The sequence below is a fragment of the Lycorma delicatula genome, chromosome 1, assembly GCF_047948215.1.
Source record: "Lycorma delicatula isolate Av1 chromosome 1, ASM4794821v1, whole genome shotgun sequence".
Taxonomy (NCBI): Eukaryota; Metazoa; Arthropoda; class Insecta; order Hemiptera; family Fulgoridae; genus Lycorma; species Lycorma delicatula.
Genome location: NC_134455.1, coordinates 333,112,034 through 333,256,212, shown reverse-complemented (window position 1 = coordinate 333,256,212; position 144,179 = coordinate 333,112,034). Strand labels below are relative to the sequence as shown.

General features: G+C 30.9%; 2 protein-coding genes across 6 annotated transcripts in view; both read right to left on the bottom strand.

Annotated features, from left to right (window-relative positions):
• LOC142334272 (caspase-6-like) overlaps positions 1 to 52,947 on the bottom strand; it is a 62,290-nt gene extending 9,343 nt beyond the window's left edge. Inside the window, exons 1-8 of one of the 3 annotated variants that reach the window (XM_075382181.1) lie at positions 52,845 to 52,947; positions 42,916 to 43,020; positions 29,196 to 29,368; positions 25,658 to 25,794; positions 11,553 to 11,619; positions 9,014 to 9,256; positions 5,666 to 5,889; positions 1 to 40 (exon numbers count right to left, since the gene is read on the bottom strand). The exon at positions 1 to 40 is cut by the window's left edge and continues 175 nt beyond it. In XM_075382181.1, coding sequence (XP_075238296.1) covers positions 1 to 40; positions 5,666 to 5,889; positions 9,014 to 9,256; positions 11,553 to 11,619; positions 25,658 to 25,794; positions 29,196 to 29,333 — 849 coding nt within the window. In that variant the 5' untranslated portion in view covers positions 29,334 to 29,368; positions 42,916 to 43,020; positions 52,845 to 52,947. Of the gene's footprint in view, positions 41 to 5,665; positions 5,890 to 9,013; positions 9,257 to 11,552; positions 11,620 to 25,657; positions 25,795 to 29,195; positions 29,369 to 31,251; positions 31,668 to 42,915; positions 43,021 to 52,844 lie in introns of those variants that run through there. The other 2 variants (XM_075382180.1, XM_075382179.1) reach the window with 2 other exon arrangements.
• An 11,375-nt stretch (positions 52,948 to 64,322) lies between these two features.
• On the bottom strand, positions 64,323 to 133,318 carry lark (RNA-binding protein lark). Of its 3 annotated transcripts, none has more exons than XM_075382183.1 (9): positions 133,222 to 133,318; positions 120,896 to 121,051; positions 106,226 to 106,462; positions 96,633 to 96,772; positions 85,963 to 86,007; positions 82,940 to 83,057; positions 77,215 to 77,513; positions 73,681 to 73,725; positions 64,323 to 65,348 (listed from the first exon to the last, which is right to left on the bottom strand). In XM_075382183.1, exons 2-9 carry the CDS (start codon positions 121,037 to 121,039, stop codon positions 65,303 to 65,305), a joined length of 1,074 nt encoding a protein of 357 aa, XP_075238298.1. In that variant the 5' UTR covers positions 121,040 to 121,051; positions 133,222 to 133,318; the 3' UTR covers positions 64,323 to 65,302. The 3 variants fall into 3 exon arrangements, with proteins under 3 accessions (XP_075238298.1, XP_075238297.1, XP_075238299.1); XM_075382182.1 differs by having other exon boundaries at positions 133,142 to 133,280; XM_075382184.1 differs by having other exon boundaries at positions 77,221 to 77,513; positions 133,142 to 133,280.
• Between the last annotated feature and the right edge of the window lie 10,861 nt (positions 133,319 to 144,179).

The following is a 144,179-nucleotide window of genomic DNA, read 5'->3' as shown; positions in this document are numbered from 1 at the left end:
AGGAAAAACAACATCAAAACCCATATCATTTTCATCTCCTCTGAAATAAAAAGGTTCATGAAGCTTATAAAATAACCTAATAAGATAAAACAGCAGTTATTGCAAAGTGTGTTGTTTTAATGTATTACTTAGAATTCTGATTAAAAGAAAATCACATATATGTTAACAAATAGCTCATTAAAACTTTTTATCTTTAGTAGAAACAATAAAGTAAGTAGTAAGTAAATTATAAGCTATTCAGGACCAAATACCTTATTAATTCAATTGCATATGTAGATGAAAATGGATCTAATATCCTCAATGAAGTTGAATACTGTTCTTGAAGCAGATAATAATAATAATAATTGATCAACCTCTGAAGATACAAGCTTAGACTGTACTAGCACTGAAGAACACTTTGAAGGAATTTAAAATGATAATTTTCACCTAATCAAAGGTACCTGAGTTGCAATTATAAAAAAAAAGTCTGATGTGGACACCACATGTCTTCTTTGTACACCTATTAAATTATATGTACACATTTTTTGATATTAAATGAAAAGTACATAAAATTTCAACTTGATTTTAATACCTTCTGATAGTTTTCTTTATTTATTGAATTATTATTAATTGTTAAAACTTTTTTTATAACTAGAGATTAAAATTATTAATAAATCAATACATTTAAATCTAAAAAAAAAAAGGGAGATAAGTCTGATTCGAATCGATGTGCCTTCCCCTTGTAAGATCAAATACTTCATTAATTAAAATTTAATTTGGCTATAACTCTGGAACCAATGAAACTAAGTACCACTTATGATACATCGCTGAAAAGCTCTCAATGCAGGCTTATTACTGCAGTTAAGAAAAAGTATAAAAAACAAATTTATGGATTTATATACATAGTATGTACGTGTATCCCTGACGTCAGGCCAAAACTAATCAAAATGGATTTAGGGATGGTCAAAATGGATATTTCCATTGAAATCTGAAAATAGAAATTTTTCACGATCACAATACTTACTTTACTTCACACAAGGAAGTAAAAATGTAGTACAAGGGGAAGTAAAAAATATATGTATTTAAGTTAAAAATCTTAAATAGTTCGGTTAAATTATAATCTAAAAATAGAAATGCTTATCCCCTTTTACAGTTACTTGTATTAATGTCACTTATTAGCAGTTTTTTCTTTATAACATTGGTTTTCTATCCAAATGTCTAATCTGTTAATTTAATCCTTCAATTTAACATTAAGAAAGATTAAATTTAATCACTAAATAACATTAATGATGTGAGAGATTAAACCAAATCCTGTAAAATAAGGATATATACTTCTGATTGACTCAATCACACCCCCCTCTTGTTGCATCAAAAAATGATGTATTAAAATTTTGGTCTGTTAGTAGTATGGTATTGCTTTTACCAGGAAAGAATTGTTAATTGGTGAACCTAAATGTGCAATTTGGGCTGAAATTAGGGGATAAACTGTTCATTCTGTTCCTGATTCTATTATTGAACTTGAGATTTTAATCAATTTCAACCCATCGGGTTGGTCTGGTGTAAACAGCTATTGTGTAGTGTAGTCAGCTAATTTTCAAAGTCAAAGGTTCAAATCTTAGTAAAGTTATATGGATTTAAATACTAGGCAGTGGATGCCAGTGTACTTTGGTAGGAGTTTAATTGACCACAAATCTCAGGAATGGTCTGCCTGAGTCTGTTCAAAACTACACATTTACATATACTTTTCTCATTACACCTGGGGCTTATTGTTTACAAGTAGAACAGATTGGAATGTCCATATTAGAAATAGAAAATAACATCAAAGATTGATAGCTTTGATGTAAAAATCAAATAGTGAAATTTTTACAACTACCAGACCTGTTTTAGCACTAGTTTATCCACTAGACAAAACCGATAATTCATAAGGATATGAGCTGATTGATGAGGGATCCAACTAACTAAAATAAGTGACCATTCCAACACAGTAAGCAAACTGTGTAGCTAGGATGAAAGTACAATTTGTTTTGCCAGGTTCCAAGAGGTAACCCACCGGGTTGGTCTAGTGGTGAACGCGTCTTCCGAAATCAGATGATTTGGAAGCCGAGAGTTCCAGCATTCAAGTCCTAGTAAAGCCAGTTATTTTTACATGGATTTGAATACTAGATCGTGGATACCCGTGTTCTTTGGTGGTTGGGTTTCAATTAACCACACATTTCAGGATTGGTCGAACTGAGAATGTACAAGACCACACTTCATTCACACTCATACATATCATCCTCATTCATCCTCTGAAGTATTATCTAAAAACTGTAGTTACCGGAGGCTAAAAAGGAAAAAGATAAAAAGGCTAAAAACTTTTGCAAGTTGCAAAAATCTGAATAAACTTGATTAAAAATTTTTGTTCTAATTTCTAATAATATCAAGAACTATCTTAAAATGGTGGTGAATTATTTCAAGACATTTACAACTTTCATTTTTAAAAAATAAATACAGAAACAGACAGTGTTAAACCAGACATGACATTTAAACGGGATTCATTCTCTTCAAATGTAGATAAGTGTAAACAAATCAACTACTAGTCACTAATTATATAAATTATGTATATATGTAATCTTACATTAAATTTTATACAAATATAACAAACTGATTTCTACTTAAATTACTGTGAAATATATCAGTACATAACTATTTAATGATCACCAGAGATAATTTATTTTGAAATGTGGGTCGCTAAGCAATTAATGTTTAGGAACTACTGATTACAATAAAAGCAGTTTAGTATGACTTGTCAAAACGGCCTCCCATATGCCCATAATCTTTCTAAAACTGATCTAATCTTCTAGTGCAGCTATCACCTGCGTTCTACTCACCCAAAAATATTCTAGCAAGTATTTTTTATGCATGATATGTTGACTAAGAGTATTGTTAAACTCATTCTTAGCTGATCCTACTTTATTTGGTACGGTAAAGACTGCCAATCAAGAAGAAAGTAGTAGAAAATAACAATGAAAGGAATTCAGAAGGGATATTTTTCTAAGGCTAACAGGTCAGTTTAACAATCATTCTTTGTAATACTGCCCATGGCACACCTGCAACAGCTGTTTGATGAGAAAGGTTACCAAACCAGAGTAGGAATTTATGGGAAAATATAAGGGTGTGGACAATAATTCTCATGCTTCAACAGCTAAGGAATTTGGGTCTGGTTCTGCAGGTCAAGAGGGTACATGTATACATACTTCAGGACCAGCAAGTTTAGATGAATATTGAGCGAGTATAAGGGTACTGTTGCAAGTGTATGATTGTAAAATTGTAAAACAGTGTATAGTAACAACATGTAAAGTTGATGTCACAAGCATTCCAGTGTGGACAGTGGATGAATGCAGAAAGTTTGATTAAGACAGAAATAGTGAGAGATAAGTACTAAACTCTTTCATAAATTGTTAGGGAATTTTATTTGTAAACAGGAAAGGTATTTGCTGTGAATGAACTTTAAACTTGTCTTATCTGGTAGTTAATACAATAATAGTCGTCATTATAGTGGTCATTATAATGTTTTTTGTCAATTGAACTGAATTCTGGATTTTATGATTTAACTACCTGTTAAGTACATCCAGTCCTTACTTGAAATTCTATTTTGGTGTAAATTTATTGATTATCATTGTTGTTGTCATCATAACTAATAAATTGTATTACATAAACATTTGTAATTTTATATATACTGATCAAGGAGCAAACATGCGACAATTATATAAATTCTGGTGGTATTTCTATCCGAACTGCTTATTTCAATTATGTCTTTAAGACCTCTGCCAAATTCTAATCTCAAAAATAAAGATTCTTTATTTCGTTTCTATTTTCCGATTTTACAGATTCTATTTTTCCGTTTTTACAGTTGTTCTTTATATTACGGCCTCTTATTAGCACTCTCTTCTCTTGCTAATGATGGTTTTCCATCCAAACTTCTATTAGTAAACATTAAGACTATATTTCCCCAGTTTTTCTCTTATACTTCCTTATGCTACATCTACCTTTTCAAGTAGTAAGATGACAGTGTTGCTGAGGAGATAAAATATTTATTAAGATATTAAATATTTATATTTATTAAGAAACAAATCTCAATCAGGGATACAAAAGAAGTCAATTTGCAGTTGAATTTGAACATAATAAACACTATTTTAAAAGCTATTTACAATAAATCTTTTAATACAATAATAAAAGAATACTATAAAATTGGTAATTATATTTTTCAATGAGTTTATATGTTATTTAATTTTTAATAACATTAATAATATATATTAAATGTTAGAGTAATAATCTATAAAATGTTTAAAGGTTTTTAAAAACTGATACGTGTAAAAGAGATAACAGACTTGTTCTGTTATGCTACTATGATTTTAAATTAAATATGTTTCTTGTATGAAGTAAAGATATTTTGAAAAGTTAGGGGAATCAAAAAATTAACACTGTTATTGATTGTTAATTATATGTAATGAATTACTTAAATAATATTTTAATAGCACCATTGCTAAGACCAGTAGGCCAAGTAGAAATGTAATAAAAGTTTATTGACTGGAAATAAATACAATAGAATATATATAATTGAGTTTTGATAATATTAGGGTTTGTTTTATGTATAAGGTTGGAATAGATAAATGTGACCAAGTCTTTATTAGTATATACAATTACATCATGATGTAATATAAGGTTGCCATAAGCAAACAAAAATTACAACCTCCAAACCTTTTCACATTTTCACCGGTGCTTCATTTTTAAATTTCTCCCTGAACTTTCACCGAAACACAGCATGAAAGCAAGAGAGTTTGACCTAAGCAGTGGCAGCTTGTGTATAGGAACTGTGAAACTGCAGCACCCCCTATTCCACTTGAAATTATCAATAACATTTATAAAGTCCTTTCTTTTTTTAATTCTTTCTTTATACTTGTACAATATATAATCCTTAAGCTTAATGTGAGTAGCCATCCCCCAGTTTATGAAAAAGATACAAAAATCGTTGTATGGAACTGTGTGTTTCACAGTTCAAATGGCGTAATGTTTGGCTGTCGTGTGCATGCGCACATAGGAAGCTGCAAGGAAGAGAGAGCAATGTCGCTTTTACAGTGCCGGTGGAAGGTAGTTTTTTCTCTGCATATGTTATGCTTAAACACATACCATAATCCTGAATGTGATAAAGTGCAGAATTAAATTATTATCCTGATTCCAGCTATTCTATTTATACTTTTTTTTTTGGTACTTTTACAGAAAACGTTAACCATGGCCACTAATTTTAGCTACGAGCCACCACTGATCCTAAATAAGTTTCGATCACTAATACACATTCTTCAACAGTTAACTGCATTTTAACAAATAATACATGATAATGAAAACAATGGTCAACATAGAGTGGCTTCAGGAAATAAACAGTCCTCCCCACTCTAGTTATTTTACCCATCTCTTCAGTATAAACTACTGAAAGAAGGAGCCTCTTTGAAAATAATCATATATATATATAAACTGTTTTACATTAAAACTGTAGTCAAAATTTTAATTTTAATGTATTTGAAAGGTGTCACTTTTTATTAATCTTTGCATCACCAGCCCTTCATATTACTTACTGTCCTCATCCACATCTTAATACTAATCATAATATTAATAAAGCAACATATATGACTAACTTAAAAAAACTAACCTGCATATTTGAAATATAAAAATTTTTGGTTTTCCATGCAAAGCTGGACAATTTTTGCTGTTGAACTGTTGCCATATTTCACTACATTTCACCCTCTCTCCATCATATGTTACAATAGAATGCCCATTATCTGACTCACCATGTGACATAACAATGACAACACATGAATCAGCTTCATTATGTTCAGTTTTCTGACAGAAACTCTTAACTTCTTCCAAAAAAGTCTTTAAAAATATAAACAAAAATAAATTGTAACTTTTATAAATCCAAGTATAATTACAGCAATTTTTCTAAGACCTAAAGATAAAGCAACTTTTTTTATATATACACTAAACAATTAATAATACCATAACATTCTGCCATAAATTTCTTTCCTCATATCTTAAGAACACTTCATTTTGTATTAATCCAACCTATCTTTCAACCTCCTCCTGTAACATCATATATAGGTCTCTCTCTATTCCTTTCCTTTCTACTTTTCTTACTGTCTGTATTTTGCTACTATGAAGTGCTTCACTCTATATCACTTCATAATTAAGAAAATTTAATAACAATTTTTTCATTATCACTGACAGTAAACATACCTCTACACATTTGAAATTAAATAATATAGGGGAAAAGAAGAAAGAGAAACATTATTGGTCACATTACATGGCAAGAGGATTAAAAGCATTAATACTTTATATCAATTATTAACCTCTTTTGAAATTAAATAATGTAGGGAAAAAGAAGAAAGAGAAATATTATTGGCCACATTACATGGCAAGAGGAAATTATCAAAAATGAGGTTTTTGACATGTCCTCTGTTGACAGAGAGGAAGGTCCCAATATATAAGCCAAATAATGAAAAATATAAATTGTAATATTCATGAAGATATAAGAAGGATCAAAAGAGATCCATAGAGAGGAACAGCTACTAAACAATCTATGGATAGAGGGCCGAAGAGGGTAAGAGATGGAGAAAATTGATCAGACTCACTTCATGAAAAAAATAAAATATGCTGCAAAAAACCACGTAGACTAACCCATTAGGAGTATACTCAAATAATTTATAAATGAAGTTACCATTTTTGTAGATGAATGTGTGTGTGAACACTACTTGCTTCCATGACAACTTTGTATTTTATCCTCTTATTTTATCTTTACACTATGAATAAAATATGTTCAAAGTATTCATCAAATGAGCTAATATGCAAGTGTCTAATATGCAAAAAAAACCTTAACAGGATTAATACCTTAATGAATACATTATGAAAATGCTCCAAAAAAGGTTTTAAATCTAATTTCTAAAGTAAAATGGTAAATATTTTCTATAATAGTGTAAGCCACTGCTAAAATATTACAAAAATCCTATTTCTCTCAATCCCCATGAAAAAATCAATAATTTTTAATTTTATAAAAATACTAGCACCCTGTCACAGCTTCGCCTTATGGTTACTTGCGTTTTCTTTTTATTTTATTTCTTAGTCAAGCAACTGGAGGTAGGTGCAGGTAGCCACACAACAGTAATGGCGGCAGTAGCTGTGTTGGTTGAGCCACAGTGTTGTGTGTACACACCTTCGCACCCCTTAAAATAAATTGGAATTAAAAATCCCGAAAATGGTTTTATTATAGTCTTGTTTACTATAGCTGGCATTGGGAAAATTTATAATCATTCTTAAATTTTTTTACTTTTCTTCTCTTTTCAAGGTCGAATTTCAAAAATCTAGAAATTACTTTACTGACGTGACGATTACACTCACCAAAAATCAGGTTGATTTCTTCATTTGTCACGGAAATTAAAAAAATAACAGGTTACAAAAAAATTCAAAAATCTATTTTAATCCTTGAAACTCTGACTGAAACAAAAACTTTAGATACTGATTTTTAGATGCTAATAATCAACCTGTTCAAACCCCGCTCACATAGGAATTGACACTCACAGTTTATTTAAATTTGTTTTTCAACCGTCATATATCCACCACTACATTATATTTTTTAGAGATTTTTCAAGATGAAATTTATCCAAAAACCTTCTGTTATGGCAAGAAACATGAGTAAAAATGTAAAAGATTAGGTTGTTGTTGATCAAACAAAACCCTTCTCTTTATATAATAGTATAGATTTACTTAACGTAAATTTAATTCTATTATGTAAAATTATTCATTAGACTGTTTAGAATCATTCAGTTCAAACACTGTTTACAGTTCATAAATTCAATTTATTAAAATTTTTGCTTCAACCAGTAAACCTCCACTATTAAATTTTTTTTTTTTTTGAGAAGAAATATATCCAAAAAACCTTCTGAGTTGTTCCAAGAAACATCAGGTAGTTTTTTTTTTGTTTATCTTAAACAAAAATCCTCTTCCTCTTTATATAATAGTATAGATGAATATACAAGAGATAATATTCAAATTTTCACAATATTTTATATTTCCATCAGGATTATCATTGAATTGAATTTTATTTCTGCCTTTCCTAGCATTGTTACTCTTAACATTCAGAGTACCTCCATTCTCACTCTAGAGTGATAAAGTAGTTTAACATCAACTATGAATGTTAAGAGTGACAATGCTAGGAAAGGCAGAAAATAACACTCAAATCAATGATTCTACTCATTTTTCCCTATGTAGAATTACCATGTTATAGGAAGGTAGAAATTGTATCTTAAAGATACAATTTTATTTCAGGCAATGAAATTATACAAATTCAATTACAAGATAACATAACTCTGAACTTTGACAAAGAACAATATAAATTATTTCAGCACCTCAAAAAGGTGTTGAGTACACAATTTTGTCAAGATGGTTTGGTATACAATCTAGCAGCAACCACTGACATATTGGAAATGTGTTTGATAGTAATTGTTATATCTCTTTCATTAAGTTCCACAGAACTAAGTACACTCTTGGATGGAGAGCATCCATCAGCACTTCAGCTGATGGATGCTCTCCATCCAAGTCAAAAGTCCTGCACACCTTTACTGCACCAATTCATCATGTGAGCTGCTCTTTTTCAGCTACATGGTAATCTTACCTACAACTTTTAATGAACATAATCACAGTAGATATCAGAATCTGGTTCACAACTGGGCAAGGCAATATTATCATGGCTGAGAATATTCTAGCATCAGAACTAACACGATTCAGGGTTAGTTCTGCTGCTGGAATACCTGTCTTAGGGATTAGGACTATTACAATATAAAAGAATACACAAAAATAAAAATTACTATCCCTTATCCCATGACTAAAATGAAATATTTTTCTTTGGTTGTGCTAGTACTAACTACATTTGCATGCTATTATATTTTTTTGTAATAGCATGCAACTCAAAATTAATGATAATGATATTACAAAATTAATAACTCACATCTTTAGTCAAGTCGTATCTCATCACGACTTTATAACCGAGTTGAGTAAATAATGAATATAAATTAACCACATCTCTAAATGAGCCAAATCTTCTAAAAGAGTTTTCTTCATGGATTCGAGGATCAGTATCTATAGAGAATTCTTCATCATTTCTGGCATTACAAAAGTCATGTATATTTATAATTAAAACACAACCTTTTGGGTTTGAACCTAACATGTAGACTGAATTTCCATCCGATTTCTAAAAAACAAACATTAAGAAATAAAAATAAAATTGTTACACACATTAAAAAAAAGAAAAAACCAATTCTTGCTCAATATGTTATTTTTAAAATTAAAATTTTTCTTTTATTACACTATCTTGGGGGCAGACCTGATTACATATCAAGGGCTCAGAGGAAGTTATTCATCCCTATACTTCTCCCATCTTCGTACAGATGATCTTGACCAGAAAGACCAGTATTTTTTGGAAACCTCCTGCCACCATGACTGTTTGGTCTGGAGAATAATCTTCATGATATTGTCTGGGTAAATGCATTGAATTCTCTCAAGCATGTTCCCTATAGTGTAGAAAGTGACACACAAACACTATGTTCTGCGGTGTCCTCCTCCCTACAACAGTCCTTCTCTCTGCATTTCACAGAGGATCTCAAACTCATACCCCAGTTCCATGAGTTTGAGGTCCAGCCATCTCTGTAGTTCCAGCATCAAGTCTGTAGGTCCATCTGTTCGTCAACAGATTTCACTTTAAATTTGAGTTGCAGTACACAACGTGTACTTTTCTTACTTCAGTGAATGATATTTATGACAATGAAAAATATAATTATTTATTTACTGCAGTCAAATAACTAGCAGTCATAAATTTAATCCTTTCTGGTAAATAATCTAATGATTTCTGGTATCTAATTACACCAGCTGTAATCAAAATACAAACATTAAAAATCATCTTGTTCTTTGCTCAGTGTAAAGCAACTTTTTTAATAGTTTGAACAAAATTTTGATTCACCTGATTTTGTACAGTTTCATCATTCTTTATTTTATTTATTGTTCTAAAGAAACAACTGTATACAATAAATTTTGTAGTCACTTCATAACCAAAACATCTCTAAACATTTCATGGCATGAGCCAATTGATATCCCAACATCATCAGTGATCATTCATAATCATTTCTTTCACTTTTTCCCACGTTTTCATCCATTGTTGATGTGCTGGGGGTGTCTAGGGTGCTTTACTCATAGCACACTCACCAAAAGCAATATTAAAAATTTTTAAAACATTGCTACACTTTATTCCATTCTTATAGCATAATTTAATACAAATTCTCTGATCCATTATTTATATAAATAAACAATCGCCAATTGTACCAAAACACATGTTATCCTTTTGACAGCTGAACACAGCTCCAATATGGCTAAACATGTACAGATACTTTTCAGGCATGACCAATTACAACAATGAAAAATTCCCGAGAATTGGACTAATACAATCCGTGAAATTTCAAAATTCTCGTTACTTTTTGAACACACCTTGTAAATTTACATACCAAAACAATTTAAAACTTAACATTTTTACACTTTCACAATAAACTTATACATTTTATAACAATACCTGGCAAAAGTTTATTAAAAATATTTTGATAAAAGAATTATACAAGTTTAAACACACACATCGGTCTTTTACAGATTTAGTTAGATGAACTCAAAAACAAAGATGATTTTGTAAGAGTACACCAATAACAAATTTTATCAATTAAATTTTGTTTCTTGGTTTAAACAATAATATTCCTGTTAACTGACTCTATACTTTATTTAATATTAAGGAGGATAAGAATTTAATTCCTTATCATACTTACAGAATTAATATGATTTGTTCAATCGACTGCACTTCTAAAATTCTACAAGCAAATTTTTAATATTACGAAGAAATTTTTTTTAAAAGAATTTTAATTTTGATATTATTCCCTGAAAAATTAATGGTTATGAAAAAATATACTTTAGTTATTTCATACTTGCAGAATACCTTATTTGATGCCTAAAATACCCTTCTGTTGGATGAGATTGAAGCCAATACATTCATCATAGAGTTCATAAAAGCACAGTACTAAATGAATTATAAATAGTTAACAATAGCCAAATAATATCAAATGTGAAATTTTAAGGTAGAAATTCTTATGATTCAGAAAACTAAATGGCACAGGGACAATTTAGTTTAATTAAAAAATAATATTTGTTATGGTAGGGTACCAAAAGGTGTACTGTTGTGCAAACTCATTTGTCACACTAATAAATTTTTCTACGATGTGGATTCTATTAAAAACAAGGCAGTGGTTAAATTTTAATATTAATTTATAAATATTACTAAATATGTCTTCAGATTATAATAACAGTTTGTAGAAATAAAAATATTTCACAACAGTTGCTAACACAAAAAAAAATGGTATATTTACACAGGTAAATAAAATGGTAAAAAATGGCAATACACAGGTAAAAATTAAAACTTCAGAAAAAATCTATAAAAATTGTGTGAAATACATTACCTCTTTAATGTCATACCGTTTGTCACTATGTATAACATCTATTTTTAGATAATCAGTACTTTGAAATCTGGAAAAAAGGTATAAGAATTATTAAGTAAATATACTATTATTTTGACATTTAAAAATGTTTGAAATAAAAAATAATTTTCTTGGTAGCTATTGTAACAGGTGTCATAGCTATTAGGTAGTGTGCATTAGAAAAGTATTTGTTTCAGGGTAAAAGATGTGTAAATTAAAAGTGAAATTTGGACAACTGATTCAGTAAAAGCAGTCATTCTCTCATCACACACTGTAAAATAGACTCAAGCAAAGTAGAAAGTCACTGACTGAAGTTTCATAATTCCATTATGGAAGAATGCTTTTTCATACTTTTAATACTTTGTATTTATTAAATCAGAATTTCCAGTATAGACAATAGAAAATAGTCAGTTTTAAATATATCAAAAGTAAACTATTCATATAAATAAAAAAACAATCTAGGAGTACAACAACCACCGTAACAATGACTGTTACACTTAACAAAATGTGGACTTTGCCTAAGTAGAAATAAGAGATTATAGAAAAGCTGCATCCCAGCAACCATATGACAATTCTAACAATCAGGGGCACTACAAATTATTCAATAACACAATCTTTTATGAACACAAAGTTTAGTGTACTCATAAGATATTTGGAAAAGCAGTTGTTTTGTATTAACTTAAAAAAATATATATTTATGAAAAACACTGTCATTAACAATGTAGTAAAGTAGATAGATAATCTGCAATCAATAATAGATTTATGTTGTTCTTTCTTTGGTGAATGTGGTTCTCAATGTGGATACCTTTCTGTGGATGGCGGTAAGTGAGCTCTGAACAATGCTCTTTTTACACTGGTGCACATCTCAACGATGTCTAAGAAAGATTTATTATTGTTATGTAGAAATCTATTCCACAGACAAGTTTGATACACTTAACTTTGTGTACCTGTTAGGATATATATTAATGTACTTTTTATAACTAATATTGAATGATGACAATTACTTTTATTATTTCTACAAATAAGAAGAAAATTAAAAAACTTATGACATCAAAGTAACTCATATTTATTTTAATAATTACTTGCTACTAGAATCTTCCATTTCTTTAATTCCAGGAAAACTGTAGCAATTTTTCTGTATACAATGCAGTCTTCTGTAATTCGACAAAATTTCTGAATTATTGTCAACAAAGGACTCAATGACATCTTCAATCGGTTCCTAAATAATTTCATAGATTCTTCCATCATTTTGGTGTAACTATTTTCTTTGCAACACCTCTTTTCCAATAGCAAATTTTACATTTGCACAGATAAATGATATCATCAAGATTAAATATACTGCAAGATATTACCCAGTTCTGTTCAGTCCACATTAATTCAATTGTTGAATTATGTAAGCTACAGAGGAAGACAGATAATGCTACTGCCTTTCACAGCTAATATTTCATCAATGAAATAGGATAAATGGTGCAGAGAACAAACTAAACTCTTAATTAGTTCATATTGTTTAAATTTTAGCATTTCATCCCTGGAAGGAAAATTGTGGTTTCTTAACAATTTTTGATATACTTCTTTAGTAGATGAATTAGATGGTAATAAATCTATCTGAACGTCGATAGGATACGCTGTCTATCAATATGATTATCTGACAAATTCAGTTTTTCTTGCAGTCATTTTGAATAATATCTGAAATTCATTTTACTATGAAGTCAGAATTTGAGCTTGACATGGTGAAACAACCTAGACTGACAACCATTGCACCACCTACATTAAGTAAATACTTGTCCTTTTCAATCAGGGAACATTTACAAAAATTCTCACTTTATATGAACAATTTTTACTGCGAGTGGTTGTTGTGAACATAAGTTTCATTGGTGCAGACAACAGGACATCCACCCTTCTCTTCTCAGTTTCTGAATTTATCAAAGAAATTAAAATTGTTTGTACTATATAGTGTGTACTTCTACCAGAATCAACCTGTTTGTTTCCATTTTTTGGCCACTTAAATCCCACTTTCTTCCTAAAATAATTTTTTCTTTTTTAGTTTCAAAACCATTTTCTGAAGTGTAGAGATTCATACTTTAGTGATCCAGAAAGTTACAGCTATGCTTATAAAATGGCCTGCTCAAAATATCTTCATAGCTTACTTTTCTGGCATATTAAATGTTTTTATGCAAAGGAAACTAAAAAAAAGATGAACTGATGGAAAACTTTTTTCAGCCTCCTTAATCCTTTTATATGTTTTCACTAATGCTTGTTTCACTTTTGAAATTGATTCTAAGATCTTTCAGGATCAATCAGAATTATACTTTTCCACACTTTTTCAATTATAAACATATTTTTTTTATTATTTCTTTAGACTACCCACTCAGTGATTTACTTTTCCCTAGTCACCAACCTTTCAGAGAGGTTTTTATATATAGCTACACTGATTTTTATATATAGCTAGGTTTATATATATAAAACAATGCAAAACTCTGTAGATAGAATTTTACAGACATTCAATTCTCATCTTAACTTTCTTAAAATAATAACAACCTTTTTCAGGAGAAAAACAAAGTACAGCTAAGTTAATCTCATTAAATTAAAAATTAGATTGGTATTCACTAACAAAGAAATTTTTTCTATGCTTGGACTGCTGCTTTTATGAGAAGTTTGAATCGTTGAAATGTTATGGGAGGTCTTAATTTACTCTTAAAATAATAAAATATTACAATTTTCCTTAAAATAACAAGATATTACAACATATCTAGTTATAACATCTAGATATTAGTTATTATTATTAGTTATAACTAGATGTATATAACATGTGACATACCTGTAAGCTAATTTTTTTATTATTTTACTCGTTCAATTTGAACATTTTTAGACCAATAGTTTTCTAGTCATTAATCATTTAAAAGAATTACCTATCTAAATAAGAATAAAATGTTTTGAAGATGTGTAATAATATATGAAGAGTAATAAAAGGTGACAGAACAGATTTAAAATTTCCATGTCCCAAACAAAATGAACATATATTAATTGTGTTGTCTTTTCTAATTAATTAAAAGCTAGTTGGTTTTTACAAAAAACTTTCAATTTCAAGGGAGATCTTATTTTACTTCTCAATGACATTTGTAAGACCCATAAACTACTTAATTACTGAAATTAAATCTCAAAAAAACTGAAAGAAAATTTCCTTCTTCTTTAGAAAAGAAATTCTAAAAATTTACCTTTTATCTGAAATTACTCTTTTTCAATAACTAATGTCTTATTTTCTTCCCTCTTTATGAACTGCCAATCTCAGTTAAAAATTTTTAATTTATCTATGAACAGGCTTTTAATAAATCTGCATACAATTTCCTTGACATCTGTCGTGCATACATAGATTTGTTATTTGATTAGCCAAACTTTACCGTAACTTTAATCTTACTAATCAAACTTAACAGTGAACTTGACATTTGTAATAGTTTGGCTTGTTACAGCCCATTTAATAACAGCTGCACCATCAGGGTTTGTACTTTTACAAGCATCCCTCCTACAACAGTAATTTTATTTTGATGAACTGCGGTTTGAATATAAGCTTATTTATATACATATGTTTATTTTTTTAGTCAAATTATGTGTTAATAAGGATGGTGCTGCAGGCAAAGAGGTCATGGCGTCTGATTTTTTAATTAGTTTGCATAAACTATATGTAATAGTGAAAGGTAAAAGTGAAATGTAATTTGTTGTAATATTTTATTGTATTTGGTTTTTTTACCATTTCATGAAATGCTGACTATGAATGAAGCATAAGAATGCTAAATTAGATGCATTTCATTTTATTTATTTGCATCAAGCAAAATTTATATTACATATGAGACCAATATAACAATAATTTACAAATATTAAATTGTACCTACACTAAGACTAAACATAAAAATAATCACTACTATAATTAAAATCATTACTATAATAACTAATATAGCAAGTTTTATTTCATCCAGTATATATATGCTGTTTTTAAATTTATATATGAAAGTAAACATTCAATACACTATTCACAATTTATAAATGAAACTGTTAGAAAAACATATTTAACCAACAGACCTCTACAATTAGAGTACTTATGATTTTAATCAAGAATTGTATTTGAAGCAATCTTTTGCATATAATAAACAATACCTTCATTAATCATTTAAAAATAAAACACTTATAACAAATAGGATGTAACCAATATTTGCTTGTTTTATGATAAATGAAATAACAAGTTTTATGATAAATGAAACTTGTTATTAATTGGTCATAAATTTTATGACCATGAGTGAAAGAACAACTAATTAAAGAACTGAGAGTTACATAATTTCCTTGCAGATTTATAATTCAACTTTGATAAGTAACAAAGCAATTCTTCATATATGTGAGATTTATAAGAGATGACCAGTTAGTAAAAGAAATGCTTTTTACTAGAAAGTTAATCACAGTTATCACTGGCAAATTAATTTTTGAAGTGGTGCAGAAATACGTTTCTGTAAAAGGATTCCACTAAAAAATATTATATCTTGTGCTATAGAAGGGCCAGCGTCAATGACAGTAATTTACAAGGGATTCCTGGTGCATTTAAAAATTCATGAACCAAGTTTGTTTACAATACTGTGTTATTCACCAGCAGCATTTAGTGGAGTCAATTGCATGAAGCACTTAGTTATAAAGCTGTGAATTATATTAAATCAAATGTTTCACACAATCACCTGTTTTGTCAACTTTGTGAAGACAATGATGAATTCGATTCTCAGTACGCCCCATGTCAAAGGGAAACTATCTGTATAGATTTGTTGTATGTAAGGACGGCATTAAAAAATTTGTTGAAGATAGCACTAAAATATGACAGGAATATGCTTGCAGCAAAGATACTTTTTTTATCAATGCATTTGATAAATTAAATTTGCTTTAACAAGCAACAGCAACAAAAGAACTCAAATCTGATCTCAGGCACAGATTTGATTAGCTCATTCTTGAATAAACTTAACTTTTTCCAGCTATCAAGGGCAGTGGGTTAGGAGGGATGTCTTGATGAAAGGAAGAATGTTGTTTAGAAAATCCAAATTCAATTGTCATTTACTCTAATTTTTTTTCATGAGTTTCTATTTTGTTAAACATAAAACGATATGATGGCACAAGGACAGGCTTCTTTAATAAATTCTACTAGATATAAGAGATTATTTATTCCTTCGTGCATCTATAAGTAGGAAATAGATATGAATTGATTAAAAGTTTATAAAAAAACAACTTACAATATTAATAAACCTACATCATGGTTTAAGGAAAATATCTTAAATTCCATAGATAACAAAAAATATTCCATTTTCAATTGTTTGTGACTTCAGTAAGCATTCAATTTAGTTCCACCACATTTTTTAAAAAATCATACAGTATAAACAAATAGCTGGTATAACAGTTTAATAATAGTATATAGTGTAGCATGTAGTATAATAATGGTTTAATTATAGAATAGCTAGTATAACGGTTTAAGGTATAAACGAATAGCTGAAATTTCATCTTCTGATAAGAATTTACACGTAAAATTTAGGTCCTTACTTCAAGATGTAAAACACAATATTCTCTGCTAAGGGTTCTTGTTTCCTTGATTTTTTTATCATTAATTAATGATCTTTCTCAAAATCTTGAGCCATTTACTATAATGATTTTACTAGATGATACAATTATTCACAAGTGGATTGTTCACATGCTTTCTTTAAATATGAATAGTCATTGCATTGGGCTCTCAAGTGGATGTAACATTGCTGATCGTGTGGACAGAATTCCTATTAATGATAACAGAATTTCAGAATTGCCTACAAAGCAAAATTTCTGGGTGTACATTAATCATCATTTATTAGATGACAAATTCTCCTCGGATGGTATCAAATTGACTTTGGTTTGTAAAATGATCAGTCGTACTGTTTTGGTTTGAAGCCTCTTAATGAAATGCTAAGCTTGATAAATCATTATTACGTATTTATTTATGTTTTATGCAAATGGCAAGATATACTGCAGATAGGTAATGTAAATCGGACCCCTGTGTGTCTTTATGCATGTAACAACAACACATCCATTGCCAAATGGGAGTCTCAACTGTAACTGTCCAAATAACTGGTAATGAAAGTTACTAAAATGCTAGCTGTAATAGCTGATATACATATAGACATTTAAGGGTTCTTAAATTACCATAGTGAATCCTTGTTGACAGACAATCAAAGGGATGGTTAGATTCTGAACACATGATTAAGTGGGTCAAATTAGTCTAGAATAAGAGACCAGATGTGTTGTTAAACCGGCGCTTCTAGTTATGGATAGTTTCTCACCACTGATGAATTAAAATAACTTTAATGAGAAAATAACACAGAACAAATAATCATCCCTGGTGGTCTTACATCCATTCTTCGACCGTAGATGTGTATTTGAACAAGCCATTCAAAGCCAATTTATGCAGTCTTTATGTGAACTGGATTGAATGCAGAGGCCACCAATCCAAAAAAATTAATAGAATCCTTTATTGAAGTATTCACTATCTGACTAGTGAAGAGCTGGGACTCCAATGGAACGTGTACGTAACAGTTAAAAAAAAACTGGAATTTCAAATGTAAAGGATGATGCTTTATGGAGCAGTGACTTTACTTTTAATGAAGCTAAAGTAGTCTGACAACAATCTTCCGATAGTAGCAGCACAGATAAAAGAGAATGTTCCAATAGAGATAACATATGTAAGTCTGTATGTTTTTATATGTATAAATAATAACACTAATTTCAACATTTATCTTGCAACCAAAATAATAAAATGTCATATTACAGGAATCTCTTTTTTCTTTTCAGGTTAGAAAAGAAACAAAACAAAAAGTCGATCAAAAAATATGAGTACAATAATAAAATGTATTGCTTGATAATTGTCTAATGTAACTACAAATATGTGAAAAGATTATATTTTCCTATTCAAAGAAATGTTTTTTTTTCAAAAATCCTTAATTTTTATGTAGGCTATGAAAATATTTTGCATAATGGTTATGCCCTAGCTTGATGGGAAATTTTTGGGTACAAAATGAGCAACCATTATGCGGTGAAATAAGTTATCAGGTATGTGATGGTTTGTACTATCTAATCAATATTAAATATTACATAAAAATATATGTCAAAGAGCATTTCACTATGCTATTTTTATTATAACTGTATAACACCATTAATAAACATTGCAATACAATTGTAGCGGTTAATAAGAATATACTTTACAAATACAAAAATAATGAATATAAATGTGTAAAGGAAAAAGTTAAACATTAAAATTTTAAATGAAACAAGTAACAAATTTTGAAAAAAAAATAATAATGAAGATTTACTGTGAAAGATAGAAGATAAATGAATTAGTGCTTAATTATTTAACAAAATTTCAACAAAAATTAATTGTAAGGAGGACAACAAAACAAAGGAAATACAAAATTCCTTAGTAAAATTGGACATATAAAAATAAATTTAAAACAGGAACAAGTGAAGAAAAAGTGCAAAACAGTGACTGGAGAGCAAAATGCAGTAATACACTTATAAAAATTAATTGTGAAGAAGATTACATAGAAATTATGTTATGGTATTAAATATCTAAAAATTAAAAGAACATGGACAAACAATGAATGAAGAAGTACTAAATTAAATTATTAATGAAGTTATGTATATTAAAGTCATTAGTCAAGGAGTCAACTGGAAGAAATAGTACAAAATTATTTTATTGTACAAAATTGGACAAAGAAATGAATCAATAAGGTAAAATAATAAATAGTGTTAAATGATTTAGTGAAAATTAACAAATAAAAATTAATTGTAAAATATATAAGCAGAAGGTAGTATAACAAAGTAAGGTGAATTTTGAAATCTTATAAAATTATTAAGAAAAAAACCAAGAATGCCAAATTATGTTGAATTTATAAAATATGTGGTATGGTGTTCAACAAACAGTAAGAGCCAAGTAAAATGTTATTTGATGAATTTTGATATCAAAAAATTTATTCTTAATTTGAAAAGTGTTTGATGGTAGGAATGTAATTAAACTTATTTGGTGAATTTAAAGTTATTTGTAACTAGTATGCACAATGAAAGCTAGTGCACATTGAGAAAAATAAATTGAACAGAATATAAATTAATAAAATAAATTGCAAACCGTTTGACAGTAAGAATGAAACAAAACTTGACTTAGTGAATTTGGAAATAAAATATCATTCATGAACTAGCGCAAATGTTGAATATAATAATTGGAATATGAAACTGATACCATAGGAACAAATTAAAATATTTTTGATAAATTTCAAATTCTGATTTTTAACCTGGACAAATCAAAACGAACACTAAATTTTTATTAAAATACAACATTAACATTTATTCAATCAATTTGCTAATAAAAAATAATTTGTGAAATAGTGTTTATTTGATAAAATAATTTGGAAATACCAATGTTAAGAAGAAATTAGAAATATTTTTGGTGAATTTCAGACACTAAAAACAGAAGATCAATGGAATTCATTTTATTAAGAAGCTTTAACAAATAAGAATGTACTAAAAATGATTTGAATTTGGAAAAAAAAATTATGAACTAGTTTTTATATTAATTATGAACTATTTTTTATATGTAATCAAATATATTTTTGTAATTTTGTTTTATTACATAATAAAAGCTTTTAAAACTAATATTAATATTAACATTAATAGAAAAAAGGAAACAAATTAGAAAATATCAAATATATTTTTGTAATTTTTTATTTTATTTTTTACTTTTAGTTTTAATGAACAATAAACTTTTTACATCCAAAAAAATATTCTTAATATTTATTTATATCTGGATATTATTGTTTGTTTATTAAGACTAAAAAGTAAAAATATTTATTTTTACACATCAACATTACATACGTGTATAAAATTTCATTGATTTTCATACAATAGTTGATGGAGAAATAAAAATTTTCAGCAACATGCATGAATTTAGCATAGGGGTAGCGTGTGGGTGGGTGGGGGTGGGTCACATCAAAATACCACACTGTAGCATTGTATTGTCATCGAAGTTACATACGTGAATCAAATTTCATTGATTTTTTATACGATAGATCAAAAGATTATAGCAGTTGCAAGATTTAATTATAACTAAAGCAAGTTAAATAAAAGCTTATAATAATCAGAAATCAGCTAGCATATAAAAAGAATTAAAGTATTATTTTGAACAGAATATGACTTTTTTTCTGGTAACATATAAAAATTAATTATAAGCATCTTACCACCAAAATGAAGTAAGACATGTTTGGTTTTAAACAGCAACCAAGACTAATCTTTAGTGTAAAAATTATTTTTGTAACATTTTGTTAAGGAGTAAACATTTTTTTATTTGGATCTGCAGATTTAATTTATTATTATGTAATCAGCTTTGGAAAATTGTTTCTATCATATTTTTTAATTCTTTTTTCATAATATTAGATTTGATAAGTAAATTTAATTATTCAGTACTTCATAATTCTGTAAATAAATTTTTATTAAATATCTGGGTTAAAAAAAATAATAGTTATTTTTCTCAATAATTAAATTTTAGCTCATCAATTTTCCAACTCTTTGATATTTTCATCAACATCCTTTGATATTTTACTTTAAGAACATTCTTTGCGCATTTAAATATAGCCAAATTCATAGAAAAGAGGTATTTTTCTATGATTTATGAATTCTGAAACCTGAAAATGATTTTCTTTCTTGCAATTTTGTAAGAAAAATTAGTTAACTGAATCAATAATTTAATAAATCTTGTTTTTGAAAGAAAATAATTTGTCTTTTTTTCTGGAAACATTACTCCATTCAAACCCTAGTACACTTTTAGTTAAATTTCATTATGAATTAGCAGTTAGTTATTATCTCAAATGTCTTGCAGTTGCATCCTTGATCTGTTACTTCTCTATATACCAGACTAAAATATCCCAGAAACAATAACTGTTAGAACATTTGAAAATGAAATAGTAATAATATTACTAAATGATGGCTAAGTTGATGGTTCTTAAAAAATGGAAATATCTTTGTATATTTTACAATAGGCACCACACCTGGAACATAGTGCTATAATTAAAGAATATTTGCCGCATATGGCACATAGTAATACTTAAGGTGATACAACCAGGTCCTCCCCTTGACTCCATCATCAGCATCTACCATCACAACCAGATCATTAGTTAAAACATTTTTGATATGGATAAATGTATTATATTATCATGCACTATTCCTTATAAATGATCTCTTTTTTAAATTTTACTGTATTTGTTAAAACCTTAGCCAATCGATATCTAAAAAATTATTATATGTAAAAAATTTTAATATGAATTTAGGTAAACAATGTTGAAATAAACAAGGATTAAAATAATTTTTAAAAGATCTTTTAAAAATTAAAAAAAATTTTTTTTGTTACTACAGGCCATTGGAGCGACATACTTAAATTCTATAGTGGTTTGAAACTTTTTGATGTTGAAAATGCAGATGCAAACAACTCCCATTAACTTTTTTCTTAAAGTAAGATATAGCTAAAAAATAAAAATACAAAGTCATTTTCTGGACGAAGTGTATAAAATATTAAATAAACATTTTTGATCAATTTTAAGTAACTTTTTTTACCCGAGTGTTCCAGTAAGATTTGAAATTTTATTTCAGCCAAAATACCTCTACCTATTTTTTTCCAATTTTGCAAAATTTTAATATATTCTTTCTCCCCAAAGGTAGCAACTGTCTACCACATTAGATGAAAGTCAGTCAATGGGGTCCAGAAGTATAGGATCAATAACAGGCCAACATGCATACATACCATAAGTACAAATATCTGCTGACAAAAACAGATTTTTTGGACTTTTGAAGCATTGGAATAATTCTTTTTTTCAGATTATTTACAATTTATTTAAATCTTAAGAGGGTTATTTTTTTTTCAAGGTCCGATCGGTAACGAAATTAAAACCACAGTGAAAATAAAGAATTTTTTATTTGAAGTACTTACATAGTTATGCTATTTCTCTACACAGTCGCCACTCTGATTTAGACATTTGTTGTAGCGAGGGTTCCAATACCCTCATCATAGAATGGAGCTGCCTGTGTTTTCAGCCATGTTTCTACGCACACAGTTTGCGGTACCTAAAGTCTCTCACTCACAATGGTGTAGAGAGCTGACCTTGAAATTTCAGGAAACAAATCACACAATACAGAAATTTTGAACAGACGATTTTCTCAAATTGCCTCATCCACTCGCTCATCGGTTGACACTCTCTTCCTTCCCTGACTGCCTGCATCATGAACATTTGTACGTCCTGCTTTTACATTTGAATGTCGTGGTTTAAATGTCCTGTGACATTTGAACCACTGTTGCACTTTGCGCTGTCACTCATTGAAGTTTCACCGTACACATTACTTATTCGTCAAATTTCAGCTGCATTATACCCCTCAGCCTGAAGAAATTGAATTACCCCACGCACTTCACACTTGGTGGGAGATGCTATTGTTGTAGACATGTTTACGTGCAAGCTGAGTGTTCAGAACTAAACGAAGTGACACTGCGTGATTTAAGGCCTTACTAGAGACGCTGCGCAACATATGGACAAAGGTTCATCTGATTTTTGTGTGGGTTTTTATTTCGCGACCGATTGGACCTTGAAAAAAAATAACACTCTTATTTTTAAATTTAAAAACAAATTTAATTTATCTTTCATAAGAGTCCACTGGGCTGGTGTATGGATCTATTATACTTTCATTGTTGGGGTTCAATTAACCACACATCTCAAAAGTGGTTGGTCTAAATCTGTAAAAGACTACATCTTATTTACATGTCATACATATCATCCTCATCTCATTAGCCTATGGTGGTGGGGGGGGGGGGGGGTTTGCTTACTGTTCGCTAGTTGAACAGAATGCAACATACAAATTAGGAAAATAAATTTAAAAATGTCTCCTTTAAGGCACAAAACAAGACCCAATTTTTTTTCTCATTTTTTGTTTACATTCATTTCTCATTTTTTATAGCAGTTACTGCTGCTATAAAGCAGCAAATATTGCTATAATCAGGAAACTATTAGTGTATTATTGCAACTTAAAATTTAGTGATTCGTATCACCTACATTTATTTTTTTTATCCACCAGGACCACCATTAGGTATTGCTTAGAGGATGAGATGTAATGTATAGAAAATGGGAATGTATGATATTCATTCTGTAATTCAACCTTTGTTTTTTATCGTTCATAATCTCATCACCATTAGATGATAACACTAAGCATTGAAATGAAACATGAATTATTTTAATCTTATCCAAAATTGCAATAGATCAAACAAAATAATTGTTTTCTAGTTGGAGTAAAAATAGTGTATTTCTTCAATTTTTATAAAACTTTGTCCCTCTATGAAAAATAAAAGTATTATTAAATTAATGTGCTAATTGAAGTACTTATTAATTTGATGGTTTTAATGAAGCAGGAATACAGTGTGTTTCGCTGTCTGACTCCTGAAAGGTAACATGAGCATCGGTACAATATTTGTGCAACACAATTATTGGTTTGGATTATAAAATCTGAAAGATAGTTCCAGTAACCTACTGTAGTTATAAAGTATGAAGTAACAAATGTCTCAGATCTGCAGTGGAAGCTGCTATCATTTAGCATAAACATGCTACCCCAACATTTAAATTTTATTTTAAGAAAGAATGAAAAAAAAGGTTCTAAAAATAAAATTAAGATTACTACGATAGAACTAATCTACCTGTACAATAAAACTAATAAAAAATTTCACAAGTATATTCAGAAAGTGACAGATTCTGATACATGTCCACTTTGCTTCTTTACTGTGCAACCAATCTGCAGACTATTCTAATTTTTCATTACCAGCTGACATCACTATGTTTCTTAGTACCTTCTTTTTCAGAATCTAGTATATCGCTAAAAGTTAAGTGTAAGTTCACTTTTTTGCCTGTAATTACTGATTTACTAACATTAAATATAAAGCAGCATTCAACACCCTCAAAACACAACAATGAACAAAACAACCTAACTCTAAGAAATTAAGGGTAATTTGTACAGTATATGAAAATAGGTAACTCACAGGTTTCTGTAGATACAGATTAACATTTATTCATAGAAAACTAAGCCATTTCCTGTTCATAAAAAATCATACACTCAGTAATATTTTATGCCTAAAATCAAGAGTACTGTAATTTATTTCAATTAAGATATTATATTAATGTAATAATATTGTATTAATTTTGGTAGAAAAGTTAATTTGGTTAGCAGATTGTTTAATTAATGGATATATAGATAATCAATCACTGCTCTACTGTGTATACATTTTTTCACAAATCAGTAAGTGTACAAGTTATAAAACAGCACATAATTTCATATGCCACTAAGTTATAAGTTTGAAATGTTACAATAGTAAACAGTCATTTCATTGTGCTGATAAATAAATAGAGGTCCTTAAAGAAGCAGTAATTAACCTGTAGCACTGGAAGTGTGGCCAGTATGACACCGCAAATAGAGTCACGGCAGTGGAGTAGGGGTGAAGGAAAATGAATGAATACACTGATCAATCTATAAAAATGTTACCTACATTTGGGTTAGTTAATTACCTTGCTCTGAACAAATTTCCTAGTAAATTGACCAACCGATTCCAAAGTCTTCCATGAAATAACTAACCTTATATTGGTTCATTTTAAATTTTCAAAATTTTATTTTTAAAAAAGAGATTTTCATAGAGCTCAAGAATGATGTAATAATTAATTTTAAGCTGTCTTGAATGAGTATAAGAATTTGAAACTTACACAGCACAGCATAGCACAAGTAAAGAAAGAGCATTTTTATGATTACAATTAGAGAATATTTTTCAACTCGTTTGTAGCAAAAATTCAAATGTAACCCAATCTCACAAATGAGTTGGCAACATCACAGAAAATAGTATTTGTAACCAAACATCCATCAATCACATTTGTTGGTAGTTGATTTTAAAGAGGCTAAAAGAAGAATAAAATAATAGTGAAAACCACATCACTATTTAAAACACATTAAACTTATGAAATTACAAATAGTTTTCATACCTGAATTTGAAAAGATCAGTAGCTGCAGTTTCATTGTCCGTTTCGAATAACGCACTAATTAAATGTTCAAATGCAGCAGGACCTCTAGTAGGAATAATTTCATACATGAAACGTTTCTGGTCTTCTATATCCGTAATCTACAAAGAAATTAAATAAAATAACAGGGGAAAGAAATGCTAGAAATCATAAATTGAAAAACAAAAAATAATATAAAATCTTAAGAATTATTTTTCATTATTAACTATAATACAGACTCTTTCATGGTAACTGAAATCACTTTCGATAAATATACAGTTTTTTTTTATGGAATGAAAAGCATTATCCCCATGACAAAAAGCATAAGCACATGTATAAAATAAACAACAAATAAATAACTAAAACATTATACAACACCAACATACCACTATAAATATTGTGTGTAATAACTATACGATATTGTATACTAATAATTCTAAGGACCTTGTTAATGGCTACAGCTCAGTCAAAATAAAAACTACTAGTTATATGTGGCATTCCAGACATAAAATATATACATCCTACTCCTGCCAATGAAAGCCACAACCTACAAAATTATCATGTTTAGAATCGTCAGTGTGTATAACTGCACACACTGGGTTTTAATCCATAACAAACAGTTGACAAATTTCCCGAGATAGTGACAAACATTGAATGTTTAAATTTAATTAGCCAAATTGAGACTATACATTGAGAATGCACTTCCTAACACTGAAAATACGCATTTGAGAACGCAATGCTAATTTGTATGTTCTAGTTGAACTTTGATTCAGGCTACATACAATGACAATAACTTGACATAGAATTTGAATGAAAAGTACCTGTAGCAAGGTGAAAGAATATATACCATAAAGATGTTTTATGGTATATATAACTTTTTAACGGTTACACTGCAGAACTGTAATGATTAATGGACAAAAGTTTTAGCATATCATTGACTTATTTTCATAGATTAAATTTTCACTCCTTTAAGTGTTTAATCCATGTAATCATATTTGTCAAACATCAATTCTAAGATCTTTTGGTAGAGTAAACTTCAATCGACTCCATACATAGTCGAATTGAAAATTGTTCTCCAAGTCAAAAAAAGGATACTCACTTTGTTTTTTCAGGTGAAAAGTTAAAACCAGAAAACACTGATTGATCAGAGATATTGTATTTTGTATTAATCTCTCAACTGTGGTCAGGGAAATAGATGCAAAATAGATTGAAAAATCTTCAAACATAAAATGGACATAAAACAGGTTTCTAAACAAATTTCACTATCATTCAATGCCAATGCAAATAAGGTAACAGTTAGTACATTTCCTTGCAGAACCCTATTTCTAACATAAATTAAAAGTGTCGTTCCTATGCAAACAAGAAAAGTTTAACTGCTCAAAAACCCTTCAACAAAGACCAGCTGTTTCTGTCTATACCTACTCATTTTAGGCATTACTCATGTACCTTCTTCAGGACAAAGAAAACAGTGAAAAAAAATTGACACGGATACTGTGAACATTCTGTTCTACAATTAGCATAATTCTTATGCTTGTTTAAGAGAATAAGTTACTGAAAACATAATCTATCACCTCTCTAATATGACAAGCCCTCCAGAAGAAACTGTCAATGACAATGACCTCCAATATCCCCATCACAATGTCCTCGAGACCCAGATGGAGATTGTGATGACTGAGAATTCAATCTAGAATTTTCCTTTCTAGAAGGTCCCTTAACTGAAAAGCTTATTCACTGGGTAGTTTACTGGCACAGCAGCAGAGCTTACTGTGGTTTAGGGGGTGATAACACCATTTATATTCTGTAAATCAGAGGCAACGACTAAAGACCTTTTTCTTACCATCAAGCTAAATACAATTGTGGTGATTATACATGTTCTTATACTCTCTATGTAGACAGAAGTGGTAGTAAGTATTGCCTTCTCTTTAAAAACAATGTCGTGAACAAGATGAATGATTTCCATTGCAGTTTGCACACTTTTCCTCAATTTGATTTGTCAGTATCATCCCATTGAGTACCACATTGTGCACAAACTGCTGGTTTCTGACAGGCTGTCATAATATGCCCACAACCTAAAACTTCTGAGAATGAAATGAAGCATAACCTGAACAAAGAGATAGCTCACTTTTATTTACCCAGGCTGAACAGGGTGTGTGGATCTAAGGACAGGGCAATGATTAGGTTTCTCCACTCCAGTTCCATGCCTCATCAGTCTCATATTGTCTAACCCTTGTAGACCAAGCTTATAAGATATCTCCTTTGTATCAACCTCCAATACGTCAAGGTTAGATAATACACTTGCAGGTATTTAGTCTCATTTGTGGTTATACTGACAAAGAGTGGTCAGGTATAACCCGACCAGTTAAAAAAGCCCTTACTTTTTTAACTGCTTTAGTGGTTCTTTTGAAAGTCTTTTTAGTGGCTTTTTCAATTTGACCACAAATCACCATAGTGTTTTCAGAAACAATCAACATACAGTCTCCAAAATTAGGGTGATACAAAAGACCATTCCAACAGACAAGCAAACTGGAGCTAGGGCTAAATATAACTGAGTTGACCCTGGTACAAAGGATAACACTGCAACTAACAAGGTATGTACATGCACCCATTCACCACTCATATACCCAGCAGTTGTCTATAAAAAGCTAAAAAATTCTAGCTTTTACTTACATTAAAAAAAAATTGCAAGGAGGTATGAGAAAAGTGAAAAAAAATATGTAGGAATACATCATATCTTTACCCATTGGGTTGGTCTAGTGGTTAACGTTTCTTCCCAAATCAGCTGATTTGGAAAGTCGAGAGTTATAGCATTCAAGTCCTAGTAAAGCCAGTTATTTTTACATACTAGATTTGAATACTAGATCATGGATACTGGTGTTCTTTGGTGGTTGGGTTTCAATTAACCACACATCTCAGGTATGGTCAAACTGAGAATGTACAAGACTACACTTCATTTAAACTCATACATATCATCCTCATTCATCCTCTGAAGAATTATCTAAACGTAGTTACGGAGGCTACCGGAGACAGGAAAAAAGAGAGGAATACATCTTTGGATATGGTTGCACTTTGAAAGCATTACAACTGTCACAGATCATAGAATGATGGTGTGAGAAATGACAGTGTAGTGTTGTTGCACTGTATCAGTGGTTATGTTGTTGGTGTACTGTGTTTGTAGTGTAGTGTTGTGAGGTGAGGATCTCTGTCATTAGTAGGAAGCAAGAATGTCCCAATTTATTTTTCTCCTATTACATACTAATAAACATAAGAAAATAGCTTTAAAATTATATTAACAGAAAAAAATTCCTAACAGGAGCAACCCACTTACACATATTACCTTGCGACACAAATGTGCAAGAATTGATCAAGACTGCCTAAAAAAAATTATTTCTTCACCTAAAGGGTTAGTTTTATTCATGAATTGAGAAGTATAATAATAATAATCTCTTAATATATTTTTACTAAAATGATTAATAGATAATAACTTAAGTAAATGGATGATATTCTTTTGTATAGTAAAACTTACTTCTTCAATTTCCTCTTTTAGATATGAGTTAATGATTTCTCTTTTTTCAAGACTATTTAATAGTTCATTAAATTTTCCAGTATTCTTGCATAATGATTCAATGTTATTAATTATTATCTCTCTTTCGATACGAATCATTTTTTAATACTGTTGTTAAAATTCAGCACTACTACCTAAAAAAACAAATGGTATACATTCAGAAAATCTTATTTCTTATTAAAATATAATTAAGTAGTACCTGGATTATGTCTAATAAATTTATGAAAAGCTTTTACTGAACAAAAAGATGCAGATGATCTGTTTATTACAAAAATCTTGCTATGTTTATTAAAATGGTAATACAAGCTGTTTTTCTCTCAATTCAGTTAGGCACAATCTTGCCTTAAGCGTAAATTCTAAATGCTGTTTGTCAGTTTTGTGTAAGTAACTTGCCTTAATTGGTTTTACTATTTTCTATGAAGAAATCCCATATCTTTATTACATCCAAATTTTGTTCATGTTTTTACTTCTTTGTATGAAGTAAAAATTTCGGTTTAGTCAGAATGGATATTTCTGTTCAAATCTGACTAGTTTCAGCATGATGTCTGTCTGTATGTACGTACATATGTATCTCTCATAGCTCAAAAACGATTAACTTTAGGATGTTCAAATTTTGGATTTAGGTCTGTTGTAACATCTAGTTGTGCACCTCCCCTTTTGAATCAACTGAACAAAATTGTCCAAAAAAGCCTATGTTCCAAATACATTCGGATTTTGGACTTTTTCTTAACTGCAGTAATAAAACCTCATCAAGAGCTTTTCAACAACATATCATAAATGGTACTTATTTTCATTGGTTCCAGAGTTATAACCAAATAAGATTTTAATTATTAAAATATTTGGATCTTAGAAGGCACATCAGTTCATATGAAAAAATATTAGAAGTTAATAAAATAAAATTTTATGTATTTTTCATTTTAATTCAAAAATTTTTACAGAGGTAAAAAAAAGAAGTATATATGTATATGAAGTTGGATTTGAACCAATGTGTCCATGGTTATAGGTTGACACATTTTCACCTGGACCACATGAAACAAAAAAAAAAAGACTGATGCAATGTGGTGTCCACCACAATGTAATTTTGTAACTTTTCACTTTATATAAAGAATTGGAAGATCATCTATTTTCAAATGAAATAAAGTTTAAATGGCAGCAAAAAATGTGTATATGTAACTTAACAGGTGTACAAGGAAGTCATGTAGTGTCTACATCAAGATTTTTTTTTAGTTTCTATTGGCATCTCAGTCTATTGGAAACAAGAGTTTCAGTTTCCTTACTTGAATGAATGTTGTTCGGAGTAGCATTATTAACTGACCATTTTCTCTCAGTCTACAAATTTCCTTATTTATTTTGTAGTATAATTTCATTCAGTACGTAATTCATAAAAAAAAGTTATTTATAGAAATTGAAGAATATAGTTTGAAGCGTACTATGTTTCCTGCTGTTGTTGCATTTAAAAATTTGCTTTTTATAAAAAAAAAAAATATAAACATTACAACTGGAATCATCTTTCAGAAAAGGTTTTAGTGATGATTAAACTACTAAAAATCAGTTCCCTATATCTTCAGCTGTAGTATAAGTAGGCTCAATAGTATAAATAGAATCATCTTCTAAACTTCTCTGTAATCATTATAGTCAGTTCAATAAAAATTTCTACTGAGAATGAGGCTAGACTTTCTTTAGCCATGAAAAAGTAATGTAGAGTTAATCAGCATTTCTGAGAATCATCTAATATTAAAACTCCTACAGTTACAGAAGTATGAAACTTATTCTAACATTATGCAGATACTGCTGTTAATAAAAAAATATATATTTCTATATTTTGAGTTTGGCAAGAACTTCGGTGATATGACAAAGTGTAAAATGCAAATTTATTTTCCTATTTTCATCATTAAAACTTACCAAAATGATTATCATTACCATTAAAACTGCAATTTTTTTTTCATTTCATACGAAAATTTATTATCTTGTAAATTTTAGTATCTTATTATTTTGTGGGAGAACTCAATTAACTTACCTTATTATTTACACAATTATAAATTATATTATCACAGTATTATTTTCATTCCTGGTTAGAGAATACTAAGGAAGTATAAAACGGAACTACTGAAATGTTAAAAACTATGTTCCTCACAATAATTTCCTAACTTGCAAAGTTCGTAAGTGTTTTTTATTCGGTACACTTGTTAGTAGTTATTTTATTTACGAGTAAGGTTAACTAATAAAAAATGCACCACATCACTTTCATAACAAAATAATTTTTTTTAAATCTAAAAATAAAATTCAAAATTGATTAAAAACCTTTTAGAAACGTAAATTCATAGTTTTTTCACAAGGAAAAATGCAGACCTACTACGCAACGTAAACACAACTGCACCCAAGTTGATTACAAGTAATCAACTCCAAGTTAAATCATTTTTTTGGAACCGGTTCTTGAAGACAGGTTGAGTAAATTCTCAGTGGCTCCAATCAACAAAAATTTATTTCAAGTTTTACTTTTTTACTTGGTCATATCAAACATTATATTCTAAAATAATTTCAAAATAATTATACTTTCTCCACCCTTTAGCAGCCTTATACATACATTGTATTACAGCCGGCAAGGAAGCCTGATACTCTTTTTAATGTTTTTATTAATGTAAAATAATTATATTACACGAATACAAATTCAGTCGAGAAGAAAAAGGAATGAACCATACACTTGCGTTCACTGGAACTGTTATGAGGTGTAAGAATACTATTTACTAACTAAATGTCAAATTGACGAAACTTCGGGCGAAATTATCCTTCATATTTTGTATTACTCGACATTATTATTATTATTATTCTGTATTATAGGCCTATAATAGTCTTAGTTTATTTTTGTAACGTGTACGTTGATTATTATTGTATAGTGTATGTTTATTATGAAATAAAATTAAAAATACCAATCTGTAAAAAAAATAATTGAAAAAATGAATGACTACATAATCAAATACTGAATCGTTATTGGTTTTGGCAACAATCTGGCGCCGCCGAGTCAGTCACTGTAATATTACCGGCAGTATGCAACAATGATGCCATTCCAGCTAATACCGAGGCAGGTTTACATTATTCTTACAGAAACGCAAATGCTACCACTTAACCAAAAGTGGGAGCAGAAAAAAGATATTGACACAGAATTTTCTTGAATGAATTGAAGAAATTTGTTAAATCTTGATCAGGCCAGCATCACAAAAAGCATGTTTATTTAAAAATTAGAAATTGAAATGGTTCACAGGTCCATAATAATTTTAAATACAAATCCAAGAAACCTGTTTATGAATGCTTTTAAACAAGCTCTAAAAGTGCAGTCTTTGCAATATAATACACTGGAGAATTCTCTTACAGAGAAAGGTGAATGAATTCCTTCAAGGTAATGTAGCAAAGTATTAGGTATAATTACCAAATCAGGTAATGCTTGGAAAAATAAATGTACTTTTCTTAATAGAAAAAGAAATTAATTTTTCCAAGATTAGTCCTTTTGTGATACTACGAAAGTAGTAGGAGGACCTGTTAACGAAACAAGGAAGACTGCGATGGGACTCTGTGTTTTGAGACCGTCAACGATATTCAGTCATCACGGTTATTCAAAGCAAAGAAGATAGGACTCATTGAGTTGTACCAAAGAGCACACTAAATACCTCCAAGGTAGTAGTCGCGTGCAGGGATTAGCTGAACTCCACACGAAATTGTAGAAGAAGTCTATGGACAAAGCGTTATTATTACATGTCGACGACTAAAACTTAGAAGTCACACCCTCCGCGTTGTATGTCTTGACGTTTAACAAACCTACGTGTCCCCACATAAAATAAAGGCTGGATTTCATAGGCTAGATATTCGTTCTTTCATCCCGACACCATTGCGGTGTTTTGGATGTTAGAAATACGTCATACGGAAGCGCGATGAACGAGAAAACAAATCTGTGCTTGCGGTGACCCATTGCACCCGAATGATCTATACAGGGATTCGCCGATTTGTGTTTAATGGACATAACAGTAGATCATGAAACTGTCCGAAATACATGTAAGAAGTGGTGATACAACAGGTAAAAAAACCATTCAAAACGTCAGCTACATCGAAGCTAGAAAAATCGTGCTAAACAGACTGCCAAGGTCATGTCTTTTGCACAGGTTGCTGTCGCTCCTGCAACCTCCTTTAAACCCAAGGAATGATATCTGAACTGGCGCCAGCCTTTGCATTTTAGTCTGTACAGATCATTAATCAGAAGCTGAAGGGTAGAATTGATAGGGATAGCAGTCTAAAGCCGTCTAATATAAAAATGGGCACGGTTAACAAGAATTTTTCTGCGCCGAGGAATGAGCCTTCACCTTCAATCAGTTCCAACGCCATGACAGGTAAAAATAGAATGCCGAAGAAGCCTGAAGCCAAAGTCGAAAAACCCCCATTCAGAAATCTGAGAAAAAAATTAATATATTAGAAAATGAAGACAAAGGACGACCAACAATGGAGCTCCAAAAGCTCGAAGGCTTTTATATGAGGGCGAGCATTACAGCCGCCCCACATACCATAGCGTTTAGAGATAAGAAAAGAAGAATTGAACTAAGTTTCGACCTAAGAGCTGCGAACAAATTCAAATATATCTGACGAAGAAGAAAGAAGGGTAATCAAAATATCATCCACTTCGTACGACCCGGTCTGTTGTGTTAACTTGATCGACTTCCTTTTAAGTTGTGATACGGTAGATGTGTTTTTGTTAGTGTGTCCTCGTTCTTTTTAATTTTTGATACCGTAAGCGAATTGTTGATCCCCTCTTCGACATTTGGATCGGGTTGTATGTAATGAGATTCATCTACGCTAATTCCCATTAAACAATGGACACATTTGAAGCTGGAAAAACTGTAGTATGTAGACTATATCCATGAGGTTACATTTAAGACGTAGGCTTGGAAGATTGAGTTAAAGATTTTGTTTCTATTTACCACTGCATTTGCTGATGAGATTCGCCTAAGACTAAGCACATCATGTTGATAGGCCGTTGGTTACTGCTTTTCGTACCTGGCAGATCCATGCGTATCCGACTCTACCGCAAACAAATACATTCGTGGACGGTAAAAACGTAAAAGCAGAGATACGTCATATTCGGATTACAAATCGATAGAAAAGACGAAGTCACATTATCTATGACTCTCGTCATATCTGTCTCGTGCGATTTGAACACGAAATATTCACCAACTTCCGCTCATGTTATTATAACATGCATGGCGGAAGATGAGTATCCAGTTTACAGTTTGAAGGAATTCGAAACGAATGCACCCCGTTGATTGTAATCGATTGTTTCAAGCAGAACGAGACGCTTCAAACGGGAACCGCAGACGTACGTATCGATTTTTAAATCAATATGCTAGCCAATAAGAGCGCGTACTGTCTCATTTTTCACGTACTATCGTCCCACGTACACCCGCTTACGGAAATAGTGGAAAAGGTTATGTAGTATGGGAAATGTTTATATCACAAGGACCATTTAAATGGTCATCATGGTGGTCGTTTAAGGGACGGTAGGTAATCGTGAGCGTATTTAAAACGGGTTTTGTGATATAATAACACTATTATTGGGTGGATTTTCACAACCACCACATACATGTCCACTGATGAAACCGATAAGGTATTCAGTTGCTTTTTCACCCGTTAACATGGTGCAATTCTACGTCGGATGAAGCAATTTTTACAAATCAACCCTGATGCTGCACAAAAAACCCATGTGAAAACATTACTGTTACCAAACACTACTTCTACAAACAGCATACCAGAACGTATCAATACCACCACAAGGATGACCAAAATGCCAGCGTAGCTGTTACCAATAATAATATATCTAGTAACTATACGACCATCAGCACCACAAGGGTGACCGCCATGCCAACATTACTGTTACCAATAAGTAACACTGCATCTAGTAATTACCATACGACCATGACCACCACCACTACTGTAAGCAAGACATCACGTCTTTAGAAAAAAAACGATGATGGTTAACTCTTTTAAAAAAAGTGGTAGGGAATGGGATACTCCCTACTACTTTTTTAAATTATATGGTTGTGGGGATCACCATCACTGTGATATAAATGTTGCATCACATCCCATTCGGGATTTAGCATTCGTTATGGAAGGAGCTATTGAGTATCATAGCTTCCTCGGTGTGTTCATCGTTAAAGAATTGTCTGTGGTCGGTGAAACCAGGTATGCGATTCTTCAATACAAACAGATGGTCGCATGGTTAGAGAAAAACTTTCACAATATCCACTGGGATTATGGAAAGGCCATGTTCAGTGAAGAAACCATGAAAATATTGTGTTCACATTTCACTACAATCTACACCAAAGGGTTGGAGAGAGCCGAATTCCTGTAACAATTTAAATACTACGTTCGGATGATACCGGACGATGCGCCAAAACCCAATTACATCATCCGTACCAGTCACCTAGTGAGGGAAAACGTGTTACAAAATGTAACTTACACTTACCATAACGAAAAGCACCTGTGGCAAGACGGTTGAATGGATGATTGGACGAAATCTAACATTTTAATAAGAGAGGTGAATCAAGCGGACAAATAAGAGACATAGCCGTATTCCAAGCGGAAAATTATATTGCTGTAAAAAATGCTGTTCCTCTGCAGGTTTCACGAATTGTCTTATTTACATTTTCATAGAACATTGTACTCAACGTCGTGTTCCCGTGAAAGAACGTTAATGAACTATTAAGACCTAAATACCATGCTTGATATCAACTCATTCAATGCAAGGAAACGATGGTTTGAAAATGTTAAAAACCGTTTCAAACCTGCATAACATTTTGATTCTATCTGAATCAGCCATTGCAACTCAAAAAATATCTATAAAGAAGGATGATACACGTTACAGTAAGTATTTAATGTTGACGAAACAGGGATTTTTTGAAGAAAAAAAATGCTTAAACGTACTTTTATCATAAAAAAAGAAAGTCATATGCCCGGAAGAGGTACTGTACATTATATCTTTGCATATATATCACTCAAAAAATCCCCATGCTTTTAGAGGAATTAACAATTCTCTTCCGTGTATTGGACATCCAACTGAAAAGCTTGGGTAACGAGGTGCATTTTTTCCACCGATTTAATAATTTGCAAGAGTTTTTTCAAGTGGTTTATGCGACTAACAGTTCAAGTTATGAGATCTATGATTTGCGAATATTGTGGAAAACTCTAACATCCTTCATGCTGTAGGCAATATTGGCAAAGCTTGGAAAGAAATCAAAGATTACACTTTGTGCTGCATCAAGATCAAACTGCATTTGATAATGGACAAGGAATTACAGGTACTATTAAAAATGAAGTTTTGCAACTTGTAGGGCTTAAAGTAGATGCTGAAGATATAAATGAACTTGTGGAAGGCAATAAGCAATTTTTAGAAAGTGAAGATGAGCAGCTAGACAATTCGAGTAGGAGTGATACATTTAAAAATCAGGGTCATCAAAAATTGACAGTGGTGAACCTTCAACCTCATCCTCCATTTCTCAGCCAAAATTAACAGTAAAAGGATTACAGGAGGCATTAGGATACTCAAAAAATTTTGTGATTATGTAACTGAAAATGATCCTGATCAAGAGCATGGTAGAAAAAAGTTGTAAATGGATTGTTAGATGATATGAAATGCTATATAAGATGGTGTTAGATCAGTTGCAACTATCCATAAAGTAGAGTAAACTAGACTATATTTTTTTTAATATTCCTTATTGTATTTAGGCCTACATAAATTCATTAAGCTATTTTTTTTTTTTTTTGCTTTGTTTTTACAATACTGTACTCTACGAAATCATATTTATATTCTGTTATTGTAAACATGTTTAGCTAAATTGTCTAAAAACTTTGTTTTTTCTACCTGCAAAAAGGATTACAAATTTAGTCTACTAAATAAGTACACATACAGATATTACACTGTACAGTATACTTTTTTGTGAAAACAGTTTTGACTTGCGCAACAATTTTCTACAATAGTAAAAATGTTATTTCTTTTAAAGCAAGATACTCAATTCAATTTTATTTCCTCTTTTTAAATATATAGAAAACATATAATATTAGAATACAGGAAATAATACCTACAAAGTAAAAACTGAGTGCAGGTATGAGTTACAAAAATTTACATTAAGAATAAAAATTAAAGTTAAAAATAAAATATAAAAGATGTACTCAAAAATACAATAGCATAATAAACAAATTAGTGAATACATCAGAAAGTCAATACAGTATACTAGTAATAAGTGACAGTTAACAAAAACTAATGAAAAAAAAAATTGTACTTTAAGCCTCTCTTATTTGATACAATTCATTTAATTATATCATTAATGATGTTTATATTAAGACTAGCATATGTGAAATGAGGGATGAAATTTATTAACTCATTAGAAATATAGGTGAATTGACTTCTACAAACATTTAAATTATTACAACATACTTCAAGTAATTCTTGAAGGTCGTAGATCATATAATGTTTCACAAATGGTAAAAAACATTTTGTATTTATTTATGAATAATATACAGCTTTTTAACTGTTACGACCTTGAATTCGTTAAATAAATCCCTGCTATGTAAAAGCCTAGGTCTACTCAAAAGCATCCTTAGTAAATATTTTTGGATTGCAAAAATTTTATTCAGATGTATATTTATTTGCTGCTCCACCCCATGCATTTATTCCATATTAAAGCGTGAATTGTTCACATGCAAAATAAACAATTTTATTAATTAATATTTGAGCTTGTGATGTGTGCAATTGATATGAGCATCCTAGCAAAGATGAGAAAATAAAATGCTTAAATACTTAACTGTAGTTTCTCTTTTTAATTTTGGACATTGACAAATTATATTAGAAGATTTATCACAATTAGATAGATGAAAAGCACCTTAGAAAAGTTATTTAGTGGACTAATATGCCAGTAATTTGTTAGGTTTTCAGGATCTCCAGATTTAAACAAAGGCACAATGTTAGTAATCTTAAACAATTCAGGAAAGTGTCTTTCAGCAAACAGTTATTATTATTTTAAATGGTTTTATTATGTATTAACTGTATGTAGTATGGGTTTTTAACTGAAAATTATCTATTCCACTGTTTGAGATAATTGGAATAATCAATTCCAATATTTTTATCTGTTAAACAAAAAAAAAATGGAATTTTGTGAGTTACTGTTTCAGGGTATTTGATTTATTGTTGTATGTACAGGAAATGCTATCATTTGCCAACTTTTCAGCATAAATTTTACACATTTGTGCAAAATGCTCATTTAATATGTCAGAATCTGTAGTCAGTTTAGAAATTTTTGTTTAAAATCCAGTAAGTCATTTATATATTCCCAAATTTTCACCCTTAGACTTCAACTGTGTTACCCAGGTTAGTTGTTTGTCCAACCTAGAAATCTAACCCGTGTGTATGCTTCAACTGGTTCACCATGATTAAACACTTGAGGATCAATATCTTCCTCCAAGCGTAAAAAGCTGATTCATTTAGTTTTCTCCGGTGAAAATGTGAATCCAGTCGTTTTACACAGAGATTCCAAACAGGTTATTGTATTTTGGAGCAGCCTCCGTTTTCTAGTGTGAACCTTTCCGATACAGTCGTTCCAAGTCGAATTCGGAAGTAGAAACCACTGAGGAAACTCACTCATGGAGTGTATTTAGGATTATTCTCCTCCATGCCGTCATACGACTTTTGCAAATCAAAAAATACAGCAACCAGGCGTTGGTGAAATAAAAATTCATTTTGTGTGACAGCTTCCAGGGCAACTACGTAATCAATAGATCTATCCTGGCAGAATCAGGGCGTTTCTCGTAAGGTACCACACCAGACGATGGTTTACCATTTGTTCCATTACCTTGCACAGGGTACTGATCCAGAAGATAGGTCGATAAATTGTCTGGCATTATTTATCTTTACCAGATTTCAGTACGGGGATTACCAGTGCCTCTGACCAAGAATAAGGAAATACCAGGTAAGAGAATATATTATTCTAGATACAATAGAGAAGTCTTAGTGCACTACCTGCAAGGTGTGATGAATATACTGACCCTGATATCATTCCTGGGGGAAATATCATAAGAATTATTCAAAGCATATTTTAGCTCACTGTAAGAAAATGGAATGTTTAATTCATTTTGCGAGTCTCCAATCACTAATGGAATATTTTCTACCTGCATCTTTTATCTCAAACTCAGAGCAGTACGATGGACAAACTTCCCATAACGACCTTCCAAATGCGGTCACTACATCAACTGTCGCAGTAATAAGGTCTCCACCGCTTTGCAGTCCAATTGGCTGTGGTGAATACACAGATTCATATATGGTTCAAACCTTTCTCCATACAATAGATGATGGTGTACGAGAAATGGATTCGACATTAATCAAGATTTTCGTTTAGCACATGGTGATCCCGCCATGTGACGATTCCAGTCATCACGCCACCCCCTCCGTACCTAGCCATGATGAGATTTACCGGAGGTCATTATAGACCCCCAACACCAAACAAAACTATAAAAATATCTATCATGACAACTAAAACCCCCCCAGCGACCTTAGCCACCCATGTTACACGAACATTCGTTCCTGTACGACCTCCTCAACTTGCTTAATAGCCATTATTTCATAAAACTCTCTACAATCCACTTGGCCCGGCTATTCCAATTGACACTAACTCTTAATCATCTGTTCTCGTAACGAAGGCAGACATACAAAACGTGAAAGGCATTGACCATTATACCACCACTCGGAAACACATCCGAATCAGCCAGGCCGAAAGAGCCAACCTATTCCTAAAAGCAACATGGCCTGAAAGAAAGTAAGTTACTAGGAGACACTCCACAGACTCCTTAGATTAGGGGAAAGAACATATGTGTAGCCATCTCATTAGGCAATTCAACCAGACTTTTTTTGTAAAATAACGTTAAACCACAAGAATATCAATGGGCTTCACTTCAGCAAACAGCCTTACGAGAGAATGCGATAAACCCCTATTACTGTTAACAGCAAGAGTCCGTCAGTAAAATATCCCTATAAGTTTTCAGCCTATCTGCCTATACAGGTGTGTCATACAACAATTTCCTCAGACAAACCTTTATAAAGGATACACACAGTCTTAAAATTTAGACCCAAATCTGGATTTACCACATGTTGAATACCAAAAAACGTATTGTATTCGTTGAATAACAAAGAACGTATCGTATACGTCGAATACCACGTGACGATATTGTAAACGCGACTAGAGTCTAAAACTTTCGTCAAAGAGCACTCCGAGGTACTTCTGAATCTGAACATAACAGATTTGGTGATGTGATAGATATACGCACGTCACGTCAGCCAAACAACCTTTCAGCAACATCATTGTGGTTTCATCCAGGCTGAATGCCATCTTATGCTGATGGCCCCACAGCTCTAGTATCCCACACGCCTGTGACTGTTTAATCTTGTTCCGTGTTAATCCTGTAACTAATACAAAGCGGAGGGCCACCACAGATTGTTGAATGCACCAGATATGTCCAGGAAAATCCCCTAGACATACCCAGCATGGCTATTCCTCACAATACTTATGACTTTAGGATAGCGTCCTCACAGAAAAACTAGACGGCATACAACCCTCAACCGACAACATTGGTTGCAGTCTCTTTCAGCTTCCATGTTTATTTGTTTTTCAAGTGGACCAACAACCATCGAAGAAATTAATGTGATAAAGACATACGGTTCCCACAAGGAACAGACGACCGAAACAATAATGTACTTTAAACACTATATTATTAAAAGACAGACCAAAGAGAGTAGCACTCATTTAGTGCTAGTCGTTTCATTTCGGTATACACCCTACATCCCTAACAATTTGTTTTACATATTCCAAATGTTGCTGCCTGCTTGCACAATTTTTTCCTTCTACCTGACCCTCTAATACTAAAGCAACTATTCCAGGATGCCTTAATATGTGGCCTATATATCTGTATTAACTATATTTTTCCAAATGCTTCTTTCTTTATCGATCTGCCGCAATACCTATTTATCCACCCATCAGATTTTTAACATTCTCCTATACCACCACATTTCAAAAATCTTTTCTTCTCAGGTACTCCTATCTATTCGGCATTTTTATATCACTCCTGCTTCGTCCATCTTTAGTAATTCTACTTCCCAAATAACAAAATTCTTCTACCGCCATAATTTCTACTACATTTCATTACTGAAGGCGTAGAACTTCATCCATGCCGTTCATTGTTCCTTCTAAATCCTTTTTACTCTCAGGTAGAATTACTATATCATCAGCAAATCATAGCATCTTTATTTTTTCACCTTGTACTGTTACTTCGGATATAAATTGTTCTTTATCATCATTAACTGCTAGTTCTATGTAAAGATTAAAAAGTAACTGGGATAGGAAACGTTTGACTTCCTTCCTTATATTCTTCAACTATTACTGTTTCTGTTTGGTTCCTGTAAATGTTAGCAATCGTTCTTCTATCTCTGTATTTGAACCCTCATTTTTTTAAAATGAGGGTTCAAATGCCTTTTCTACGTCTATAAATGCCAAGTATGTTGGTTTGTTTTTCTTTAATCTTCCTTCTACTATTAATCTGAGGCCTAAAATTGCTTCCCTTGTCCTTGTTTTTCTGAAAGCAAATTGGTCTTCTCTTAACACTTCTTCCACTCTCCTCTCAATTCTTCTGCACAGAATTCTAGTTAAAGATTTTTTATGCATGGCTAGTTAAGCTAATTGTTTTGTATTCTTCACATTTATCTGCTCCTGCTTTCTTTGGTATCATGACTAACACTCTTTTTGAATCTATTAGATTTTAATTTATGTACCCCAAAATTTTCCTTAACTCTTCTTTCACTAGTTCGCACTTCCTGTTTATAGTATTTCTTAATTGTCGATAGTTCCTTTTACTTTCTTCATCACTAGCATTCTTATATTTTCTACGTTCAACAATCAGCTGCAATATATCGTCTGAAATCCAAGGTTTTCTACCAGTTCTTTGTTCTGCCTAAGTTCACTTATGCTGATTTAAGAAATTCCTTTCTCCCATTCTTCTTCAACATTTTTTACTCAGACCTCTTGCGATGTCCTCCTCAAAAATCTTCACTTCCTCTTCATCAAGTTTGTCTAAATTCCACTGATTTATCTGACACCTTTTCTTCAGGTTTTTAAACCCCCAATCTACATTTCATTATCAGTAAATTATGGTCACTATCAATATCTGCTCCGGAGTAAGTTTTGCAGTTGAGTTGATACCTTGCAGTATCGCCTGGCTTTTCCATATTGTCAAATTCTTGTGAATCCAAAGCGCGTGTATTTTTGCACTATTACTAATAAACCTTGGTGGAGGAAAACTTGTCAATGTAATGGCTCAAAATAGTCAAGGCTTTTATACTTTAAGGCAAAGTTGAGAGTTCACAGGATTAATGATGCAAAAATCAAATAAAAAATATTATTTTAGACTAAAGATACATTAGCTACATAAGTTAATGAAGGATTCAATCTTGGAATGAATTTGAGAAAGCAGAATGGGTATAATTTCCAGATATTGTTAAAATCATTCTTGGTAAAAGCCTGAGAACTACATAGAATTGATAAGTAAACTTAAAAAAACTGTAATACAGTATGTCTAAAATTTACATTTGTACTATTTTTCACCTCACCTTGGTGTTAAGTGATGAACACTGAATGCTTTCATCAGGATGTATCAATGATGGAAACACTACCAGGAAAAGAACTTGAGTGTGCTTCACGATTACTTCTGAAGACTGAAAAAAGATATTCCAGAGGCTGAATACATGAGAACTAAAGAATAGCAGATATTAAGGTATGTTATACTATAGGCTGCAGTACAATATATCTTATCTAAGACCATCGGAAAGCAAAGAAATTACATGTGCCAATATGTAAAGTAGAATTAAGAAATATGGATTTTATTTGGATGGTTTAAATAACTGGGAAAGAAACATTTCTTTCCCAGTAATCTAATATTAATATTAGATTACACTTTTTAAGATTGCACATGCAATTCTAATCTTTTGATTCTAAATTTGTTCAAACCAAATTACACAAATCTTATGCAGTATTTTTCATCTCAATGTTTGGATGAATATATAGACAATTTTATAATCTATTTACAAGACAACTGCATTACCTTAAGCACAACTTAAGTAGTAGGTATGCTAAAACAAATATCACAGTTTGTTTGATGTATGGTGAGGTATATTGTGTTCCACTCTTTGTCAGCGACGTATTATTACCAGAGTGAGTGAATATTGCATAGTCTTACATAAGAACCGGTTCTTTGAAACGCAGCAGTTAATTACGTAAAGGGTTTCCTATTCGTCGCAGCTTTCAGCAAATGAAGAAATTGTGAGTTGATGCCTGATCTTTCATTAAAACAAACAAAAGTACTCGCATTTCTAGTCAGAAAACTATTGTAACAAGTCGGACTGTAGAACAACTTGTAGAAAAGTCCTAAAGAATTTGAAGTTGGAATGTGAATCCTAAAGAATGTGGTTTTGAAAGAACTGGACAACAGAAAAAATAGGACTGATACTGGTTGTTGAATATGATCGACTATACCTGTTTGTTTAACATCAGATTAGGCATAGTTTCATTTATCAGGATAATTAAATACCCAGAACAGCAGTTATTTGGAGTCTGAAAATCTATACCTAATACACGAGGTACCATTACATGACCAGAGATATGTATGGTGTGTGCTGTGCTTGCCGAGTGTTATTGGTCCAATGTTTTTCGACAACAGATATCTCTACCTGACAATTTTGAATGATGTTCAAAAGCTGACAAAAGAAAAGTCCTGCTTTTTCCACAGCATATAGCATATGGTGACTTGTCACACATCAGAGAGGTCACTTGCTTTTTTTTTTAATAACCGTTTACTGTAAGCGAACAGTAAGTAGAGGATTATGGCTACCCTAGTCACCAAACTTGTAACTTTTATTTATGGGGAATGTTGACAGGACAAGTTTAACAAACAATCCACACACAATCTATGAACTGGAGAATAACAGGATGTGCAGTGTGTTATAGTTACCACAATGGGAACTGAAGAGGTATACTTGCATTTGTCAAACTGTGGACACAAGTGTTTAGCTGCTGGGTGAATTTTACTCTGAAGATTATTAAGCTACTTTTTCATGGCTTGCCAAATACTAGTGGTACTAACACTAATAACTATACTACACCTAGATGTTTGATCACAACATAGTTTTAGTTGATATTACAATAATTATATTTACATGAAAGATAAAAATAACTCTTGATAGAACAAAATTCATAATGTTGCCCCATCATAGTTATTTTTATAACAAATTATTTGATAACAGACTTTTTTGAATAGATTGTCTGAATGCTGTACCAGAAGTATGTTTTGAGGATTTATTCATTCACGTTTTGTAAGCTCAAACTTTCTATTAATAGTAATGTTAATGCAATAATGTAGGAGATTTTAGTGTTTTTGAAATTACTTTGAATGATTGTCTATAGCCAGCAGGAAAAAGCACAAATTCAAAAAGTTTACACTATAAACAACTCATTTACGGTGAACTAAAAACCATCTTTTTTTAAAGAGAAAAAAAATTTAAGGTAGTTATTTATTAAAAGTAAGTATACTACTTACAGCAGCGGTTCAAGCCCACATTGACCGGTCTTCCAAACTATCTGTTGTGTAAAAAAATTACACTAACCACTTTTGATATAAGTAGTTGCAAATGATTATATTGTATCTAAAAACAAAAAATAGTCAGTTGCCAAAGTGTGATATTTATAAAATGAAAATGCAACTTCCAAAAGATAAAGTTTCTCAGAACATTGAGAATAAACTTGTTTCAAAAGAGAATGGTAAACACCCCACTTTCAATTGGCAAGTGTACCTGTACCTTTTGCATGTTCTACAATCACAGTATAACCAAATAGCTTCATACTTAAGCATATTATGATTTTACCTGTCTGTAAAACATGTATTTCTGCATTATAACAACAGAGTAGAAATTCATGGTGGCTCCTGACCACTGCCAGGCTGCTGTAAAGAAGAAATACTGGAGTAAACTTCAAGTAGCTCAGATACCAGCTATTTTTGAATGTAGTTCTCGTGTGATTTTTGACAATCACGAGAACTACATTCTAAAAGTTTACATTTAAAACTATGAGCGAATAATCAATTTCTGTTACAGACAAGCCCTTAGGCTATCTCAGCTGAAATGAAGGATCTCATACCTTTGTAGTCATAAGTTCGATCCTTTTCCTATAATTTTTATCAGATAGGTAAAAGTTTCTAATCTCGTCCTATAAGGTTTACAAATCATGTCATGTTGACAACAAATTATTTTTTTATGTATTAGATATACATTATTTTTTTATGTATTAGATATACATTATTTATTTAATTATATTTATTTGTTTGTCAATTCAATACGATAAAATAATACTTGAGTGTAATAAATAAATGTGATTCATTTGTGCAATTGTGTTTATTTTTTGTAAATTGATAATAGTCTTCTTAGTATTTTTGGTTCCATTCACAAAAAAATATTAATTTACTGTTTATATGTTAATATATTTTTGACACTCACAATTTTATTTTTTCATGTAATTTTTGTTTTTTAATTTGTTTCATTGACAAATATTTAGAACTTTTCATTAAATAAGTTGACAGTGTCGTTCCAGAATATTACACTGAATATTGGTTTTTTAGCAATATTTTTTTTTTTTTTTAGTTAATATCTTTAATTTGTATTTATATTTTTTTCTTTCTTCAATTAAATTTTGATTGAAAACCACATTTATTCTTTTTCTCTCTTTTACTTGTCAATAGTAATTTTGTCTTTAATAAAATAACAGAATTATGTAGATTTAAGATTGGAAAATAACTTTTAGTAAGATTAAGAGAATATGTATGTTTTTTCAGAAATTAATAGTATACTGTTCATAAGCTAATGCTTAAAATTAAAAAAATATTTAATAAATAACCCGCTTGCCATTCTTATTTCACACCAAATTCTCTTAAGCATATGTCAATTATATCACATCATACAAGTAAAATTAATACTTGCATAAAAAATGGGAGACTAAAAGAACACTGCTCTTGAATAATTGTACACTTTTCCAGCAGAAAATAGATATTAGAGTATCATCAAAACCTACCTCACTACAGAGTTTTTATTTACAAACTTTATGATCTAGTCACATAATTCAATACTAATCATACATGCTGAAGAAATTAGTGAGGTATCCCCTTTGGTCGATGATATCTTTAGCCCTTCTCTTGATTTCTTTTCCCTTCTTTTTATTTCCAGATTACCTCTGGAACATTTCAACCCATGGAGATACAGATGTTGAACCAATTTATTTGTTATGAATCAGTGTTTATCAGCCGTAAAAATTAGTTAACATTAGTTGTAACTAAGAGTACTTTCCGTGTATTAAGAGTGAGAAGTTTAAATGATAAAATTCTAAATGCTTACTTCAGATATACGAGACAAAGAATTTCTAGTTTATTTTTCCAGTCCATCCAATACTCTATTGGACTTAATTTATGTGGATTAAACACACACACACATTAAGAAATGCAGTAAATATAACATACTGCTCTGCTGGTACTGTAAATTCTCTGTCAACTGTTTTGATAAATTATGAACATAGTCCTATTATGTAAGTAGTCCAATTTCTGTTTATTGAGATATTTAAGCCCAGATAGCTTTTTCTCTTACTTGACTAAATGCTGCCTACTGCTTCACATTTGGCCATTACCTTTTGTTTTCCTAAAGAAGGAAAATTTCAGTCTGTTTTCAAACTGGGTAACAGGTAAAAAAACTACCAGGCAAAACAATTCAATGTGTTTGCTAAAGTTCTTGAGTGCATTTTTTACAATACATAAAACTTACTGAAACAATTGTGGGTATTAGAAAAGTTTCAAAAGTTTTTGATATTCTACACTAAAGATTGTACATGTAATGTGTGATTCCAACTGTAAATTTTTTTAGCAGTTACTTTCCCACAGGATGTAATTTTTCTCAAATTTTGGATCACTTTTGTTTCTCCTCTTCCCTAGATACTTTTTTGAAGAAGTCTGCAGTATTAATTTTTGTAGATAGAGATTTTTGTAGATAGATCAGAGATTAAATCTTACTTAAGTCAGAGAAATACAACTGAAGGGTATATCCTTCATTTTTGGGTAGAATTCAATGTTAATTTCACTAAGTTTGCAAAATTTCACTTTTGTTTCACAATTGGGAGGCTGTGCTTTACTTTATATAGATCTTTTGTCTAAATTTAAAGAGTACTGTGTCTGTGGAAATATTTCAGTATTTCAGTCTTGAACCCACGTTGATTTAATATCAATCTATTTTCAAAACACAATCACAGGCTAGTTCAATCATTTAACAGGATGGGAAAGTGTGAAAAAACAACCTCATTAAAAAGCACCAGATGTAGGACCTCTGTCTAGGTTTATATTTGACAACTGGACAACAGACACTAAAATGAAGAGGAATGAATTCTTCAACCCCACCAATACTTTAATCTACAAAGCATTGGTGGTCATGTTTTGGGGAATTTTTTTGACGAGGTTGAAGAAACAAGTTATTTCATATTTTCTATGCTTATGTTCTTGAGAGACTAAAAGAAAGACCAGTTGGACGTGAAAAGATGGACAACTGATAATTTAATTACGGCTGGATATTTTAACGCAAAATTTGGGAGCATACCTAAAAAAATAATATTTGTACTTTTGGCTGTCATTATCAACAAAAATGATGTTCAATGACAGTCAGGAATACTCAAGGTTAAACAGGCCCTGAAAAATCTATTTGGAACATTATTTCCTAGTGTCTAAAATAACATTACTAGCACAGTGTAGAAAGATTAAAAGAAACAAAGTATTATTAATCTGTTAAAAAGCATTTGCTGGGAGGAAGATATTTTAAAAGATTTTTATCGAAGAGATATTTGCAAACCCTCTCACCTTAGAAGAATGAAGGAAGCTTTGAAGAAAAACTATAAAGCCGCAGGACCTGATGCACTAAATTAAGTAACTGTTCCAGTACGAAGGAATTTCTGGTCATTTTTTATTTTCTGTTACACATAAAATTTACAGCAGATTGTATGCAACAGGTACAAAAGATTGTAGAGGCAATTCCAGGTAATAAGCTGAATAAATTATACTCTTGCAATGATAACATATTAAAAAAATCAATATGAAAGCACATTACATTTTTGAATTCTCAAAAAACCTTTGGCAGTTAATAAGCCTGGGAATGCCCTTGCTTGATCATTGCCCATATGCGAGTCATATTAATCACTACTGTTTTACTGTACAGTATTGTTGGTTGTAGTGAGATTTTTCTGTTAAGAAAGTAGTGAAGAATCTGCCTAAAAGCAATGTGCTGAGAAAACCTCTGCAACTGAAAATGAGATAGCATAAACTAACAAATCTCTTTATGTTAACTTGTTCATCAAGGAATCGATATGTATATAGCAGAGTCTGACCATGGAATAACCTAATGCAAAGGAAATTGGCGATGTATTGCTACATTTTTTCAATCAAGGTGATATGTAAAAGTACAATACTGAAAAATCAAAATGTACAATTCCTTGTTAAGATCACCTTTGGGTTTGTAGTTTAAAATGGGAAACAGCAACCCACTTCAGACAAATTTCTTTGATTCAGTTCCACACAATCCTAATTGAAAAACTTGCCTGTTGCCTGGTACAGTAACATTTAATAGGAGACAGTTGTAGAACATAATGAATGAAATTGTGAAATCTCTCAGTAATACTTAGCTGCACTATTAAATCTCTTACTATTAAATCCAGTATTTATACTTGACGTATGATATAAACAATTTTCAAGAGAATAACATTTGTGAGTAGGGGTATTATAAACATAAAAATATTCATATCAATAATAATAACTGAATCGCTTGTATCTGTATTATTCATGTTTACTAGTCTGGATTTTTTTTCAATGGTGGAGTCTGGAGCATTTACAAGATTAGTGTTTTCAGGTCTTAAAATATTTATTACAAGTTCAACCAGTACTGCATGAAAGGTTCTGTAGTGCTGATTACCTTATTAAACCAGTAATAACATACAACTACGTAAAAACATAACCTAAAAAACTACTAGAAAATGAGGGAATAAATAACATGCCACAGCCTTTTATAAAGTGTAATAAGAAAATGAAAAGTGTCTAAAAATTTCAAAAATTACAAACCTATTTTAAAATATTTCTAAAGGTCACACACAAATTATACACCACCATATTTTAAATATTTATCATAAATTGAAGTTAATTTTTCCTGCACTTTTCAATTTCAGATTTCACTACATTCTTTGAGAAGGATGATTTGGGGAGACAAGGATTAGATTAAATCATATCAAAAAAATAAAAAGATTCTTTACATTTACTAGTCTATATACTGTGTGGTTTATTATTAACATTATTTTATTATGTTATAGTTTAAGTATTATCTTTTATTTATGTTGACCTGAGTTTTTTGTTTATAAAAAAAAATTTAGCATTAAGAGTATGATTCAAATCAAACTTTAAAATAATTTTTTATATCATAAAACTCTCATCTGATTGTGGTTCACATCAAGAAACGTTTCTGCATAATGCAGAAAGTGATCACCACATTCAAGGTAAATTTCTGTTAACATTTAACTGGTAAAAAATTAAATTTAAATATCTTGGAAAATCCCAACAATCGGCAAAATTAAAAAAAAACCACAGTAGCATTGTGCAAACAGAAATTACAGCACACTAAATAACTTGAAAAATATTTTAAAATATGATTTACACTCTTAAAGGAGGGAAATCTGACAAAGATGCTTTGTTAGAGCAAGCCAATGGGAAACTGAATTATACAAACCATTGCAGACGAAAAGAGATAACTTTCGTTATCTCTGAAGAAACTGAAGCAACATTTTTGTTTAAACCTCTCCAAAAATCTTTTTCAGTTGAGGTGAGTAATAATGTAATCCAAAAGGTGGAAAATTATTGCTATTCAGAAAACAACAATGATCTTTGATTTTCGTAATTGAAAACATAAATTTTAGCATGAAAGGATTGTTTATGTAAATGAATTTTTATTTGTTTATTTTGTTTATGTAATTTTATTTTTCTGATTTTTTCAGATTTTAGGAAACTCAAAAACTTTAAAATGAAATCATTACCTGTCTCAGCAACACATCACAATCAATCATTGTTGCAAATGCAATATTCTAAACCAATACAGTTGTTTAGATAGATGGGAGCTATTGTCTGATCGGAGGCATATAGGGAGGGAGACCAGGAACAAATAAACCTTTGAAAAACATCATATATGACTACGTGCAAGAAGTGTAAAAATATCTACACATAGGACTGGAAGTGATTTACATTTATTCCCTTCCCTTACACGATACAGTAGGTTGACAAATCAAATTCAGCTATATTCAAATATACCTTATCTGTAAAGCACTATAAAATCTTATACAGAAATCATATATTTTGGGTCAAAATAATTGATGTCATTTTGTGTCAGAATATTGATACAGGACAATTCAGAATCTAAAGTGAATAGGCTAGACTTATAAAACACTTGGTTCCATGACCCACTACACTGAATGAATTGAGGTAAACTTTACCAAACAAACCACAAACTTGTAGATTTAAATCGCCCAACACATTCATTAAATTTGATGACATGCTACCTTTTGTTTTTTAGGACTAATCAAGCCCAAGAGTTAATCGACGAGCCAGCAATCCTGGAAGACCTTAACAAACATTCTATCCTACCACATTATAATATGGTAGGACAGGTATGCAGAAATTTATCATAGAGTCACAGAAAATGCCATAGAAATACTGATGGAATAAATTATTCATTATTTAGTTTGCTTTTATTCTCAAACTTCAAAAGTTAGAGTAAATTAATGGTTTAGGATACACTTTAATTAAATAAATGTAATAAATACCCTTTAATAATTAATATAATGTAAGAATGAATTTAATACAAAGGCGCTTTTGAAAGCTTCTGTCAAATTTCAATATCTTTGTTTACAACAGAAAGGCTACCTGTAACCAAGGTTTCCTTTTTTACCAGTTTCACTGGTTATCCAACAATCCTTACGCCCTTCAGCACCTTCTTGCCAACATTTCTGCATTTAGCCAGCATCAAGACCTACAACCTTAAATGTAAGACAATGACCACAGTCTGATTATAACATCAAAAGTGTCAGCTAGCAAAAGATTTTTCCAGATTGCAATTCTTGGGACCCGAAAGGGATAGATTGTATTTTTATATGAAATCTAACAAGAAAAATTTACACTATTTATGTTTGGCATAGAATAATTGTTAAATGGTAATAAACACATAAAAAATTAAAACAAAAATAAGACAATTTGATTCTGAGTAAAATGATGAATTGAGTACACAGAAACTAATACAAAAATCATAATTTTTTTAGAAAATTTCGTTTTTTAATAGCTAGTTAAAATCTGCTACATTTTGATATATTTTCTTTATAATAAACTTCAAAATTCTTGCATCGTGTTTAGTTTCTGTGATTATTCATACTATTTTATTATTTTGTTAAAATATTTATGTTCATTACTCACTTAACAGAGTTATTTTACATCAAATATAAAATTGTGTTTTTCAACTCCATTCTTTGGTCTTTTACCTTGGATTTCTTGAAAACTAAAAGTGATTTTTTTGGTTTTTTCTTCAATTTTTTAGGTCAGGATTTCATATAAAACTACTAAATTAGTCCCTTAATTTCAATCCCATGAATTGCAGTCTGGTTTAATTTTACTGAAGGCAGAAATCAAGCAAAATGTTTTGCTAGTGACACTTTCTAACGAAGCGTTTCGGAACCTATGTTTGTATGAACTTTCTTTTTTTTCACCAGTAGAACAAATCTGAAAAATCTGTTACATTCTTTATGAATCATTCTACATATACGCTATAAAATCATTGGATTTTATAAGATAGTAATTTTTTCAAAATATATGTTATTTACTGTCCTTAGTCATAACAACTGATACCTGAAGTAGCAGAAAATGTGTACCATTTGAGTAGGTGGAGAGTTACAGTTATTAAAGGTGCACTGAAGATAAGCACCATCTTAAGGAAAACCAAACTTAAATCTTTGCTTCTTTTATCTGGAGCAAAGTAATGGCTCCACATAAGAGAACATAATTAACTATGATTTTGGCTGCTGAAAAAATTGCATTTGCCATTTTTGAAAGAGATTGCTGTTACAAGTACAACTGCTCTCTTTGACTCAGGGGGAGGGGAAATAGTGAATTTGCTAATTTACAAGATTAAGTAATTAAAAAAATTACGAAGGTCTTTTTAATTGATATTTCCTCTTCACTCAACCTTTTCCTAATCTGACCAGTTTAGAAATGGTTATTAGAAAATTAGCCTAAAGAATTTAGTCAATTTACAATTCATTGTCAGAGATGACAAAAAAAAGTCTCATGTTGAATGAGACTTTAAGAGTCTGTCACTAGAGTATGTCAATGAGATTTTTTTTAACACATTCTCTTTTATGATTTTGCCGAATTGTACATTCTTACCTGTAGTATAAATTTTTCTTTAACTGTGTTTAGAGGTAAGTAAAAATTTCAGAAGACTTCAACCCTTCATCCAAGAGAAATTGTGATTCACTGCACAGCACCAATTGCTCAGACACTGTAACAGAGATGAATCGGGGGAAAATCATGGTCCAATATAATTTGTAGGTTTGAAAATGTCTGATGAATGTCACAACACAACAAACACAGCATCAAAAAATGTAAGGGAGGGAACAACATCATTTATATTTAACTATTGCCAAGTAATGTAATATTATAAAAAATATTACATATCACACTCATTACAAGTAAATGAACACTTAGAAGTAGTAACACATCATTATAATTGTTTCTAATCAATTATTTTCTATTTTCTATTGTAATTATGTCTAAAAATTTTTTAATTATTTTGTGACATATCTAGTCATGTTTCTTGATTGTGTGGAATAGCTTCTGAAACCGGCACAATGTTTTTGTTTTTTTTTTTGGGGCGAAAAATGCTTGTGCGTTATCAGCGCCTGGAGAAAAAAAAAGGGAATAAAGCAATATTGTAATGTGACAGCTGAGGTATGGGTTTGCTAGTTTTTTCTGTTATATACTGGGTGATTTCAATAGATAATTTCAAATCAAATTTTGAAAAAATGCTTTGAGTGTAGAACAACTTGTGTGATGAAGTTGAGTTAAGTTAAAAGTATGGGGGCTCTTCTTTCTAAATTTCATGGATCATTAAGATATGATAAACTCTTTTTACAACATATTCAAGATCCTGATAAAAATTCATTCACAGTAAAACTGCTAGTTTCTATGTTTGTTTCTAGACTGTGTGGAGAATCACTAATTTCAGAACATAAATAACTGTAGTCATGCCCTTGTCTTTTAGGCAAGGCTGTTTTGCAAATGATACAGTATTTAGAAATACATCCAGGAATAACTATTCTGGATGTTATAATTATGTTCGAAAGATCATGCATGGATGACGTTATGTCGATTGTAAAAAAATTGCTTTTGACATGCAGATTTTACATGTGAAGAATATTGTTAATTCTTTTCTTATAAAACTTACTGTCATTTAAAAAATGATTGAGAATTACACAGACATGAGCAGTTATAAATTGTTCACTCAAGCTGTTAACGTAGTTTAATGACCCAGTTCTGTAACATCAAGTTTATTCTTCAGCATGTGCTTTCCAGTGCTATTGTTGAAAGTGGATCTAATAATAAAGATCATAATGAAACCAAAACTTAATCATAGCAACTATTTTTTCTTTGAAGAAACTGCTAACATAACTATTGACATAAATCTTATGTTTTTAAAAATAACTAATTTTTATCAAGAAGAGATGGTAGGAACAAATGCTATAGAAATTAAAGCAGAGTTTGATTTGTAATAACTGATTTTTTTGTGAAAATCATTACACACTAACTTAATTTCAACTTTGGACAATAGATTGAACTAGTCTAGAATTTTTCCATCGCATGCAAGTCTAACAATTCTATTTTCTAAACTGGCACTAATTAGAGAAATCATGGTTAGGCAGAATATGATATGCTATATGTATATTCCAAATGAGACTGATAATACTTTATTAGAACAGAAAATATAAATAAAAAAATTTTGTTTGTAGATACTGAAACATTCATGATATACCTATAAGCAACAATTCATATAGTGAGAAAAGCTATCATGATCAATAACAGGATCCTATCAGTTTCATTGATAAAAATTTATTTTCAATTAAGGAACCAATAACAAAATTTACAGTAGCATAATAAAATGATTTTATTATTTAGCATATTTGCATTTATATCTTTCCTTTAACCAAGCAAACTATAGTAAGTATAGTTTATAGACATTGGATACAATGACATCAGGCATGGTGATCAAAAACCTGTCTTGGTTGGTTTGGTATACTGTTAATGCATAAATACAGTATGTACATTATTTATAATAACATTGGTTGTGACATACTGGTTATTATGACTTATCTCCTACCCCAAAGCAATATTTCATCACATATTGACGGACAGAAGTGACTCATCGGTAACATAGTATATCTACATTGTAGCTACAGAAATATTCTGATGGTTAAAATGAGTCACAATTTCCTTTTTTCTTATATGGTTAGACTCCTTAGGGGAAGACAACCTCGATGTGACAGTTTCAGTCACCACGCCAGCCCCTAAATACCTAGCCCTTATGGGCAACCAGAGGTGATCAAAACTTCAGCAAAAGGCATCTCTCAGCCTTGTTCTTGCCTCAGCAAATGTCACGTGTGTCATTCTCATTGGTGTAATACTATCATTAATAAGTCTCAAACAAGACTGAATAACAAACTGAAATCCACTAGTTATTCGAAAGATAAAGAGTTGAGTTCAATATGCAATAACAAAGAATATGAGAACAAACATTAAACCATAAATACAAAACAAAAATGTTCCCTAGATTCCCCTCAGCAATCCTTTCTTTTGCCAAGTAATTTGTTTTTCTTTTCTTTTGCTGTGAGCAAAATAATGCGGGTACAGTATTTTATATTATGTATCCTGTGTAATTCATTCAATAGTGATTTAATTTTGACTTCATGAAAAACTATCATGATTGAAGAAAAGAAGCAATATTATCTGGTGGTTAGAGAATGGCAAAACTAATAAGGACATTGCCCAAGAATTAGGCGTAGGTCATTTGACAGTATCTGTGATATGAAAGAACCATGAAAAAATTGAAGAAAAATTTTGAAACAAATTCTATAAAATCAAAAAACTACTACCTAGTCAATGGTTTAAATACTGTAGGGCTAGTAGCCCTGTTAGCAGCCCTATATTGCAAGATAAAAACGACATCATCAACCTGCCAAATCTTCCAAAAGTTTTAATGGCAATGAAAAGTTTTGATTTAGACAAGAATCTTCAAAAACTTAAGCAAAATAGCAAACTTTTTGCAGAAAAAGTAATTTTTAGAATTTTTCTCTATCTTCTTTTACTCTACCATATTTGTATTTATTATTGTATTTTTGTTTAGTGACAATACACTAATACACTGTACTAGCTAATACACTACATACTGTAATACGCTAATACAATGTATTAGCAAATGATTTAACATATCTCACCTTTCAAAAAACCCCTTGAGTACCTCTGTAGCTCTGATCCATTGTAAACCTTCAATTCTTTGCTGAAGATCAACACATTGATGTACTGTAAACCATGCTTTTAGGTCTTCCCAAAGGTACAAATGCGTGAAAAAAAGGTGATCTTGCAGGCTTACACATGACAAATTCACCTCCAGTAAATTTCTAAATACTGGCAGTATTTAGAAATTCTGGCACCACTATGACAATTTTAATAAATTAATTACATTCCTAATATATAGAAACAGCTGTTAAATTTCAAGAATTACCCAAACAGTCAATTAAACTATTTGTTCATGTAACAAAAAATTATTCAATTCTGGATAACCCTTACTGTTCTTTCAACACTAGTGTTCTTGTGCTTCATGGTTGTTCTTGATCACAAGCTCCAAGGATAAATGTTTCTGGTCTTTCTTAACATTTCGTGCAGTATTACATCAAACTCTTGTTTTTCACTATGTTCTGCATACAGATGCACTTTGATTGCAGTCTACTAGTCCACACATAAGATGCGGTTGTCATTTCTATGTGAGAACAGACTTCATTTTCAAGAAAACACAATTAAGGAAAATAATAGTCTTTTTCTAAAATAAAGTACGATAAAAATGAATATAAATATAAAAAGGGTGGAGGCATTCAACAGTTTTGAGTTGGCAATGCTTCTTGTGTGGGTTGTAGGAAGAGTTGCTGAAAGTAATGGTCGGGTTACAAGTGATTTTGGATTCAATGAACAATAAAATGTTGGTCTGTGCAGCAGCAGCACACATTGGCATGATTTGAATTTTCAACTGTATGAATTGCAAAAGGTTGTGCATAAGGATTAACAATTGCTTTATAAGCTACATTAATACACATTTTGGACACAACAAGCATTGCATGTCCCTTGTTGCCAATAGGTGATACACAATGAACAATAGCCTCAAGAGAAGTCATCATAAAACAATATTACTAGTTTGTTTGTAAATATTGTTTGTAACTAGTATATTGTTTGTAAAACTGCCGATATTAGGAGCCTACAAACCCATGCAAAATATATGAATGGCTACTACAAAATCCTAAGGACACTGTGTGCTGTGCCATTTAAGCTCAGGTAATTATTAGGCCCTATTTCTTTCAAGATGTGATAACTATGTCTGTGAATGCCAAACATAACATGTTGAAACCATCTTCTGAAGAATGGTGAGAACATGATTTCATCAGGACACTGCCACACAGCACAACTCTCAATGAGCAAGCTTTCTGCTGCATTCCCTGGGCAACTTTTCTCTTGGTTTGGTGGCATTCAGTGATTCTCATATTCAGTAGGCCTTACTGTAGAAGACTTTTTATGGTGACAATGACAGACTGAAAAATGCATTTTGTCAGGAAAATGTACCAGAGAGATGGCAGTAATGCCCTGACTGACCATGAAGGACATCTCAAAAGATGTTATATTTAATATGAGACCCCTATTACATTTATTGCAGCATGCAATAAGTTTTCTTGCTTTCAAAATGAGTTAACGTTAAATGCTGCACCCTATAAAGCACATTAGTAGAATAAAAATAATTTATTAGGTATTCAATATAGCAACTTTTAATCTATGCTACTAGTAAATTTCTATGGCTAAATTTAATAATTTAAATTATTTCAGTTTAGTTAACTTTTTTTATTAATGGTGATAAATATTAACTAAAAATTATATCAATATTCTGCAATAACTGTTTTAATTAACAGATTAGTGAAATCTGTTAAATCCTGGTTCTTAAGGATTAATGAGTTGTAAAAGATAAAGAAACTGAAATGGCCATAATTTTGAAATTTGTGAACATATTTAGACATGTTTATTGGAAAACATATATACCAACTGTTATGATTTTGCTCAATTATATTTTAATATAATTTTCCTTTAAAAAATACAGAGAAATCACCATCTTTTCATACAATTTTTTCATTTTGATTTGCAGATTCTACTAACAATTAGCCAGATAGAATTATGATGCACCAAACTGTACATAATGTATATGTACACAATTTTTATGAAAAATTATATAAGCTATTTCAAAATATGTTTTACATGAAAATAAAGAAAAGTTATAGTTAAAAACTATAGCTTTTTAGCTAGCTAAAACTTTACCCTGATTTCTGCTCTTAAGACAATGAGGCTTGAATAAATGTTAAGTAGTTCTGTTCAGTAGTCCTTCCATTGCTTGAATTTTGATTGTAATTGTCACTTGCACAAACTGTTTTGACAATATGGACTTCTGGGAATATTCGTGATGCACAAGTCTGTAGTAGTTAAATAGAAAATACTAGTCAGAATTACTTTCACTTTACTCTTCACTTGTCTCAGTATCTTGGAAGTAATGCGACTTCCGCTGTGTGATGACAACTTTGGTTTGTGGGTCATACACACTTACCAATAATTCATCACCATTTGTGGGATCTTAAGATGTTAATACGGTGGTGCACACATTTTTCAGCATGTTATGTCCAACATCAAAATGAGCTTTTCTGTTCAAAAGAAAACAACTTTGGTACAAATGCTTGTGGCTGCTCTGTGACTGCACAAATCACTGCCAATCTCAATTTCCTGGATGATCAGCCAAGATTTTCTGTTATCAAACTGTGCATTTTTAATGGTATTTGGATTTTAGCTTTGCCAAACAAAATGCACTAGTCATAGTAAAATGAACTCGTACAGCTTACTTCCTGAAAAACTGTTTAATCTTAAGAATTTTCACTTAGTGTACACTTGCACACTTAGTAATGTCATTATTCACAAAGTTTTACAGCTCAGATTCAAATAAACTTAAAAAGAAAGAGAAAAGAACTGAATCACAGATTTCTGAGCTGCACCCAGAAAATTGGTTTTTTGGATTTCTGGATAGTTTTTTTCTTGTGGATCAGGGATTTAAAAAGTTTCCTTTGATAACTACCATGAAATACATAAAACTTCAGAATGTAATTCTCAGGAAATTGCTATTACGTAAAGTCAATGAAAAAGAAATGCACTAAGAAATCTGACTTATCTATAACAAAAAGCTAAAAATAGTTGGATTGGGCAAAATTGATCAATAAACTAGTGCCTAAAATCCCCTCAAAAACTTGAGGTGAATTTACAATGTTGATGAAATTATACAAAATAAACTTGATACAATTCGGAGCTTATGATGCAATACAGAGAGCACTATGAACAATAATGCTATGTTTTGGTTTGTATTTTATTATCCTTAAACTTATTTTTTATTAGAGATTTTTTTCTTCTAATGTATATGTTGCAATCTTTTCAACTAATGAATAATAAGCAATCCCCCAAGGCCCAATGAGGTAAGGATGACTATGACACAATGAAGTTAGTCTTGTACAGACTCAGCCCGAACATTCCTGAGATGAGTGGTTAATTGAAAATCACCAAAGTACAATAGTATCCACTCATAGACTAGCAATCTAATCTGTACAAAAGCAACTAACTTTTACTATCGAACCTCAGAATTTTCAACAAGGAATTTAATCTTTCATAAGCAATTTTAAGTAAATTTGTGCCAAACCCTCCAAACAATAGTTTTTTAACTCTTAAGTTTTTTGACTTTATAAAATTTTCTTGGAACTAAAGTATAGTTAGAACTCTGGTTTTTTTTTGTCCTAAGAATCTTAGTATACAGAAATCAGGGCAAAATGTTTTGCCAGCCATTTTTAGAAAACAATTTTGGGTCTATGTTTACATGTGAATTACTTCTGTTTCTTCTTGAGACACCCATCTTCATTCACTTCATACATGACCTATTACTTTGAAATTACTACTAAAATTTTAAAAAAACATCTTCACCAACCTTTTTTTTACAAGAAAATAGTTGTAAAATTTAATAAAAAAATAAAATAGTTCTTAAAATTTCAAAGCCTACATAACTTTTAGTCCAGATGGATATTTTATTACATAAAATCTGGAGAACATTTTTTGTTTTAATAAACTGACCTCACTTAATTAAAGTATGACATACAAAGTTACACCAGAAATTATTTTAGCTGTCAAATATTTTAAATTGGAACTATATGAAGATCTGTGTTTTAATGTATGTTCTCTCTGCATTCTCTTATGAACAAATCACAAAAAGTTAATATAAAATATCTCTATCGCTGTTAGAAGTGTATTTTAATACTTAGATTTATATTGAAAAAGTATTATTTTATTAGTAAATTGTGTTCAGTATGACTTTTTAATAGTCAGATTAGCAAAAAGATAGTGATGTAAAATAAACTAATCAGGGGCACAAATTATGGGAAAATATTTGTTTTGGCATCTAAATTTAACAAATAGAAGAATCCAAAGTGCAAGTAGGAGTAGTTTTATTTTTAAAGGTTGGAGGACCAAAAAATGGGGTTTTCATGATTAATTCAACTCTAACTCAATCCAAGGGTAAGCCACATATTTTTTTTTTAAATTAAACAATTCTTTATTATTCCCTTTCAAATAACTTATTAACAAATGAATAAGCGAGATGTAAACCTATTCAAAATGAAATGCTTTGAATGTAATTTTCTATATAATAAGAAGTGATATAATAAGAAGAATATGTTATTTAATGAAACTAATGAGAATGAATAATAACTACAGATATTAATGATTAAAAAATTTAAATACTATCATTCTGGAAGTGCCTGTTCATATGGAAAACGAAATAATATGTAAGTATATTATTATATAAATATATTTTTTTAATATAATTTTAAGACATCTTAGAATTCTAAGATGTTAAAAGTATCTTACCATTACATATTTGCATTATAAAAATTTTCTTCCAGCGACAGAATTCTGATGGGTAAATCATAATATAATATTGAATAGTTTTTTTGAAATATCTATTCGTACCACTAGGTAATGCGCTTAAAATAGTTATTTGTAAACATTTCATTTTCTTTGTTTACATCAAGATTTTTTTCACATGCAAGATTGTAACAATTAATAAAGATAGAATAGAACTAAGTAATAGATAACAATAGAGCTAAGTAATTTGTTAGAAAATTACTTGTCCAAATGAAATATTTGGACAATATTTCATTTGTTCATCACTTGAATGAACAAATGAAATATTACAATATGTTATTCTAACATTAAAGTGTCATGAATACTGAATATATTACCTACTTCAGCAGTGAAGTGCTTGGAAGAACATGAATTCAAATCTTAAGTCTGACTGTATACTCCAAACTGTGAGTGACACTTTTTATTTGCCAAAGCAAATGGCATCTCCAAGGAGACAGCTCTCAAGTAGCTGGGCTCAGTTCTGCCTGTTGAATTATAATGCCTCAAAAAATAGCTTCTTTTTATCTGTTAAGTATTCATTATGGCAAAAATAAAAAAAATATGGTTACATGAAAGTATTATGTAACATTAGAAGTCAAAAGTAAGCAAATTTTTAATTGACTAATGCTTAAACAATTAACTCATCCTAAATGTTACTGTAAATCAGTATAAATGTTAATATAAATTATCAGAAATGAAAGATTTTCCCTTGATAGCAAGGGGAATATATGCAGTAATGATCAGAGACTGTTAAAATAAAATAGCAAGTTTAAAATTTGTTCTAGAGATCAAAATCTTATAACAGATTTGGATTGCAAAGAGAAATTGTATTTCTATTGAAAATGAATTGTTCAAAAACTTATTGTAACAGATGATTCAATAAAAAATATGTTAAACAATAGAAATACATTTCTTTCTATTACAACGGCATGAAAAATTTAAATATCAATGCATGATCATCAGTTTTCAGGGAAAGAAATTTACAATCCTAGCACAATTTGTAAGTACATTAAATTTTTATCACACTAAATATAAAAGTACTCTTTCACTTTTGACAAATTTTCTTTTTCATCTTATGAATGTATTATAGGCCATCACCCAATCATTTTGTTCATCTCTTAACATATTTTACATTCTCTGAAGTAAAGTATAGTAATAAATAAAATTTATTTCATCTTGTCAAAACAAAATATTACCAAATCAAAAATTATTTACAATCAATTACGTTGTAGGCAGCCATAATTACTACTGAAAAACCACTGCATGAAAAGGTTTTACACCCACTCTAAGATATTTTCACCAATTTAATAGAAATAAAATGTTAGGAAACCAGATAAGAAAAACAATGTCAAAAAAAAAGTGTATGTACACTACTTTAAATTCAAGAAGCACAGTTTCCAAAAATTGATAAAAGTGTTAAAACTGATAAAATTGATAAAACTGCTACTAATCACAATCCTCAAAAAAATAAAAAATAAAAATAAATGTAATAACATCTAATGAATTTATAAGTAAATCAATGCAGACAAAACTTTTGAAACTTTACACATGCAGATTACAAGCAATCTTAATACACCTAATGTAATATTGAAAAAAGAACATTAAATTATTATCTTGCATGTAAACAATACATTTCTATATAAAAAATAAAAATAAAAAAATGCATTTAATTTACTAACAAATAATTTTGAAATATGCTGACTAATCAGGCTGTTCAAAACAACAGTCACTATTACCCTTTCTAAGTACAATGGAATTTAATTTATTAATTTCTTTCACGAATTACAGGCTTAAGGACCAATTATTACAGCCACTTCCTTCTACTTTTTTTTAATAACAGATGAACACCATCTGAATCCAGAACCTTTTGAATGAAAGCAAACACTATCTCATAAGAATTACATAAGATGAAAAATCTTTTTTACTGAGAGTTTAATTAAATAATTTCAAGATTATGGCAGCTAAGTTTCCATCCCCATTTAATTAAAAGCACACAATTTACTAACTCTACTTCACCTGTATCAACATTCACTCACAATTGTCTATCCCCTCTACCAATATCACTCTACATTGTAATTTAATCATCTGACTGCTATCACAACTTCTGCACGAAACATACTTGATTGTTGAAAATAAATTTCACTTTTGTTTAAATAGGAAGAAAGTAAAATCACTGGTCACGCTGATGAAAATGAAATCACTAAATGGGAACTATCACATACAGTTGACATTGAGAATGTATAACATATTTAAAGGAAAACTTTATCAAATATTCTGCAAAAGAAATCCACATTGAATACATCTAAGTGGGCGGATCATTACACAGTTACTGTGTAAAAATATAGTGAATGTCAAGGATCATGTATGTTGAAAAACAAAACTTAATGACTCAGTTTTCATAAATATTCATAAAACCTTACTTGATGTATACAAGTCTCATAAAAGGCCAAAAAATAAACATCTATTCATTCACTTTCATGAACATGCAAGGTAGAAGTCTACTAGAAAACAATACCAACAAAGAAAGTATTCAATCCAAAGTATTACTGTCTTTTTTATTAAAAAAAGGAAGATTTAATTTTTTACTCATAATAATTCATACACTGTATACTGATGTGCAAAAAATACTTTTTATATAAGCTGTAACTTATAGTGTCATTCGTTTGCTGTCCAACATGACTATTATATTCTTTTTTAAATCTTTTCTCCCTACCATAATTTTAAACATAACATATAATATACAAAACACTACTATTACATTCTAGATGCAGTGACTTTATGTCTGTACGCCTTAAGTTGAGTGTCTCAAATGTGTAAAGCTTATAAACACTAAATGAAGAAGGTTAGTGGAAAAAACAGATACTAATTATTTAACCTTAAAATTTCCATTCAGCAAATGAAACTATGCACAAAGTTTTTTTTGGCTATATACAAATATTATTTAATAGTCACTTATTATTTTCAAAAAGTAAATATATATAAGCTGAGGGTACAAAAAAAAAATTTAATGAGCATTTTTCTATTGCTGATTTGGAATGGTGCTAATAATTACAGATTATGTTGCAAATTAATGGATTAAGCAATTTACTTTTACAGTGATGAGAAATGTTATAAAATGTAACTTTTTTTTAACGTGCAATTAAAGTTAAAATTATTAAAGAAAGCAGCGAGTGTAACATGTGATTATTATTTTACCACTGAAGAATGCACAAATTCTCTACTTGCCTCAATGTATACAGTAACATATTAAAATATTAAATGGTCCACAAATCCATCATTCTTCATGTGAATGCGCAGATATCATGTATCAAACTATTACAGTTAAGAAACCATATTCTCTTAAAAATCAGTAAATATGAAGATCAGAATTTCATAGATAGATTACTTTATTTTTGTTCATACTACTTCTACCCAAAAGTAAACATATTCTTTTACAAGTTACTAATTTCACATATTACTAATTTTTGTAAGATTAAAAACTTTTTTCAGGATAAGACATTCAAAAAGGAACATAGGAAGTGATATTCCAATGGCAGAGGAAAATATTAACAGCAGCAATAATTACAAATGAGGTATGTTTCATAACTATTTATATGCAATTAACAGCCAGATTAACTACACTAATTATAAAAAAAGCCTTTTATTAAAGTAACCAATAATACTCACCATGTAATAACAGAACTTGCTATAAGATATAACAAAAATACGTTTTCTAAAATGATACATCCAGTGATCGATACTGGCATTTCATTATATACTTCCACGGTTTATAGATATTACGATCAAATTATATACCAAAATAAGTTTGAATATTTTCTAAGTTAAGTGATTATTGAACAACGAATTTAACAGGACGAAAAACATGTACCCATTTCATCTTCCAAAATATATCTCGACAAGAATTAACGCAGTTTTCAAACCGGCAATTAAGTAAACCAATGCAGATAACATCGCAACTACTAATAGGAACCGAGATAATAAAAATGAGGTCGAAATATAAATAAGCATTACTTTACCAGGTACGGTATTACAAGTTATTTTTTAAAATTACTGAAATTTCTGTATAAAAATACTACTACTAATACACCAAAAGACAAAATAAACGTAAAAGAAACGCAATTTTCTTTTTAAATGTATTATTATTCTTACAATAAATTCACATACACAAATTAATCGATTGACGAACAAACAGCTCATTAGTCCAAAATATAATATCGCCATAATAGAAGTTTCATAGTGTGATATGGGAGAAATCAAGAGATTTCATTATAATACTAACAAAACTCTCTTAAGGGAAACTAAGTAAATGGATTTTTCATTTAACATAAAATAACAAAAAATCTTTGTTAATTAATTTATAAAGAGAACTAAAACTACTTATATAAATGTAACCATTGATTAATAAAGACATTTTACAAAAAAATAATTATGTCTACGTATTGTGGAATAGCACGATCCTCCTCGGTCGGTTTCTGTCGCACGAGTTCCCGTTCAATTCAGCAAATGCAAACCGCAAACGCAACCGCAACCATCCGTTCGCCCGAACTAACGGGTTAATACGGCGCGTATCGGCGCGGGGATCCACCACGGAGACTCATTCTGGCAAAAAAAGCCACAACGTTAGAATACGTCAGATATTTTAAAAAGATATTTGGTTATAATTATAACAAACATGCAAAAGGCTTATACATAAATTATTATGATACATGTAATATAACTATTTTCAAGCAACTGTACCTGAGAACAATATGAATTTCTATGTGTCCTAAAATAAAATTATTATTACAGATTCATAAATATAAAGATGAAGAAAAATATGAATATAGATTTATTTCATGGCATCAACACTGGGATCTGCAAAGTGGAATTTTTTGTCATATTTAAAAGGTATTTATCAACCAGAAGGTACTTCTAAATAAGTAATACTCAAGAGTATCCAACACTTTAAATAAATTTTTCAAATCCCAATATACTAAGTTTTTAGATAAAAACCACAATATTTTTATAGTAATTTGTATAACATTAGATTTATGACAAAGACAACTTTAAAGGACTACATCCTACATCATAGTTAGTTTTCGCCTCTTTGATTATATTTTTATTTTGTGTGATTATACACACTTTTTTATGGAACAGCAATAAATATTTTTCTTTTGTTCAAGAGTGTAATCACACTGAAATTTTTACCATAGATCATTAATATTGGTTCAACAATATTCTGGGCTAAACACCACACGCAGCGTTAAAAGATTCCAGTCTAATGTGCAAAATTTAAGTTGCCCTGGTGCATAATTTAAATTGCATGAGAATTAAATCCCTATGACTGTGAGAATCATTTCTGCTTTGTCAGATGTTTGTCCTATTTAGTTTATTAATCATTAATGAATGTCTGATAAGCCACGTATAAACATAGCAAGACTCCTACACCACTGCATGAAAATTCCTTCAAAAAATGAGTAATTATTAAAAAAATTCCAATTATAAATTTCTTCTATCAGCAAGACCTTACATAACTGGAAAGAGTTGTTAACAACTACTTCACTGAAGAATGCAAATATGATTCAAACATTCTTTCCTGCTCAAGTAGCACATTTTCTTAATGTAAACTGGCTTTCAACTAGAAGTACCATGCATACACCTAAAATATGGAACCACTTACACTTCTTTCTCCGGACTAATAACAGAGTTGCTGTTCTTTAGCTGGGAAAAAGACTGACTGTTAAGTTGATTTTTAATTGGGGTGCTTTAAGGATTAAGTTTATTCAAGTACCCGACCTTACTGATGTTCATTAGTATGCTGGCCAGAATAATTTTTAAAATTATTACTTTGTAGATTACTTTAAATTACTACTATAAATTAACTATTTAAATTATTACTTTATATTGCTATTATATGGTAGTACAATTATATTCAAATCTTTACTTCAAGTAACCCAAAAGATAAATTATTTTTTATGACAAGGTAAGTCGATGCTGCTGCTCATTGCTATATAAGAATACTATCATTGTTTCCTACAGAAATAAACAAACTAAAGAGGATAAAGTGAAGATTAAATGCCAACAACCTAAACCATATTCAATAAACAGTTACTATAAAAAAACTTGCATCAACTGGTGCCTGCTGTTCATGTTGTAGTCTGTAGCTTTTAGAAATCAATAGAGCAAATCAGAATAAAAAAATAGTAACAAGGTTTGTTTCTTGAGAAGGGACCCTCTTGGACCAACTTTACACAGGTGAATTTATAATTGTCAATGGAATTTTTTCAACATTATTATTATCATTAACAATGTTTTTGTAACAATAAAACTCACAGATTTACTGTCATTGAAATATATTCTTATGATTTTTCAGAATACAGATTTTCATATACTCTTCCTAAATCCAGAGCCCAGAGAAAAATCCAACTTTTACTTAGTAAAACAGACAGAAAAGTATGTTTTTGGAGTGTACGCAAGAGTAATTTCCTCTACTCAGTTACATAATACTACAAAAATTATCAAGGTTATCAATTCTGGTAAGGACAAACTGATAAATCAAAACTGTATTTCTAGAGGGTATTTGAACATTAACTTTTTGACAATTACCTCATGAAAAATAAGCACAAGCACTTAAAAAGGAAAAAGAATAATTTCTTCTCGCTGCACTCCAAATAAAGCTTTCATAATTTGTTGAGAAAGTAATGAAAATAATAATTTCTATTGTTTGCTTTCACTTATTTTTTTTTGTTCTGGTATTGTTTCATGGATGGAAAAATTTCTTTAACTTCTTTATACTAGGTGAAAAGTAATATACTTTCTTTGTAATAAAAATACCATCTAAAACCTTTTTTTGTCATTGGGGAGAAAATGACAGTAATAAAGTAAATGACAGTAAATGACAGTATATATATATATATATATATATATATATATTATTGATATTAGTACTAATGAAATGAATATCATAAGTTTATAGGATTATTGTCATAGCTGTAATATTTATTAAATTAGAAATTCTAATAACTCTATGCATTTGGAAATGTGCTGCCTTTGCTATACAAATTTTTTTTATATTACCCTATCCACTTCTACCTTGAGTCATAATACCTCATCTGGAAGCAATTAAATTCATTTTTGTCACCATGCTTATCTATTAGACATAAACCTGAAGCAAGTTACTAAACTATTTCTGGCAAATGTTCAATATGAAGGCAGCCAATTCTGCACTGTGATTGCAGAATAAATTTAAAGACTACAGAAAAAACTTATTTAAACTTCCATTATTATTTGTTCAAAAAGACAGGCCATAACATGCTTTAGAAAATTAGCTGTAATTCTTATAAGACTATTTTTTTTTAAAATTAAGTCACCATACTAACATGAATCATTATCAGGGTTCAAAGAACCAAAATTTCAGTACACTGTGGATTCAAAAACTGTGCAAATAAAAATGTTGAAATCTTATTTATTAAATGACTTTTAAAGAAATTTTCCATTTTCAAAATATTTTTAACTGCAAAATTCAGCACTATGTATGCAAAGTAATGATTTTTATTAAAAATATTTAAATTTCACAAACTATTTTCTCTAAAACATCTATAGCAGTCAAAATCCAAGAATTAAAAAAGTGAAAAAATATAATCAAAAATAGATATTAAAAAAAGCTAATGTGTATAAAACATACTGTGTAATACTGCTTACATACTAATAATACAATACTATTTATAATTATCAATTTACCTCTGCAAGTAATGCAACTGTTTTTTCTAATTTTTTTTTAATAACAAAGCAACTATAAAGTCTAATCAATTATGCTGCCTTTCAGAAAGGGGTTACAGAGAAACTGAACGTCCTAAACAATCAATCAGGAAAAATACTTTAACTATAATTAAAAAACATCAATCACTAATACAAAACAGGTATCAGTTTTGTTTTCCTGTTATGGTTCTTCATTTGTTACGTGTAAAACTATACTGTAAGAAAAGCGTTATTAGTTCGTTAAGTGTTTCCCTATATTCTTGATTTATTTATTTTGCAAATAAAATGTACATGAACCCAAAGGTGGGATCAGATTTGAAAGTATAGTCAGTAATTTTTAGGAATCTTAAAATTTTTAGGAATTGTTTATTTTCAAGTTCGACAAGATTGTCAGTAATTTATATAAATCTTAAAACTGCTTTATTTTTAAGTTGGATATCATACGAAGGATAGTCTACAACTCATTTGCTACAGCATCCAAAGAACACAATGGCCTACAGAAATGGCATTTTGTGCAAATGATGCAAATATAATGCTTCTTGCACACTAGAGGTGTGCAAATTATTAGACTCAAGTATATGCTGCCATAAACTAGGTCTGTAAAACTATTTTGCAAAGAAATTATGTTTCTTAATATTATTTATTGTTAAAAATTGTTTCATTTAAATAATTTAGCAGGGAAATTTTGTTTTAAAAAAATTTCCTTAATGAAATAAGGGGACTTGTTCCCATCAAATGTTTTTCAGTCTATTATACACATTATTGGTATTTCACTGTAGCTTCTTTATTGTGATATCAATGATATGATTTCAAAATAAGAGGTTATAGGAAAGATAGCACACTTATCACCTAGGAAATAGGTTATAAGTTGGTTGACATTTTACAAAAAATCAGTCACTGACATTAATATTTTACTCAGATATGGCAAAGGCTTTGTTTCAAAACGCAAAGGTAGTTGAAGATACACTTGGAAATGACTAGAGCAAGGTAAACTTAGATAACCATTTTCTTCACACATTTCCTAACTAAGTGAGGCTATCAGGTACAGCAGTAGTAAGAATAGTAACAGTAATAGTAAGGGTAATCCTGTTTTAGACATGTCTAAAAGGAGAATACTACATACTTTCTTCCTCCTTTACTTTCAGGTAGTCTTTTCTAATGAATCCACATTTTCAATAGGCAAAGAGTCTACAGTACATACACCAAATAAAAGATGAAGAGTTTAAATCACAATGTATTGGCCAAACAGTGAAACACCAAACATCTGTAATGGTGTGTAGCTCCATGTCACGAAAGGAACTGGAAGACTGGACTGCTGTACATTGTAGAAGGGAACATGAGACAGGACCAATACAGAAAAGTTATAGAAACCAGACTCCTTCCACAGTAGAAAGACTGGTTCTCTGATGGAGACTGTTTCCATGCAGAACAAGCACCCTGCCACAAAGCAACATTGGTTATGAATTTTCTTAGAGAAAATAATGTGAAACTTCTTTCTGATCAGATAATAGCCCAGAAAAAAATCACACAGAATCTTTGGGAAGTTGTCATTACACTGCTTAAAAAGAAGAAAGACCTAAACGATTGCTACAGCAAAACAATACCGATAGTCGTTTCACATGAAATCCTAATAAATTCATACATTGTAAATTTTAAGTAAAATTAAAAAAATAATTTAGTTTACATAAAAGGATTCAGGGTAAGCTTAGTTAAAATTCAGATACAGAGAAGGCTAGAAGCTAGATAGATAGCTTCTAGCTTCTTTGTGCTAGATTTAAACTAGATTTAAACACTATATCTAGCTAAAAGCTAGATGCTAAATGTTTCCATTTTGCTTCATTAGATAGTTCTGGCTATTCAAAACAATACATCAATCCTGGATTATGTCCTTTATTAATAGAAAAAAAAAAACAAGCACATCATAAGCAGTTGCTTTCACGAGTTAAGATGCCAGGGCATAATCTCAATCTGTAAATATCAAGATATGGGCTATTATATTTGTTTTTATAATGACATAACATGCACATTTGGAATTTCTTAACTGATCAAGAGATAGATATCTGTATCAGAACACAGAGAATCTGTGACATAGACCTCTGAATAATTCAGATAATCTATCTATAGCACTGAAGCAAAGAGCCAGGCAAGATGTTTGAATGGAACTTGTGCTTCAATAGGGGATGAATCAGTAAAGGGCAAAAAGAGATTACGGGCAGCCTAAATGATTACAACTCCCAAAAATGTAAACAAAACCAGTGTATGATTTTTGGGTCCACAAAATGGGAATTTATGAAATCATCAATGTCATTTTAGAACAGTGCAGACATTATACATATCTGAAACAAACATCGCTGCCAAGTTTGATCCAGACTTGTGACCCACGAATAGGCTAAGCAGTAATCTTTATAATGGAAGATCCAATACCTCCATGACTAAAGAAGGTGAAAAAAAATATAAATCAGATGCGAGTTACTGGATGCATATCATTTTCTTTGATATTCACAGTTATTTTACAATGATTACGTCCCCAAGGACGTCTTGCTCAATCTCCAAATCATGCTCCATGATTTGGGTCTCTGCAATGTCTTCTTCTTCTGCTAGGTGAAGCTCAGATGTAAGGTCACCATTTTGACATCATATAGGAGACCCAGATCGAGTTGCAGATTGTACTTGAAATGCTTGAAGAACAAGACTTCTCAGGACAATCCAATAAAGTGAGGGGAGTACACTGCTGAATAAGGTCTGCTACTTCAAAAAAGGCAGTAAAAAAGTTTTATAAATTATATATTTTTCAGGACTGGTCTTGGAACTTTTTGCTTGCCTCTTAACACTGTTTACATGCTTCTTTGTTAAAACCCAGTTCTTTTCTTGCAATACTCATAATAAAAGTTATCTGAATACAGATATTAGTAAAGAAAAAGATTTCACGTATTTTTCTATACTATTTGTCTTTGGGACAATTATGAGGATCATTGAATAATTAAACATTTTTAGTGAAGGAAAAGCTTAATAAAGTTTCAATTCCATGCATTAAGTGTTAGTTGGGAACCTTGTGAAGAGTGTTAATTAGCTGTTCAATTAATATTTACGTAAACATAACCTCTTGTCTTGGTTACAATGGTGTGTCTGCTTGAAGAAAATACTTTTGAAGAACAGCGTTCTGGGATCCGATTTTAACTTTCAGAAAGTGTACAACCTTCAGAAATATTTTCTTGGATGAACAAAAAGTATAGCAGTAGTTGCATGAACTGTGCAAGTTTTTACATGTGGGTGGATAAGTTTAAAGTGGCCATAAAAATGTGATGGATGAGCATTGCCCCAGGCATCTGATAACAGTGTTGACCTCAGCATTAGATTATCGCACTGATTCACTTGTCTAAGAAGACATACAACTTACAGTTAAACAAATTGCCGAAAAATGTTGAGTAAGTGTTAACACCCTCTGCCACCCATCTGTTCACAGCCCTATGGGCTAAACTGGAGGTCATCTTCAAAACTTCTGCTTTTGAAATATTTCAGTCTATCTTGACCAGGATGCCACTGAAGCGAATATCACAAGTGACATTCCTATCAGTGGTTTACTATTTAATGAACTCAAAACAAAACACATCTTACAGAGTCTTAAGTAATACTGCAAGGACCTAACTACAAAAGAACTGAACTTCTTACCAGTACAAGGTAAAAGTGAGTTCAACACAACACAAAACATAAAAATATTAACATTGAACAATAGTAATACAGTAGTAACATTGAAAACTGAACTACTGTATGGACTTGTGTAAGATGGGTTCTCAGAGAGCTTACTGTTCATCACAGGGTGGAAGAAGAACTGGATGAGAGTTTTATTACTCCAGTCTTACTTTACTCCCTTAACAATACATAAAATTAATACATAAAACTCTCATTAAGTGTAATGAGAGTTCTTAAAAAATTGCATTATAAGATGGCTGACAAGATTAAATACCTCCTCTGAAAGGAAATTTTTATATTACAAAATGCATGTGCTAAATGATCTCAAGGATGCTCTATGAAAAGTTTGCAAGAACCTTTTAGGCAGTCAAAAATATTAAGAATACTGTAGAATTAGTCTCCATCCATCAGCCCCACATAATTCTTAGAAGGCAGATTTTCTAAAGGCAGGAGCTAGATTTTCTAGGAACCATTATCTCAAATCTATGAAGTTCAAAGATGAGCTTCCATCACTAGAATTTGTTACTTAATGTAAACTCTATGTATATATAAAATATTTCACTCCCCCAGCAGTTATAAGAGATTATTCCTTGCAACTGCCAAGTACTTGTAGGTCAAATGATACATGTTTATATAAATGCCTAAACATGTGATCTGAGACTGCTAATGCCTGAATTCTTTTTACTAAAAAATACATATTATCTAAACAACCCACATTGTTTTTAATTTAAATAATCATTTTTAACTTTACTGGAATAGTCACCTTTTCATTAAAAAATGGGGTTCAATTTAACTTTTGAAATACGTGTATTTATTTTTACAACAGAAATTGTTAAAACAATTGCAAAAAACCAGATCTCATTTCTGCAATTGATAATGTAGAGAACTGAATTCAGAAAATTACTTTTCTGAACAAGGTATACTTTCTTTATTGCTTTGTAAAACTATTAGGATTTCTTTCAGTCAAATGAATTTTTCACAATAGTGCTTGAAAAAAAAAATAAATCTCATATTTCTGTTTTAACTTCAAAGCTTGAAAACATTTAAAAATGTCAATATTTGTTCTTCCGAAGAATAAGAAAATGAGTGTTTATAAGAAAATTTTCTCCAGGTCATTCTAATACTTCTTGCCTTCTTCTAGCTTTTAATAAATATTTGGATACTTAACATTTAATATCAATATTAAGTATATTTTAGATGAATTCAATTTTTCATTTGTCAATGATGCAAAATAATCTTATTGTGATTTACATCTAATCTTTCATTATGTATATAATTACCCTAAATATAAACAAACAGGCAGATTTAACTATAATTGTATCTCTTGATTAGAAAAACCTCCTAAATTTTGCTTATGCAAAACTATATAAAATACCCACTCATTAAAAGAAACATATAAAAACGTTAAAATATAGAAATTCTTAAATTATCACAGTTAATGTAGCATGCGATTTCATTTTTAAAAACCATGCATTACAAAAATTAACGTAGATAATTGTATTACCTTCGATCATCATAATCCCGTGTGTAATCATCATACATGCTGCGGCTGAAACAAAATATATATTTCAAAATATAAATGGATTAACACAGTAAATTAAATATAGTTTGTTACAGTACACTTCAACTATAATAATACTAGTGGAATGCCAAACTAATAAAAATTAATAATGATTGTTTAAAATATAATTTATTTATTTTAATTATTATCTTTTATATTATAATTATATAAATGTCAGGACCAAACAGGTTTTTATAACACTCACATTTTTCTTATAAAAGAGAAAATGATTGAGACAACTTTACTAACTTATTATAATCGATAATCACATATTAGTTTATTTAATAATTTTATTAATTAGATTTGTCTGAAGTTGTGGGTGAAAATACAATCTAAACTAAGATTTAAGAATAAATATAAACTTACAAATGATTTCTCCATGATAGAATAACCATAGTCTTATATATAACGATATAAGCAAATAAACTAACAGCAAATTTAAAATTAAATTAGAGGAAACAACACTATTCCGCTAAGATTAGTCAGTTGTTTTCCTTCTCAAATACTTTTTAAATAGATTACAAAAGCGAACAGAAAGCTTTTTTATTTTCTATGTAAGAGAGTCATCCAAAAAGTTAACAGTTTTTGCTTTTAGAAGGATTTTTTAATTTATTTTAATATATGTATCATAATTTTAATTCTTTGAGCTATTTTTCCACATAATCATATCCTAAGTTCAAGTATTCGTCAAATCGTGGCACTAGTTTTGTATATTATCAAGGAAATCTGTTGCCAGTCCAGTCACTCACCAACAGCTGCTTTGACATCACTTTCATAGTGGTTCCCACCAAAACCTACAAAGTATTCGTTTAATTTTTTTTGGTTTCGAAGGAGATCAAGAATGATACCCCACTGAAGAGATTGATTTACTCTGGTGTGTAGTACAAAACCCATATTTCATCACAATCTCTATGGTACCACTCCTACAATGACAGAGCAGCAGACAAGCATTTTTATTTGTGATTGTCAACATTCTTTGGAACCATTGGACACAAACTTTATGTTAATTTAAGTAAACACTCACAATTTCACGTTAAAGACTGTGACCATACAGGAAATTTATTACTAACTTCATCTAACCTCTTCAACATATCTGTCAATCTGATAGTTTAGCTGTTCAGTACAGTAATGAGAGTAGGGGGTTGTCCTGAGCATTACTCATCATGAACAAATGTTCTCCCTGCTGTAAATAAGCAACACAGTTTCTTTATACATGCATTCATTATACTGTCTATGTAGGGGCAGTAATATGACAATGAATTTCCACAGAATAAACATCTTGCGCATTCAAAAAACATATGACTGATTTGTAACTCACAGTCTGAGGGATTTTCAATTTATTTATTTACTACACATACATATAAAATCACTCACAGTAAGCTATAAAATTTTGTACAACACTAGCAGAAAAACAAACCCATTGTGAGCAAAGCTCCACACGAATGCACAGCAAATTCTTACTTTTTGGGTAGCCTATGTGTAACATAATGTGCAGTCTCCTTAAACCTCCCTACAGCATGCTCTTGAACATGTTTCTATAACCAATATTTAAGTTTTCTTTAACTGTACCATGAAGTTAGCAAGAAATGAAAAGTTAGCACATCTCAAAAAAAAAAGCCATCATATCATTAATCACAAAGTCCTCCATTAAAACTTCAGAAACATAACAAAGTAGCTCCAAAGGTACATAACTCTGATTTTATTGTTTTATGGTTGCATAATGTTGTCCATTGAATTTTCTAAGAAATTTTCATTAATCTTTGGAATAAAGGAGCAAAGCTATAAGGAATAATAAAAGAAATGATATAAAATTTAATCTAAATTTTAGATCTTAGAACATTTTGTGATTAATTTTTGCTTTTTAAAACCTTGATGTTTAAACATATTATTAAAACCTTAATGTGTTCCTTTTTTTCTTCCTTATTCCTATTTTTTTTCCAGTGCCTAACAGTTATAGTTATAAAAAAAATAGTTTGCCAAGTATATGGCATACTTCGGAAGCATTGTTTGGGTTTCAGGAAAACGTGAAATTCTGAAAAATGGACTGACAGCTAAATTACAAAATAATAAAAGCAGCAACTAATGTTATGTTATTTACATGTAGTCAAATAATAAAGATATTGTAATTCTGGATTACAGTGAAACAAAACTGAAGAACTGAGAAGAGATCCTTAGAAAAGGATTAATGTTGCACTGAGTGGAGGAATTCCAGCTAGAAAAGGTGCAGGAATTATTAACATAAAAGGGTGTGCACAAACTATTGGCTGAAAAGGATGTAATGCAATAAATGAGAGAATTATAAAAATCAACTACATATGTGAGGATTGATAGACCTGATCCAAGTGTATGCACCCCAAAAGAACAGAGGCGAATTATTTTTGAAAGTACATACATAAAAAGGGTAAAGAAATGAGAAAACAGGCTTTAATACAAAGCTGGAAGAAAAAATGGCATTGAGTAAATACTGAGGAACCACATGGATACAGGACAGGTAATTTGTGTTAATGGAATTTGATGAAAGAAATTAACCTATAGTTATATGCTTGATTTTGTGAAAAAGAATAATACGAAAATAACATGGTATACTGAGGAGGTAGAAAAGTGGTGGGTATAAACTTACTGAGAAATAAATTAATATAAATGGATAAGAAAATGGTAGCAGGAGGTGACCACATCCCCTTTAAAAAAGATATAAGTTTACACATTGGAAATTCACGCTTACCAGGAAGAAGTTTCCTGAAATTTAATATATATAAATAGAAAGTACGATAAAAAAAAGTATAAATAAAAAGTAAGGGTCTTTACTTCATTTTAATTCCAAGACCAATGGAAAAAAATACAATATCAAAGTGGCCACTATACAAACAAAAAAAATTTCCTGGTTTAACTTGAACATTACCAAAAAGCAACCATTATAGAAGCTATCACTGAGAAAAACAAAATAGCATTTTTTCTGAACTTATGACGTGGCTATTTTATATATAAAATAGCAGCATTATATATTACGCAGTATTTTTTTATAAACAATCTTTGAAATCAATTTTTTTTATAATTTTTAATAAATTCAGTTTTTTCTTAAATCAATATCAGCTTTATTCATTCTCTGTAACAAGATAAAAAAGATATAATAATTGCAGTTATATCAAGTGTCTCTCTCAAGAGGACAGAGTTAAGATTAAAGTCATCCAAACAAAATCAAAGTTAAAAAAGGAGACAATTAATAGAAATAATAAAGTAATCAAAGCATATGAAAAACTCTAAACTGATGGAACATTAAATAATTGAAAAATTCTGTAAATGGAAAACTTGTTTCAAGAAACAAACATAACTTAAGCCTAGGGGAAAAATGCATCCATGTAAATTTAACCATTTCTGTTTGATACTTATAGTATCAAAGAAAATGGTCAAAAGGTACCAGTCATAATTTCCAGTTTTTACTATAATATTACTGTAAAAAAAAGTATTTCTATAACTTACACTAACCTAAATCTGGAAGCACCTGATGGTGGAGGTGACCTTCGACTAAACATGCTATAATCTCCTGAACGCTCAAATGAATCACGCAATGATGAAGGAGGTCCACGAAGGCTAAGTGGAGGAATTTCTCGACGAGTCCCAAGAGAAGGTGGAGGCAAAAAGTCTCTTGATCTAAGGGATGGTGGTGCTGGTGGACCAAGGTCACGCGGTGGGATGGGAGGAAAACGACGATCAAATGAATCATGTGAATCATCAAATCTTGAACTTGGCCTGTCATAATAACGATCATAATAACTATCCTGTAACAAAGATTTTTTACAAATTTCAGTTGGAACTGGTTCAACTTAAGTTTCTAGGTTTAAGAGAAAAATTTACATTTAACAGTTTACCCAACTGGCATTAAAAAGAATATACATTAAAATGAACAAATTTTGGAATTGTGTAATACTACTTATAGATCTGTAAATGTGCAATTCAATTTTTAGTTTGAAATACTATAAAATGTGATGACACACATTAACCGAGGGTGTATATAATGATAAAATTAAAATAAACTAACAAAACAAAATGTACCAATGTAAATGCAATGGAAATCACATTAAGTTAATCTGATAACCAAAATCAAAATCTTGGTTTGAAACAAACACCAAATTAATCAGATCAAATTAATAATAGCAATTATGGGCAACTGAACATAACTTTTACAAAACTCTGTACACATCTTAATTCGCTGTAATAAAAATACCTACACAAGTTAAAATATGCCAACTGCACAGCGCAACACAAGAACAATTTGCAGCTGCTGAATGCTACAGGTCCCTGAACAGAAATCAGCCAAAAGTACAATGCTAATAACTCTCGTGGGCTGCATTATCTCTAACAGCAAAGCAGTCATATATTTAAATACAACCTACGGACAAATTGTAAATTTTGGATTAGTAGGTAAAATACTCTTTTGTGGAGACTTCAATTCCAGCAGCTATTTACCCTTTTGATAACCCAACACATGGTGAACGACAACTTAAACATAAAATAACCTTTTTTTTTTCCTGTTTATCCTCCGGTAACTATCATTCAGATAATACTTCAGAGGATGAATGAGGATGATATAAATGAAGTGTAGTCTTGTACATTCTCAAGTTGTACATTCTTGACCATTCCTGCGATGTGTGGTTAATTGAAACCCAAACACCAAAGAACACCGGTATCCACTATCTAGTACTCAAATCCATTTAAAATCAACTTTTTACTAGAACTTGAATGAATCCTGGAATTCTCTACTTCCAATCAGCTGATTGGGAAGACGCGTTCACCACTAGACCAACCTGGTGGGTAAACATAACATAACCTGGTTTTACTCCTTATTTTTCTCATTAAGATCCCTTAATAAAAAACTGTAATAACTCTAAATCTAATAACATCAGTACCCCAACGGCAATTATCACCCGATTGTTATTCTTTAACAAAATTTACCTGTCCCTTTATTTTTTATATTTCTTGTTGTTTCATGATCTTCCCTAGAGTCCAAAAAACCCACAACATAGAAAGGTGATTTTTGGCATGATTAATGTACTTTTCTCTTGTTACAGTGAATACTAACTAACAGAATAGTAATATCTATAAACATAGGTTCTTCATTTTCCTATTTAATCTCCAGGAATTACCATTCAGGTAATACTTCAAAAGATGAATGAGGATGATATGTGTAAGAGTGTAAATGAAGTGTAGTCTTGTAGTCTCAGTTCAACTATTCCCAAGATATGTGGTTAATTGAAACCCAACCACCAAAGAACACAAGTATCCACGATCTAGTATTCAAATCTGTATAAAAGGAATTGCCTTTACAAGGACTTGAACACTGGAACTCTTGACTTCCAAATCAGTGATTTGGGAAGATGCGTTTACCACTAGACCAACCTGGTGGGATTATAAGCATAGGTTAAGGATACATATCTTTTTTTTTTCCAAAATTCAATATATATATTCTTCGTCCAGTTTTGTATGTAATAATCATGAATTAAAAAATGTATATAAAGTAAATTCAATAAATTAAAAAGTTTGTTTTTCCTGAAACTTACTGTATTTTTTGGTGTATAAGACATGCCCAAGAAATTTAATACAATTTTTTTGGAAAAAACCTAAAATTTAAAGTATAGTTAAAAAAAAAAATTGGTAATTTAAATATAAAACTGACTTTATAGAAACTTGCAAAACCCATGTCACTGTCATCTGAATATTCTCTCTCATCACTGTTTGCATCCTCTTGTTCTTCATTATCATCGTCATACAAAAAATGGATCTTCACTTCCATCAAGGGTGTTGCTAATTCTGCATTTCAAGAAAAATTTAACAATAGTTTATTCATTCACTTTTGACAAAGACCACTCACACACCTGAGATTGATGGCACTTTCAGAACAACTTTTGATGTTAACTGATGTACACCAGCATTCATCATCCACTTGTTCCACTCTGCTCTCAAAGACTTTAAAGGGCTTATTAATAATACACCAAGTGGCTGTAGTTGTGATGCAAGTCCTCCTGGTAGGACAACCAGTTCAGTATTGCACTCTTGGAATTTTTGTTTGTTTCCTTCAGATGAGCCTGAAACTGATCAAATACAAGAAGAGCTTTCTTCTTTAGCAGTGCACCATTCCTTCTTTTCCATACTTTGTCTATCCACACTTTCATCCATCTAACCTTTCTCATGAACATGTACAATCACTCCTGTTATTTTTTCTTTAGGCAGTGTCTTCTGCTTAAAAATTCAGCTTCGTACCATCAGCACAACATGCAGGAACTACAGTGTAGTGTGTTTTCTCATGTCCACTGGTTCTGATTGTAATGCTTTTCTCATCTTTCTCAGTTAAGTTCTATTTGAGGGCACATCAAAATTTAGGGATGTTTCTTTCAAAATTGTGATTTTTTCATTGTTGAATCACATATTTATGAAAGGAAATAATTTTTCTTCATATTTATTTGGCATTTTTTGACAGATTTGTTTTTGAACGCATACAAAGTTAACTATGTTTCATGAAACAGCAACACCATGATGCACCACCTTTAAAACCTTCTGGGTTACAATTACAGGCTACTATTTTGATTCTTTTATATAAATAACTTTTGTTGAAATGGCAATGCCATTTTGCTGATTTTCTTGCACTCATTTCAAAACTTTGGTCTCAAGTTTACTACGTTCCATGCGCTTCTCTTTATGCAATTTGAACATCTCCTTCTGACCATGACACATTTTTTTCTGTAGGCAGAGGTCCAAAATGTCTTGTCAGCTTCCCTGTTTCAGTGATCTGCATACTTTACAACTTGCAATTTGTTAACTTGAAGTGTATAAGAATGTTACCTACTTTTCCATTACTAAAAACAATCAAACTCACAAAAGTTATCACAACATGTGAACTCAATACCGATAAATGTCTGTAACTGAGTACTCAGATAGAGATTACGCAACTTAAATTGGGACTCCCCGTTCTGAGCCAATCACGTGCTAGAAGTCACGTAAAGGACATGCATCAACTTGGTTGCAACATTCACCTGCAATAAAAACCTTGGAACATAAAATGGAATGCATATAACTTTGAAAAGATGAAAAAAATCTATTTTTAATATGAATTTTTGAGGTACAAAAGTGCATCATACACCGAAAAATACAGTAAACAGCTTATGTAGTTTTACTTGCAACAAAACTCTCAGATCACAATTTATAAATTATAATATATTAAAAAATACCATAAATAAATATTTCAAATACAGATGTGTAGACTGTCTGCATCAGTAACGCATTACTGGAAGGATCATAACACGAGATAGGGAAACTGGGGGATGGTCTTCACATGAAATGGGCAGATTATGTTTAACTATAAAATCTGGAAATTCCTTGTCACTATAATTAGTCAATGCCACAAAATTATTGGTTCTGTAGCAACCCACCCACACCTAAAATTTTCTTTTTTTTCTGTTTAGCCTCCGGTAATTACCTTTCAGATAATACTTCAGAGGATGAATGAGGATGATATGTATGACTGTAAATGAAGTGTAGTCTTGAGATGTGTGGTTAATTGAAACCCAACCACCAAAGAACACTGGGCATCCACGACCTTATATTCAAATCCGTGTAAAAATAACTGAATGTCAGTTATTTTAAAGCCAAATTCCTAGTAATGTACTAAGGAATTGAACGCTGGAACTCTTGACTTCCAAATCAGCTGATCTGGGAAGACACGTTTACCACTAGACCAAATCAGTGGGTTTCACAGAGCTGATCTAGTCATCCCATTTCAAACGGTCCAACTGATGATATAATTGACCATTAAAAATTTTTTTCTTAATTCCTTTTTAATTTTGTACATTATCTGATGTTTTCGTAATTAAGGAAAAGTTATTTCAAATACTTTAATCAAATTTTTAGATAAATGTCAATTTTATAAGACATCACTTGATTTTTTTTATAACTAAGTTTTTATATGTAGGTTTCTGTTAAGAAATAAATACAGCCTTAATTTAGCTAATAATTGAAAAAATAATAAAGATATTATACTGCCAAAATACTAAAAAAGTAATTTAAAAAAAAACAAAAAACACTGATTATAAAAGAATGAACATCCAAATAAAGCATTTTCCTAACTACATATATATATATATATATATATATATATATATATATAATATATATCTAAGTAGATCCCCATAAAGGAGCTTTCTAAACATGTAAACGATATGTATACATACCAGAAAAAATGAATTTCATAAAGATGAGAGAAAATAGTATATGTAAATATGATGATTTAAATATCAAAAATGAAGTACTTTTATGTACAAAATATCAAAGTTTGTACTTTTATTGAGAAAAAAGTAATCTACAACTTCTAAAATTAATGATGATGATGACTGAAGCTTAAATGTGATAATAACTAAGGATATTATAGAATTCAGTTCATTTTTACTTCCTTGTATGAAGTAAAGTATTGTGATCGCAAAAATTTCAGTTTTCAGATTTCAATGGAAATATACATTCTGACCATCCCTGAATCCATTTTGACTAGTTTTGGCAAACTCGAAAACAATTAGCCATACGATGTTGGAATTCTGGGTTTAGGATTGTTTTAACCAGTTTGTGCACCTCACCTCCCTTTTTGACTGAAATTGACAATCAGAAGTATCCATAAAAGCCAAAAATCTTAACTTTTCTGACTGCAGTAATAAGTCCTCATTGAGAGCTTTTCAGTGATATATCATAAATGGTACTTAATTTCATTGTTTCCAGAGTTATAGGCAAATGAAATTTTAATTAATGAAATATTTCAATTTTACAAGAGGAAGGCACATCGATTCAAATCGAACTACAACTTTTTTTTTTCAATTATATATATTGATTTATTAACCTCTGAATGTAAAAAACATTTTACGATAAATAATTCAATAAAAAAAAATATCAAAAAAACATCCGAAGTTATTAATGAAATAAAATTTTGTGTACTTTTCATTAAAAAAAAAATATATGTATATGTAATTCAATAGGTGTACAAAGAAGTCAATAGAGGTACAAGAATGTTCTTATTCCACATTAAAATTCAATTTTCTTTCAGTTCCTAATGCTACAAAAATAACTGCAGTTGATTAATATTCTACAAACATTATTCAACTTACAGAAAAATCAACATATATAAAATTAATAGTAATTTAATAACATTGTTATAACATGTTATTTATACCTTCATGCCAAGTCTACCACCAAGAATTGAGTCCCTTAAAAATGGTGGTGGTGGTGGTGGAGGGTATGGCTCACGTCCAAACATGCGATCTCTGAAACCTCTATCTGGACCTCCCATTCTGAAACAACACGTAACAAAGAAAAGTAATTATTGTTGTATTATTTGTTATTTTCCTTAAGATATTATGTAGATGACATAAGTTTCTACACTGGTATGCAGAATAAAAATAACAAATGAAGAATTCAAATATACAAGCAATGATGAAAAATAAAACAACTAGCGACAAAACAGCAAAGTGATTTTATACAGGATCCCAAGAGGAAACTGAAACACTTTGAGAATACATTCTGAAGGTCAAAAATAAAGTCAAAATTTCATATAACCTATTATCTCAAGATCTTTGTTTTCTGCTATGGCTATTGCCACAGCATTTCTATCAATATTCCATTTCATGTTCTAATCAATATTGCATTTCTGCAACAGAAAATTATGTGGTTTTAAATGTAATTTGACTTAAGAATGTGTCAAGTTTGTAACAAACTTGACACAAGTTTGTGTCCCAAAAGTGTATTTACATTATTTGAAAACGCACTCACTCAATAAAATGTCAAAGTTATTTGATTTGGAGAAAAACTTTGCATTAACAAAAAATCTGTTGAGATTTAAATTTTTATCTAATTTGTTGTTCCAAAAAAATTATATAATTAAAAGGAGTAAGAAAATGTTAGTCAAAAAAAGTGAAGGAACTTAAAAATGTACATTGTACCCTTTTTTAAAAAATATCAAAAAATAATACGAATAATATATAGTATTAAATTAATTTTCTGTCTGTGGAAAGAGAAATGAACATTGGTAAAATAGGCTCAGCATACAGGATAGTTAAGGAAAATTATGGGGAACATAAATTAAAATCTAATAACATGTTAAACAAAGATGGTACAATATATAATGCGAAAGGTAAAGTTGATAAGATGGGTGGAATATATTGAAGAGTTATACGGAGGAAAATGAATTAGAAAATGGTGTTATAGAGGAAGAAGAGGAAGTTGAGGAAGATGAAATGGGAGAAACAATACTGAGATCTGAATTTAAGAGAGAATTAAAAGATTTAAATGGCAGAAAGGCTCCTGGAATAGACGGAATACCTGTAGAATTACTGCGCAGTGCAGGTGAGGAAGCGATTGATTGATTATACAAGCTGGTGTGCAATATTTATGAAAAAGGGGAAGTTCTGTCAAACTTCAAAAAAAGTGTTATAGTCATGATACCAAGGAAAGCAGGGGCAGATAAATGTGAAGAATACAGAACAATTACTAACTAGTCATGCATCAAAAATCTTAACTAGAATTCTATACAAAAGAATTGAGAGGAGAGTGGAAGAAGTGTTAGGAGAAGACCAATTTGGTTTCATGAAAAGTATAGGGACAAGGGAAGCAATTTTAGGCCTCAAGATTAATAGTAGAAGGAAGATTAAAGAAAAACAAATCAACATACTTGGCGTTTATAGACCTAGAAAGGCATTCGATAACGTTGATTGGAATAAAATACAGAGATAGAAGATCAATTGGTAACATGTACAGGAACCAAACAGGAACAGTAATAATCGAAGAACATAAGAAAGAAGCCGTAATAAGAAAGGGAGTCCGACAAGGATGTTCCCTATCCCCGTTTTTAATCTTTACATGGAACTAGCAGTTAATGATGTTAAAGAACAATTTAGATTCGGAGTAACAGTACAAGGTGAAAAGATAAAGATGCTACGATTTGCTGATGATATAGTAATTCTAGCCGAGAGTAAAAGAAACAATGAATGGCATATAGATGAAGTCCTGCGCAAGAACTATTGCATGAAAATAAACAAGAACACAATGAAAGTAATGAAATGTAGTAGAAATAAAAAAAGATGGACCAATGAATGTGAAAATAGGAGGAGAAAAGATTATGGAGGTAGAAGAATTTTGTTATTTGGGAAGTAGAATTACTAAAGCAGGAGCGATATAAAATGCCGAATAACACAAGCGAAACGAGCCTTCAGTCAGAAATATAATTTGTTTACATCAAAAATTAATTTAAATGTCAGGAAAAAATTTTTGAAAGAATATGTTTGGAGTGTCGCTTTAAATAGAAGTTAAGCTTGGACAATCGGAGTATCTGAGAAGAAAAGATTAGAAGCTTTTGAAATGTGGTGCTATAGGAGAATGTTAAAAATCAGATGGGTGGATAAAGTGACAAATGAAGAGGTATTACAGCAAATAGATGAAGAAAGAAGCATTTGGAAAAATATAGTTGAAGAGACAGACTTATAGGCCACATACTAAGGCATCCTGGAATAGTCGCTTTAATATTGGAAGGACAGGTAGAAGGAAAAAATTGTGTAGGCAGGTCACGTTTGGAATATGTAAAACAAATTGTTAGGGATCTAGGCTGTAGGGGGTATACTGAAATGAAACGACTAGCACTAGATAGGGAATCTTTGAGAGCTGCATCAAACCAGTCAAATGATTGAAGACAAAAAAAAATTCTAATAATTTAATTTCCTATAATTTACAGTAATCTATAGTTGGTAATATTTACAGTATTTAAATATGATTTCGATCAAATAATAGTCAATTACTATCATTCATAACACAATTTTTGGATACAATTTTAACTTTCAAATGTAGAGTATACATACAGTATTTTCATTTGTAGTTTTTTGAAATAGAGATTCACAAGCTGCAAGATAGAAATCGTTTTGTTGTCCACAGTTTCAATTCAAAAATATGAGATTAATAATCAATAATACTTAAATAATAATCCAGTAATAAATAATTTTGCAATAAAAAAAGATAAAATAATAAATCACCAAGTAGACAGGACTTACAATTCTGAAACTCTTCATTCAAAGGCCAAATGGAAGTAGCTCAATCTTTTGGAGGAGTACTTTCTTTTCAGATAAGAATTTAAACTAAGTCTTTTTACAATGAGTTCATTTATCTATACCAGAATAAATAAAGTAATAAAAGTTAACAGAATAAACGTACCCAGTCTTTGGACATTCTCTAGACCAGTGGCCTCCTCTTCCACATCTACAAGGTAAAAAAGAAAAAAACTATTACACAAAAAATATATAATGTAAATGTAATAATGACAAAAACAGCCATTACAAATCAAAAACAAGAGCATTAGCAACATTATTTTCAATAGATAAGACATGAATACAAGCAGCTATTGTTATCACTGACAAATCTGTAAATCTATTTTATAGAAAAATGCATGTTTATAATATTTCTCATTTTTCATTATCAACAACTGTAAGCCGTATTCAGCCTCATTCATCTATTAACAAACAAAAGAAATGTATAGATGAAAACAGTTAGCTACCCTTTTTAAAATGATTTTTTTCTGCCAATACTGAATACCTATAAAATCCATAAAATAAATACTTTTAGCCTATCCATTCCAACACTTAATTTGCAAGACCTTCTTCTTCTATTCTTACTTTAGTCCATAACCTGATGGTCACAGTACCAGGATGTTTCAGGTAGCAATCTGCTATCAAAAATGTGTGATGAGAAAATGAGAAGCAAAAGATAAAGAAAACAAGATCAAAATGGAAAGTCAAAATATGAGTTTTATGAATTGGAACATGGAATATTAAGGTTTTGACGAGAGAACAAATCGCCTACAGAGTTAGAAAAACTGTAAATGTTTGGAAAGAATTAAGTGATCAAGGCAGAGTGGGTTGTGGGCGTAATGAAATAAAACCTCAATGCCAACACTTAAGAGAAGGATAAGTGGACAAATTAAGAGATGTGCCGTCTGGGGTATAATTAATTTTATAACTGTACTACATTTCCCAAAATATTGCTATCAAAACTGTTGAAAACTCACAAGTTACTTTTTCTATGTGTGAAATAAAGAATAAAGTTAATGAATAAAAATAATAAGAAAATGAAACTTTGGTTCTTGTTCAGTGGAGGCAGTGGTGTAAGGTAGCCATTATTCACTGTTTCATTAACTCAACGTCCTTACTACTATTTGCAAAAACGGCAGTTTTATAAAATCTTGTTAATTTAATAACAGTGCTATTCTTTTAAGTTCCCATAGGTTTTACCAGCTATGTTACTTTTTGAGCACAAGTTTTTACTAATTTTCTCAGGGGTGTACCCAGATGTACATGGTTTAACATTCTTGATTACCGTAACTTATAGGAAAAAGACCGCTTCCACAGAATCTCTGCAGCAACAGTCTCCAAACTTGGGGATGACCCATCATAATTTTGGCTACGTTCAAGCTGGTGCCCCTTATAGAAGAAAAACTCAGGCCTGTTTTCTCCTCTGATTTTTAGTTACGGCACAACTTGACAATAGTTATAGTTATCACTAATAGAAACATTTTATTGGGATGATTTACGCACGTTTCACAATTTTTAATTTAGCTTTATGTATATTCCACAGCCTATTTAGCTTTATTTTTCTCAGAATTATAAGTATTCTTTTCTTTTTTTTTGGTAGACTGTTTATAATGAAAGAGCAATTGTATACTACTACCCTAACACCTACTGATATGATTAGACAAAAAACTAAATCTGTAAATAAGCTACAACGAATATTTAGTTAGTAATTGTGGTTGGCAGTTACATCTGAAAACACATGAAGACCAAAAAAAGAAAACATCTCTACCAAACATAACCTAACTTGACTACTTTCTTTTTCCGTTTAGCCTCTGGAACCACCATAAGGTATTACTTCAGAGGATGAATTGAGGTTAATATGTATGAATGTAAATGATATGAAGTCCTGTACAGTCTCAGGTTGACCATTCTGAGATGTGTGTATAATTGAAACCCAACCACCAAAGAACACTCACTGGTATCAATCATCTTTGAACCTTATAATTCTCGACTTTGAAATCAGGTGATTTGTGATGAGTTCACCACTAGACTAACCCCATGGAGTGGGTTAACCTAATTTACTAACTTACTACAATGATTGCACTAATAATTGACCACGAATTAGAAAAGACCTCGAATTACAGAATACTTTTAAAGTAATTAATGAAACCAGAACACACTATTAACATTCACAATAAAAATAGAAATTTCATCATTTTATATGGCATCTAAGTCTATTATTTTGTTTTGTATTCACAAAGGAATCTGTTTTATTACACAATTTGAACACATTTATACGATGTAAAATGTTTTATTTAGACTAGAAAGAATATGACCCAATTTTTTCTCAGAAAGTGCTCGTGTATGGGTGTGTGTATTATAATTGCTATGAGAATTACGGATTTATTTATTATTTACAAAAATAGCTTATTATATTAGCAACATATTGATATATTGAAACACATAATAAATTATGTTATACAGCACACCCAAAAAAAAAGAAATTTGTGGTCATAAATATGTCACTTTTACTTAGGTCGAAAATATCTACTAACATATGTTACTTTATTGTACGAGGACGAGTGTACGCAGCTATTACATGCGTACAGATGCATGCGATTTTTTTTTCACATATTGGGTGTTTTTTTAATTTGTGATTTTTTTTTATATAGACAATGAATGAAACAGATTAGGTTTACTCTTGACGAAGGACTTTCAGATTATGACGAAAATGACAGTGACGACCTTGAGGGCTTGGACGACATCAAAAATACTGAAATTAGGGGTATTGATTTTTCAGAACTGCATCTCCAGAATTTTAGTAGCAACAATGATGATCCAGGTCATTCGAGTAATGATACTGACACGAAGCAGGAAATAAATGTAGCTGGTTCAGTTCTACATCCACCTGCTGAAGGAAACTATAATTTATTTCATGAAATCCATTATCGTTCTCCAGTGCAGTTGGATGTTGAAATGCAACCAGCTGTTGAGTTTCCTCTCCAAGATAAGGAACTTGACACGGCAGAGTAACAAGAAAATCCAACTGACCGGGCCCAAAATAACAAAACAGTTACAGATGACGAAGGTTACAAGTTAGAAGTTGTCTGCCAGTTCTTGGAAATCCCTGGTTAGTTTGTACTGATAGGCGTAAATATGACACTAAACAGTTTGCCTTTTACAGGTCCGGAACCAGGTGCATTTGTAAAGAATCCCGACCTTTTGGCTAAATCCGCTCCGCTCCTCATAAGAGAGGTCGGCCTAAGAAGCGCCGTAGGAATTTACAGAATGTGCCTGAATACATTCCTGTTCCCTGTATTCATGGGCAGACACCGTTTGCCATATTTATGTTGTTTTTTGGGGCTATCCTCAAAAAAGTAACATTACAATTTGTATATTCAAAGCTGTAGACCTGATGGACCATTACCTAAGGACAGAATTCAAGGTGACAGTCTTGATCAGATGAAATGTTTCTTTGCAATCATCCTGGAAATGGGTCATATACTTTAAGACACACTTTACAGAATACTGGTCAACTGACGAGGTTTCCCGTTATCGCATGGTTTGGGAATACATTACAGAGAACTGTGTTTCTTCATATTTTGAAGTATTTACACTTCACTAACCAGGATCCACAAATAGAATCAGAAATGCAAACTATGACCATCTCTGGAGAGTACGCGAAATATTTGAAATTGCACGTCAGAAATCTCGTGAACTCTGTAATCCACGACAACAAATTGTAGTTGATGAGGTTTTATGTACCTACAAGGGTAGAGTCTTGTTTTGGCAGTATATACCTAGTAAACAAAAGCGCTTTGGGATAAAGGTTTACAGACTTTGCGATAATTCTGGGTACACATTCGATATGAGTGTATCTCAGGAGACAACAAGAGGAACTAAATGTAAATGAAACTATTACTGAACGTACAGTTATCAATCTAATTGCAGGTTATGAAAATTGTGGATATCATTTGTATATGGACTATTTTCTCTCATCCCTGCAATTATATCGACAACTGAAAGATGTGGGAATTCTAGCTTGTGGAACAGCTTGATCCAATCGTGCTGGAATGCCAGCTGAATTCACACAAAACAGACGTAAACAATTAGGTTTGACCAGACACTGGTTAGCCTGTTGTATGACATCTTTTATTCTATTCAATGACAAGCGAATGGTAACACTTCTGTCTTCTATTCATGGGCCTGCTGAAGAGGGTAAATACAGCATAACAATTCGCGGTACAGAAAATGTTGTGAAACCTGTAATGATTGTAGAATACAATAATTACATGGGGGCTGTTGATTTATCTGATAATCTGTCTTCAAGCTATTGCTTACATAGGCGCATGACAAAATGGACGAAAAAACTTTTTTTCCACATTTTTGATATGCTCCTTGTCAATGCTTATACGGCTTACAAGTCAGTCAATAAGATGGAAAAGAACCAATCCTTCATATGGTTTCGAAATGAGGTTTTGAAAGGGCTTGTTTCATCATCTACGGGATTTTCTCCACAAGGATCTTGTATAAGAAATTGTGAATTGTTACGTTTTGAAAATAGTGAAGCAAGACATTTTCCTAAACATGAGGAAACAAACAGTTTTAGACAATGCGTTGTGTGCTCGGCAATAGCATTCGCGCAAGATCAGTCTGGAGGTGTGTGGCTTCTGAGGTACCACTCTGCATAGACTGATGTTTTCTCGTGTATCACACACGCCAAAATATCACCAACTAGGAGTAAGTGCTTTTTATTTATAAATTTATTACTTCATTTTATTTGTTTAGGTTATTTATTATTTGTCATCTATTTCATTCTTATATATATACAATACGATTTTATATACATAGTAACATAAAAAATACCTTTAGTAAAGGGGGGTAATAAAGTTCATGAAATGAACTTTATTACCCCCCCGCCACGGCGTGTAATAGCACAATACTGTTTAAAAAAACTTTTTTCCACGTAAAACGTCTTAGGAAGTCCTTTGTATATTATATGTAAAGCTAAGAAAAAATAAATAACTATAAAAATTTCTCAAAATTGATATGCTTAATTATTTATGACTGGTTTTTCATCATATTTTGCCCAACTTTCAACCGATTTGCTTTAAAGTATTATTTTTAAAATCAGCAAACTATGTTTTGTAAACACAAATAAAATAAAAAATTCGCTAATAAATGCGGTAGAAATGCGCAAAAAAAATTCTGCAATTAAATTATCGTAATTTTTGAACAGTTTCAATTTTTTTTTGTTACAGGCATAAAAAATATCCAATCTTAACTTTTTTTTGTCAGAATCTGTTAAATCTCGTTAATATACCGTAATTTTTTGAAATTTTTTCACAAGAGTGTAGCTAAGACTATAAAGGGAGGCAATCAGATACAGACATATTTTCGCGGAGCGCTAAGAAGCGCAGATCATTGTGATGGGAGAAGGTTAAAAAGTTTTTGGGGCCATAATTTTGAAATCAATTGAGAGATCAGGTTCATTATTTTTAAACATCAATTGAGAGATCAGGTTCATTATTTTTAAACATCAATTGAGAGATCAGGTTCATTATTTTTAAACATCCATTTCTAAGTGGTTGTAAAATTTAATTTACAGTTAGGTTTTTTCATTTGAAGCTTTTTTTTTCATTACAAATTACATTTTGGACAACTTCTAGGTACTCTAGCACAGTTTATGAAATTTCAGTTTAATACAATTAACCAGTCCTGGGACAAATTTATATGTTAAAAATACAAAATGGCAGATAGGTAATAATCTAAATGTTTCCAGATATAACTTATTTAGTTTTTTCTTTATTTTGATGTGGGATATCATCCCCTGAATCTCTGAAGGTTTTTTCTTATAAACCAAAAATCCAATATATATATATATATATATATATATATATATATATATAAACAAAGTTATTTTATTCCAACCCAAAAATGCCTATTTTCTGACAAAACTGTTTTATGTTTAATCTAAGCGGGACAGAGGTATGGGACCACTTTATTCAATTTCTTAGATAAAAAATTTAAGAAAGCACCAAAATTATCCCTAGATTTGTATTGTAAGAATTTTAGTATAATGGTTTAATTTCACAGAGCGAACAAAAAACAGAGCTTCATTAGAGTGGGTTTTGGCTTGCAAAACAGTTAACAGTTTTTTAGCCTACGTTTATATGAACTTTTTTCATATTTTTGGCTATAGAATAATCTCCTAAGAGACTGATGTGCAATTTGGAATCACTCTGTATATCAAATTTTTTTAAATAAATGACTAATAATTAGCATTAAACAGGAAATGAAACTATTTATGTATGTTTTGCCTTGAAAAATAAAAGTGAAGTAAACCAACTTATTTGTACAGATGTTTTGTTCAGATAATAAAACAATAGAAAATAAAATTCTATACATTGAATGAAAAATAATTACTCAACTTTCAATATCATGTAACACTGTTTTCAGTACAATTGCAAAAGTTAAAAAAAGGTCAATCTTTTGATTAACAAATTCAAACAGAATAAATAAAAATGAATCCTTATAATATAAGATAAATAAAACAAAATATAATACTACCTCAATTTACAAAATATTGATTTTTTGAACTACCGACTAAATTTATAACTAACAACTCTGTAAAAACCTTAAAATTTGGCCTACCTTCAAAATTTAAAGCATACATCTTTTAATCATGTTAACCTAAAAAAAAAATTTGCTGTAGGCTGCGCTGTGAGGAAAAGTATTGTGACTCATCCCAATTGTTAGCTGAGATTTTAAGCCTTCTCTTTCACGAACAGATGCTAATCACTAGATATCAAATTTGGACAAAGGAAAACACATCTCAACCCAACTGGTTGTACCACCAAAGCCAAAGTATGATTAGTGGTAAACAGAAGGTCATTGTCAAACAAAAAATCATACCACAGAACAATTTTTATTTTGAATGGTTCTTCATAACATCTTTAAATGTTTTATAATAGAATACAAAGTTTGATTATCCATGCCACATTCCATGAAATCAACAGATTAGATTCTTCCTCTGATCAAAAATAATTATCAGAATTTTCTGGGCAAAAAACAATTTGTAGACACTTTCAAGGTTTTCTCTATGATTAAAGTACAGCCTTGACTCCAGACAGATTTTTAACCTTTTATTTATATATGAAACCCATGTCTCAACTGCCCATATTAATTTCACCTTGATTTCAATCCTGTAATTCTGGATTGAACATTTTCACTGGCTTGTGAAAATTTCAAAACCCAGTAGGCACAAAACTTATACCCTAACCATTACTAAGATTTCTTGAAGTGCATGACCAACAAAAAAATATCGAAGCCCTCAAAAAATGGTGATTATTTGTTAGTATATATCATCAATCTTCTTAGCTAATTCATTACTCTCTAGACAGCCAGCTACTTCAGTCTTTATCATAACTTTTTCCAAACATGCTGTACATTTGTACCATTATACCCCAACTCTTCATAAACTTATGTGACAAATGGATTTCTAGCACTTAATTCCTAGCTAATTGAAATCTTACTGAAGAATACACTTCACAAATGGCTTTCAACTGCAGCTAACTTTACACATTTGTTATTAAATAATAACATAGACCTCCTTTTCACCACTGTTACATGTGGTGCTGTACAATAGTAGACTGCTGTACTAAAAAGGCAGTCCTCCTTTAAAGTCATTACTGGCAAAGGAATGGTGGGGGGGGGGGTTGTAGCGACCTGACACGCTACGAGGTGGGATCTTCTCCCCTCAGGGGGGAATTCAGATGTACTAAAAAGGCAGCAACACTAAATTTGCTCCTCATTTGCTATGTGATTTCCTAGATAACTGTCAAGTAAATTAAAGGCTTTTTATTGTTTTTATGTATTAAACTGATAATGCATATTACACTACTTTTTTCTGTTTTCTTATGAGGTAAACTACAGATATGTCATGCTTGTTGTTTTCCAGCTAAATTTAATTTTAAATTATTTAATCCAAACTCCTTTTTAAAAGGTAAATTGCTTTAAAAATAAATGATTTTTTCTTAGTTAAATCAACAAATGAGACATTTCTGAGGAGGGAAAGTGCAACGATAAACTCAACTTCCACTCAATAGGAGCAGTAAGAGTATTAGTAATGGTGAAAAACAAGCTTGCCTCTATGCAAGGGATGAATAAAAATAAACTTAAGAAAATTATTAGAATAAAAAAATAAGTCAAAATATAATTCTAATAAATTTAACAAAAGTCAAAACACAAGATAAAAGGAGGAAAAAAATTTGTAAAACTAAAGGCATACATAACAGAGGTGGAATTAATGAACATTAAAGAAACTTTTCAATGAATTGAGGATTTAATAAAACAAATGAATTAAATGAATTCTACAAAATGACAATACTTTCCAGAATAATATTTTTTATTATTAAAAAAAAAAAGAAAAGTTAATGTTAAGAGAATATAATGATCACAGTCAATTATAATATAAAGATGTTCTCCACTTAAGAATTGCTTTAGAAATTTCAAATTTCAGGATTGGATATAGTAAGAGGAAACATTACCCTGCCAGATTGTACCACCATTAATTGAAAAGCTTGAAGTGGAAGAAGTGATTAGTAGATAGAAAGATGAAGATGAATTCTAGCAGAGGTTTGGAAGAATGAACACAGTGATTAAACATAAGTTCTATATTAGAGTTTGGTTTGTTAAGAGAAAATAAGTAAAACTGGCCAGATAAAATGAATGTAAACATGTCAACAGCATTTTTATTTAAAGCATTTATTTTCTATTTTTTTCAGTCTTAAAAAATATATTTATAACAAAAAATTTCTTATTGCTAAAAATATTCTTAATAAAATTAAACTTAAAATTTATTAGATGCTAATTTTATGACCTAATATATGGGAAAAATAGTCTGCAATTATATTTTTTAAAACTGATACAATGAATTGTATAGCTACTCAAGTTACTCACTCTTTCTACCTCAAAACAAGTTGTATTTCTTCAATATTCTTTTACCCAAAATTAATATTTTGGGTACACTAGGTGTTAAATATTCACTAAAATTGAATTAATTACTGTAACTTGTCAGAACTTTCTAAATGTTTTTTTCTTATCACAGAAAATAAATAAAAAAATAACTTTTGTAGTTTAACCTAGTCAACTTTTGATTAAATCTACAAAAAAAAATTGGGCATTTTGCAACCCACTCAGATTAATTTTTGAGCCATTACATCTTATTTCTTTATAAACATCCATTTTCAACATGTATTTACAATAAATAATTTTTGAAGTATGTGCCAGCCAACATAAGTTAAATAGAAAAATAATCTGTATAATACAAATCCTACTTCAACAACTTTATATATGCCTTAGGCGAACTCGGATGAGATATGATTGTGAATCTCTCTCTCTCATATGCTCTTGAGATCCCATTTTACAAGTAGGAATCCTGTTTAGCCATCAAGCAGTCAGTTGAGGTACTAACTTATGTTTATGTTTAATTTGCATTGGCTGGCACAGATTCAAAAAATTTTTTTGTTAAGTACTTTGAATAAAGTATAACTATTTGTAATTTTTTAGTATTATTATTAGTTGAAGTCTGTTTTCATTTTTGTTTTTTATATATTATTATATTTGACAGCCAGTTAGTTACTGTACTTTCTATGTACAATATAAATTTTGTAATTGTGAAAAATACTGAGCTTGACTAGGATTCAAATCCTTCTGAATGAAAGCCAGACATTCTGCAACTACACAATTGGCTATTTCAATGATATTTTCATCATTTTGCCATTTATCCAGGATTATTTCTCTTCAAAATTTAATCTTCCTTGATCAATTTCATTAGCTATGTACTCTACTGCAGGGTGAGTACAATAGGCAACTCTTCCTTTCCTATACGGTTATTCCTCATCAATCATATTAAATGTGAGACTCATTTTTATTGCTGGTTACAGTAGAAGTTAATAATATTGAATCTAGTTAATATACTGCAATCTATTAGATTTTAAACAATTGAAACGATAAACCAAGAGAACATATGTGCAGCTAAAAAAATTCATAAAATAATTTTAAAATTACATTGCTTGACAATGAACATGAGCAGAAGGGAAATCAGATCAGTAAAATCTGAGTGCTAAAGGGTTAACAGCTTGCAAGAGATTCTGTCTGTTACTATATAAACTTTTAATATTGATTAACAATTAAACATGTCTAATTCAGAAACTTGTTTTATCATGGTTGTATGAATCAATACGGCCAAAAGAAGTAGCAAACTATTTAGTTTTATATTATATTCTATGTAATTTAATTTTTGGTATTTCATTGTCATATTTCATGTTATTACAGTTATAAATTATTTAATAAGTTTTATAAATCACAAATAGATTGTAATGAACATTTTATTTAACTAGTTATACTTTATTATTTATTTGTCAACAAAAAATTACAGTTATAGTTACTGCACTAAGTTTAATAGCAGAAGTAAAATTTGCAATGAAAGATTTATAGTGTTTGGTTTAATAAAATAAAGTTAAGCTAGTAAAAAATTACATATAGTTTCACGTGGTAAAAACTGGATTTAAAGTTTGGTATCGTCTTGGCTAATTCTCAAATAAATATTAAACTAAGAATTTACCTTTTACAATAAAGATTAAAGTAAATATTTTTTTGGAACCATTTATGTCTTAAAAACAATTTTAGATTACAGAGAGGTTTGACTATCAGAAATGGGATTAGGGGACTGAATTTCAAAACCCAATCTAATATTTTACTGTAATATTTTTACCAAACTAATATTTTATTGTAATAATGAACATAAAACTATACCTGTAGCACTGTTCAGGATCACCCATACCAGGTCGCTGACGCACTCTGCTGGTTGATACTTGTACTTTTATGGGTTCACCATCAACAACAAACCCATTTAATTCTTTAATGCAGTTGTTAACATCATTTGTGTCAATATGCTAGAAAGAAATGCAAATTAAAAACTAGAATAACAACCATATAACCAACATACAACTCAACAATGCAATTAACAAAATGTTTTTGCAAATTTCAAAAGTTAACAGTGAAATACACCATGAATAAAACATACATCATTGAGAAAGAAAATGTTGCTGAATTTAGCATATATAATTTAACAAATTTCAGAACTGAATGATAAATAAAATATTCATTTAATTTTACTTTCATTCAATAGTAACCGACGTTTATATACTGGGCAATTCAAAAAGGACTTCACAATTTTAAAAGCATATATCGATTTATTTAGATAATACAGATTTGGTTGAGGTCTCATTTCATAACAAAAAACGTCAAGTTTTGACTCGCATAGTTCATTAGTACTGAATTTGGCCATCAGATAGTCTGAAGAAATCACCTTGATGTGTCTGTTGAGACTGGCATTCCACAAACAACTGTTTGGTGCACAAACAATTACACTTGAAGCTATACAAACTAACCATGATTAAACAGATTACAGATGACGACAAAGTTGCTCTACTGCAGTTTTGTGTGGAAATGATGGATAAAGTTGCAGAAGTCAACATTTTGGGCCAAGTGAAACATCATAACTGCCGAATATAGGGTAGCGAAAAATCTCATGAAACTTTTGTAGCACATTCATGATAGCCCTAAAGTCAATGTTTTGTGCACTAAGCAAACAAAAGACTGTACAGCCTGTTCTTCCAGGAGGCAATCATAAATGGTATTGTTTACCTGGTTATGTTTCAAAATTTTCTAATTCCTCAGATGAAGATGACCAAGATGGGCACTATTACTATCAGCAAAATGAGGCACCAGCTTGCTACAGTCCAGAAGCCCAAGATTTTCTTTATACTCAATTTCCAGGGCAGTGGAAGGTCCAATCGCATGGCCACCTCTCTTCCTAGGTTTGAACCTGCTCGACTTTTTCTTGTGGAAAGACTGGGTTTATGTCCCACCTTGCCAGCTCTTGTTGAGCTAAGACTTTGAATTAACACCGTAGCTATAGAGGTAACACGCTCGATGTGCTGGCTACAGTCTAGAATGAAATCGATCTCGTATGGGATGTATGTTGCATTACAAAGTATAAGCCACATTAAATCAAAATGAATGTTGGGTGACAAACTTAATTTTGTCTCCTTTTTTAATTACCCGGTACATATATTACATATATTGACATTAATATAAAATATAGGATGTTTATAAAAACTGTTTTAATAATTCAGGGTTGGTACCCCCAACATTGAAATAAAGATAAAACTTACCGGCTATCCACAATTTTGTATTTTTAACACAAAAATTTATTTCTCAGGAATGGTTAATTGTATAGAGCTAAACTATTGTACACTACAAGGGGTAGGGGAGATTTACTTGAAAATAATTAACCTAACTCTCAATCCATTTCAAGATTGTGGTAATGTAATTTTTTAAACGTTAATATCTTTGCAACTGCTGGTTCATCTAATGTTATTACAAAAAACATGTTAAGCGTTTTATGAGAAAGAAAATGATAGCTTATTAATTCAAATTCATAAATAACAAAGTTATGGAAAACATTTACTCTAAACAATTACTCTAAATTAAAAAACCAATATAATTTCCTTCCAAATAAAATTTCATGTAATAAATTCTATTATTATCTAATAATATAGAAAATATTACAATAAAATCTTATTGAAATTATAAAAATATTATAATAAATAATATAATACTGAAAAATAATTTACATTAAAACAGATTTTGTAATTAACAAGTTGTTGTAAATGTTAATAAAAACTAATACCCAGTTTACCTTTTGCTATTGACCAAGTGAATACACAATCTTTATTGTAAGAGTTAATTATTTTCCTTACAGTTTTATCTTATTCATCATGGAAGGTAATGTGCATCATTTTTACACTAACTTAGAAATAGCTGATGTGATACTGCAATACTCCTGAGACGAGATGCTGTATGAGGAACACTTTCTTAATCAAATGTTACCTTCTCACACTGTTTTCATCCATTAATAGACGGCTCAGAGGCAGAGGAAGCTTAAAATCTGAAAATAGGCCTTGGAGTTCAATTTTAGTAATGCAGAAGTTTGGAAGGTTTTACATGAGCATCAACTCAATGTCTATTACTACCAGCGAGCACAAATTGTTTTACCTTGACGTTATATTTAATATTATAGCTTTGTTCAGCCTATGACAATGACTATCAGAAAATTTATTAATCTAAACTTTTTTATTTATACTTTCTTTACTGATGAAGCCAATTTGCAAGATTGGCCATTCTTAACACCCACACTACACACATGTATGGTCAGTTGAAAACCCTCCAGCCATTTCAGAGAATTGTCACCAATCTGTTTTCTGTTAACATATGGGCAAGTATCCTAGGCGACCATTTTGTCTGTTTTTTACTTGACTTGAAACAGTCTGTGAAAGATTTTACATTTCTTGATGGCTGAGCTTTCACTTTTACTTGAAGATTTGCCACTAAAAACACATGCAACAAAATGGTGTTATAGAAAAACTCATTACAAGTTCAAGATCATTTAAATGAAGCAAATCCAAACAAATGAATAGGTCAAGGAGGTTTTCTGACCTGGGAAGACTATTGATCACTACACACAATTGATATGAAAGGTTCCTCGACTAAATTTCTGTAATTGATAAAAGTATTTCCATCTCTCTGACAACAAAGAACTAAGTAGTACGATGTGTGTACAAAATTTCATTACGTTTTGTCACTGCAGTCTCGAGTTATAATAGACTGCATACATGGTGTTCACATGATCTTGTGCGAGCTTGCGACATGGAACAGAGAAACGCAATAAAATTTTGTGTTCGAATTCAAAATCTTTTGTTGAAACTATTTCTATGACACAGCAAGCATTCAGTGATGAAGCCGCAGCTCTTACAACAAAGTACATGAGGTGGAAGCAGTTTAAAAGATGGCAGAGAGTCGTTGGATGACCAACAAAGTGGGAGGCTGTCAACAGCTGATAAAAACATTGCAAGTGCACATGCTCCTGTTCAAACAATTCATCTTGCCCTTCAGGCCACAGCATAAAAACTAAACAACACATGGTACATGAATCTCCAAAAGGTGTGCTCTCATTTCGTTCTAAACTTCTTGACTGAAGAACAAAAACAGGTACGCCTTTCTTGCACTCAAGACTTCGTTGAAACTGTAATTAGACATCTGAATTTTTTGTAAACAATTGTAACTCGGAATGAAAGCTGGTGCTTCGTGATCCGCAAACAAAGCATCAATCTGCTGCTTGGTTGAGTCCTGGAGCACAAAGACCAGCGAAAATCCAGAGTGAAAACTATGTTGATTGCATTCTTTGACTCGAAGTCTCCAGTGATTACTATTTGCTCACTGGTAAGGCAGCAAGTGTTTCTCCAGGTTAGGGGCGGCTGTGAAAGGCATCTGTTCCCCATGTTAGGTGCGGCCTATTAATATGGTTGGGCAACCATACACATAGGTGGAAATTACAGGAAACTACCACCTTATACTATTCCCCAGAAACACAAATGATGGTCCTCAATGTTAAAGAATCTGGAGTTAAAGCTTCCCTCAATCGGTTCTCCATGAGAGGGAAACAGTGAGGTCACGTGCAAATAAAATTAGAATTGGAAAGTGGAATGTTTTGATTACTTAAAACAGGAAGCTAGAGAATGCAAAAAGAGAAATGGAAAAGAACAGGGTGGATGTGCTGGGTTTGAGCAAGGTGAGGTGGGAAGGAAGGGGATTACTTAAAACAGGAAGCTAGAGAATGCAAAAAGAGAAATGGAAAAGAATAGGGTGGATGTGCTGGGTTTGAGCAAGGTGAGGTGGGAAGGAAGGGGAGGTTATAGAGTAGAGGGTACAAAAATCTTTTATTCAGATTGAGAAAGGACTGATGAATATGGAGTGGGAATTTTGCTGAGCCCACAATGAGAGACAGTGTAGAAAGATTAAGATATGTAGATGAAAATATTGATGTTAAGATTAAAGGGCAATGGAAAAGATCTAGTGATAATACAAGTCTATATGTCAACAAGCCAACATCAAGATGAGGAGATTGAAGAATGCTATAATAAGATTCAGGAACTGATAAGATGAGGTAAGGAAAGGAGCTGGCATTACACTGATGGGAGATTGGAATACGATGATACAGTAAAGATCAGAGGGAAATGTTGTGAGAGACTTTGGGTTAGGTATAAGAAATGCAAGAGGGACAAGATTGGTGGATTTCTGTAAGGAGATTCCTTTAGCAATTGGTAATATGCTATTCCAAGTCTACAAGAGATGCCGATACACATGGACATCAGTAAGTGGAGAGAGGTACCAGATAAGATACTTTATGATTGAAAACAGGTGTAGGAATTGTTTAAAAATTTCAAAAACATATCCAGGTGCAGATAGATTCAGACCATAATCTTGTGGTGGGAGAGTTACAGATGAGGATGAAGATAGTGAACAAAGGAAAAAGAATAGAGAGGTTAAATAGGGAGGTACTGAAAGATGGTGACAAGAAGGAAAGGCTAAAGGAGAATTATTTGGTAAATAGAGAAAGAAGGAAAGAGGACACAGATCCAAACACAAGATGGATATATATAAAGGAGGATCTAACAAATGCCACCAAAGATGCTGGAGGTAAAAAAACAGAATGAAAAAGAGGATAAAGAAAGAATGGGTTACCGAGGTGATGTTGGATAAAATTATAAGAGAAGAAAGTGGAAGAATGTCAGAACAGAAGGGAGTAAGATGCACAGGGAATTAATGTATTAAGAAGAGATATGCAAAGGGGGCGACACAAAAACATCATGGTTGATGGAAATGTGTAAAGATATTGAGAAATTGGAGAAGGTAGGGAAGTTTGAAGAGATGTATAGAATAGTTATGGAAATGGTATTTTAAAAAGGTAAAAGTAAAATAGAATGGAAATTGGAAACTAGAATGGAAACTAAATGGTTGATGGGAAGAATGAGATTCTAGGTAGATGGAAAAAATATGTGGAAGAATTTTACAAAGTAGATAAAAGACCAGAAATCCTAGAAATTGAAGATTAATCAGAAGTGTGTGAGGAGGAGGAAGGTTATTATGGAAGGAGAGGTAGAAAAAGCCTTAAAGGAAATTAAGAACAGGAAAGCATGTGGAGTTAAATGAAATACCAGCTGAGCTATGGAAAGGTTTAGGTGAAAGGGGAATTAAGAGACATCAAAAGCCTGTGTAATTTGATATACGAGAGTGGTCATTGGCTAGAAGATTTCATGTTAATTATTATGGTCCTAATTGAAAAGAATAATTTGAAATGAGTAATATAGGAGCCTTATATCGCATACAGCTAAGATACTGCTAAGTGTTGAATGAGAGACTTTCTGGAAGACTAGAGAGATCAATTAAGGAAGAGCAGTTTAGGTTTAGAAGAAGAAAGGGAACAAGGGAAGCAATAGGATTAATAAGAGTGATCGGAGAAAGATATACTGAAAAGCAAAGAGATTTATATGTGGTCTTCATAGATCAGGAGAAGGCATTTGACAGGGATAAATTGCTGAGAATCTTAAAGGAAAAACAGTCACTTGGAAGGAAAGGAGAAATCTGTACTTGTCACAGAAGGAAAAAATAAAAATTGGGAGAGAGTTATCAGAGGAAAGCAAACTTGGGAGAGGGGTGCGGCAGGAATGTTGTTGTCACAAGACTCTGTTCAACTGTTACCTGGAAGTGATAATTGAAAACAGTCAAAGTGGTAATAAGGATGTAAATACTGGAGGAAGGTGGATAGAGTGCGCATTAGGTTCACTGATAACATGGCGGTGCTGGCAGAGAGTGAGTACATGATGAATGAGATTGAGAAAACCTTTATATACCCTAGCATACACAAAATTTCAGTTCTATATAATTAACCATTCTTGAGAAATAAACTTTTATGTTGAAAATACAAAGTGGTGGGTAGTAACCAGCAAAAGATTTCCCAGAAATAAGTTGAAAAATTGTTTTCTTTATTTCAATTTCAATGTGGGCAGACCAACCCCTGAATTCTTGAATGTTATTATTGCACATGCAGAGGGAGTCTGATTTAAAAAACATTTTTCTACATCACTTCCTTCTAAATGCACTAGGTCCAGCGATTCAAAAGTCTGCGTATTTCTTCTAAGAATATTGATTGTTTACAAAGCCACTTTTGCAATGTTTTTCTGCACTTAAAGGTGCAGGAAAAACAACCTCACAAAGCAACCCCTTGAGCACCCCAAATAGATGAGCATCTGAGATAGCAAAATCTGGATAGCAAGGGCATTTCAAAATATCAAAATTAAACTTGTTACCCATTGGCACACAGAACCTCATGACTGATGTTCAAAAAAAAAGGCTACCTCACTTTCACTTATTCATGATCACTTTACAGGTTGCTGAATCTTTACTGTGGTAGAGGTTGACTGGCATCCTGCACCCTCTTCGTGCATCACTCTTGTCCAGCCATTTTTTAAATTCTCAATCCACAAAACACACTTGTGATAAAGCACTGTCCCCAAAGTGTGAAAAATATTTACAATGAATTTCAGCCCCCTTCACACCCTCTGATTAGAGAAATCTCATCACTGCTCATAGTTCCTCCTTCATGCAAACTGCTAGTGAAGCAGACACGCTTACACTGTAATAGTCATAAGGCAAATGACATAATCTGGATCAAATTTTACACTTGTAACCAGAGTTTTACCAACTTTAAACACACATATGTGAAGGCAATAGGCAGTATAACAACCTTGAAGGTGTGTTATGGCAAAAGTGTACTAATTTTTTAATTACCCTCATATTAATGTATGTAAATAAAAAGTCCAATTTAACCTTTAACACAGAAAGTAGATTCATAATCAAAATACAACATTAAAGAAAATTTTTCAAATTAAAATGTAAGTAGTTTAAATAACAAAAAATTTAAAAACCCATAAATGACTGATTGCCATGAAAAACTAATTCTAAACGAACAATTTTAGATATTTACATAAGTGTAAACAATTTCAGATATTTACATAACTAATTGAAAACATTCCTTAGAGAATAGCAACAAGCAACAACTTGAAGTCTATTGGATAATTTAAGCTACAAATCAACAGAGAACACAGTTTCTGGTAAAAACACATTCACTCTGGCAATGGGAAAAAAAAAGAAAGATTAATTAATGTAATTAATAACGATTAAAGTAATTAAAGATTAGAGTAATTAATGACTTAGAATATATCTAAACAGATAATATAAGCTAAAATAAATGCTAAATCTATATTTAATGAATTTTTTGTAAAATAGTTTTACAAGCTAATGCAAGACAAACTGCACTAATAGGAAAACAGATGAAAAAGGTTTTTTTCTTGGTTGGCTCCTACATTTTTTCTTCAATTAAATTTAAGCTCACAAAAAGGCACAAAAAAGCAACAACAATTAACCTTTTTCTTTTGGTTTTAAGGTTTTTCTTTTTAAAATTCTTTTTATAATATCTTGTTCTTTAATGCCACAATTTGTATGTCTGTTTTAAGACAAAGCAAACAGATGTAGAACAAAAAAAATTTTTTAAAGAAAAAACCCATACAGTGCCGCAAAGATTTGCACAAAAACAAGTAGGTACCTCCCCAATTTATTTCTGGAGTTATATTCTGAACTTTACCCACTTGCATTTTAAAGTAAACTGACTAACAAGCAAAAGTGTGAGGTTGGGGATACAAGTTAATAATCCTGTATTAAGTTTCATATCATAGTACATAGGTTGGAAAAGACAGTAATTTGCTTTCTTTTCCAACCCAGTTGTTCCACTGTCAATGTTTCTTTGCTGTAAAACTCATTGCATAGAAATATTATTAAAAATATTTTTCTAATTATTAATGTCTTTTATGCCAACATTGCTGCTGCTTCCACTTTCTTAATGTTAAATGATCACTGTTGTTCTGTAAATTCTAGTAGGTACAGAGCTTTTAAAACTGTATTACAATGTTGAATGAAAAAAAAAAGTTTTCACATTTCAGCATTGTTCTAATAGGCTTTTGACAGGATAGGCAAAAAAGCTGTTGTAAATAGGAAATTATTACAATAAACTTGCTAAAAAGCGGGTAATATTGGTTAGCACAAGAACAACACTGACATGAAAAGTGATTAAAATAGCACCTTTCACTATGTTACCATAAAAAAAAAAATCCATCTGCTATCACAGGTTAATAGTTTGAAACAACTTTTCTTAACTGTTTTTTTTTCTTTTATTAATATACAAGGCATGCTTTTTTAAGCAAGGTACTCTACCTTTTGAATTGCCATTAGGCAACAAAGCAGGATTGCACATGACTTAAACGTGGTATAATACTCAGCTGTCAAGACAATTAAGACAGCATCAGCTATGTGATTGTTGCAGTGTGTAAGCTATTTACAAGTGCTACAACATGTAATATCAATAACTGTGGGGTTCAATTGATGAAACTTTTTTGTAGGAAAAAATAGTGCTGCTGAAATTCACAGGTGACTGAGGTTTATGGGTCAAAATTATGAGTAATAGTAAATTTAGGCAATAGTGTCTTATTTACGGAAAGACAAATAAATGTTCATGATGAACATTGCTCAAAAATAATAAGAAATGGAGTAGTGTAAAATGGATTATTGGCAACTAACACACATCAGAATTATTTACAAAACCATAACAGAGAAACTTGGTTGCAAAAAAAAAAATGTGTGAGAAGGGTGTTGAAAATGTAATGGATACATGCAAGTAGAAATCACAAGTATCAGCCAGCACAAAACTATTTGTAGTAGTTTGAGAAAGAAGAGGATGAGCTAATATATAAGTAGAGATAAAACTTGTATTTCTTAAACAAATGTTGAATCATAACAGTCAATGCAATGACAACACTTCAAACACAAGCAAATACTTCATCATCATCATCATCATCATGGCCAATGTTTTCTAGATCAAGAAAGGCATCTTCTTGGCCATTTTCTGAAATCTGGAAGGACTATTAATGCAGAAGCATACCGTGAAAACATCCTTAAACTTAAAAATGCTACTTAAAACAAAGAATATTTTGACCCGTGGGTAACCCCCAAAATATCTCCCTTAGAAGCAATTGCATGATTACTAATGTGCTTTTTTTACAGAAAGAAAAACCTGGATAGATATAGTATGGTGCTTTATTTGTGTAATGAATAGTAAATGGACTGTTCTACTGCAATGAAATGAAATACTGATTTGCTGTCGCCTAGGTTTAGTATGACAGTCTGCAATCAAGGCCTCAGAAAAACTGGGAATACTTGACATAAGAGATGCAGCCACATTCCTGTGGTTGATGCAGTAGGATATCACCCAAGGAAATGTACATACAGAATGAGATTTATAGTGGTGCAGGAAGTCCACTAGGCAGGAGTCAAAGCTCAGGAAATATACTTCATAAGCTCAAAATTAAAAAAAAATGTATATATTTACTTACCACAAAACCATAGTTGCGCACTATATCACATTCAACCACAGTGCCATATTTAGAAAACAGTGCTCTCACTTGTGGTGCTTTAATATTATCAGATAAATTACCGACGAACAATTTAGTAGTAGCAGTCTGAGGTCCCTTACGACTAGTAGCAGCTTCAACCTTCATAGCAGTTCCATTTACTAAGTAACCATTTAAGTTTTGAATGGCATCACGACCAGATTCCTCATTTTCCATATGCTGTAACACAAAGTATAACATAAAAGTCACAGGAAATGTTTACTCATATCAAACTACAAGGCTTATTTACAATAAATACTTTCTAATCATATATGAACTGAGCAGCTTAAAAAATAAATTATTTATAATAAAGAAGGTATAATTTTAGTTTGTCTTTGGCCCAGAGAGCTGATCTAGTGGTAAACTCGTCACAAATCACTTCTACAGGTGATTTTTTTAATCAAAGGTTCAGAGGTTCTAGTAAAAGATAGTTACTTTTATATGGATTTGAATACTAGACAGTGGATACTGATGTACTTTGGTGGTTGAGTTTCAATTAACCACACATCTCAGGAATGATTGGCTTACGAGTATGTACAAGACTACCTCATTTACACATCATCCTCATCTCAATGGGTCACAGGGAGGGGGGTTACTTATTGTTCACTAGTCGGAATAATATGTTTATCTTGCAGTAACCATGCATATACTCTTTCACTGCAGAGAATATTTTTCTTTATAAATATGTACAATAATACAAACATATACATATGAAAAACTGTACCAATAAACCAATATTTTTTCATCAAACTTAAAGAAATTAATTGTAATTTTCTAAATTGAATTTTTCATATACAAAAATTAATTTTTCAATTTAATTTTTATATTTGAAAAAAATAAAAATGAAAATTGCTATGTAATTATAATAAGTATATGGATTAATTTAGTTAATTTTTGTTGCTTCCCAAATTATGTTTTATTTAGTAGAGTACTACTATTAATACATAGTTGTTATATATACTTTTTACTTTCCCTTCTAGTGCTGTAGCAGAGTTATAATTAAAAGAGAAAGTATTGAATTTGGTCCAATTTGGGCATATGCAGCTTGCACTGAATCTTGTCATTTTGACACCTAAGGAACCCAAAAACCCTGATTGAAATCACCTTATATCTCCAGAACTACAGGTCCGATTTTGACCAAACTTGAGTCAGATTACTTCTATGCATGGGGCAACTTAAAAGATCACAAAGATTGAGGCTGTAGAGCAACGTCACCCTCAGTATATTGAGTTTAGTTAGTGCTGACCATTGCTGTTTGTACCACAACACCCGCACAAATTAAATACAATATGAATGCGCACTTTTAGTTAAAATCACTGAATAAAATAAAATAAATATTTTAACTCAGAAACAACTGAGTTGTCAGCTTTTTAGAGTTTACTTATTTTCAGGGAGGGGGAGAAGATAATCATTGGTGAATGGTGTGTAACTGCAAATTTTAAATATTTGTTTAAATATTGGTTTTGGTTTAAATTTTTTGAGTGTGTTAAAGTGGTTATCTTAAAATCTGTCATTTTTATCAGATGATTTAAGCATGCTTTTCTTTTTATTAATAAAAAACACATTTGTAATCCATTTCAAATTAGAATTTGAAATGGATTACAAAATTTACATTAAACTGCTTTGCTAGAGAAAAGGAATAATCTTATCCGTTGTAGTTTGCATTGTTTTCTTTTTTTTTAAATTTATTATTATAATTATTTCTTTATTATATTATTATTATTGAATATTTAGAATTATTATTAGTTTATTTTTATTAATAGTGAATGAAACAATTATTTTTATTTCAATTGTGATTAAAATTAAAAAAAATTATTGAGGAAAATAGATAAAATACAGTTACTGAAATAAAATAATGTATAGATTGTATAGATATAAGTACTCCCTCTATGAATCATGTGACCCTGCCGATGATGAGGGGGGTTTGAGTAGTCAGCGATACAGAGTAGCTGGACCGAAGGTGCAACCATATTGAAGAGGTATCTGTTGAGAGCCAGACTAAGGAATGATTCCTAAAGAGGGCAGCAGCTGTTTCACTAGTAGTTGTTAAGGGTGTGGGTCAGAACGACAAACATCCATATCAACATCACTCAATCTTTTGAATAATGCGCAGCTGAACACAATGGAAAACTACAGCTGCTTTCTTTTTCAAAAAAATGTAGCTCTGCATTTTCATTTAACAAAGATGGAGGCGTCTTCCTTGGTAAAAGTCTTCCTATTCAGATCTCCGGGTGGGGACTACTAGGGAAGGGATCACCAGAAAATTAAAAAATTTCATTCTATGAGTCAAGAGCGTGGAAAGTCAAGAAAAGGTTGGTAGGTTAGAAAATTTAAAGAGGGAAATATATAGAATATAAATGTAGATACGAATTAGCGAGGTTCGGTGGGAAGAGGAAAACTACTTTTGGTCAGGTGATTTTAGAATAATTATCTCAGCTTGGGCGGGCAGGCAGGCAGGCAGGCAGGCAGTGAACAAGAAGATAAGGAAGAGAGTAGGGCATGCATAGTGATAGAATCATTGTAATAAAAATAAAATAAAAAACCAAACCAACATTGATTGTTAATGTCTATATGCCTATAAGCACCCATGATGATGAGGTAGAGTGTGTAGACAACGAAATTGATGAAGCAATTAAACATATAAAAGGGGATGAAAATTTAATAACAGTTGGAGATTGGAATGAAAGTATTGGAAAAGGCAAGGAACGAAATATAGTGGGTGAATACGGGCTGGGCAAAAGGAATGAAAGAGGGGGACCTCTTTGCTAACATTTACAGGAACCAAACAGCAACAGTAATAATTGAAGAACATAAAAAAGAAACCATAATAAAAAAAAAGTGTGTCAAGGATGTTCCCTATCCCAGTTACTTTTTATCTTTATATAGAACTAGTAGTTACTATGTTAAAGAACAATTTAGATACAGAGTAACAGTACAAAGATAAAGATGCTATGATTTGCTGATATAGTAATTCTAGCTGAGAGTAAAAAAGATTTAGAAGAACAATTGAACGGCATGGAAGAAGTCCTATGCAAGAACAACTGCATGAATACTAACAACAAAACGAAGTAATGAAATATAGTAGAAATAACGAAGATGGACCACTCAATGTAAAAATATGAAGAGAAAAGATTATGGAGGTAAAAGAATTTTGTTATTTGGGAAGTAGAAGATGGATGAAGCAGGAGCAATAATATAAAATGCTGAATAGCACAGGCAAAACAAGCCTTCAGTCAAACAATTAATTTTTGATGTAAACAAATGATGTTTATAACTTATAGGCCACATATTAAGACATCCTGGAATAGTTCCTTTAATATTGGAGGGACTGGTAGAAGGAAAAAGTATGCAGGCAGGCACTGTTAGGGATGCATGATGTAGGGGGTATACCAAAATGAAACGACTAGCACTAGATAGGGAATCTTGGAGAGCTGCATCAAACCAGTAAAAGGACTGAAGAAATAAAAGATAGAAGTTAAACCTGTTGAAGTAAAATTTATTTGAATCACATCAGAAAAAAGAATGTTATTTTATGAATATCTGAAGAATCTGAAGGGTACTGGGAGAAAGAAAAACAAGCATGTGATATGCTTTGGGAAAACATATGGGCATTTGGACTTTCATGTTGATGTTAAGAGACAAGACTTTGTGAAGAAGTGGCTCTGTAAAATGTTACAGGTTATAACTGTCTATTCTTGTGGAATTAGCTAGTTTTCATATGAAACTCATAATATTGCAGAATACACAGCCTTGAAGGAAACTGTGTATTTAAATCATGAGGCTTATGAAAAAGGTGGTTGCAATTAGAAAAAAAATTACAACCATAACTTTTCCTCTTGTTCAAGAGTTTCTTTTTATACAGTTTCATTTATCATAAATCTTTATTCTGTACCTAATTAGGCTCCGGATTCACACATCCACAAATGGTTGATAGTCGTTTGAGCATAGAAATTGGGTAGAAGAAAGATGTCTGAAGAAGCCTAAGGTAATGTGAAAACTGAAAATAAACCACTGATAAAAATGTCAACTGAGGTAGGTTTTACATCAGTAGCATCCTGAAAGAGGTCTAGCTGATGAATCCAATATGTAATCAGTCTTGACTTGTTTTACTGATCCTCAGTCAATAAGTTGTACTGAACTATGGTGTACTGTCAGGCTGGCTCATTACGATTAGGAACAGAGATGGTGATGTAGAAATCAGAATCACAACAATGTGGGGGGATATCTTCTCCGTAAGGGGTCAGGTGGTGTTTGAAGATAATAAATAATCACAATTCACTATTAATCCAAACATATATTACAACAAACCACTGGTTTTTTTAACATCTAACCAAAATATATTAATGTTTATATTGCTATTATTTAATGGCAGTGTATCTAATAATTAGATACTGTCAAGTTATTGATTAATGCTTTGATAGAATATTAATAATTTTTTTCTTTTAAAACAGGCACATCATTAATAAGAATTTTATTTTAAATGTACCACTCCTTCATAATAAAAATAACATATTTGGGTATGAAAGCAAGATTTTTATAAATACATGAACTATAAACAAATCAAAATGATATAAAATCTTGAAACTGAGACTGTTGAAAGCAACACGATTGGTGAAAGGAGGCAGGGAACAAACCTACTTTGCGGCACTATCAGTGCAATTGCCTAAAATCACTATATGGCTGGAGATCCTGCAAAAGCTCACTGCTGTATTACGGTGATTGATTTGCAAAATGACAATGAATCTTGCAGACAACAGGCTGTAACATCAGCATTCATGCTATTTATAATATTAATTTTGTAAGATACCAAGATTTGTGTTTTTATTATACTGACAAAGATCAAAGCAGTAATTAACGAGGGAAGGCAGTCAAGGGAGTTAACATGAAGTAACAGTTAAAGAATGGAGGTAATTATATATTTAAAGCTGAAAAAAAATAGCTAAGTTCTGAAGCCTAGTGGAGCAGTAGATCTCTGCTCTTCCTGGTATCGATTAACATGCTGGTTGGAGAATACCTCATCAAATGCAGCTGATGCATCATTGTTTTGTGTATAGATATTCTAATGGTTCATTTGGTTTAAATGGTCAAGCTCAAAAAGTGGTAAGAAAGTCAAAGATGAGACAAGCCTGGATGTACAATTACTATTTGTAAAAATGTCATTGCCAAGTATGAGGAGAGATTTAAGGAAAAAAATTAGGAACTAAGAATGATAGCAGCTGATGCTGATGTCAAGAGAGAAATAACTTAACAAGAATACTTCCCAGTTGTGCCATATTTCTTGTCAGAGACCAGACATGACTGTACACAATTACCAAAAACATCCTTCATACTGATAATAAAATAAAACTAATAATAATAAAACTAATTGTTTCAAGCAGAGCATGAAATTTGTGTTATCACTATGATCCTACAAATAAATATAAGTGTTACAACAATACAAGTTACCAACAGCAAGAAAATTTTTCTTTCTTTGAAGAAAAAAGCCAATTCTTATGTCTTTCTACAACAGCAAATGGATCTGTTCCCAAATTTGTGATATAAAAGTCATTAAAAGTACTCAAACACTTATGAGGGATTCACCATGCCCTAAATATGAGGGACGTTCAATAATTAACAAGACAAATTGATGTAGAGAAAAAACAGTTCATTCAATGACAATTTTTGAGGGTATAAGTTGGCAACCTTGGGAACACATTAAATCAGCTGTTCGTTCATAATCTAAACATAACCTCTTTTGTTGATTTCAGAATGTCAGCTCTGCTTGAAACGTGTACAACAGATCAACATTCAGTGATAAGATTTTTGCTGTCAGGTGTGAAACCAGCAGAAATTCACTCAAGAATGTTGAAACAGTACAGTGAAATGTGTTTAAACCACAGTAACATGTATAAGTGTGTAGAACAGTTTAATTTAGGCAGAACAAGTGTGACTGATCGCTCTGAAGTCCAGTTGAAGTTTTGACTATCACACTGGAAATCTCATAAATGATCTTATTCATGAAGACAGGCGAGTCAAAATTTCTGAAATTGATAGTTCACGTAATATTAGATTTTGGAACCATGCTTTCAATCATTCATAACGGGCTGAATTATTGAAAAACATGTTCGATATGGGTTCCAAGACAATTGACTCTGCCCATAAAGACACCCAGATTCGCATTTGTTCTGAGCTAAAAGAACAGTTTGATGGAAGGTTCAATTTACTTTCTAGATCATATGAGTATAACCTGTGAGGAAACATGGTACACACCATTTCGAGCCCAAATCCAAATGGCAAAGTCTTGAGTAAAAACATCCAGATTCACCCATTAAAAAAATTCAAAACTTATGTGTCAGCCAGTAAAGTGATGTTGACGGTCTTCTGGTACTCGCAAGGCCCAATTTTGTGTGACTATTTAGAACAACAGACCGTGAACAGTAAGTACTATTCTAACATGCTCCAACAGAAAGTGAGATCCACAATAAGGCAAAACAGGATGCATCTCAAAAAGTGTGATTCTCTCACATGATAACACACAACCCCACACTGCTCACAGAACAGGAGAAATATTCAAGAGATTGATTTGGGAGATGTTGCCACATCCTCCTTATGCCCAGACTTAGCCCTATCCAATTTTCATTTGTTCAGCTAGCTCAAAGACTTTTTATACAGCAAGAAGTTCAACAACAACAAAGCAGTCAAAAAAGCAGTACACAAATGGTTCAAAGAGCAAGGTGAAGACTTCTACGCTGCAGAAACCAGAAAGCTCACAGAATGGTGGGGAGCAAGGGTCTAAATGTTGCTGGTGATTATGTTAAAAAGTAGTTTACGTTTCATTGTCATTGAATAAATAGTTTTTTTCGATAAAGAAAAAACTATTTATTCAATGACAATGAACATCCCTTGTATTTTCCACCAACCAGGCAGATTATTCCTTCATAACAATGCACTTAGAGCAAACTGGATGTAGTTGTTCAGGGTATTTGCATCAATAAAACAGTTAAGTGTGCATTGCATTCGTGTACATACACGATTCTCTTCCTCCTCTAAATTATTACTCAATGTCTGATCACCCAGTGATTGAAAGTGTCAATCATCCAGTGACCATCACAAATGATCATCCATCATCCAGTGTACTTCCACCGGACAGGAGTCTGCCAGGGAGATGTTGCCTCCCCACTCCTCTTTAATGTCGTAGTTGACTCCATAATGCGATGAGTTTTAACTGACTATGGCATGTTCACAGTCGATGCTGAGGCCACTGATATTCTTTATGATCTCCCACATAGCCCAATCTTTTGGCCTGAAAATGAATGTGGATAAGACATGTACTAACAGAAAGCTCATGCACCCTTGTCCAACTGGATGGTGTGCAAATTGAACAAGTGCAAGAATTCAAATATTAGGGGGCTCACTGGTCCAGAAGAAAAGTAGCTACAGTGAAAATAATCCACCGTCAAATTGGTCAAGCAAATGCTGCATTTGCTTCCCTGAAGTGGTGTTTGTGAAAACAAAGCAACATCTCGCTGATGACCCAAGTGTGTCTTTTCCAAACCCTGATCCTGCCAATTTTATTGTATGGAGCAGAAATGTGGACACTATTTAAGAAACACCTAAGCAAACTTGAATTGTTCCAAATGCGATGCCTACACCAGATCATGTCTTGCTTCACAATCGCATTAAAAATGAGGATATCCACCTTTGCTGTGAACAGCAGCCAACAATCAAGTAACAGATTCAAAAATGAAGACTGCAGGAAGAGTGGAAACCAACTACCGTACAAACTGCTCTGGCATAAACGACCCACACCCATTGAAGAGTCCAATGAATGGCTCCAAAGAAAACTGGATCAAGCACATCAATGATGATAAAAAATAGTAGGCTAAACCTTAATGAGGCCAGGACAACAACAGCTATGGACCACCATGAATGGAAGTGTTTTATTAATGAAATCAGACAAACACTGGCATCCACAACAGCATACAGGCTGAGTTAATCCAATCCAAACACCAGCTAGGGATAAAAAACCCAGTAATTATTTTCTGTGACCAAAATTCAAGTTACCATTGAAAGGTTTTTTTTTGTTGATATTATACCCATCCAGTAAAATAAGGCATACGAGTTACACAGCCACATGAGAACAAGACTTTTAATAGTGTAAATCTCCAGAAAACATGACATGCGAGTACATGGTCATATCAAAAAAAGATTTGCAGAGGGTTAATCAAATATAAACAATACTTTTGCCTCATTTTTTTAATTTTATTTGAAGAATGCATCTATCTTTAAATGCACAAAATGTTATTTCTCTATGTAATTTCCATTAACTTAAATACTTCTGCCACTGTAAAAATCAGTGGGACACCTTTCATTACCTTTAAACTACTGACCTCTCAATAGTCAGCAGTGGTTCAAGCCAACTACCAGTCACAGTCTGGGCTGTACTGACAGGCATGTCTTGACTACAATTTTTTGTTTGATTGCTGCAGCGGTGTGTGATTTAGAATTGCTGTATAACAGGGACATGTTATAAATTGAGATTTCACACATTTTTTAACACAGCAAGCTACCTTGATCTCAGTTAAAATTTCACTACAGCATGCAACATTTATCTCAAACATCATAAATAGAATCATCGTACATAAACAATTTAGATATAAAATAGAAGCTAAATAGATAATTGATAAGTTAGAAAAATAGTTAAAAGTGATAAGAAATAAAAATCCAAAATACAATAGCAAGGACAGCTTAACCAACATCTTGTCTCCTGATATGCCTACTTGATATTGTAATATAAAGAATAGTACAGGCAATTTGTCATCAAAATAGGCTGTATTTGAAAATCCTTACGTACAGATTGATCTTTTGTCCATGCGTTAGGGGTGATGAGGGAAGCTTAACTCCAGATTTTTAGCATCCCCCTCCCATAGATTTTTGAAAACTCGAAAACTCAACGTTTTTGAATGAATTTTTCTCTGAATCTATGCATTTTAGAGAAAAGTTTTTCAAACAAAAAATGTAGAAGACATTCTCCTCTAAAATTAATTTCTGTGAAGTAATGTCGTATAATTTGAAATTGAAATACTAGGTGGTGCTGAAGTTGTAAATGAATAGACCGGTTTCGAATACGTGCCCAATTCACAACATTTTCACACTTTCACAAGCTACAGCTCCAAAATGGTTAGTCTTACAAGAACATTTTTTAAAAAGTTTTAAAACTTTTCCAAATGCAATACAGACGAAAAACAATTTTTTCCAGTGAAAAAACCAAAAATAAAATAAGTTTTTTACAACTGCAGCGCCACCTAGTATTTCAGTTTCAAATTATACGGCACAACTTCAAAGACATTAATTGTAGAGGAGAATGTCCTAAATTTTTTGTTTGAAAAACTCTTCTCTAAAAATGCATAATTCAGAGAAAAACTCATCTCAAAAACTTTTTTGAGTTTTTCAAAAACCTACGGGAGGGGGAGATGTTAAAAATCTGGAGTTAAGCTTCCGTCATCACCCCTAACATATGGAAAAAACATGGATCTGTAGGTAAGGATTTTCAAATAAAAATACAAATTGACTACTAGAATAAGAATAAACCTATTAAAAAACATGCCATGGCTGGTCAAATAAAATAAAAATATCTAAATTAACCAATTTCTTTAACAGAAAATATGAAAATGCCTTAAAAAATCAACAGCTCCACTTAGTCGATACAAAAAAAACATACAAAAAAATTGTTAAATGTCAAATCACAATAATCAAAAGTAAGTTACACAACTTTAGTACCAGTATATAAAACAAACATACTACTTAAAAGATTGCCAGATTAAACTATTTTTTATTATTGGTGGAGGTAGATGCAAACTTTGCTTTTTTTTAAATTTCTACATCAAACTACTCATTAAAACATCAGTGTTGTGTAGATTTTTACAATTAAAATCTTCTGTGGTTGTATGATTTACTATAGCTCTGAACTGGGTTCTTATCTTATTGACCTTGTAAAGAACTCTCATTTCAAAAGCTTCTAATCTTTTCTTCTCAGATACTCAGATTGTCCAAGTTTCACTTCCATATAAAGCGACACTCCAAACATACACTTTCAAAAATCTTTTCCCGACATTTAAATTAATTTTTGATGTAAACAAATTATATTTCTTACTGAAGGCTCGTTTAGCTTGTGCTATTCGGCATTTTATATCGCTCCTGCTTCGTCCATCTTTAGTAATTCTACTTCCCAAATAACAAAATTCTTCTACCTCCATAATCTTTTCTCCTATTTTCACATTCAGTGGTCCATCTTTGATATTTCTACTACATTTCATTACTTCGTTTTTTAATAAAAAAAAATAGTCTGGAAAACAAAGCTTCTGCTATTAACAAATATTGGATCACTTAAGCACGTAATAAAATTTTGTTATTTACAGGAAATTTTGTAACATATAATCACAAACTTTAAAAATATTTTACTTCTGACTGTCTATACTGTTCCTGATGTTACAGATTCACCTAACTTATTATACTTTTGATTTTGTTTTACCAAAAGAATCTATTACAGTATGGATGCTGCTGATAAAATAAACAGCTTATGGAACTTACTGGAAATAATTAAATTTAATAAATAAATACGTGGTACTTATTGAAGAAATGCATTTGGTATACCAAACAAACAGATATGAGGAAAAAATTACAAAAACCTACTCATCTCTGAAAATAAAAACATACTCTCATCTTTTCTTTTCTTTTACTGTTTATCCTCTGGAATCCAATTTACATATGAATTGTAAATGAAGTATAACCTTGTATAGTTTCACGTCAACCATTCCCGAGATGTGTGGTTAATTGAAACCCAACCACCTAGGAACACTGGCATCCACGATCTAGTAATCAAGTCCTTAGAACTCTTGACTTCAAAATTAGCTGATTTGCAATGGCTAGTTCACCACTAGACCAACCCGGCAGGTTTTAATCTTTCACCCTGGAATATACTAAAAGTATTTGAAATTTTTAATATTTCACCAAATGGCTTCGATGGCATGTGACACCTTAGAATCTTATGGTAGTTCTGATAAGGGCTGTTTGGAATTTTGTAATGATGGGGCTCTAAAGGGCCATTTGTGTGTTCTGTGTGGCAAGTTAGTCCTAGAGAAGGGTTGTGGGTGCAGGAGCTGGTTTCCAGCAAAGCCAGCTCATTCATTGGAATCAGACCGAGCTTCTCCTCAGTGGTAGTTGGCAATCATTATGTTGAGTAGAATCACCATTTAAAGCACTAATAGACAATGAACCGACAACCTGCTTGTTCTTCATACTGTAATTTCTTACAACAAACAAATATAATATGGCATCAACTTTGTTACTATCATCCATATGCCAACAATGGAGCACTTTTAATTAGATTAAGAATAAGATATTTTGGGTAGAAGGGTGATTTTTTTCATACTTTTTTTTCACTCTAAGGAAACATCTAATAAATGAATGAATCCATATCATCATAAGTCTTTGTATCATTATCTTCCTTTAAATACTAAAATTGATTTGCTTTTTTCTATATATAAATACTGTCTACGTTTTCAACAAACTACCTACTTAATATTTCTCTTTTTCCAACAAGGGAAACCAAAAAATCAAAAACTGTACAAAACATAAGACCTACCTACTCTAGATTCAACAATAAAAAGTAATTCTTAAATAAAAGATTTGAATACACAACCACATTCAAATGAATGAAACTGCAAAATTAACTCTCTACTTATTATTTTTTACCAAACTATTCAAACAGACTGGTACTCCTTGAAAAGACTAGGGAAAAGATTGTATAATGCACCATCAACAGTATAATCAATTTTTTTTACATACATTAGACATAATATTTTACTCTACTGATGAACACAATTTCATCAGTAGAGTATTAGTTTATTGCTGTTAGAGATTAAGCACCTAAACTTTAATTTTTTTTAACACAAAAGAATTTGCATTTACAAAGTTAAAATTATGAAACCACTAATTTTTAAAAATTGCAAGAACACACTTCCTAGTTGGAAAACTGTGTTTTACAAAGTTTATGTTAAATCAGTGCAATAAGAAATTCTTCTGGTACAGATGCCCAGGTTACATTCAATGTGTTGAATAAGATTTCTTCTTCACGAACAGAATGTTGTTCTTGCTGTGCAGCAGTATATGAAATATCAAGGCTGTGATCAAGTGATATATAAGCACCAAAACATTCAAGCAAAATTTCTGTGGCTTGAAATCCTACCAATCAGAAATCTTTGATGATATTCTCTCTGTGCAACTCATGTATTACCACTGCAAAACCCAGAAATAAAAGTCTGTGTATTTGTTCAGTTTTTGGTTTGAAAATCAAGGCCTAATTAATTCTTTGTTTTTAGAGACTGGGATTGACGTTTTGTTTTAGAAAAATGTAATAACTGAAATGGAACTTATTTTTTGTATTGGCATGGTTACATGGATTATTTTTCAAAGAACATGTTTTTACCTTCCAGTTGTGGCACTTACATTGTTTATTGCAAATAGTTCTCAGCTATAATGATGTTAAATTGTTTATAGTGTTCTCAATCTTTTTTATATTTTTTTTTTTGTGGACCATCTCTTTTTCATTGACTGGTAAAGAGCTTTTTTAATATTATTTTTAACAATTAAACTGCATTTACATGAATCTAACTTTGATTGTAATTTTGAATTGTTTATTAATATTGTTTGTTTGAATGTAAAACTGTGGTGTTAAACACATACAACTTTGGATTGCCAGTTGAATGATGTGTTATTTTTCCCTTTGTAATTGCTACCCAATCACAGACCCTCAGATCTTCTTAAAACAGTATTATTCAATGGAAAACTTATAAGGCATTGTTAAATAATGAAAACATGCAATATTCCAGTCACTTACTTAAATATTTATTGGTATTCAAATGTAAGAGGGCTAATGTTGAAGTAACGTCCATTTCTTAACACAAACAAAACTTGTCTAAGATATTGTCAATATTTTTTTTTTTATTTCATCCTTTACACTTCTCTACATAGTTACCTTGAACATAACTAAATTGTTTATGCCCACGTCACAAATCAGCCGCCTGAAGACAATTGGTCTGCTGTTCTCACTTCTTCATTGGTGCCAAACCGCTGACCGCCAAGAAACTTCTTCAGGTAGCAGAACAGGTGGAAATTAGTCAACGAAAGGTCCAAGCTGTAAGGTGCATGGTCCATTTATCCCATCCAACACATCCGATTAAGAATTGAGCAGCAGAATGAGAACGTGGATTGTAATGCAACAATAAAACTCCAGATGACAGTAGGCTACATCACTTATTCTGTATAGCACGCTAAAGTTTTGTCAAGGTCTTGCAGTACACAACTGAGTTTATTGTTGTCCCTTTGGGCATAAAATTGATTAACAAGACACCATGTCTATCCCAAAACTCAGCTGCATAATCTTGCGTGTTGATATTGTCTGTTTGGCTTTCACTCTGACTGTAGATGTTGTGTGTTGCCATAACATTAACTGCCACTTTGATGCTGCGTTGATGCAAGAGACCCACATCTCATCTCCCATGACAATGTGGTCCCAACAAGTTCATCTTCCTTCATTATATAAGGTCAAGAAGCACTAGAGCCATTCTACTTTTTTGGTATTCTTCACAAAGCAGTCTGGAAATCCATAGTGAGCAGTTTTTAACTGCAAGGTTTCAGAGATTTTGTACAGCACTGACCTTGAAATTTGTGACAAAATAGAAATCGTGAATTTTGCGTCTGATTACAGGTCGGCCCGATCATAGTTCATCATGGACACTGTCCAACCCGTCCAACAGTCTTACCCATTTACACACTTGGCAGTCACTCATTGAATCAGGTCCATAAACCTCAAATATCTGGCAATGAATGTCAGCTGTTGACCCATTCCTTGCAGTCAAAAATCAAATTACATACCATATTTCACAATTGGCAGGCCACTCAATTATTTTAAACATTCCAACTTCATAATATAAACTGTACACATAGAGCCACACAAAATTTACATAGCTAACGCTAATAAAATTAGAATTTTGTTTCATTAAAAATAGTTAAAATATGTGCCACATTTTGATAAGTTTTGTTTTTAGTAACTTCAAAATTCTTGTTTGTATTCAGTTTCTGTAAAGTTTATTCATACTACTTTGCTCAGAATCTCCAAGTTAATTTATGCCAAACATAAAAGTGTTTTTTGAACAACCCCCCAATCTTTTGTCTTTAGCCAGGTCTCAAAAATTACTAAAAAATAATTCTGGGACCTATTTTTTTTCAATCTTTCTGGTCAGATTTCATGTAGTTTACTCCATTTGGACCAAGAATTACATTCTGCCAGTTAGCCAGGGGCTTTTCATGAAAAATCATTGCATTCTGTTTAGTCTGTTTTCCCCAGAAACAGATAGGGATTTAGGGATTTCAAAATAGGTCATACACAATTTCACAAATGTTTTTTCCTTGCAACGAATGAATAAACTAGCTTTAATACATTACATATTATTCATATATTTAATACATATAGATTCACTATTCAAGGATGATAATCACCATAGTATGAAGTTAGGCAATGATCGTTTCAAGTGTTAAATTATTACTTTATCTGAGGGCATAATGTCAACTTACCACAAATCCATAATTCTTGACAACATCACACTCTACAACTTTCCCATACTTTTCAAAAAGTGGTCTTATATCAGCTGAAGTTGTTTTGTCGACTAAATTCCCAACAAATATTTTGAAAGTACCAACACTGCTAAAACCTGGCATCTTGCCACTTGCCTAGAACAAATTAAAAGAGAAAATGAAGTTCTTGACTTAACTGCAAAGTAAAATTGATTTCAGAATAACAATAATAATCAAAGAAACTTACCCCTAAAATCCTGATACAGTTTAGTTAGAATTTCACAGTTAAACTTATTTTTAGAAAAAAATTCAATAAGCAAGATAGTTTGTTTATGTGCAGACATACGATGCTATCTGCGTAAGTATGGGCTACATATGAACAAAATATACTAGGTAAATTCAGGTAGTGTTAAAAACTGTATAGTAATGAGAAAAGTTATACTTTAAAAAGATAATGGAAATGTAAGTGGCTAAATTGGAAAAAACCAGAAGCAATTATGAAATTGTAAATGGGTCAATCCATTTGAAGTGAACCAAGAGCGACTGCTTGACCACTTGTTTATTACCTGTCTCAGGACCTTAATTTTTATTTAAGTAGTTTACCTGCGATTGCCATTTTTGCTACGGTGCATACATGTACTTTTGTGATTGTAAGGGTTTATGGAAAAAATCATAATTAAAAATTATTGGTCCTGGAAGGATGAAAAAAAAAAAATTTTCGCTTTATTCTAATGGGGCTGGTGATAAAAATCACAACTTACAGAGTTTTTGTAGATGTTCATGGTAAATAAAAAAGTTTCTTGTATACTGTACTAATAAAAAAGTTATAACTTCTCAAAAATCTTGAAAACCCTGTTAAAAGCAATACCATTTTGACTCATTAAATAAGTGCTCCAAGGGGGTTTTCTTGTCTTCTTGGCATTTTAATATTTTTATACTTATTACTACAGTTGAACCATTCAACTGTAGTGTTCATGTTACAACAGGCTATGGAAGAAGAATGTTCCATAGGAATTTATGTGAGCGAGTCATAAAACAGTGTATGGTACAGTGCCAAAACAACTCATTAAAATTTGTGAATTTAGTGATGAAAACAAACTTATTTTTTTACATGTTAATTCAGATTCACTAATCTGTGTAAATATCATGAAAAAATATTTTTGTCAAAATTCAGTAACCTGTATGGACAGTTCTGTGTGACTCTTAAAACTTAAGACAAATAACATTATAGCAAGCTCTTAAAGAACATATTTTTCCAAATTTAAATTTAGTTCCTGGAAAATCTCTGGGTATTAACTGTTTCAAAAGTATTTTTTCTCAGCAGAGCAAAGAACTATATGAATGCGAAGACCAAGAGCATTTACATTGCCCCACATTACAATATTGAACAATTGAATGCTGCTTCTAGCATTTTGGGTGTACCAGCTCTATCAAAATTGAAAAAATTAAGCATGGATCTAAGGCCCACCAGCATTAAGTATCTGAAAAATAAAAAATAATCTTGAATTGTGTTTTGACTCAGAAGTTTCTGAAAATGAAAATACAACTCAATCTGCTTCACATGAATATGATGATTTTATTTTAAAACTAAAGGAAAAATGTGTTCTTGCTTCTACAGAGAATAAAGTTAAAATTATCAGTTTACTTCCCCAATCTTGGACCAGATCTAAAATAATATCAGATCATGAGTCTGGTTAGACTTCTAGAGAATTTAGTTAATGAGCAAGATATTCTACCAGAGTTATGTAAATAAAAGACATAAAACAGGAATTAGTAATGACAATTAATAAAGTTGTGTAATTTTATGAAAATGACAATAATAGCAGGCTGTGTCCTGGTAAAAAGGACTGTGTTACCATGCATGTTGATTGTGGCAAAGTGCCTAAACAAAAGCACCTTGTTCTAAAATAAACTTAGAAGGATTGTATATCTCTTTTTTTCTCCTGAGGAAAAAATTGAAGATTAAAGTTCTGCAAACTCTATCCAAAATGGTGTATCTTGGCTGGTGCATCTGGGATTCATACAGTTTGTATCTGCCTCCACCACCAGAACATCAAACTCATATATGATGGTCCCAAACTTAATGTTGATTATAAGTACTTAGTAGAAAGCTTTGTTTGTGACAAGGATAACTACAGCTGTATGATGAATGTGTGTAACAAATGTCCAGGTAAGCAGGCCGTGTTTGACATTCTGAACTTCTCATATCTGGCTACACCATATATGGTGTTATAATACACCATATCTGGTGTTATAGGTTATAAAGTTTTTATTTGTACAATACACAAGAAACTTTTTTATTTGCTATTTATATATACAAAAATACTGCTAGTTGTACTAATTTGAGAAAATAAAATTAATGGTCTCAAGAATGGTCCATCTGGGACCAAAATAGTTTTAAGGTCCTGAAACATGTAAGAAACAAGTGGGCAAATTTCAATTTTTTTGGAATTTGTCAAGCAACCAGATTTTTTTTGGAGCACTTCAAATAGATTGATCCAAATGTCAATTTGCATGCACTTCACACTTGCTTAGCATAAAGACTGAAATTGTCTACATGCACAGTTTCATTCAGGTGATCATGTACTACCAAGACACTCATAGAAGATAAGTACTGTTCCTAGAAAAAATTCCAAATAATTACACATACACTGAACATAATGGCATACTTCAATCCTGTTTAATGAACAACTTCACATATCAATTTTATTAAATCTAATACTACAGCTGTTAGAGATGAATAAAAATCAAACAGGTTTTTTTAATCAGTATGATATAAAAATACTTTATTAGTATAGTACGCAGAGTGATTTTCCAGAGGGATTGCTGTGCAAATCTCTCGGGAGATGATTCTATAGGCAAAATCAGAAAATTCATAGAAAATATGTCAGAAAATGGTTAGTTTGTGATTTTTGGCTCACGTAACATTTAGCCCTGCTTCTGCTCCCTCTGTAAAATTAAACTGTACTAAAATTCCTGGGATACAAATTCAAGGTAAATTTGGTGCTTTCTAATGGTTTTTGATCTAAACTATCAAATAAATGTGGTTTTAGATATCTTCTCACTTCGGTTTCACGAAGAACAGAGTAAATAACACTTTTTTTAGGTTTGGAATAAAATGACTTAATTTCTAATGTTAAAAATTTTTAGTTAATTTTGTAGAGAATTTAATTCTGAATAAAGTGATGTAAATGTCCATTTTAAACAAAAATTAGAGTTTAATTAGAAGCAAAACACACAAACTGGATTGGAAAAGTATTTTAAACAGAAATACTTAACATATTAGAGCTAAAAATTATATTTAACAATATGCTAAAAATATATTTAAATGACATCCTACTGAAACATATTAAAAAATGTTTTTTCATAGGTTGGAAAAAACAGTTGATGAAAAATTAAGTTGTCTTGATTTTAAATATTCATTTGAGCTCTGTTTGAGCTGATATTGTTCGGTCAGTCATTCACAATGGGTGATGCTACAAATTCGTTTTCATTTGGAGAAATGCCTCCTCTATGAATCATGAGACCTTACCGTTGGTGAGGGGGCTTGAGTACTCAGTGATACAAGAGTAGCTGGACCAAAGGTGCAACCATATCGGAGAGATATCTGTTAAGAGCCAGACTAAGGAATGATTCCTGAAAGAGGGCAGCAGCTCTTTCAGTAGTTGTTAGGGGCATGAGTCAGGACGACTTAAACGGCCATATCAACATCACTCAGTCCTCTGAGTACTGTGCAGCTGAAAGCAATGGAAAACTACAGCTGCTTTTTTTTCAAGAAAATGTGGCTCTCTGCATTTTCACATAGCAATGATGGAGGCGCCTTCCTTGGTAAAATATTCCGGAGGTAAACTAGTCCCCCGTTCGGATCTCCGGGTGGGGACTACTAAGGAGGGGGTCACCAGAAAATTAAAAAATAACATTCTATGAGTCGGAGCGTAGAATGTTAGAAGTTAAAAAAGGTTGGTAGGCTGGAAAATTTAAAAAGAGAAATGGATAGGATAAATGTGGACGTAGTAGGAATTAGTGAGGTTCGGTGGGAAGAGGAAGGCGACTTTTGGTCAGGTGATTTTAGAATAATAAACTCAGGTTCAAATAACGGGGAGGCAGGAGTAGGTATCACAATGAACAAGAAGATAGGGAAGAGAGTAGAATATTTCAAAATGCATAGCAATAGAATCATTGTAATAAGGATAAAATCAAAACCTAAACCAACAATGATTGTTAACATCTATTTGCCTACAAACGCCCATGATGATGACGAGGTAGAGTGTGTATACGAAGAGATTGATGAAGCAATTAAACACGTAAAAGGAGATGAAAATTTAATAATAGTTGGAGATTGGAATGCAAGCATTGGAAAGGGCAAGGAAGGAAATATAGTAGGTGAATACGGGCTGGGCAAAAGGAATGAAAGAGGGGACAGACTTATAGAGTTTTGCACAAAGTATAATTTAGTAATTGCAAACACCAAATTTAAAAATTATAATAGAAGAATATACACTTGGAAAAAGCCAGGCGATACTGCAAGGTATCAGATAGATTATATCATGGTTAAGCAAAGATTCAGGAATCAACTCGTTGACTGCAAAACTTACCCTGGAGCAGACATTGATAGCGACCATAATTTGGTGATAATGAAAAGTAAATTGGGATTTAAAAACCTGAAGAAAAGATGTCAGTTGAATCTGTGGAATTTAGAGAAGCTTGAGGAAGAGGAGGTAAAGATTTTTGAGGAGGACATCGCAAGAGGTCTGAGTAAAAAAGATATGGTAGAAAATGTAGAAGAAGAATGGGAGAATGTTAAAAAGGAAATTATTAAATCAGCAGAAGCAAACTTAGGCGGAACAAAGAGAACTGATAGAAAACCTTGGGTTTCAGACGATATGTTGCAGCTGATGGATGAACGTAGAAAATATAAGAATGCTAGTGATGAAGAAACTAAAAGGAACTACCGACAATTAAGAAATGCTATAAACAGGAAGTGCAAACTAGCAAAAGAAGAGTGGATTAAAGAAAAGTGTTCAGAAATGGAAAGAGAAATGAACATTGGTAAAATAGACGGAGCATACAGGAAAGTTAAGGAAAATTTTGGGGCACATAAATTAAAATCTAATAATGTGTTAAACAAAGATGGTACACCAATATGTAATACAAAAGGTAAAGTCGATAGATGGGTGGAATATATTGAAGAGTTATACTGAGGAAATGAATTAGAAAATTATTGAGGAAGAAGAGGAAGTTGAAGAGGATGAAATGGGAGAAACAATACTGAGATCTGAATTTAAGAGAACATTAAAAGATTTAAATGGCAGAAAGGCTCCTGCAATAGACGGAATACCTGTAGAATTACTGCGCAGTGCAGGTGAGGAAGCGATTGATAGATTATACAAGCTGGTGTGTAATATTTATGAAAAAGGGGAAGTTCCGTCAGACTTCAAAAAAAGTGTTATAGTCATGATACCAAAGAAAGCAGGGGCAGATAAATTTGAAGAATACAGAACAATTAGTTTAACTAGTCATGCATCAAAAATCTTAACTAGAATTCTATACAGAAGAATTGAGAGAAGAGTGGAAGAAGTGTTAGGAGAAGACCAATTTGGTTTCAGGAAAAGTATAGGGACAAGGGAGGCAATTTTAGGCCTCAGATTAATAGTAGAAGAAAGATTAAAGAAAAACAAACCAACATACTTGGCGTTTATAGACCTAGAAAAGGCATTCGATAACGTAGACTGGAATAAAATGTTCAGCATTTTAAAAAAATTAGGGTTCAAATACAGAGATAGAAGAAATATTGCTAACATGTACAGGAACCAAACAGCAACAGTAATAATCTAAGAACATAAGAAAGAAGCCGTAATAAGAAAGGGAGTCTGACAAGGGTGTTCCCTATCCCCGTTACTTTTCAATCTTTACATGGAACTAGCAGTTAATGATGTTAATGAACAATTTAGATTCGGAGTAACAGTACAAGGTGAAAAGAAATAGATGCTACGATTTGCTGATGATATAGTAATTCTAGCAGAGAGTAAAAAGGATTTAGAAGAAACAATGAATGGCATAGATGAAGTCCTACGCAAGAACTATCGCATGAAAATAAACAAGAACAAAACGAAAGTAATGAAATGTATTAGAAATAACAAAGATGGACCAATGAATGTGAAAATAGGAGGAGAAAAGATTAGGGTGGTAGAAGAATTTTGTTATTTGAGAAGTAGAATTACTAAAGATGGGCGAAGCAGGAGCGATATAAAACACACAAGCAAAACGAGCCTTCAGTCAGAAATATAATTTGTTAACATAAAAAATTAATTTAAATGTCAGGAAAAAATTTTTGGAAGTATATGTTTGGAGTGTCGCTTTATATGGAAGTGAAGCTTGGACAATCGAGTATCTGAGAAGAAACGCTGATGCTATAGGAGAATGTTAAAAATCAGATGGGTGGATAAAGTGACAAATGAAGAGGTATTGCGGCAAATAGATGAAGAAAGAAGCATTTGGAAAAATATAGTTAAAAGAAGAGAGACTTATAGGCTACATACTAAGGCATCCTGGAATAGTCGCTTTAATATTGGTAGGACAGGTAGAAGGAAAAAATTGTGTCGGCAGGCCACGTTTGGAATATGTAAAACAAATTGTTAGGGATGTAGGATGTAGGGGGTATACTGAAATGAAACGACTAGCACTAGATAGGGAATCTTGGAGAGCTGCATCAAACCAGTCAAATGACTGAAGACAAAAAAAAATTATAGAAATGATGGGCATGTAGTTCTAATTTTAGTAAACTTAGTAAACTTTAGTAAATTTAAGTAAACAAATATGGATTAGCAACAATGTGTGAATACTGAAAAAATTATACAGATTGAAGAATACCAGATCACCAAATATTTGAGGCTTTGGAGAAGCAAATTTGAGAAACAGGTGTCTAACTGATCCCAGATCTCTATGAGACAAGAGACCTGGGGATTTTACTAAATTTCTTAATCAAAAATCATAAGGAAGCACCAAAGTTACCCCTCGATTTCAACCCCAAGAATTTTAGTACGATTCAATTCACAGAGGGAGCAGAAAGCAGGGATAAATATTTTGTGAGCTGAAACTTGCTAATGAACAGTTTTCTGACCTAAATTTGTTTATATGATCCTTTTTTCTTATTTTTGCCTAAAGAATCATCTCCCAAGGAATTGCCATGCAATTTGGAATCATCCAGTATATTATATGTAAACAAAAAACATTTTTATATATTTACAAATATATATATTTCAAAATTAATTTTTGCTTACATCAATTATACATAATTAATTTTCATATTATACATGTTTCATATTCATACTGTCGTAATTGTAAAAATCAGATTTTCATAATCAAAGAGCACTTTGGGGAGGGGGCAAGGAAGTAGAGTCATGACCAAAATAATTTTTCAATTTAAAAATAGAGGCAAACTCCCAAAAAAAAGGACTATAAAAATCAAGATATTTTTGGTTCTTTTCAGTTATCTACCCTCCACGTATTTTTTCCGTTCCAACAAGTGTTAAGTTAGGAAGTGGATTATAGTAGTAGACTAGCAGGCAGTTTGATTAAAACATTGATTTAAACAATGATTGAACGTGGCAGGCAGATAACTGTATTTTTTATTTTAACAATTTGTTGGGGAATTAATTTCAAATTTAATAAAATTAATGCTTGATTAACACAAGAATCATGATCTCTTTAACATAGGTGTTACGAAGAATATAAGTTGAACATATGGTTAAGGGCTTAATGAACTTCATATGATTGGTATAGATGAACATCTTTCAAAAAGATAATGTTTATTCAAATTCTTTAATCAAAATGTATTATTTGGATTAAGGGATCATAAAAATGCATGCTTCCATATTTATTATAGCTTTTCAAACTAGTACCTTATTCTTACAAATATGTTTAATTTAAATTATGTCAAGGAAAAGCTGGTTATATAGTAATACTAAACTGGGAAGAAATTGACCACAGAATAATTATTTCATCAAGAGTTGAATGACAGCAACACAAAGTACAACCACCACTCAATGATGTTCCAGCTATCCCTTAAAAAAAAAATTCCATACGGAGGTCAAAAAGTGCTTTTTGGAAAGATTAGAGATGGAACTTCATCATGTTAGTGTATTCAAAATTAATTTTGTTACATAACAAAAGTTAGTTTTTTTTTTCAAATTTTGGGCCCAAAATAAAGAAGGGCTTAGGATAAGAGGTCTGTTTATTGCCTTTTAACTCTTATGTACTAGTACTACTAATAAACAAGAAAAATTGGAGTGTCCATTAAAAAAAATGGCTGCCAAATCGTAAGATTTTGAAAATGTCTCGTATTTGCGGCCCAAAAACCACATGTGAGACAGGTGACAAAAATCTGAAATGTTTAAAGCAGTAAGTACTTTTTATGTACTTTAAAATCATATAAAATTTATGTTGTTACTAAAAGGGGGGTAGACGAGTAATGAAGCCATCAAAACCGCTAAAAGCACAGTTCCTTTGTATCATCAACACTTATCTAAAAAATTCACAGCATGTATTTTTTCTGATAATGTAGACCTACTATACAAAATTTTTTTTTGTCTATAATGAGATAGCTTATACGATAGAAGTTTGTTACTTACAAAATGACACACACACACACACACACTCATGTTTAAACATGAAAGTGAATAGACATGCATGGACATGAATGTTTATGTAATCCTGAATGTAAACATTGTTGAAGGCTCAGTTACTGTTTTGATTTCAATGTGATATGTTGTATTGCTGCAAGTGTAAATACTGTAAAGTTAATTTATACTTTTTTAAAAAGTAATTTTATTATTAGCAGTGAACTTCTGTGTGTGCGTGTGTCACCCACCAAAATGTAAAACTCATTTATCTGCTCTAAAAATGAAATTTGATTATAAAATCCTCCTTTCAACCATGATGTGATATAGAAAATGAAGTGTGCATGCTGTCAGTGTGAAAAATGTCCTAATGAAGTGCTCAGATTACTACAAGGGAGCTGGGATGATTTTGATTCTGGAATTATCTTCAACCAGTGGGTTTCTGTTGACCGTTGTGAACTAACCACTCAAATTTAAATAATCTTGTTAAAAATAATTTTGTAGCAAAGAAACAAGCTAATTTCCTAAACACTAAAAAGGAAAATTTGTTGGAGGGTGAATGTATTGTAATGAGAGACCTCTCAAAATTTTTCTTTTTGTGATACAGGATAAAGTCCAGTCATATCACTGGTCAAAAACTAATGCCACAGTACATCCATTTCTCATATATTTAAAAAAAAAGAAGGAAAATTACAAAGCCAAAGCTATTGTATGATTAGTGAGTACTTGTAGTGTATATATAGTGTAGCACAGTACTACAGTTCTGCTTCCAAAAGCAAGTTATAAATAAAATAAAAACACTTATCACAAATTAAATTTTTTTTATTTTTCTGATGGCTTCTCAACCCAGTATAAAAACAAAAAAATTTCATAAATTTGTGCAATTTCATAAAAAAAAAAAAAATGGCAAGAGCACTAAGTTATGTTAGTGAAGTCTGTTCTCAAAAAGTGCAAGATTTATTCACAACTTCCATTAGCAGGAGTAAAATAAGGTAAAAGTGAATTGAACAACTTGTTAATATAATTGAATAGTTTTATCATTTTGTAATAATTACTTTTCATTCTGTAATTGACTATTTATTAATTATCAATTTATTCCTTCTAATTTTTATAATCTGAAAAAAAAATGTACTTTTGAATACGTTGATTATGGTTAGAAGGAATGGTGTTTTTGGCAGTTTTGTTGGCTTCATTACTTGTCAACCCCCTTTGAGGTACAAAATTTTATAACGTTTAAAGTACATACTTACTGCTGTAAACACTTAAGATGTTTGCCACCTGGCCCACATGTGGTTTCTGGACCCCAAAAATGAGACTTTCAAAATGTTACGATTTGGTGGCCATTTCTTTAAGAATTTTTTTTTTCAATTTTATTTTAAAAGCAGGCTTGTTATCCTAAGTCCTGCATTTTATTTTGTGCCCAAAATTTGAAAAAAAAAAATACATTTACAATTTGTAAATGTAGCTTCAGTAAACATTACAAGATTTGGTTATGTAAAAAAAATGAATTTTGAGTACACCAAGATGAAGTTCCATCTTTCCACCAAAAAGCCCTTTGACCCTTGTACGATGTAAGATACGAATACTACAGCTCATAGAAAAAGTAACAAATACGGCTGTTTTTATCTGGTGGCGAGTTAAAAGATAATACTCAGAAAAGTTTTTTAAAAATATAAAAAAATATTTTTTGGCCACTACAAGGTTGGTTAATAATTAACATATACCAAATATCAAAAATAGTGATACACTGATCATTTGTTGAATTAAAATGGAATACACCAGCAATATATATTATTTACACAGTAAGTAACTTGGCTTAAGTGAAATTCAACTGAGTTTAGTCAGGTTTAGGTCAAGGTTAAGTTGGTAACATTAAATTTGTATAAAATACATTATTTTCGATTAAATAATTGTGTTATATAATTATGAACTCAGCGTAATAATTGGTCAATTTAATATTTAAGGTTAATTAGATGAAGTTGATGAGCAAAGCAAGCATTAGGGTTATGTTGATATTGTACAAAGTTCAGTACACAGAATATCATTAGTTACCTAACCTATCAATTGAATTTCACTTTAGTTATTTACTTTGTAAAACAATGTATTTTACAATTATGCATTGTTAAATTACAAAATATTTGGAGGGTACTGTGTAATTTAGAGGGGTGTAACTTGTGAGAAAGGAGTTGCTGATGAAAAATCTCAATTGTAACGAATAACTTAGATTTTAAATAATGTATATTCCAAATTTCATCAAAAATGGAGGTGAAACCCTAATTCTACATTATTATTGATAAAGCATATTTCACAATTGTTTATTTGCATACATTTTTTAACTTTAGTTTCTAACATATTTTATAATAGTTTCAAGGAAATCTTGAGCTACAGCCAACTGATCGGGTTTTCAGTATTTATGAGCAAATACTGTATCATTTTTTTTACTTATATATATTTCTTTCAGTTCAACCATGTATCCTTTACTGAATTTACAGCACCATATAAATCCCACTCTTGATTAAATTTATTTTATCTTTGGCATTTCTAATGACAGAAACAAATTTCCTACATCTAGCCAAAGTATATTGGCTAGAAAGTTACAATCATGATAATACAAAATAATATCCCATCCTTCACATTTTTATGATCTACTCAAGTGGTATGCATTAGATAATGGCAGGCAATCTGAGTTGCAAGTTTCAGTGGTTTAATGGTTTTAAGCTAAGTTTACAATTTAAGCTATTAAGCTTTTGTAATTTAAGCTATTAAGCTTTTGTAATTTAAGCTATTATATTAACTAAAGACTTCTGAAACAGTTTTGTTTTAAATTCTATGAAATATTTTTAATCCTTTTTGAAATTAAAATGATAATTTCAATTCATTAACTGTTTACCATCCAGCTCTTTGCTTGTAATATGTGTAATGCTCCAATTTGACATGATATTAAGTGACTTAACAATTTGTTAAAAAATGATTCTCGATGCAGAGTGGAAACAATATGTTAAATGTATTATGTTAGTTGTACTGCTTTCATTAAGTTAAGATATGTTTCGTGAATTAATCTCAACACTTGGGTTTTGCTAACATTTCACTTGAATGATTAGCTGAACCAGCTTTATAAAACACATTATCCCCCACAAAGTTTAAAATGAAACAAAACCATTGTAAATTAATCGAATAAGCACAATAATAAAAATAATCTTCCTACAACACATAATACATTAATATTAACCACTGAAAAAACCATAGTTGGGTTAGATTTACAAAAGTATTTCTAAAAGTAAAATTATTTTCCTCAGCCTACTTTTTATTTTTTTAACAGTACGATGATTTGAAAAATCATCTTTGGTCAATAGTTCTGAACTCACTTGAAAATTTTATGACCGGCAGTATTTTACAAAATGTTTTAGGGTGAAAGATTAAAATAATCAAAGTCTAAAGAAACAAAACATCATAAAAACTAAAGTGAATTTCAAGGTACTACTATTTCAAATACGAAAAATGAAGGCAATTCTAGAATTAACTATTAATAAAGGGGCAGGGAGGTACACCTATATCACGACATTGCGATCACGAGTTACACACAAGAAAATAATAATCTTACACAAAAACAAACATTAAGTAAACTTACAGGCAACTATAATGCAGAAAAAGAAAAAAATTTTCGCTTGAAATAAAAAAATAAATATTATGCAATAAAATGCTCCTCACCGGCTAAAGTCACAACAGATAGCGGCAACGCACGGGAAGAAGCGTCCAACTTCAGTCAATAATGGATAACAATGCAAAATGTTTAATATGAAATGTTTCATAACAAAATGGTATAAATCTCAGAAATATGTTTTCTTAATATTCAAAAAAATATTTAAAATGTCAAACGTTCAAAGAAAAAAATACATTTTTCAGGAATTAACTAGGAAATACTGGTTGAGGTCATATTAATATATAGACTTGCTATCCTAAAATAAATATAACTTTAATAAGAACTAATCTGAAATTACATATCTCAATTTCACTTTAAAATTGTCTTCATGATAGTGTTACAACTTTGTCATGTTGGTAATGAAAATAAATAAATATCAGCTGATGAGCAATGTACTTAGTGCTCCTTAGGACTTTAAGCCACTAGTTTTTTCGTTCTAGAATAGTAAAATTCGGAAAAATTTTGGCATTATATTATTAATCGTGAAGTCATTATTACTTTCTTTTTTTTTTAATTATGATGAAACGAAAAATTTGATTGATTTTATTTTTAACATCGTTTAATTCAACGTTTCATTTCATTAGAAAATATGTTTCTTTTTAATTACTGAAAAGTGTTACGTTCTCGCTTCTACTTTTAGAACCACATAGAATTCAATGCCAAATTATTCATATAATTTCAATAGTGTTGAGAATTTGGTCACTAAATCTGTTATAATTTTCTTCATTTATAACGATTTAGTTTCGCCCTACACATAATAAGCCATTGGTGTTAGGTCAGGTGACCTAGGAGGCCAATTAAATGGTGTGCCTTGCCATATCCAGTGGTTTGTAAATTCCATATTCAAATAATTCCTGACTAATCTATGTTTATATGAACATGGGGTAATCATTTATTTTCATATGTAGAATATGCCCTGGTATTCTTTATTTTTCTTAATGATATGTATATATATATTTATGAAAATGTATCTATCTATTAATAAAAAAAACCCAATCATCCCAGAAAGCTCAGAAATAAAAGGTTGACTTAGATGTACTCTTACTTTTACTCCCTACTCAGGCTAGTCACTCTTATTAGTGTTAAATAAGATAAAATCCCAATGAAGTGAGATAACAAAAATTTAACTACATTAAACATATTAATTATGTTAAAATTTAAACAAGAAAAGTGTTTATTGTTCTTTCTAAATTAATGTTTTTCTGAATATATTTAAAATTCCTGAGGTATTTAGTAATAGGCCAATGCTGTTATTAATCAATGGCTTTTATATCGCTGTTCCTAATAAAGTAAGTTTCCTGATTGAGTCTATTCTTCAATGACATTTAACTAAAGTTTGTATCTGCCAAATTCCCCTTAATTCTATCTTCTTTCTTTCTTTTACACAGTTCTTGTATCCTAAATTTTAATCTTCGTCTTCATAAATTAATGTTTAAGTGTCTGCTGTTTTGAAAGATTTATTTTTATCCTTACTGCTGTTGAGGAAAGAGGCCAATTTTCTAGACATAGTTACTGTAACACTAGATATATTTATGTTAAAAACATAATTGTAAAAAGATTATGTAAAATTTCCAGGATTTTATATTTATGAATATATCTTTGCTTAAAAAATATAGTAATTTATTTCGAAAAAAAAAATGTATTAATTTCTCCACAAAACCAGGCTATGAACTATTTTAATGTTTTAGTTTGACCAAAAAGGAAGGTTTTTTTTATAATTATCTTGTCTTTGGTAATAGTAATATTAATTCATTTGTTAACTATTTACTGTTAAAATAGAACTTGGTCATAAATACTTTTTAACAGTGGTTGTTACCAAGTATAAAAATTCCTTTTAACAGTATCTTTAAATTGTATTTTAAAATAAAAAAATATGTATATAAAATTTAAAAAAACCATATAACAGTTATAAAGCAAGCGTTATAAATAAAAAAATCTATCAGTTTAGGAACAGATTAATAATTTAAAATAAATTTCTTTATAACCAGTTGCAAAATTTTCTTTTGAAACTTTTCTAAGACACTATCCTTGTAGGCAAAGGCTGCGTAAATTAATTATATATTTATCTGCTTTAGTTTAACTGTTTTTTTAGTTTTTTTATTTAGCTAGAACCAGATCAAGAAACTGACATCCTGAGAATGTAATTATTAAAGTTAGACTTGGACTGCAGCTGTATAAAAAATATACAAAGCAATAGTAGCCATAATCTGTAATTTAACAAATAATGGCCTACAACATTTATTATAAAGTTTGTTCTATATCATTAATTTTTTGCGGTGGTGACTGGCCCCAAAACTTAAGTGTGAACTCTTTAATTTATATGGCCTTGAAAAGAACTAAAATAAATGGCAAACTGCTAATTTCAAAGTAGCTCAAAATGTTATTAGTATATAAACAAGAATTAACAGTTTAATACATAAAAACCTTATAACAGTTCTTCAAGAAAGAAGTGGATCTAAAAAAAAATTTAACTTTACCAACCTCATTTTCCACCATTCTTAAGTCAGGCAATATTTTCTTTTGCATCTCTCCTACGTTTAATACTAAACTAAAAACCATTAATGCTATGCACCATTTAATCTTATGCTGAGATTGTATTTTTATTTTAGTTGAATTAATAAATTAAACTTGTATTGTATCAGGCTACAAAACTGATTTAAATCATTCAGTATAACACTGCAAAGGAATGAACCTAGTATACACAGAATCAGTATAGTATACTGTAGTTAACAGTATACAGTAGTATGTAGTATATACAGTATACAGTAACAGTATGTAGTTAACAGTATTTTTTTTTTTTTTTTATGTGCTGAATGACCTGATTGGTACACACACTCCCTACTTTTTTTTTTTTTTTTTTTTTAATAGAAAAACTTAAAGTTACTAATAATTATTAGGTTTCCTTATCTTATTTTTTTTTTTACTAAAGGCATCAACAATTAAATCTGTAATAAACCAGGAAACATATGACACAAGAACATTATATTTTAAACAAGTCAAAGGGTTTAGATTATAGGTGTGAACAAAATAGTTAGGCAGACCATAAAAATTAATGCTTTTTTCCAACTTGAAAAACTTTTTTTCACAAAATTTACCATTACCCTACAATCTATTGGTAATTTATTTTTATCTTTGTTTTGAATAACATTCCCATATTTTTTTCCTAGTTTACTCTCGCTCTTAATTGCTGACTACAGCTTTACATTCACTTTGTATATTTGCAGAATAATTCTTATATGCTTTGTTTTACAATATGTAACTAGTGCCTGCAATATTTATTTAAGCTTATGTATTTATTTTTGAATGTCGACTGGTCAGATGTATTAACAAAAAACAAAACATCAACAAATTTTTTAATGATGTGCTTCAAAATCTTGAGCCATTTGTTGCAACCCTCTTCACAGACTACACAACTGTATCTATATTTGAAAATAATTATTTAAAAGGAATTGAAAATTTTACAATGGCAAGCCAAAAAATAATTCACTGGATGGATTGTAAACATTTAATTTTAAATATGGATAGTACTGTTGCACTGTACTTCTTGAATACAAATTGATGTCATGGGAATAGAATTTACATTAATGATAACAGTTCTATTTTTGTTATCCATCAAGCAAAATTCCTGGGTGTTCCATTACATTATTTTTGGGTGAGGTGTTAAGTTCTTATGGGATGATCAAATTAATTTTGTTTCTTACAAAAAAAATCCATACTCTTTTGCTTTAAAACATCTTAACCTTGATAAAACAGTAAACATTATTAAATATATATTATGCTTATAGACATCCCCATCTAAAGTATAATTATTTTTGTGGCTCCATCTTCTTTAAAATTCAAAAATGGGCTGTCAGATCCATTATCTAGTACCCATAAGTATGAATCTTGTAAATCAATTTTTAGAAATAAAAATGTTAACTTATCTTGTGCTTATGTTCATGAATGTGCGATCATTGATAAAAAGAATGATCAGTTATTCTTAAAAAATAACAATTTCCCCTTCTACCAAACCAGACATTATATTATATAACTCAACACAATACTTCGGCTTATCAAGAAAGAACCTTATTGTCCTTCTGTTTTCATTTTCAATCAGTTAACAAACCATTTAAAAGATTTCCCCATGAATGCAAATAAATTATTTTCTTTCCACTGATTTGAACATTGATATAATAAGAATAATAAAAATTTGAAATATGTTATATTATCTAAGCATGTTAAAATTTTATAACCTGTATGTGTGTGTCCAATAACTAAATTATATTTTATCTTCAAAGTTATTAGAAAAGTTGAACTTCTTTATGAATTGTCTTAATCAGCTGTATGTTTTATATTATATTTTCAAATGTTTGAATTTTATATATTATACTATTTAAAAAAATGTTTTATCTTCAACATGTGTTTTTAATTTCTACTTTTCTGAAATCTGATAGAATATTTAACTTCCAAAGCCACAAAATATTCTACTATTACCTTTTTATTTAATAGAGTAATAATATTTTCAAAGATGCCCTGCATCTTCAGTTCCTGCATGCAGTACTTAGTAAAACATTTTCTCATAAGTTTAAAATAGCCAATTAACTTTATCAACATTCAGATAAGAGTAATATGAATTATTGCTTCTGGTTTGGCTGTTACAGTCATCCTGAAATTAAATTATTCTCTATACAAAGTCTCATTTTTTTATTCACTTTAGCGAATTCTTTAATTAATGTTTCTTTATATATTAATATATATAATAATTTTCCAAAATGCCCTGTTTCTACATTACTAATAATGTATAATTAATTTTAATTATACACATGTTTTGTTGCTTATTAGTTATTTTTTTTTTTTGTTTTTTAATAAATGATGTGCTACATTACTGATATTTTTAAAATATTTATTTGCTCTCATGTGTTTTTGAAAATATATTTTTAAGATTTGCATGTCTTTCCATTATAAATGTACTAGCACAGATTTCATTCTATTCTATAAATTTCATTCATATTTTACTTATTGACTGACTATTGTATTAATCAGTTTTAAATATTGCAACACTGATGGTAAAAACCCTTGGTACGTTCTAGTATCAAGTAGGGCTAATTACGTTTACGTGCAACATATGCTAAAAATATAAATAAAGCCTTAAAAAGGATTCTGATGCTTACTTTTAAAACTGATATTCTAAATACTTACCAATAGTCTTTAAATTTCTATTTGTTTATCTAATCCTTGACTAAATTTATGTAAAACTGTATTAGCTTCAATTTTAATAATGCTCTCAATGATTTCAATCACTGAATCTGTTAACGAGTTAACTAAAAAAAGTTTGTTGCCCTAATACTACAAATTAACTTTTAAAGGTCTAAAGTTGATGAACAGTAGTTTTAATGGTTTTGCTTTATTACAAAATCAGCTTCCATGAATATTTGAATTTGCAAAATCAGTTAGTATTCAGTTCCATTTTCTTTCTTTCCTAAGGTAAACAGCAGAACCTGTTTTAAGCCTTTAACAATATGCACGTAAATGTCACTAGCCCTACCCAATATTAGAACATACCAAGAGTTTGGAAGAGAGAAAAAACTTGGATAGTCACTAATGCAGCTTTGGATAGACGTGCATTCCGGAAGAACTTCTAGTTCAGCAACGATATAACCTACAACAATTATTGTCTCTTTAACATACCTTGAGAGTGTTACCAGTAGTGTAATATCTGACTTCACTTCCACTGTATGTTTGTTTATGCCACTGTGGTTGTTTTCAATTTTGTGCATTAAATTTCCTGTGAGTTTGTCAATATCGATATATTATTATTTGATGGTGTCACAGGAACTTTCATTTTGTAATTATGAGGCATATTCATAAAGTAAGGGACGTCTGATTATTAACGTGAGAAAAGGTTTTTACTTACAGTTTTAGTTTACTACATATCTACTTCACTTTTCCTCACTTTTTGTAATGCTGCACCACATTCTTTAATCCCTCTGCACAGAAGTTCACCCTCTGGGAATTGAACCAGTTGACAATGGTAGCCTTGAGTTTGTCATTTTCAAACAGTAATTTCCAAGCCACTTTTTCAAATGCAAGAAGTAGTCGCTAGATGCAAGGTCAGGACTACGTGGAGGTGGTCAAAAGGTTTCCAAAGAAAATCTTGAATCGTCTTTTTGGTTAAGGCAGCGGTGTGTGCATTGTCGTGAAAAAGGATTACGCCAAACAACAGTTTTGCACATCTCAGTTTGGTGAGCGTTTTGCAGTAAATGTCAGCTGTAATTGTTGATCCACGATCCATGTAATCAACCAAAATGACATCCCTTCGTCCCAAAAACGGTAGGCAACCTTTTTCAACTTGAGTGCAGAGGTTGCTTAAACTTTTTCAGTTTTGGGAAACTTCAATGGCAATTTTACTTTGTTTTTAGTCATCAAGAAAATCTAGTACTATAGTATAGTGTCAAGAAAATTTGATACTATCTACTTTTTAAATGGCAAATCAAATTTAAAAAGTAATATTTTTATAATTTAATAATATATTTGAAATTGTTATTACAACATTCATAGTCATTCTTGTGGTCTTCTTTACTGACTATTGTTGTGAATCTCACCCTGCATCGGCTGATGTTATTACTAGCAGCTTTTTTGAGTTAGGCATACATGTACTTAGAATTCGGTCAAAGTATGCTGGATTTTAAACAAGCTTATTCATTTAGGGCTTAACGCTATCAACTATCAGTTTATAGATTCAAATAATTTGAAACTTAACCAAATTTTCTATTTGTTCCTCCTTATAGAGTTCTGGTCTCATACATTTAAGTCACCTCCCGTAATGAATTCAGATAAAAATTAGAGCTTTTGTGTAATACTTCAAATAGTTTTAACAAATCGTGTTTAAAATAAAGCTAAGAGATATATCTGTTGCAATGTGTACCACTTTCTGTTGCAAAATTATAATTGACTGGAAAACCTGTTATTACTGTTACTGTTTTTATTAAGTTTATAAGCTGGCTTTACCTGTAAGGAAACATCTCTGTATAATATTACAAATGTTAATTTCAAAAAAATAAATATGTCTTTAAAACAAAACAGCATTTAGTCTGTTTAGATTAATGTGCCTACACATTAATCTTCTAGATTTCTATTGCAGTCAAAGATGTTTAATTAAAGAAAAAAAATATTGTACAGAACTGATATAAAATGGTATCCCAACGCAACCCAGCAGACTGGATTTATTTATTTTTTACCTCTAGGACACTGTTAGGTATTTGCTTCAGAGGATGAGATGAATGACAAGTAGCGTGTGAAAATGCCAAGCCTGACCAGGATCAAACCTGGGACCTCCAGATGATAGGCTGAGATGCTACTACTTGCACCATTGAGGCCAGCCACCAGGTTGGTATAGTGGTGAACTCGTCATTGCAAATCAGCTGATTTCGAAGTCAAGGGTTCTAAGGTTCAAATCCTAGTAAAGGCAGTTACTTTTATACAGATTTGAATACTAGATCGTGGATACCAGTGTTGTTTGGTGGTTGGATTTCAGTGAACCACACCTGAGACTGTACAAGACTACATTTGATTTACATCCACACATATCATCCTCATTTATCCTCTGAATACCATATGGTGGTTCCGGAGGCTGTACATAGAAGAAAGGATCCCAATACATTTTTTTTTTTAATTTATATTTAATATGTTACTCTGTTTTGTATTTTAAAGATAAATTTGAATTATGTCTTAAGCATACTACAAGCAGTAAATAAAAATATGTAAGTTGCATTATTTTCCGTAACTGTTCTAAGTTTGTTAAGCTAGAACGATATTACTGCAAATTGCATATCTTTAATATCAAATTAATCAGAAAAAATCATTAATTAAAATCTTTAATAAGAACTTAAAGAACTGGTTGAGCTAACTGCAAATGATGTTAAGCACATTGACAATTTACATTATTTTTTACCTACAAATTTGAGGTTAACAATTTTTAAGTTGTTTGCATTTTTACCTTTTACATCTTAGCTTGTAAAATAGAACAGTTTGCAGTATAACACTTTTCAGATATGAAGGAACAATTCACAATCCAGAAATGTTTTCCTAATCAGGGTGGCTGCACACAGCACACAAACGATATGTGTTTTGGGGATAAAAAAGAAAACACTGGGGTTAAAGCTGTGATAAAAAATCACAACATAAAAAACAGCTAAAAATTTTCAGGATTTTGAAACTTTTGTTGTTGTTAGCATGCAATATTCATGAACATTATTTAATTATAATTGGCAAAAATATTTAACAAAATCATTTGTAATGAGACATTTTCATAGGCCTTATCTGGTTTTTAATTAATTTTACTTTATTTTTTCAAAAACTATATTTACAGTAAAAATTAAAAATTATTATTATTTTTTTTAAAAACCAGAAAATTATACAATCATAATCTAATTTGTTGTGCCTGAAAATAGAGCATCACATTTTTCAGTAATGAAGACATTTTCATAGGCCTTATCTGGTTTTTAATTAATTTTACTTTATTTTTTCAAAAACTATATTTACAGTAAAAATTAAAAATTATTATTATTTTTTTTAAAAACCAGAAAATTATACAATCATAATCTAATTTGTTGTGCCTGAAAATAGAGCATCACATTTTTCAGTAATGATTTGCCATGTTGAGCACATTTAATGTTATACATGTTCATTTTCAGCTGGCAATATTTTTCCTCAATTTTTATTTACCAATATATTGAAACGCTTAAATATGCGAAAAAATCTTTCAATGAAAATTTCAATGACCTTTTCTATTTTATTTAGACTATACAATGTTTACATATTAATATGAATGTATTTTCATTTACAGCTCATAGTCATCCTTAGAAAATGTAAATGCTTAATTATTTTAATAAATATAAAAATAGTTGTGAGATCAACCATGTGATATTCAAGTCATCAAAATCTTTTCATTTTTGGAATTTTCCATTGTCAAATACTCAAGAAACTTAATTGAAAATTTACAATTTTTACAACTAAATATAATTGAAATGTACAAAAAAGATTTATTTATAAATATAAACGAAAAAAATGAGAAACTAGTTCATCACATAGTATTGCTTTTCCCCATGGAGTATATGTTGTGCCATCTTCTGCATAAAAATAGGGCCCAAGAATTAGTCGCCCAACTGTTCTGTCTTGTTTCATCATATTTTTTGATAACCTTTGTTTTACAGTTATTACAATGTAATTTTGTTTCATTCCTGTAGAATCTACTTTGAAGTGCTCTGTATAGTTGCATATGACATCTTCATTATAAAGCATAAGCATTGAACATTTAGTTTTTACTTCTCTCCCTTCACTGAAATATTTTATTTTAACAAAAATTTTACACTTCCCTGAAAAAAAATTGAGATTTTTTTTAAACATATTTTTGTTTAGTAACACAATAAATATGCAGCCTAATAATAAAAAAGGAGTAACAACATTTAAAATAGGGAAAAGTAACTAAACTTGAAAAAAATCATCCTTCAATTTATTTTTACTTACGCTTATCGGTAATTAATTTTTCAGAGACTGTTTTGCAACAACTTAATTATAAAGGGTACAATTAATCAGTACATATATTTCTTAGGGATTTGCCATAAAATAAATTAAAAATTCAGAATTTAGAAAGTACTGACAATAATAAAGTAATACACTATTAACTCTCATTAATGTTAATTATTTGAATAAATATAAAAATAATTGTGAGATCAAGCTTGTGATGTTCAAGTCATCAAAATCTTTCATTTTTGGAATTTTCCATTGTCAAATACTCAGGAAAACAAATTGAAAAATTACAATTTTTACAACTGACTACGATTGAAATGTACAAAAAGATTTATTTATAAATATAAACGAAAAGAATGAGAAACTAGTTCATCACATAGTTTACACATGATACCGTAATATACACATGTAAGCAGTTAACAGTTCAAAGAAAGATATGATAACTCCATTGTTACAATCAGCATCACAAAGGTTGTCACAGTAAAGAGGCATATTAGTAAAAAAGTTATGGAGTAGTAGGCTTCATGTATCCTCCATATAGATTGTTTTCTTTATCAACACAAGCACATACTGCTCGCTAATAATTAAGCACAGTTTAGATAGCAAGTGACACTGATGCTGGTCATTAGCCATTAAAACAGACTGACAGCAACTGTCAAAATGTTTTATATCAATAATTAAGAGGAAGCAGTCCATCAATTACAACTTTGGCCACTGGTACCCAACTTCATACTCTAATTTTCAGATTGCTATTCTCAAGTCATTCAGGATATTGTGAAATCATCAGTTGCAACTATATGGAGTACTGTCTATCTAAGAACCAAAAATGTCTTACTTTTTGTCTTATAGATGTAAATATTTTCATATTTGGTTTATACTTCACCAGTATAATGTTGGTGTAATATTAAAACTATTTTTGCAGATAGTGAAACACCCAAATATGTAATACCTTTCAGGAACTTAATTTAAAAAAAAAATTACTTATGTTATTAGTACATTACAATACAATGTCTAACCAAATATGAATAGACATTCATATGTCTATTCATATTAGACATATGAATAGACTGAATAATTCCAGAAATGAAAAAAACAAATGAAAAAGTTTTACGTACTATTTAATCCACTAACGCTGGTACTTGTAGAACAAGTACTAGAATGCTTCATTTGTTCAGTCACCATTGTAGTGTAATTATGTTTTGAAGTATTTAATATTCTTAAACAAAAATTTATTATTTTATTATTAATCTACATGCCTATTACCGAATAAAATCTAATATTCGTATCTGTAAATACTGTTAGTTAATATGACGATGCTAACAAAACTGTGTATTACCTTTATTTAAATTATACTGAACAGGATAAATTAATCAACTCGAAAGGCTTGAAAATGGCATAATTTACAAATAAGTACAGTACTTAAATGACACCTCAAGCATCTGAAACACAAATAAACATA

Coding starts and splice junctions, on each gene's coding strand:
- lark (XM_075382183.1), bottom strand. CDS start 121,039: ATGCCAGGTTTTAGCAGTGTTGGTACTTTCAAAATATTTGTTGGGAAT. Junction 77,514..82,939: donor GTGGTAGACTTGGCATGAAG/GTATAAATAACA, acceptor TCTTTGTTACAG/GATAGTTATTATGATCGTTA. Junction 73,726..77,214: donor GCTTCCAGATTTAGGTTAGT/GTAAGTTATAGA, acceptor ATTTTGTTTCAG/CCGCAGCATGTATGATGATT.